Source organism: Muscardinus avellanarius, assembly GCF_963383645.1.
Source record: "Muscardinus avellanarius genome assembly, chromosome: 14".
Classification (NCBI taxonomy): Eukaryota; Metazoa; Chordata; class Mammalia; order Rodentia; family Gliridae; genus Muscardinus; species Muscardinus avellanarius.
In genome coordinates, this window is record NC_137800.1 from 13,103,172 (window position 1) to 13,232,481 (window position 129,310).

The 129,310-nt window shown below is 46.9% G+C and overlaps 2 protein-coding genes across 2 annotated transcripts; both read right to left on the reverse strand.

Moving 5' to 3' along the window:
- Positions 1–33,606: 33,606 nt before the first annotated feature.
- On the reverse strand, positions 33,607–90,829 carry PIWIL2 (piwi like RNA-mediated gene silencing 2; the record flags this gene model as incomplete). Its single annotated transcript, XM_080710672.1, has 22 exons — positions 33,607–33,763; positions 34,471–34,578; positions 35,996–36,249; positions 46,906–47,011; positions 47,760–47,848; positions 48,824–48,940; positions 51,843–51,944; positions 55,841–56,029; positions 56,593–56,706; positions 57,879–58,019; positions 60,433–60,522; positions 61,891–61,975; positions 62,735–62,923; positions 75,088–75,201; positions 75,522–75,602; positions 77,565–77,689; positions 78,461–78,578; positions 83,902–84,012; positions 84,921–85,127; positions 86,228–86,366; positions 86,507–86,594; positions 90,638–90,829. 22 exons carry the CDS (start codon positions 90,827–90,829, stop codon positions 33,607–33,609), a joined length of 2,916 nt encoding a protein of 971 aa, XP_080566798.1.
- Positions 90,830–108,708: 17,879 nt separating this feature from the next.
- Positions 108,709–114,400, reverse strand: POLR3D (RNA polymerase III subunit D; the record flags this gene model as incomplete). Its single annotated transcript, XM_080709864.1, has 8 exons — positions 108,709–108,831; positions 108,952–109,104; positions 109,801–110,066; positions 110,400–110,568; positions 110,713–110,837; positions 111,114–111,265; positions 113,282–113,325; positions 114,236–114,400. The coding sequence occupies 8 exons, from the start codon at positions 114,398–114,400 to the stop codon at positions 108,709–108,711; spliced, it is 1,197 nt and encodes a 398-aa protein (XP_080565990.1).
- Positions 114,401–129,310: the final 14,910 nt, after the last annotated feature.

Here is a 129,310-nt window from a genome sequence, read left to right on the forward strand (position 1 = left end):
GCACTGGAGGTTTTGGTGCAAGGTACCTGGAGCATATAAGTTTATTTGTTAGTTTGCGTGTTTTGGCAATGCTGGGGATTTAACCCCAGGGTCTTGAGCAAGCTAGGCAAAAATGCTACCACTGGGTGACACTCCCAGCCCTGGAACCTTCAGTTTTTAATTATCTAGCTTTAGTAGCTGGATCATAATTATCCCAGAGAGGTGCTATTAATGAACAGGCCCAGGCACAAGGCGTAAACTACCAGTCACCTAAGCGCGATGCCTGGGGAATGTGCCCGGCTGGGCACGGGAAGCTATGAGAACAGAGCAGGATAATAGTTCTGGCGTCAGGGTCAGAAGCCCCTCACCCCCAGGGGAACGTTCTTTTAGCCGAGACCCGCAGGACATGTGACCGGGAGGCTGGGGAAGGGGGAGGCGTGGACTGTTCCAGGAGGGTGCATTTGGAAACCCCGTGAGGAAAACACATGGACAGACTCAACAATCCACGGTGGCTAGGAAACACACCAGGCGACGCGCTGGCAGAGAAAATGGGAAGGCAGAGGCGGGAAGGGACATCTGCAGGCCGTGTGAGGGTGGCTGGACTTCGTTCAGAGGGCAAGGGTCACTTTAAAAAGCGCCATGGTTCAGCGTTGTTTTTGTTTGTGTTTGGTGCCGAGGAGTGAACACAGGACCTCGGTGCATGCTAGGTAGGCAAGTCCTCTACTACTGAACCTCGCCCTCGGCCCGATCTGTTTTGTTTTGTTTTGTTTTGTTTTGTTTGGGGTACTGGGGATTGAACCCAGGAGCATTCTACATCTGAGCTAGGCCCCTGGCCCTATTTCATTTTATTGATTTACTTTTGGTACTGGATATTGAACCCGGGGCATTCTACCTCCAGGCTACACCTCTAGGCCTTTTTATTTTGAAACAGGGTCTTGAAGCTAGGCATGGTGGTACACACCTGTAATCCCAGTGCCTGAGAGGCTAAGAAAAGAGGATCCCAGGTTCAAAGACAGCCTCAGCAACTTAGTGAGGCCTTCAGAAACCTGGTGAGACCCTGTTCCAAAGTAAAAAATAAAATAGGGCCAGGGGTGCGCTAAGAGGTAAAATGTCCCTGTAACACACACACACACACACACACACACACACACACACACACACACAAGAAAGAGAGGCTTGTTAAATTGCTGAGGTTGGTCTCAAACCTGCAATCCTCCTGTCTCAGCCTCCCAAGTATTGGGATTGCAAGCATGCACTACCACGCTCAAATTGTTTTTTTTATTTTGAAACAAGGTCTTGCTAAGTTGCTGAGGGGCTCACTAAATTGTTGAGACTGGCCTTGAACCTGAAATTCTCTTGTCTCAGCCTCCCGAGTACTGGGGTTACAGGCACACAGGCATACACCACCATGCCAGGACTTGATGCATTTTATTTATTTTTAGTATATTGTAGTCATACATTTATAATTTTTGTTTTTGTTTTGTGATACTGGGGATGGAACCCAGGGGCATTCTACCTTCGAGCTATACCTCCAGCCCTATTCTTTATTCTTTATTTTGAAACAGGGTCTCACTGAGTTGCAAAGGGCCTCACTAAGTAGCTGAGGCTGGCTGCGAACCGCAAATCCCCCGTCTCAGCCTCCCAAATGATGTGATTACAAGCGTGCGCCACCACGCCTGGCTACAATGATGTATTTTTAATATAATAGCCTGGCTGCAGTGTGGAGATCGGACAAGAGGCAGGCAGAAGCAGGAGCCAGGGGAGAAGAAAGGAGGCTCGCTCAGCTGTCCAGGTAGAAAACGTAAAACAGTTTGGTCTAAAGAGCGAAGCTTTGCCTGGACGTGGTGGCACAGGCTTGTAATCCCAGCATCTGGGAGACTGAGACAGGAGGACTGTAGTTCGCCGACAGCCTCAGCTACTTAGTGAGGCCCTTTGCAACTCAGTGAGATCCTGTTTCAAAATAAAGAAAAATAGGGCTGGGGGAGTAGCTCAGCAGTAGAATGCCCCTGGGTTCTAATCCTAGACTATTAAAAAAAAGGAAGAAAAAAGTAAAGCTGCTTTCTGCGGGCATCAGGTGCAACAGTGCCCCAGCCTGGCATGGTCACCCTTCCCCATCAGTGCTAAGGGCCTCAGAATTTCCCACTGGAGATGAGAACAGGCTCATCGCCAGAGGATACATAAAGAGTTAGAAAAGATCCCCCGCGCCCCACAGTGTGACAAGCCAGCTCAACCCTCCTGCCCCAGCCTGCAGAACATTTAGAAATGCTAACTCCAGCTCTGCAGCAGCAAAGCCATGGGCAAAAGGAACCCAAGGGCCCCGGGCTCTCCTGCTCAGCCTGCAACCAACACTAGCTGCCCTGGGCCTGCCTCCTCCCTCGGCTCCTCCTGAGCCAGGGGCCCCCACCCACTCACCCTGCAAGCCACCCAAGCCTGGCCAGTCTCTGCGACTGAGACACCCAGTTGTGTGTGTGTATGTGTGTGTGTGTGTGTTTGTGTGTGTGTGTGTGTGTGTGTGTGTGTGTGTGTGTGTGTGTGTGTGTGAGACCTTTTCCCCAGGGAAGTAGTTCTCAAAGCGCACTGGCTGAATCAGCAACATCACCATCACCATCATCACCTGGGGGGTTGCCGGAGATGGAACGTCTCAGTACCATCGCCCTTAACTAAATCAGAGATGTGAAAGTGGGGCCCAGCACATGGGTTCTGCTCAGCGCCCAGGGGGGGTCACAGAGTATGAAAGAGCGCCTGCCCCATCTCTAGACTCCTGAGCCAAACAGGGACACGTTTGTCCAGTCTGGCCTGGCCCACCCAGCAGCCAGCCTTCCTGCGTGGCTACAGCTCAAAGCACAAAACCCCGCAGAAAAGCCGGGACCCACTTGGGCTTTGGATTTTTCAGTGTTCAAAACTCTTATCAAGGGGTCCTGGGCGGGGGTCGCGCGGGGCACATCAGCCGGGGCCCGGGTCGCGGGACTCTGGGCCCCGGGCCGGACCGCGCGTAGCATGCCAGACCCCTGGAGAAACCAGGCCCAGTACCCTGGGTCCCGGGTGGGGGTTGCGCGGGGCACGCCAGCCGGGGCCTGGGTCTCGGGACTCTGGGCCCCAGGCGGAGTAGTGCGGAGCACGCTGGACCCATGGGGAAACCGACCGGGTCACAGTGTTACTGAGTGCCTGATCCCACTACCTCCTCAAACCACATATACTGTCTTCTCTTATTAAGAAAGAAAGAAAGAAAGAAAGAAAGAAAGAAAGAAAGAAAGAAAGAAAGAAAGAAAGAAAATCGGAGAGGAGTTAAGAAAGCCGTGGAAGATGCCAGGACACTGGAGATGCAGACAAAACTTATCCAAATGCACTGGAACTTATGGGAAAATTCCCCGTGAAGGAGGACTGCTGTTTCTCTATATTGTTAAGAATCTTGGACATCACCTGTAAGGAGAGAGCTTAGCGGAGACCAAGGAGAAAGGTGGTGTTGAAAGCGATCTCTGCAATGGCAGTGGAGACTTGTATTCAGGAGAAGCAGAAACCGGATCCTACCAACCTTATTTTTTTGGAGAAATTACACCAAATATCGAATGCTACCGTCACACATGCTTAGGAACACTGGACAACATTCAGAGTGGAAAAAGAGCCTGGGAAGGACTTGAAATGGTGGAGGCAGTGGCAATGGCAGTGACCAGTACTCAGGGGAGGCAGAGATCTGATGCATTACACCTGGAACCTTTGAAATAATAACCCCAGAGGCAGAATGTTACCACCACACACCCTCAAGAACGTGGGACAATTGGTTGGGCGAAGAAGGTGCTTGAATTGGAGCCTGCCGAGGGGTAAGGTCGGCGACAGACACAGCAAGGCTAGGATTGGAGCCTGCCGTGAGGCAAGGCCGGTGCTGGAGCCTCCGAGGCCGGGATCGGAGCCTGCCGAGGGGTTAGGCTGATGCCGGAGTCAGCGGCCAGCATCGGAGCCTGCCGTGAGGCAAGGCAGGTGCTGGGGCATCCAAGGCCAGGATAAGAGCCTGCCGAGGGGTTAGGCTGGTGCCAGGGCCAATGGCCAGCATTGGAGCCTGCCGTGAGGCAAAGCCAGTGCTGAGGCCTCCGAGGCTGGGATTGGAGCCTGCCAAGGGATTAGGCCAGTACCGGGACCAGCAGCTGGCACTGGAGCCTTCCGTGAGGCAAGGCCGCTACTGAGGCCACAGAGGCCGGATCGGAGCCTGCCAAGGGGTTAGACCAGGGCTGGGGCCAGAGAGGCTGTCATCGGACCTGCCGTGAGGCAAGGCCAGTGCTGGGGCCTCCGAGGCCGGGATCAGAGCCTGCCGAGGGGTTAGGCCGGTGCCGGGGCCAGCAAGGCCGGGATCAGAGCTCACCGTGAGGCAAGGCCGGTACTGGGGCCTCCGAGGCTGGGATTGAAGCCTGCCGAAGAGTTAGGCTGATGCCGGGGCCAACGGCCAGCATCGGAGCCTGACAGGAGGCAAGGCGCCACTGGGGCCTCCGAGGCTGGGATCAGAGCCTGCTGAGGGGTTAGGCCGGAGCTGAGGCCTCCGAGGCCGGGATTGGAGCCAGCTAAGGGGTTAGGCCAGTGCCGGGGCCAATGGCCGGCATTGGAGCCTGCCTTGAGGCAAGGCCACTACTGGGGCCTCCGAGGCCAGGATCAGAGCCAGCTGAGGAGGGGTTAAGCTGTTGTCAGGACCAGCGAGACCAGAATCGGGGCCTCCCATGAGGCAAGGCCGCTGCTTGAGCCAGCAAGGTCTGGATCAGTCCACCGGGTAGTCAGGCCACTACTGCGGCTGTCAAGAGTGGGATCGGTATTTGCAATGCAGCATGCACAGAGAAATATCGCAGAAAATAAAAATCAGATGCTTCCCCTAATCAGCAATAACTAGGAGGAAAGGGGCAACAGGAAAAGATCGAGCTATAGAAAGGGCCCTATAGTGAAGCAACTAAGGTGACCAATGAGAGGGTATGGAATAGGGGAGGATGGAGCCTCTTTAAAACGCAGGAGGTACATAAACAAATGTATCAAAGTTAATCACCAAACAAGCATGGGATCAAGGGAGGGGGAGGGAATGGGATGGGGAGTGGATGAGGGCTAACTGGATGATGTGTGCTTGTATATCCTCTCAAGTCTTGTACTCCAATGTGATTGATAGATATATGACTACAATGTACCAATTAAAAATAAATAAATAAATAAATATCACTCACTCATCAACAACAAAAAACTCTTACCAACACATTGATCCCTATTCTCATGAGAAATGAGGTTTAAAAAAAAAAAAGAAAGAAAAAGCACACTCTTGTAATCCCTGTAACTGGGAGGCTGAGACAGGATCACAGGTTCAATGACAGCCTTAGCAACATGATCAAATTCTCCGCAACCTAGCAAGACCCTGTTTCAAAAATAAATATATCTAATAATTTTTTCAAGTCCTATTTTCAAATTGAGTGGGAAAGGTAGGCAGCAGGGGAGATTGGGCCATCCTATTCATGAATCTCAGTCCCTCCAGTCTCCCTCCACTCTGCACATTCTCTGGCCAAGGTCACCGGCAGTCATCATCTGATCATCTGATTACCGAGGTGAAAGGCCTTCCCACATCCTCGGCTTGCTCCCTGTGGGGCTCACCACGAACCAAAGTACCTGCTTCCAAAGACTCCTGGCTCCAGAAGAGAAATCACTGAAACCTCGGCCAGATGTCGCTCAGTTGGGCCACTGGGAATCTTCCCTCCTATCCTCCCTGTACCCTTTACAAAAGCAGGCCTCCACCTCTTCCTGCAAGCCAGGGTCTCTACCTAGGCTCCTACCCGCCTTCTGCTCTCACCTGCCACTGCTCTCTTACCTGAGCCCTGGGTTCCACCCAGAATGCTCCACCCTCTCCCTGCAGCACTAGGAAGTCCGATGAACATGTCAGAAAGCTGCAAGGTACTCCCGAAGCTCTCCCCACGAGGGGCGAAGGGCCAGGTCAGGAGGTCTGGCAGGAAGACTTGCATGTCCCTATTCTACCCCAGACTCGCCCAGGCTGGACACATTCACGCTTCAATTTCAATGCCAGGCTGTCTTTGAATGACGGACTTATATTTTAGGTTGACTGTTTTGGTTGTTTCCTAGCAGGCAGGGGAGGTTGGCAGGCCTTTCATGGATGCCTGCTGCTGAGTATGCATAGCCTCCCCCTCCTTAGAGGAGGGCGCCACAGGGCCCCGGCTCCTCTGCCCTTCAGACGGGTGCCTCTGCCTGGGCCAGAGCTCTGCAGATACACTGTCAAGAGCACACACAGATGGATTCCAGAGCAGAGACAAGCAGCCTGCCGGCTCATATCAAACCCACGACAGGTCAGGGTCACATGTTACAGATCAGGGCCATGCAGACAAAGATTCCAGGTTTAAAACAAAAACAAAAGCATCAAGGTGTGGGCAGGCAAACTGGTACTGAAGAATCGACTGGTCTGACAACGTATAGCCTTATGCATATATTTCCACCTGGCCCGCCCCTCCCCTGACCCTAGCCAACTGCCTGCCTATTAAAAAGGGATCAACATTCTAGCCAGACTTAAAGGCTTACCCCTTCCAGCCAACACTAACCCCAGGGGCCATCGCATGGTCACATAGCAAAGGTCACGGGCAAGAACACAGCAGGTGAATGAACAGCAGAGATTCTTGCCCAGGAGGCGGCAGCGAGCCAGCGCGCGGCCCAAGTGCGAGACGACAGCTGCCTTGTGAACGCTGCTCTTTCTTGGAGACTTCCTCCAGGAAGACTGAGAGCGCCGGCGAGAACCTGAAGGTAATACATGGTAAACTCTCCGGGGACAAGGGCACATCCGAGCCTTCCTGGAAAAGCTGATAAAACCCGAAGAATTTGACGGAGTGAAGAAGTGACACTACTGTCGAAATGTTCAAATGAAATCTCTTAACTGTTCATCCAGCTTCCATTCGGCGCCTCTCCCCCAAACACCCCCACACACGGCCCTCTCTTTTTTTTTCTAAATAAAACATAAAGTGCCCGTATCTAAAGTCTACAGTTTGGCTGGATGCAGCGGTGCATTCCTGTAATCCCAATACTTGGGAGACGGAGAGAGGAGAATGGCAGGTTCCCGGCCAGCCTCAGCAACTTAGTGAGAGCCTCGGCAACTTAGGGAGAACTGTTTCAAAATAAAAATTAAGCCGAGTGTGGTGGTGGCGCACGCTTGTAATCCCAGCATTTGGAAGACTGAGACAGGACGGCTGCGGTTGGTGGACAGCCTCAGCTACTTAGGCCCTTTGCAACTCAGTGAGACCCTGTTTCAAAGTAAATAAAATACAGGGCTGAAGGTGTAGCTCAGAGGTAGAATGCCCCTGGGTTCTAGCCCTAGAACCAAACTACAAAAATAAAAACAAAAACATAAGGAGAGTCCAAAAGGAAATTAGGAGGGAGAAGCCAGCACAGGCCTGCAGACAAGGGTGACCATGACAGCATCCACCTAATAATCCCAGGAAAATAACATTTCCACTTTTCCCTGCGGCAGGGGAAGAAGGAAAGGAAAGCCCACGAGCACAGGCTATTTCTAGAATTTCTCAGCTGCTCATGGAAACTCTGAGTTTTGCTCCCATTACACACACAACCACTCTTCACGTGCCAACTGCACAGAGCTGTGGAGGGGGCGGGGGACCCATGAGTGGCTGCCGAGAAGGGGAAGTGGCCAGTCACGGAGGTCACAGCCACGCCGGCCAGCGCGCCCGGCCCAGGCCTCAGCCGGGGGAGGCACCTGCACGGGCTGGTGTCAGAGGGGCCGCTGAGCAGGGACGGGGACGCAGCACGGGGTCTCTGTTCCCAGGGCTGGACAGGCCGCCCCAAAGGACACTCTGGTCCATGGCCCGAGGCTGGGGGAGCCGGCGACTTTGTACTCTGTGCACCTTTCTGGGAAAGGAGATGGAAACAGTCATGGCTTGTTGCCCTGGAAACTACCCAGGGACCTGGGATCCTGTGAACCTGCCCAGCTGGTCAGATGGAAAATATCCATAACAGGAAAAATGATCGATACTAATACAGATACGCCGCCGCCGTCATGTGGGCCTGGAAGAACGCAGCATGTCACCAGGGACTGGGGGGCAGCAGGGCCCCAAGCTTCGGCACTCTGTGCTCTAAGGAAACAGAAGTTCCTGGGAGCTGGCCAAGAGCCCTCCGGCTTCCAGGAAACGACAGGAGCGAACCCAACAGTGCGGGGCTGGCTTGACTGGCACAACCTTTGGGCTTCCAGTAAAAGAAATGAAAAACCACAGCTGGTCACCAGGCCTGCCACGCTGCTCGGGGGCAGCCCAGCAATCCTGGGGGAGGGCTGGCGCAACCCCCTCCAGCCCCAGAGAAATCCCCAGGGGTGAAGAGGAGCTTCCCAGAATGGGGGGAAAGAATGGGCTGCAGGCCACAGCTCTATCAAGAACTTAAAGCAGGTTCAAGACTCCTTGGACAAAATGGTTGGCATCACAAATGTTCTGGATTTTAGATTTTTTTTTTAATTTTGGAATATTTGTTGTATATACATGCTAAGATATCTTGGGGCGGGCCCAAATCTGAACACAAAGTTTATGTTTCATATACACTTTATAGGCACACTTTGAGAGTTAACTCTTTTTTTTTTTTAGGGTCTGGGGATGGAACCCAGGGGCATTTGACCTCCGAGCTACATCCCCTGCCCTATTTTTTATTCTTTATTTTTAAACAGGGTCTCACTTAGTTGCAGAGGGCCTCACTAAGTAGCTGAGGCTGTCCGCGAACCGCGCTCCTCCTGTCTCAGCCTCCCGGATGCTGGGATTACAAGCGTGCGCCACCACGCCTGGCTCAAGAGTAACTTTCAACAATATTTTTAATAATTTTATGCATGAAACAAAGTTACATGGTGCAGAATCTTCTTTTCTTTCTTTATTTCTTTCTTTCTTTTTTTTTTTTTTTTTTTTTTTTTGCAGTACTGGGGATGGAACCCCGGGGCATTCTACCTCTGAGCGACACCCCTACTCCTAGCCCTGAGTTTTTTTTTTATTATTATTCTTTATTTTGAAACAGGGTCTCGCTGAGTTGCAAAGGGCCTCGCTAAGTAGCTGAGGCTGTCAGCGAACCGCGATCCTCCGGTCTCAGCCTCCAAAGGCTGGGATTACAAGCGTGTGCCACCACGCCTGGCCCTGAATTTTGTACTTAAGGTGTGTCACATCATTGTCCTCAGTACTCTAAAAGCTGCCAATTTTGAAGCATTTTCAATCTCGGATTTTCAGATTAGGGATGTCCAACAATTTGTTAAACTATCCTATTATTTGCTAAGGCTGGCCTCAACTCTGCAATCCTCCTGTCTGCCTCCCAAATATTGGGATTATGGGCATGTACTATCATGCTGGGTCCCTAGTGAATATTTAACTAAGTTTATACTATTACCTGTGTTTAACTGCCAATTTTACTGGGTTCTCATTTTGTTTTTGTTTTTAAAAGGCTGGAGGTGTAGCTCAGAGGTAGAATGTGCCAGTGCAGAAGGAAGAAAGGAAGGAAGGAAAGAGAAAGAGGAAAGGGAAGGGAAAGAAAAGGAGGAAAGAAGGGAGGGAGGAAAAAGGAAAGGAAAAGAAAACTTTTAAAAAATCTCTAACCCAGCCAGGCGTGGTGGCGCAAGCTTGTAATCCCAGCACTTGGGAGGCTGAGACAGGAGGATCATGGTTCAAGGACAGCCTCAGCTACTATTTAGTGAGGCCCTGTTTCAAAATAAAGAATAAAAAACAGGGGTGAGGGTGTCACTCAGAAGTAGAATGCCCCTGGGTTCCATCCCCAGTACCTGGGGGGGGGGGGTCTAACCCATGTAGAATTTAGTTTCAGATGGGGTGAGAAAGAGAATCTAACTTTAGCCTAATCAGCCAGTTATCCCAGTATTACTCAGTGACTAGCCCATCTCCTTTATAAACCTCTAGGGTGGAATTCATCAACTCTAAGAAACAGAGGCCAAAGCCAAATATGTCCCTTTGCTCAGGGAGAGGACGCGTTTGGCTGCTCCAGCCCCTGTGGGCTCCACCTCCTCCTCTCCCTCTCACTCCCTCCCTGCTGGGAGTTACAGGCTGGAAAGAGGACAAGGCCCCATATTCAAAGGCTGAGAAGAGCAGGACTCTGACGCATCCCTGGGCAGCACCCTCAGGCTCAGTCTCTGAGCACTTTCTCATCATCTTCCCACACTGTGCACTTCAGAATACTGTCTGTTTATATACCATCATATAAGAACTGCTAGGGGTGCAGTCAGTGGTAGGGCACTTGCCTAGGATGCATGAGACCCCAGGTCAACCCCCAGCACACCCCCCCAACACACACACGTTGATTTTGGATAGAGTCCAGTTAGAAAGGAGAAGGCTTGCTGATGGCCAGAAGGCTTCTCTCTTCCTTTGTTCCAAGATCTTGATTTAAAGGTGATCCCAGTCCTCCCTGCGGGCTGGACTCACAGGTGCGCCGGTTCTCTGACCTGGCCACAGGGTGGGGCACTGCCGCAGTTCTCTTGGACCAGACCTTCCAGGTAGAGACCCAGGGACCTGCACACTCACGTCCAGTACATCAGCCTTGGGTGCTGGACTAGACCCTGAAGTGCCCCCTAGCTGCAACTTTCTGTGGTTTACTTGAATAGCCTCAGCCCCCTCCCCCACATACACACATACACACACACACACACACACACACACACACACACACACACACAGCAGATGGGTCCCACAACCTCAGCCCTGCCCATCCTGCAGAGACACGGTCACATGCAGCAGCCTTTTGGACCGGCTGCTTGCACTGCAAGGCATCTGGATCCAGAACCTTGGGCCTCTCCCATGGCGGTTACAGACCTGAGGCTACGGGGGTGGAGAGGCGCCGGCAGGGCACCTGAGGCTGGGCCCTGGCTCCCCCAGCAGTCAGGACTACTTCCTGTGTTAAATCTGGAGTGGGGGGGGGTCTCTTTTCTTCTACAGTTCCTCAGTCCAAGGTTTACAAAGGCCATTTCTCCCATCCTGAGGGTAGTAGGTTATATAGTATTCTTCTAGACTCATGTCCATCCAAAGTCTCACAACATTACCTAATTAGGAAACAAGGTCTTTACTGATGAAATTTAGTAAAGGCCTCAAGATGAAATGAACCCAGTATTTGGATGGGCCCTCAATCCAGTAACCCATGTGTTCTGGGTATGTATGAGGTGCTGGGGATTTGACCCAAAAGCATAATACCTCTCAGCTATAACCCAACCCATCTTAATTTAAAACAGGGTCTCGCTGCTAAGTTACCCTGTACTGGCCTCAAACCTGAAATCCTCCTGTCCAAATATCCTTCCCAAGCCAGGCATGGTGGTGCAAACTTGGGAGGCTGAGACAGGAGGATTGCAGGTTCGAAGCCAGTCAGCAGCTTAGTGTGGCTCTCACAACTTAGTGAGTTCCTGTTTCCAAATAAAATATAAAATAGGTCTGGAGGTAGAAGGCCCCTGGGTTCCATCCCCAGTACCACCAAAAAAAAAAAAAAAAAAAAAAAAAAAAAAAAATCCTTCCCAAATACCCCAGGTCTTTTTTTTGAAGACAAAACAGAGACTGTTCTCCCAAGTCAAGAAATGCCAGGAGACACCAAGTGCCAGAAAGGCTTGGGGGGGTGCTAGGGTGGTTTCCTGCCCATGCCTTGGTTTCAGACTCTTGACTTCAGCCTCTTGAATGGTGTAAGAGTACATTCTATTGTTCTAAGCCACCAAGTTTGTGGTTACTCCTTAGGGTAGCTCTAGAAAATTAATATACTAAGTAAACACTTCTTTGGTTCTGGAAGTAAGGCCTGGTCACTTTAGCTATGGTCGGCAGAATTCTCAGATAACGCCAATGACCCTCTCCTTTGTGTGTGGGCAGGACCTGTAAATGTGAAACACCCCCTTTGTAATTGTGTTACTTTATCAGATAGCTGGTATTTAGAGTTGTTGGCTGACTTGGTGAGCCACACTTGGTGAGCCTCTAGGAGCTGAAGGGGGTTCCTGGCGGGCAACAATAAAAGCAGCGGACCTAGTCCTGGAGCCACAAGAAGCTGGATTCTGCTCGACCACAAGAGCTCGCTAAGCCCCAGCCTCTCCAGATGACGCTGGCAACAGATACTTTGGTGCAGCTTTGTGGGACCCTCAGCAAATCCAGCCATACGGTGCCCAGGCTTCTGGACCACACAACTGTGAAATAATAAATGGGAACTGGGCCCAGTGGCACCCATCTGGAATCCCAGTACTTGGGAGGCTGAGGCAGGAGGATCGCAGGTTCACAGACAGCCTCAGCAACTCTTTTTTTTTAAAAGACCCTATTTCCAAATAAAAAATAAAACAGGACTGGGGGTATAGCTTGGAAGAAGAATGTCCCTGGGTTCAATCTCTAGGACCATAAAAGAAAAAAAAAAATCCCTACACACACACACACACACACACACACACACACACGCATGCACGCACACACCCTACAAGAGCCAGCACCGTGCAAACAAGAGGCAGGTGCTGCCCCTTTTGGACCAGTGGCCTTTCTGCCTTCTAACATTGGGTGCCGTGAGGTCTAAGTGTTAAATTAATTCTAAAGTTAAGAACAGGAGTGTTGCTCAGGACAGATGCAATGGGCAAAGAGTAGCAGACCATGGAGAAGGGCGGTGCGGCCCTGTGAGCACAGATACCAGGGCGCTCAAAGGGACAAGGGTGATGGAGCGGTACTGCCAGCGGGGACGTGGACTCCCACCTGCACCTGCTCAGACGCCAAGGTGACCCCGCAGCAATGAGCGCACCGGCCCATCAGGTCTTGGTTCCTGAATACCACCCTCCAGTCATCCGCGCCTTGAGGAAGGGCTGGTTCTAGGGCTGGGCAGGCAGGTGACAGGTGAATGGGGAAGAGCCTGTGGCAGTACAAGACTCGGGAAATGTTAAAAAAAAAAAGATACAGGATGGTCAAAAGAACTCAGATAACAAAGGAGCTCTTCAAATGGACGGCAAAGCTGGGATAATCTGAGCTGCAAATAATGACCATGAGTTTTTTTTGTTTTGTTTTTTTTTCTTTTGGTGGTACTGGGGTTCCTGGAAGCCCTTCTACCTCCGGGCTACACTCCCAGACCTATTTTTGCATTTTTATTTGGAAACAGGGTCTCCTAAGCCAGTGCGTGTGGCTGGCTTCGAACCTGCGCGATCCTCCTGTCTCTGCCTCCCAAGCGCGGGGATTACAAGCGTGCGCCACCACGCCCGGCCTTGACCATGAGATTCTAACACAGAGAATAAAACCTGGTATGAGTGAGGAAGATGGGCCAGTTCTTCCTTACAGTAAAATTCTAATTAATATATGTAGGAGGAGCCGGGCCTGCTGACACAGGCCTGTAATCCCAGTACTTGGGAGGCTGAGACAGGAGGATGGCAGATTTGGGGCTAGCCTTAGCAATTTAGTGAGACTCTCGGCAACTTAACAAGAACCTGCTTCAAAATAAAAAATAAAAGAGAGCTTGAGGTCTAGCTCAGAGGTAGAATGCCCCCCCACTAACACACACACACACACACACACAGTAGAAGAAGAAAAGGAAATGGAGAGTCATTAGACACCACAATAATCATTGTTGCAAGCAAGATGCACAGATGGATGCTAAAATTAGAGCAACAGGGTACAGGGAGAAACAGAATTTCACAACCTCAAACTACTTGCCTGAAAGTATAAAATAATTTTTTTTCCCCAGTGGAAATGCAGGAGAAAACAACCCAGTGATCAAGGAAACACCACTAGCAAGAAGGCATCCTGGGGGGCTGGAATAGCTACTTAGCAGAGTGTGGGCTTAGCAGGCAGAAGGCCCTGGGTTCAACCCCAGCGTCAAGAGACACGCCGCCGTGAGCGACGTGCTGAACGCTCATTATGATCCTCTGGAAAGGACGCGACGTCACCCGAGGTCTTCCTCTCAAACCGCGTGGGCACATCCTAACAAGGAGAGACCAAGACGCTGGTGCAGATTGGAGGAGCCACGAGGGAGAGGTAACAACCGAATGCAACAGAGGATCACAGATCAGATCCTGCCACAGGAAAAGGACCGTCGTGGAGACAGCAGTAACTCTTGAAGAAGGCCTGCGTTTACAAAACTGTGACAGGCTGGATTTCTGCTCTTGGTAACCAGAGCACAGCATGAGGAATCAACTTTTACAACTCTTTGGTGGATCCAATTTCATGATAAAAAAAAAAAAACATTTGAAATGAAAGGAAATGGTAGTCCATAAATTGTACAACTGTGCTGATTAAAACTTTCAAAATACAGCCAGGCGTGGTGGCGCACGCTTGTAATCCCAGCGCTTGGGAGGCTGAGACAGGAGGATCGCACGGGTTCGAAGCCAGCCTCAGCGACTTACTTAGTGAGGAGACCCTGTTTCTGAATAAAGTATAAAATAGGCCTGGGAGTGTAGCCTGGAGTAAGAAAGTCCCTGGGTTCCACCCCCAGTAGCACAAAACAAAAACAAAAAAAACCTGTAAAAACTAGCCAGGCATGATGGCGCACATTTGTAATCCCAGTATTTGGAAGGATGACACAGGAGGATCGCAGGTTCAAAGCCACCCTTGGCAACTTAGTGAGGCTCTCAGCAACCTACTGAGACCCTGTTTCTATTTAAGAAATAAATTGGGCTGGGGATGTTGCTTGAAGGTAGAATGCTTCTGAGTTAAATCCTCAGTACCCCCCAAAAAAATTAAAATTAAAGGAAATGGGAAAATTATGATACAGCCAAAGACAGGCTAGAGAGTAAGAAAGTTTGATGTCAAAGTAAGAGGGGGGAGAAGCACCATTTGTATTGTGGGGAAAAAAGAAACCCTAAGGAAAGATGCCAGTGCTGACCAAGGCTGCCTCCAGGCAGCAGGATTATAGGCTTTCCCCATACTTCTTTACTTTTTTTTTTTTTTTTTTTTTGTACTGGGGATTGAACCCAGAGATACTCTACCCCCAAACTACACCCCCACCTCCTTTTATTTTATTTTATTTTTAATTTGGAAAAAGAGGTCTTAGTAAGTTGCTGAAGGTCTAAGTTGCTGAGGCTGGACTCAAACTTGTAATCCTCCTGTCTCAGTCTCCAAAGTACGTAGTTTACAGGCATGCATCACTGTACCTGGCTACTTCTTTACTTTTATTTACAATAATTATGCTAATGCCAGGGCATGGTGGACCACGCTTTTAATCCCAGCATTCGGAAGGCTGAGACAGGAGAATTGCAGGTTCTCAGCCAGCCTCTGCTACTTAGTGAGGCCCTCCACAACTTAGTGAGGTCCTGTTTCAAAATAAAGAAAAAAAAAATTGGGCTGGGGTGTAGCTTGCAGGTAGAATGCCCTCTGGGTTCAATCCCTGGTACAATAAATAAATAAATATGCATTACTTTTGATAATCAGAAGAAAATAGTTTATAAAAATTCCAAACAGCACATGGATTACAAGCCCATGCTTGTAATCCCAGCATTTGGGAAGCTAAGACAGGAGGATCTCCGTTCAAGGACAGCCTCAGCTACTTAGTGAGGTCCTCTGCAAGTTTAAGTGAGATCCTGTTTCAAAATAAATAAAAAATAAGGCTGGGGGTATAGCTCAGAGGTAGAATGCCCCTGGGTTCCATCCCCAGTACAGCAAAAAAATAGAATAAAAATACCTAACAACTGTTAGGGGCATTCTATGAAAAAAAATCAAGTTTCTGGAAGACTGGTAGGGCTGTGATTAAGGCAGGAAAGGAGGGTATTCCATGCTTGAGGCCCAGGGAGGAGGCAGAAGGTTGGCGGTTCATGGGCTGCTGCAGGGACTATGGCCTGAGGCCACAGAGATGCTCAGGATAAGAGCTGGGCTTCCAGACAGAGAGCTGCTGGACACACGGCAGTTAAGCATCTGATATAGAAACAGTTCAGAGTTCTCAAAGAACATCTGCCTTTAAACTCCAGAGTCGGACAAGGGTCCTGGACCCCACCTGCCCTCCTGGCCTATGCTGAGCACCCCTGTGCTTTGCAAACAACTCCCCATTCCCTCGCGCTCTGCTGAGCTTTCATACCTCCTCTGAGTTCCGCCCACAGGACACTTTTAGGGCCAAATCACGGGCCTGGTGAAGCGCCTTACCTGTTCTGTTCACTAGAACTTGAGCCTCCCAAATACAGTGATTACAGATGTGTGCCATCACGCCCAGCTGATTAGTGTGTGTGTGTGTGTGTGTGTGTGTGTGTGTGTGTGTGTGTGTGGTGGTATTGGGGTTCCTGGAAGCCCTTCTACCTCCGGGCTACACTCCCAGACCTATTTTATATTTTTATTTGGAAACAGGCTCTCTTAAGTCAGTGCGGCTGGCTTCCTGCGCGATCCTCTTATCTCCACCTCCCAAGCGCAGGGATTACAAGCATGCGCCACCTCGTCCGGCCCAGCTGAATTTTTAATAGAGTAAATATCACTAGATATAGTCACACAAAAGACAATATTATGGGGTTCTTGGATCAAAAAGTATAAAAAGGACTATGTAATTTAGAAAGACTTGTTACAAATGAGAACATAATAATAATTACAATTAAATTATCTGTGTGCCCAGAACTACAATTCTAAATATGGTTTGCAAATGTGTGAAGTTCTCACTTTTTTAATGAAAGCTAACTAGACAGATGTACTTAGTTTCTTACCCAGCAATCCCACTTCACATAATGTATTCCGTCATCCTTACACACATAGGAAATGCCCCGTGTATAAAGTTAATCATCACAGCACTGTATAGAATGGAAAAATCATGAAAGCGATCCGAAGCAGGGGTGGGAGTGTTTAAAAAATGACGGTGCTGCTGGGTGTGGTGGCGCACGCCTGTAATCCCGGTACTTGGGAGGCTGAGAGAGGAGGATCACAGGTTTGAAGCCAGCCTCAGCAACTTAGGCCCTTTGCAACTCACTGAGACCCTGTTTCAAAATAAAGAATAGAAAATAGGGTTGGGGATATAGCTCAGAGGTAGAATGCCCCAAGGTTCCCTCCTCAGTACCACAAAAAAAAAAAAAAAGAAAGAAAAAGAAAAAAAGAAAGATAGTAGGTTTGAGGCCAGTCTCAGCAATCTAGCAAGACCCTGTTTCAAAAAAAAAAAAAAAAAAGGCCTTCTGCAACTTAGTGAGACCTTGTTTTAAAATAAAAAAAAAAAAAGAAGTAGGACTGGGGTGTAGCTCAGAGTTAAAATGACCCTGAATTCAATCCCCAGTACCATAAAAGAATAAAAAACAAAAAATAACAAAGCTCTGAGGTTAGGGGAGGCTGTAACTTGGAGGTTGAATGCCCCTGGGTATAATCCCCAGCACATTAAAAAAAAAAAAAAAGAAAAGAAAGAAAACAGGGAATCAGAGGTGAGACATGTAGGTGCGATTGTTATATATAATTTGAAAGTCTTAGATACTCAAAGGATAAGCCTTGGCGCTAAGCCAAAAGGTTTGGTAGAGGGGCTGGGAATTGGCTCAGTGGTGGAATATTTACGAAGTATGCTCTTTGCTCCCTAGAAGCCACACGAAAAGAGCGACTAAAAATATACACAGGCCCTTTAGATAAAATAAATTACTTAAAACATGTTCTTTAGCCGGGTGTGGTGGCACACACTTGTAATCCTGGTACTCGGAAGGCTGAGACAGGAGGACCATAGGTTGGAGGACAGCCTCAGCAAGTAGTGAGACTCTCAAAACCTGGTAAAACCCTGCTTCCAAATAAGAAATAAAAGCAGTCTGGAGGTGTCGCTCGCTCGGAAGTAGAATGCCTCTGGGTACCGTTTCCAGTGCCACCAAAAAAAAAAAAAGAAAGTTTTTTGCAATTTCCAACTTTTAGCAGACTTTTTATTAACTAGTAATACTGAGTGCTGTAAGAAAACCTCTAGGTATTCAACAATAGATTCAGCACTGTCAGCCGGACGTGGTGGTGCACACTTGTGATCCCGCCATTTGAGAGGCTGAGACAGGAGGATCGCAGTTTGAAGCCAGCCTCAGCTACTACTACTACTAATTGAGGCCCTTTGCAACTCAGTGAGACCCTGTTTCAAAATAAAGAATAAGCAGGACATGGTGTGCACCTTTGTAATCCCAGCATTTGGGAAGCAGAGACCAGAGGATCCCGGTTCAGTTCACAGACAGCCTCTGCTATTTATTGAGGCCTTTTGCAACTCAGTGCAACCCTGTTTCAAAATAAAGAATAAAAATAGGAGCCGGGTGTGGTGGTGCACACTTATAATCCCCGAGCTTGGGAGGCGAAGACAGGAGGATAGTGCAGGTTCGAAGCCAGCCTCTCTGACTTAAGAGACCCTGTTTCCAAATAAAAAAAAATACATATAATAGGTCTGGAAGTGTAGCTGGGAGGTAGAAGGGTTTCCAGGAACCCCAGTACCACCAAAAAATAAAAAAGAATAAAAATAGGGCTGAGGGTGTAGCCCAGAGGTAAAATGCCCCTGGGTTCCATCCCCAGTACTACAAAAATAAATAAATAAATAAATAAATAAATAAATAAATAAAATAAAAAATAAATAAAAAGACTAAAAAATAGGGTTAGGGGTGTAGCTAAGAGGTAGAATGCCCATGGGTTCCATGGGCTGCAAAAATAAATAAATAAAATAAATAAATAAATAATAGGGCTAGGGGTGTATCCTGGAGGTAGAATGTCCCTGTGTTCCATCCCCAGTACTGCAAAAAGAAAAGAAAAGAAAAGAAGAGAAAAGAAAAGAAAGCCAGGCATGGTGGTGCACACTTGTAATCCCAGCATTTGGGAGGCTGATACAGGAGGATTCAGGTTCACGGACAGCCTCAGCTACTTAGTGAGGCTCTTTGCAACTCAGTGAGACCCTGTTTCAAAATAAAGACTAAAAAATAGGGCTGGGAGTGTAGCTCAGAGGTAGAATGCTTCTGGGTTCCATCCCCAGTACTGCAAAATAAATAAATAAATAAACAAACTAAATAAATAAATAAATAAAATAGGGCTGGGGGTATAGCTTAGAAGTAGAATGTCCCTGGGTTCCATCACAGGGGCCACAAAAAAAAAATTTTTTAAAGAATAAAAAGTAGGGCTGGGGGTGTAGCTCAGAGGTAAACTGCCCCTAGGTTCCATCCTCAGTACTAAAAAAATAAAAAATAAAAAATTCAGCATTGTCGCCTTCTCATCCACCAAACCTTGGGACTAGACTGGGCCTGCTGGCACGGGAAGGCTAAGCAGCCTGAACAACGGTCTAACCTCCGTTGCCAGGGCAGGGGATTGGCTTTCCCAAGGCTGGGCATGCTGGGCTCCCTTGGCAGGCTGATTCTGCGGCTGCCCGGCTCGCAGGCAGGCTCCAGGCCTGGTGCAGGTTAGAGGGCCTGGCAGGGGGCACTGCCTCCAGATCGCGGAGGGTGGGTGGGTGGGTGGGTGGAAGGCTCCCTGGCGTTTGGAGCTTGGAGTGTCTGTGGTGGGGTGGGTAAGAGGTGCTAGCTGGCAGCAGTCCTGAATTAGCAGACTCTGGACTCCTTATCTCCTGGCATTCTGCCAGACTGCCAGCCTGGAGGTCAGAGCGGACCTACTGTAGACATCGTGTGTGTGTGTGTGTGTGTGTGTGTGTGTGTGTGTGTGTGTGTGTGCTCGTGCCCACACTAGCAGATGTGACCCTTCCTTGCTCACTCTGTGGTCTCCCTTATCTCCAGCTAGCCTACAAAGAGAAAGCAGGAGGCTCCCCCAGAATAAACTCCCCAAAACAAAGATCATCCCCGCATCCCCAGTATGCACAGGGACAACGCCACCCATCCCCTCCGTGGTCCACAGAAGACTGGTACTGTCCGCAATTTCATCACACTTAGTAATGAAAGTTGAACATTCAGCCAGGCGTGGTGGCGCACGCTTGTCATCCCAGCATTTGGGAGGCCGAGACTGGAGGATCACGGTTCGCGGACAGCCTCAGCTACTTAGTGAGGCCCTTTGCAACTCAGTGAGACCCTGTTTCAAAATAAAGAATAAAAAATTGGGCAGGTGGTATAGCTCGGAGGTCAAAAACCTCTGGGTTCCATCCCCAGACCCGCAAAAAAAAAAAAAAAAAAAAAAATAGTAGAACTTTCTTTGGTCTTCCCAAGCAAGTGGTCACCCGGGACACCAATGGACATCAGTAGATCCAGGGTCTTTCACTTTGACAGAAAGATACTATGCTACAGTCTGCAGCTCCGCACAAGCACTGGGTGTCACTCTGTTGAGGCAGATTGGGGAGAGGGAGGTCCTGATGCCCAGCAGACACCTGATATTATTTTTTGCATCACTTTCCAGGTCCCTAGACATCAATACTGAACATGGATTGGGCATGGGGGTGTGCCCAGGGGAGGCAAGAGGAAGAAAGTGGAAAGGGTTTGAAAACAGCTCATATATCATTCAGCATGCACATGGCACTCACACATACACAGAGGGTCACTGTGAGTCCTTTTTGGCCATCACCAGACCAGGGAAGGAGTACTTTTTCTCTCCAGAAAGCAAATAAGTTTCCAAAAATGAAAGTGGAAAACACCTCTTTTCCCTAAGATTGGTCAGTGTCGGGCAGACCATGGGAAGGTGGTCTGTGCAGAGGGGGAGATGCATCCATCAGAGGGGCCGAGGAGATGCATCTGCCCTGCACCTGGGCTTGTACCATCCCTACAAAGCAACCTGCCTGTCCGCTTCTCAGACCCCTAAATTACCCACCCATCCCGCAAAGATGATGACGGCGACACCGACAAGGCCCCAGTGTGCTTTGGGCACAGTGACATCACCCTGCAAGGCAGTGAGAACAGACCCACAGAAGTTCAAAGTTTCTCACTGCTGAACCATGATGGGGCCAAGATCTGGACGAGGGCCAATCTGGCTTAGAAGCCCTGATTTCTCCCACCCCCAATGCCTGCGCGCCATCACTAGTGGGGCGCTCTCTTCCCTGAACTTTTTTTTGGTACTAAGGATTGAACCCAAAGGCATTCTACCTCCAAGTTATACCCTCAACCCGATTTTATTTCTCATTTGGAATCGGGGTCTCACTAAGTTGCTGAGGCTGGCTTCAAACCTGCGATCCTCCAGTCTCAGCCTCCCAAGTACTGGGATTACCACCACGCCTGGCCTCTTCTTGAAGTTCTCCAGCAATGAGAGCTCCCGCCTGCTGCCACCTTAACTCTTCAGCTGGGTGACTTTTCTCACCAAGAGTCTGCCTAGAAGGTGGGAGCCTTGCCCTCTGGCCGTAGCCACCACAGTGGCTGCTTCAGAGCTCGGAGCAGCCGCTGGGCACTGGACCAGCACCCTTTTTCCTAGAGCAACACTGGTTGTGGATTTGAGCTGAGAGTCACAGAGCTCCCAGTACCCTCAGGAGCCACAATTCTCACTCCTCTTCTTGCCTAAATAACAAGGCCAGCCACCCCACTCCCCTCAGGTGAGCCTGGCTCTCAGCCAACACCTGACTCTCCTGTCCCCCTCAACCTTGACCTCCCCACGGTCCCAGGGGCCAGCTGAGTAACAAAAGCCACACGAAGCAGGAAGCCTGGTTCTTCTGGAAGAACAGACTATACCGGGGTGCCCCCACCCCACTTCACGGTTCACCCTCAAAGCCGTCTCAGGGAGAGAGCCACTACTTCTTCTCTTATCCCTCTGCCTCCTCCACACAACTGAGGAAAAACTCACCTGAGCCCTGAAAAGGACAGGGAATATATGTACTGGAATTCCAGTAGGGATTCCAGCTGCTGAAAGTTAGAGTTCTGGACATGCCTTCTCTGGCTTCCTGCGGGAGGCAAGTGCTTTAGGGCCTATGTTTTAAGAGGTAACGATTACAGAATTGTACATACCCTGGATAAAAGGTCAGTTCTGACCTCAGTACTGACCTGAGCCCTCTCCAAGGTCACAGAGCAATACAGAAGCTGAGCTTCAGCAGAGGCTAAGAGGGGGAGTCCGCTCCCCACCCTAGCATCACCCCCCCCCAGCGCGCAGGCCCCCACCTATCCTCATGGCCCCAGGGCTTCCAGGGAAGATAGACCCAAGTCACAAATCCAAATTCAGGCTGTTCCAGGAGGTAGAGACCGGTCAGAGCTGCTCCGGCCCCCACCTTGCACAGAGCACTCAGCCCCTCGCCCAACTGTGCTCCGGATCCTCTAGGACACGCAAGCTGATTGGAGAAGCCACCTCTTTTTGGAACCTAGGCCCAGGCAGACACTAGATCCTTAAAACTGAGCGCATAAACCAAAGCAGAGGAAACTGTCCTGCCTAAACCGGCTCTGAGGATCACAAGGTGAAAGCTTGGATGGACGGCTAGTTTGTCCTAAAGCCCTAAAACATCAAGAGGGGGCTGCCTGAACCAGAGCGCCTAACTTGGTCAGTACCGACCAAAAATAGCCAAAGAGCCATCCTCGCGGTAAACCAGGTAGGAGTTCACCTCGGTGCCCTCTTTGCGGTTTTCCAGCTCCAGCTCCGGCTAGCTGGAAAATCTGGGGCACTGATCTGCAGCTGGGAGGTGGTCTGGCGGGTCGGGGAGAGGGATACACAGTTCTTGGAAAGCAAAGTCTAGACCCCAGAGACCCTCCGAGCTGCCCCAGGGCAGCGCCTCGGATTTGCCCATCCACGCTCTGCTTTCCTGTGACCCAGGGCTCCGCATCCCGGGCTCCAGGAAGCCTCTCGCAGGCTTTCCGCGGCGCCCGTGTCTGGATCCCACATCCCGCGCTGTCCGGCCGATGGGATCGCGCTCTGACCTCCCTCTCCTCGCCATCGTGGCACCGGGTGCCCCGGCGTGCGCGGTGTCCCGAGCGGCTCCGGGTCCTCGGCGCCCCCACCCCCACCCGGCGCCCCGAAGCCCCGAGGCCCGCCGCCCGGCTCCCCGATGCGCGTCCCGCGCGCCCGATCTGCTCGCTCACCTGCAGCGCGGCCCGCGCAGCCTCACCACAGGCCTGGGCAGCGGCGGCGCAGAGCGGCTCGGTCCGTCCGTCCGTGCGTCCGCGAGCTCGGCCCCGCGCCCCCCCGCCCAGGTCCGGCCGCGCCGCGCATGCCCGGCTATATACCCGGCGCGTCACGGCAGGCCCCGCCCCCGGCCGCACGCCCCGCCCCCCGCGCTGCCACGTGGGCGGCGCCGCAGCCCCGACCCCGGCCGCGCTCCGCTCCCCCTGGAGCCCGCCGCGGCGCCGGCTCGCTCCGCTCCGTCCCGCCGGCGCTGGCGTTGCATCCCCGACTCCCGAGGCCCCGCAGGCGCCGGCTTCCTCTGGAAACCGCCTGGCCTTCATCCCCACGCTGCTGGAAGAAGAGCGGTCCTCACTTTAATCTATAGTGTGTCCCAACGCTGCTGGTTAAAATAGAAGTTCTCTCCCCACTTCTGAAATGTCCTCTACGAGAGGGCGCCCCCATTGACTGTTTCCTCTGCACACTAACACCAGCCAAAAGAAACGAAACGTCTTGTTCAGGTTCCAAATATACCATACTTTTTTTTCTTTTTCCAGTACTGGAGATTGAACCCGAGAGCATTCTACCTGCCCTAGTTTATTTTTATCTGAAATCCAGGGGCATTCTACCTCCGAGCTACACCCTCAGACCTATTTTTTATTCTTTATTTTGAAATAGTGTCTCACTGAGTTGCAAAGGGCCTTGTTAAGTAGCTGAGGCTGTCTTGTCAACCGCGATCTTCCTGTCTCAGCCTCCCAAATGCTGGGATTACAAGCGTGGGCCACCAAGCCTGGTTTACTTTTTATTTTTGAAACAGGGTCTTGCTAGCTTGCTAAAGAGTCTAAGTTGCTAAAACTGTCCTGGAACCTGTGATCCTCCTGTCTCTAGCTCCCAAGAATTGGTATTACTATGCAGGCGGGGTGTGTGTGTGTGTGTGTGTGTGTGTGTGTGTGTGAGAGAGAGAGAGAGAGAGAGAGAGAGAAGAAGAAGAAGAAGAAGAAGAAGAAGAAGAAGAAGAAGAAGAAGAAGAAGAGGAGGAGGAGGAGGAGGAGGAGGAAGAGAGAGAGAGAGAGAGAGAGAGAGAGAAAAGAAGAAGAAGAAGAAGAAGAAGAGGAGGAGGAGGAAGAGAGAGAGAGAGAGAGAGAGAGAGAGAGAGAGAGAGAGAGAGAAAGAGAGAGAGTCCGTCTAAGTTGCAGAGGGTCTCCTTGCAAAGTTACTGAGACTGGTTTCAAAACTATAATCCTACTGCATGCACCACCACCCCAGTGCCATATTCACTTTTCAAACTAGGTTTCTCTCCAAACCCCCACAGTGCTCAGACTCCCAAAGAGCCTGGCCTGTTACCCCCAAGCCAGGCCAATGTTGGTGTTGGGTGAAGAAAGTCCAAGGGGTCTCTTTCCTGGGGTGGGCCTATTGAGATGGATATCAGGCCTTGCAAATGCAGATTTCTTGAGAAAAATAAGCCACCCATTACATTCCCATTGTTCTATCTTGCTGGGCTTAAGGATTATTTCCTCAATTGCTAAACCAGCTGCCACCTGGGCCTGGAAGGGGGTTGGGGGGCGGGCTTCCTAGCAGAACGGTACGCAGTTGGTACCCAGTTAGCACCCGTGCTCCAGTTCCAGAGCAACGAGGCCCAGCTGACACCAGGTGTCTCAATGTGTGAAGGGAAGGGAGACAAGTCCCACCCTGTGGGAGTGTGGGCGACAGGACCGGGAGGCAGTGCTGTGGAAAGAAAAGCACACAGTCCTCTAGTGGGTGGCAGGAAGGACCAGGTGCTCAGGGGCAGCTTACTCTTTATTGCAGGGCAGAAAGGAGACCAAAAAAATAAATTAAAAAGGCACTGAAGCCAAGGCAGTTTCTTCCTGTGGCTCTGGAAGAGCCTAGCTGAGCCCTGGGTTTTTATAAAATTCAGTTATTCTCACCCTGTAATTACCATTCCAGTGGGCAAGGGGCAGAGCGGGATACTCCTCTCATTTATTTTCCAAGTAATTTCAAAGTAATAATAGTCCTTGCAGAATTCCTTCCAAAGCTCCTTCATCTCTACAATAACCCTTTGTTTCTCTTTCTTGGTGAAACGTGCTGTTTTTCAGACATTGTCATCAATTCAGGACTCTAACGTGCAGTGGGCTGTCACAACAGGTCCGTTCCTCTAAGGCCTTTCCTTACAGTATTGGAAAGAAAGAATGAGAAGCCCACCCGGAAAGCCAGTAAAACCAAGTGCTCAGACACACGTCTGACGCATGAAGCCCACGTCCAAAGGAGCTCTACACTCTTCCTTGCACTGAGGTCCCAGGGCAGTGGGGTGGCTGTTCCCGCACCGCACCGTGTCAACAGGACACCTGGAGAAGGATCTGTCAGAGACTGCTCAAAGTGCAGGGCGGGCGGAGGGCGGGAGGACAGACACCCATCGCGCGGCCTATCCCCGCACTCTCGCTTGTTTACCACCCCAGGAGAGGGGGCGCTGCCGAAGTCCACGGGCAGCAAAGCTGATAAGCGAGCTATCGGTAATCCATGAGGGGACTAGAGTTAATTATTAACCTAGCTCCAAATCAGAAGGTCCCAAGTCTCCGTATCTATCTTCACACAAAATTCTTCAGCCATGCCCTGACCAAGTCCTCGCGGGCCACTGGCAGTACTGTCCCCCATGCCCAGTGCCAGCTTGGGGCCCAGGTTTCTCTTCTGTCCACCCTCCATTTCCATGTTGTCAATGTCTTCTCTTAGCCAGCTTCGTGATCGTTCTGAAGCATATCTGATCTACCCTTTCAAATTTTTTTTAAACTATAACCCATCTTAAGACATATTCAACATCACAACTCCATGATAAATAATTTGGCAAGGTAACATTTCACAAATAGGTGCTGGGGGTACAGGTCAGTGGTAGAGTGTTTCCCTACCACGTACATGGACCTTCACAAAATGTAATGTCATCAATATACACAATACACTGATATTTTACATTAAGATTCCTTGTTGCCGGGCATGGTGGCGCACGCTTGTAATCCCCGCGCTTGGGAGGCGGAGACAGGAGGATCGCGCAGGTTCGAAGCCAGCCACGCTGACGTAAGAGACCCTGTTTCAAAATATAAAATAGGTCTGGGAGTGTAGCCCGGAGGTAGAAGGGCTTCCAGGAACCCCAGTACCACCAAAAAAAAAAAAAAAAAAAGATTCCTTGTTTTTTAAAGTAGTGATAAGCTGGGCATGGTGGTGCATACCGCCAAGTTGTAATCCTAGTATTTGGGAGGCTGAGACAGGAGGATTTCAAGTTCACAGTCAGCCTCAGCAACTTACTGAGAACCTGTTTCAAAATAAAGAATAAAAGAAAGGCTGGGGGTGTAGCTTGGAGATAGAAGACCCCTGGTGCCATAAAAAAATAAAAATAATAAAGTAGAGCTGGTCGTGGTGGCGCACGCTTGTAATCCCAGCATTTGGGAGGCTGAGACAGGAGGATCATGGTTCACAGACAGCCTCAGCTACTTAGTGAGGCCCTCTGCAACTCAGTGAGACCCTGTTTCAAAATAAAGACTAAAAAATAGGGCTGGGGGTGTAGCTCAGAGGTAGACTGCCCCTGGGTTCTATCTCCAGTACTGCATAATAATAATAATAATAATAATAATAATAATAATAATAGAGACGAGTGGGGCGTGGTGGCACACACTTGTAATCCCAATACTTGGGAGGCTTGGGAGGCTGAAACAGGACTTCAGGGTCAGCCTCAGCATCTTTCTCTTTTTGCGGTACTGAGGATGGGACCCAGGGGCATTTTACCTTTGAGCTATACCCCAGCCCTCTTTTTTTTTCTTTTTTTGGTGGTACTGGGGTTCCTGGAAGCCCTTCTACCTCCGGGCTACACTCCCAGACCTATTTTTACATTTTTTATTTGGAAACAGGGTCTCCTAAGCCAGTGAGTGCAGCTGGCTTCGAACCTGCGCGATCCTCCTGTCTCTGCCTCCCAAGCGCGGGGATGACAAGCGTGCGCCACCACGCCCGGCTTCCCCAGCCCTCTTTTTTATTCTTTATTTTGAAACAGAGTCTCACTGAGTTAACAAAGGGCTAAGTAGCCCAGGCTGACCACAAACCGTGATCCTCCTGTCATAGTCTTCAGAATGCTGGGATTACAAGCGTGCACCGCCACGCTCGGCTAGTAAGACCCTATTTCAAAATAAAGAATAAAAATAGGACTGGAAGCCAGGTGTGGTGGCACACACTTGTAATCCTAGTACTTGGGAGTGGAAACAGATAGATCACAGGTTCAGGACCAGCCTCAGCTACTTGGTGAGGCCTTCCACAATTTAGGGAAACCTTGTTTTAAAAGAAAAGAATAAAAAATATGGCTGAGGTGTTCCATTCCCAGTACTAGAAAAAAAAAATAGGGCTAGAGGTGTAGCTTGGAGGTAGAATTCCCCTGGGTTCCACCCCCAGCTCAATCAATAAATAGAATAAAATAGGGTTGGAGGTATAGCACAAAGGTAGAATGCCCTTGGGTTCCATCTCTTAATACCACAGGGGGAGAAAAGGAGTGGCAAAGGCTGGGCATGGTGGCATGGTGACACGGACCTGAAATATCAGTACTTGGGAGGCTGAGGCAGGAGGATCATAGGTTCAAGACTGGCCTCGGCAATTTAGCAAGACTCTCAGCAACCTAGTGAGACCCTGTTTCAAAACAAAACAACAAAAAAAAGCTAGCTGGAAGTGGTGACGCATTCTCCCAAAACTTGGGAGGCTGAGACAGGAGGATTGCAGTTTGTGGCCAGCCTCAGCTACTCAGTGGGGCCCTTTGCAACTCAGTGAGACCCTGTTTCAAAAATATATATAAAGACTAAAAAATAGGGCTGGGGATGTAGCTTGGAGGTAGACACGCCTCGAGGTTCCATCCCTGGGACCACAAAAAATAAAAATAAAAAAGCAGGGGGAATAGCTTGAAGGTAAACTGTCCTTAGGTTGAATCCCTAGTAAGAATAAATAAATAAATAAATAATGACAAACCCACTCAGCTGATTCCATGACCATGGGTTGTGATCTGCAGAGCTAATATGGCTGTAGGACTCATATTTTTCACTTTTATCTCTATCCTTATTAGACCTTAATCTGCCTTGATTACAAGAGATTTCCATAGATAGCTGTATCTCCTAAGATAACATCTTGTACTTAACAGATTCTCAATAAATATTTGTTGATGAATGAGGTGTCCTGCTTACTACAAGCTTGATGTTGGGCAATACTTAAGGGAACTGATGGCAGGAAATGGACATGTTTTTTGTTTTGGTAGTACTGGGGATGGAACCTAGCGGCATCTACCTTCAAGCTATGCCACCACGCCCGGCTCTATTCTTTATTTTAAAATAGGGTCTCACTGAATTGCAGAGGGCCTCACTAAGTAGCTGAGGCTGTCTGCAAAACCACCATCCTCCTGTCTCAGCCTCCCAAATGCTGGGATTACAAGTGTGCGCCACCACGCCCAGCTAAGAAACTGACCGTTTTGTTGCTGCCTTTTCCCCCTGACAAGTGTCCACACCTATTTGCCAAAGGCAGATTCCTGTAAATGAGGTGAAGGGCCTGGCTGAAGACTCCAGAGAAATGTGGCCCAACTCCAGCGGGACTGGTGGGGAAGGGGAGCTAGGGACGGAGTCACAGCACCCAGCCTGTGTGTGTGACAGTGGCCCACGATGCAAGCTGTGCTGGGCTTGGGCAAGAGACTCCAGCTTTTCTGCAGCCTGTCAAGGGCTTGATGATCAGGTTTCTCTGGTGCTTTCTTGGAGGAAAACAATCTTTTATGCTTTGGCATTGCTTAAGCAGTTCAAGAGGATCAGAGGGAACATAGCATCCTCCTATTTAACCCAAACCAGCTCTGAGGACTCACCTGCTAGTGCCCTACGTGGTGGCGCACACTTAAGTACTTGGGAAGCTGAAACAGAATCACAGGTTCAAGGACAGCCTCGGCAAGTAGTAAGGTTCAAGGACAGCCTCAGCAAGTAGTAACTCTCAAGCTGGGCATGGTGGCGCATGCTTATAATCTCAGTACTTGGGAGGCTGAGAGGGGAGAATCACAGGTTTGTGGCCAGCTTCAGCTGCTTAGTGACGCTCTCTACAATTTAGTGAGACTGTTTCAAAATAAAGAATAAAAAATAGGACTGGAGGTAGAGCTCGGAGGTCGAATAACCCTGGGTTTAATCCCCAGTACTGTAAAATAAAAAAAGTAGCAACTGCCAGGCGTGGTGGCGCAGGCTTGTAATCCCACCATTTGAGAGGCTGGGACCAGAGGATCACAGTTCGCGGACAGCCTCAGCTACTTAGTGAGGCCCTCCGCAACTCAGTGAGACCCTGTTTAAAAAATAAAAAAGACTAAAATATAGGGCTGGGGTGTAGCTCGGCTGTACAGTGCCCTTGGGTTCCATCCCCAGTACCACACACATGCACAAGCATGCGCGCGCGCACACACACACACACACACACACACACACACACACACACACTAGTGACTTTCATCAACCTAGTGAGACCCTTTTTTTTTTTTTTTTTTTTTTTTTTTTTTTGCGGATCTGGGGATGGAACCCAGGGGCATTTGACCTACGAGCTACACCCCCTGCCCTATTTTTTTATTCTTTATTTTGAAACTGGGTCTCACTGAGTTGCAGAGGGCCTAAGTAGCTGAGGCTGTCTGTGAACCGCGATCCTCCAGGTCTCAGCCTCCCAAATGCTGGGATTACAAGCGTGCACCACCACGCCCGGCTGTGAGACCCTATTTAAAAATAAAAAATAAAATAGAGCTGGGGGTGTAGCTCAGAGTTAGAGTGCCCTTTGGGTTCAATTCCCATTACCAAAAAGAATTTAAAAATATTGTTATCTGAGTCAGGTGTAGTGGCACAAGCCTAAAATCCCAGTACTTGGGAGGCTGAGACAGGAGGATTACAGGTTTGAAGCCAGCCTCAGAACTTTGGCAAGGCCCTCAGCAACTTGGCGAGACCTTGTTTGAAAATAAAGAATAAGTCGAGCGTGGTGGCACACACTTGTAATCCCGCGCTTGGGAGGTGGAGACAGGAGGATCGCACAGGTTCGAAGCCAGCCACGCCGGCTTAAGAGACCCTGTTTCCAAATTTTAAAAAAGTGTAAAAAAATAGGTCTGGGAGTGTAGGCCGGAGGTAAAAAGGTTTCCAGGAACCCCAGTACCACCAAAAAAGAAAAGAAGAGTAAAATAGAGCTGGGAGTTTAGCTTGAAGGTAGAAGCCTCTGTGTTCAATCCCTAGCACCCACATACATATAAATACAAATTGTTATCTTTGAGGGCATTCTACCTCTGAGCTACACTCCCAGCCCTATTTTTTATTTTTTATTCTTGAAACAGGATCTCACTAAGTAGCTGAGGCTGGCAGTGAACCTGCGATCTTCTAGTCTCAGCCTCCCAATTAACAGAATTATAGGCATTTGCCACCATGCCTGGCTTAAAACAAAACAAATTTATCAGAGTGGTCAGCTCAGTCTGCCACATTGCTGGAAGTCTCCAATTAGACCTTTTTTTTTTTTTTTTTTTTTTTGTGGCACCAGGAATGGAACCCAGGGGCTTTCTACCTCTGGGCTACACTCCCAGACCTATTTTATATTTATATTTTATTTGGAAACAGGGTCTCACCAAGTTGCTGAGAGCCTCGCTAAATAGCTAAGGCCGGCTTTGAACCTCCCTGATCCTCCTGTTTCAGCCTCCCAAGTACTGGGATTACAAGCATGTACCACCACGCCCGGTTCCATTATTCCTCATTTAAAAAAAAAAATGGACTTTATTTTTGTGGTTCTGGAGGTTGAACCTAAGATCATTATATCTCTGAGCTACACTCCTAGCCCTGTTTTATTATTTTCAGGCTGGTGTTTCCCTATGTTGCTGAGGGACTAAATTGCTGAGGCCAGCCTCAAGCATGTGATACTCGGGTCTCAGTCTCCCAAGTCCTGGGATTTCAGGCATATGCTACTAAGTCTGGCATGGACTAGAGCAGTTTTAGGTTGACAGCAAAACTGAGCAGAATTTATAGAAATTCCCACATATCCTCGGCCCTCTAATACACACAGCCTCCCACAATTGAGATCCCTACCAGAGCCGGGCGTGGTGGCGCACTCTCGTAATCCCAGCATTTGGGGGCTGAGATTGGAGGATTGAGGTGGACAGCCTTAGCTACTTAGTGAGGCCCTTTGCAACTCAGTGAGACCCTGTTTCAAAATAAAGAATGAAAAACAGGGCTAGCGGTGTAGCTCAGAGGTAGAATAGCCCTGGGTTCCATCCTCAGTACCAACAACAACAACAAAAATTTCTACCAAAGCAGTACACTTGTTAAAACCAGTGCACCTACGTCAATTACCATTATTAAAACAAAGTCTTTAATCTACATTGGGGTCACCCTCGGGCTGGACGGTCCGTGGGTTTTAGCAAATGCAGCCAGGCATCCATTGTTACAGGATCACAGGGAGCGGTCTCGGTGCCTGAGCCCCTCTTCGCTCCACCTGGTCAACCCCACGCCCAAACCTCTGCTCTTCTTCCTGTCTCCACAGCACTGCCCTTCCGAATGCCACGCCCTTTTCAGATCAGCTTCTTTCACTTAGTAATATGCATTTTGGTTCCGTCGTGTCTTTTTATGACTCGCTTTTTAGTATTAAATAATATTTTACTGACTGGATGCCTGAGTTTTTTACTCTGCTTAGCTACTGAGAACTTTTAGTTTTTGCAATACTGGACACTGAACCTAGAGCCTCAAGCAGGCTGGGCAGGTATTCTACTGAGCAACAGTGAAATCAACTGGCTAATAACTCCGGTGCTGCCCCGTGCATGTATAATAATAAATTACTATGCTGGGCATGGTAGGGCACGACTAGAATCCCAGGACACTGGAAGGCTGAGTCAGGAAGATAGCAAGTTGGAGGCCAGCCTGGGCAACTCTGTGAGCCCGTCTCAAAATTAAAAAACATAATTAGAAAGGATGAGGATACAGCTCAGTGACAGAATGCATCCTGGGCTCAACCTCTAGTACCACATACAGAAGGAGGAGGAGGAGGAGAGGATGAGAAATAGTAATTCTCAGAGTTATCGCTATCTGAAAGAAAAAAAACTGTATCCTTAGGATAAATGATTCTCACATACAAGTACACATTTATACAAATTTATTTTTATTTCCTACCCATGACCCAATTATTAAGTATTACAACTGAAAAATAAAGCAAGAACACTGGGAATAAAAAGTGAAGAACTTTCCATACTATATCTAAGTACTTGTCTCTTCTGATTATCTGCGATAGAGAGTACTAGGAAATCCAACCTCAAAAGAGAAATTCAAAATGCTTCCCCCCAAAAATCAGAAAACGGATCTGTTCACCAGAGACCAGTGGTTCAATCTGTTTGATTCTGTGGCCTTTTGATTCCCAGTCTTACCCTCGCCCTATGCCACGGACTCCACGTCCATGCAGAAGTGCACGTGAGGACCGCGGCACTCCCGAACTCCGTTGGGGGCTGCAAGACACTACAGGCGCTCTTGGTTTCCTAGGAATTTTAAGCTAAAGTTTCTCTTCTCATGTACTTCATATGAAAATGGGTATTTCTGCTCTGTCCTCTCCCTTCCATCACACCAAAACATAAAGCATAAATAAGAAATTTAAAAAGTTAAATAACATTAGCTTTTAAAACCCAGCAAGGTGAGATGATAGAATTAAGTGTAAAAGACTGGAAGATTTTAAAACAGGGACACACACACACACACACCACGTCCCCAAAAATGCTGTCTAAACTGTAATGTGTGGACTTTGGAAGGACTGTTCCATTTTCCAAGGCCAACTTCTGGAAATCTTAACCAGGATTCCGAAAAATTCTAGCAAAGTGAGCCCACAGCAGGAAAAGTTCTTGTGCAAGAGGAAAAGGAGAAATGCCAAATGAACCGGGAGGAGGATCAACTGAAGTACACCCGCCATCCCGGACTTTCCAAGCTGTTCAATTCTTTCTACGTGTTCAGATTGTTACTTAAAAAACTGAAACTTACTGACAATCAGTCACAAAGAGCAAAGGTAGGTGTGTGTGTGTGTGTGTGTGTGTGTGCGCGCGCGCGCATGTGTGGATTTCGAGGGAGCAAGAAAGGCAAGCAACAGCTCTCTCAAGAAGCCGAGGACAGGCCGAGGCCACTTTTGGCCCCAGATCAGTCACAGGCGGCAGGAACCGATGCCTAGGGCTGGTCACGCCATAGGCTGGTTTCCGTGTGCCTTTCACACCTGTAGCCACAGAAACACTTCTTGGAAAAACTTTGCTCCACAGGCCTTCCTTCAACCTTTTCCAGTTGCCCAAATAAAATAACTTTCTACTTTAAGAACTTTGCAGTGACTTCATTTGCTATCACCTCTGGCGCCAGAAATGGAAGCAGCTTTGTAACCACAGCTTCCAGGTGTAATTGCTGCTTCTGCAGGTTCTGCAGCTTAGGTTGGCCTGGGAGGCTGTTTTTCTTTTCTTTTCTTTTGATACTAGGGCTTGGACCAGGGCCCCATACATGCTAAGCACGCCTTCTACCGCTGAGCTACACCCCCGTGGGGTCTCTTGATGCCCCGGCACTAACCGACGTGTGCACAGTGGCTGTACTACTGCCATTTCAAAGGCAGCGTGACAGTTTTCAGCCAGTGCTTGGAAACCTGCTTCCTGGTGGTACCAAGTTTAAAAGAAAAAAAGAAACCTTATTCTATAGGGTTGGAGAAAGGGAGAACACCAATACAGAACCCCACTTCTGTCTCCATTCTGCAAGACTGAGGCTGAGCTGAGAAGTCTAACTTCTACCAGCCCAGGCCAGGGCTGCGGTCACAGGAAGAACAGGTTCTCGCACAGCTGGATGGCAGGCTCGTGATGCAAGACCTGTCCCGACAGGAAAGCCAGCTTGTGAGCGTACTTGCAAGGAGCTGGAACCCTGATGGTCCCGGGCCAATTCCAGTACATGTGGCACAGTTTGAAGGTCAACCTGTAGGCCAAGGAGAATATGGGTCCTTATGAGTCTCCAATTCCAAGTGCGACGACGCGTTCATGGGGACGGAACACCGCACACTGGCGGGTCAATGGAAGAACACAGACCACTTTTGAACAGCTTTCTTTTTATGTGGATTTGTTTCTATTTCCACTTTTTATAAGTCAGAAGATGGGAAAATCCTTCCATCTTCTTGTTTTTATACTAAACCAAGAAAAACATAAAGAGAATACTTCCCCTTCCCTTAAGAAAAAGGGCTGCAGAAGGATACAGACCTCAGCTGTGTTCACGTAATCTCAACTCAAGGGCACTGGACCTCCTATCTGGCTGTATGTCTCAATTCTCAGGAGCTCAAGAAAGAAATTCACTTTCTCAAGAAAGTGAATGCCCGCTGGGCGCAGTCCTAGCTACCCTGAAATCCGAGGCAGGGGCATTGCTCGAGCCCAGGAGTTCAAGACCAGCCTTAGCAACATAGCAAGGCCATGTCTCCTAGGTAAATAAGTAAATAACCGTGAATGCTTTCAGCATGCTCCTGTGGAGGTTGGCCTGGGGTTTTTTAAGCTCTTCAAGTAGTTTTAATGTAAACCTAGGATGGCTCAGTCCTCGCAGGCTGCCACTGCCGTGAAAGGCAGAGGTAAGCGTGTGGAGGCAGGCGGCAGCCACTGTCAGAATCAAGAGTGAGACCGAGTTACTGGTCCGCTCACCTCTGCATGTGATCAGGGCTCAGGTTTGCGGTGTTGAGCACACAGACGTAATGCGTAGGAATGCCGCAGCCCTGCCGCACGTGATGGGCAAGCAGGTAGAAATCCACCCTGGGAAGGAAAAGGCACCGATCAGTCATGAGGTGGGATTTGGCCAGAGGAAGCTGGAGAGGACCCTGAAGATCAGAGAGGTAAATGCCTGGCTCAAGGCCATGCAGGAGCCATAGCAGGGTCGGAACCCAGGTCTCCTGATTCATTACACTACAAAAGAATGGTGGAGCCGGGCGTGGCGAGGCATGCCTATAATCCCAGTCCCTGAGAGGCTGAGATTGGAGGATCGCAGGTTTGCGGCCAGCTTCAGCAGCTTAGTGAAGCCTCTGCAACTTAGTGAGACCCTGTTTCCAAATAAAATATAAAATAGGTCTGGAGGTGTGGCTCAGAGGTGGAAAGCCCCTGGGTTCCATCCCCAGTATCACACACAAAAAAACAGTGGAGGCAGGCATGGTGGTGCACATTTGGATTCCCAAACCTTGGAGGCTAAGACACGAGGACTGCAGTTTTGAGGCCAGACTCAGCAAACTTGTGAGGCCCCTGCAACTTAGTAAGACCCTGTTTCAAATAAAAACAAAAAAAAGTAGGGCCGGGAATGTAGCTCAGAGTTAGAATGTCTCTGGGTTCAATCCTCAATTTAAAAAAAAATGGTGGTAGCCGGGAGTGGTGGCGCACGCTTGTAATCCCAGCATTCGGGAGGCTGAGACCGGAGGATCGCGGTTCACGGACAGCCTCAGCTACTTAGTGAGGCCCTCTGCAACGTAGTGAGACCCTGTTTCAAAATAAAGAATAAAAAATAGGGCAGGGGGTGTGGCTCGAAGGTCAAATGCCTCTGGGTTCCATGCCCAGACCCGCAAAAATAAATAAATAAATAAATAAATGGTGGTAGAGGCCAGGCATGGTGTGGTGGCACACACCTGTCATCCCAGTGCCCGGGCGGGAGGCTGAGGCAGGAGAATTGCAGGCTTCAGACCAGTCTCAAAAACTTAAAGGAGACCTTCAGCAACTCAGTGAGACTCTTCCACAAACCCGGGCAGAGCGGCGCGCACCTGCAATCTCAGCACTTGGGAGGCTAACCCGGGACTGCAGGTTCGAGTACAGTCTCAGCAGTAGTGAGACTTGCATCAACCTAGCAAGAACCTGTTTCCACATAAAAATGAAATAGGGCTGGGGGTGTAGCTCACGGGTAGAATGGCCCTGGGTTCAATTGCCAGGACCAAAAGAAAAAAAATAATGGTGGCAGGAACTCCCTGGGAATAGAAGGGCAAGCACCCCGTGTCTTGGGACAAGAATGCTCATGCAATGTTTTATATTTAAGAGACAAAAGCTTTACTGTCACTGTTTCTAGATCGTTTCTTTAAAGGCAGAGTCTGAGGGTTCCAGGGCCCTGTCCAGGCAGACTCCCCTTCCGAGTACCCCGGGAGGCAGGAACCCCATCAACCTCTTCTTCCTGAGCCCCGCCCCTTCTCCCACTCACCACTCACAACTGGTTATCGTGTGATCTACCACAGTCCCGGGGGAGGGAGTCACAAAGTGCTCGGTGGTAGCCAGATACAGGTTAGTGCTGATTTTCTTCTGAACTACAAACACCACCATCTTGGGCTGGTAATTCTCAAAAGCCTCGAAACACTTCTGCAGTTGAGGAATCTCATAGCTGGCGACCGTCTTGAGTTGGCCATCAGACACGCCGTCACGGTACACCACGATCTTCTCTGGCAGACAGTGGTTCACCTGAAATGACAGCCGGGTGAGGTGACTCACGGGGCCCTCCAGCAAGGAGGCACACACACAACCTGGGGGCCTGGCAGGCGGCCCGGGCAGCTGGCTCCAGCCTTCCGGGTCTCTTGACGGGCGGGCAGGGAGAAACCTCTAATCACTTCTAGACCTTCTCAGGGTAGTAAAACAAGCCTGGCACAGCAAAGGTGTTATAAAACATGAGCGCCAAACAGGCAAGTTATGAGTCACATGCACATAGTTTATCTTCAAACAGACGGTACAAAGTTAAAGGGAATAACAGGAAAATTACCCGCCAGATCAGTCTTCCTTCTACTTGCATTCATTTTATCTGTGTGTGTGTTTGTGTGCGCGTACGCGCATTTGTGTTGCTGAGGACTGAACTCAGGGTCATTCAACCTCCAAGCTATATCCCCAGCCCTATTTCATTTTTATTTTGAAACAGGGTCTCTTTCACTTGGTTGATGAGAGTTGCACTATTTGGTGAGTGTACCTGAACCTCCTGTCTCAGACTCCCAGGTACTGGAAGTACAAGTATATATCACCACACTGGCTTAGCATCAATATTACTATTATTATTATCAGGAGTAGTATTCTGGTACAGGAGAATAAGCCCAGGAGCATTCTACCTCTGAGCTATACCCCCAGATTATTTTACTTTTTATTTTGAAACAGGGTCTTGTCAAGTTGTTATGAGTCTTTCTAAGTTGCTCGGGCTGGACTTGAACCTATGATCTTCCTTTCTCAGCCTCCCAAGAACTGGAGTTACAGATGTAGGCTACTACACCTGGCTTCTACTTAAAATCTAGAACTAGTAACTAGAAACAGGCGTGATGGTGCACATTTGTAATCCTAGCGCTTGGGAGGCTGAGACAGGAGGACTGCACAAGTTCAAAGGCAGCCTCAGCTACTTAGCAAGGCTCTCAACAACTTAGTGAGACCCTGTTTCCAAATAAAGTATAAAATAGGCCCAGGAGTATAGCCTGGAGGTAGAAAGCCCCTGGATTCCACCCCTAGTACCACATACAAAAAATAAAAATAAATAAAAATAAATAAAAAATAAAACTAGTAATTGTCCAGGCAAAAAACATGGTAAAGCACTAGAGAAACGCAACACGTGAACACACCACGGCCACCACGCTCAGACCTCAGCATCCTGGCAACATCCAAAGCCGCTGGCAAGTAGAAGGGTTCTTTTCTAAATATTATCCTACAGCCTAACGGGATGTGAACTATTTGCACGGTAATGAAGTAATAAATGCTGGCTGGAATCAGTCTGAAGGATAGGGGAATACATCTGTGTTCTAGTTATGTTCAACTTCAATGGTTCAGAGAGTAAGTTCAGGTCAATTTCAAGCTAGAAGTTCCCTGAAAAGCGCTTTGGTTTAGCTGGGCATGGTGGCGCATGCTTGTAATTCCAGGACTTGGGAGGCTGAGACAGAAGAATCTCAGGTTTGTGGCCAGCTTCAGGAACCTTGTGAGACCCTGTTTCAAAATAAAGAATAAAAAATAGGGCTAAGGGTATAGCTCAAAGATAGTATGCCCCTGGGTTCCATCCCCAGTACTGCAAAAAAAAAAAACTAAATTACTGTTTAAATATTAATTACATATGTATACAATATTCTCTCTCATGTAGATTAATCTACATGCAATTTTTATTTCAAGAAATTCTTTTTAAAACAATCACCTATCAAGCCGGGTGTTGTGGCACACGCTTGTAATCCCAGCTCTTGGGAGGATGGATCACACAGGTTTGAAGCCAGCCTCAGCTACTTAGTGAGGCTCTCAGCAACTTAGTGAGACCTTGTTTCCAAATAAAGTATAAAATAGACCTGGGAGAAAAGCCCCTGGGTTACACCCCCAGTACCACACACACACACACATAAAAAATCACCTGTGAGGTGTGGTGGAACATGCTTGTAAATCAAATACTTGGGAGGCTGAGACAGGAGGATCACAGGTTTATGACCAGCCTCAGCTACTCAGTGAGGCCCTCCTCAACTTAGTGACACCCTGTTTAAAAATTAAAAATAGGTCTGGGGTATAGCTCAAAGGTAGAATGCCCCTGGGTTCGCCAAGAAAAAAAAAAAAATCACCTAAAGATAAGCATGGTGGTGCACGCCTGTAATCCCAGTACTTGGGAGGTTGACACAGAAAGACCCTAGGTTACATCCAGCCTCGGCTACTTAGTGAGGCCCTATTTCAAAATAAAAGATAAAGCCAGGCGTGGTGGTGCACACTTGTAATCCCAGCATTTGGGAGGCTGAGGAGGATCACAGTTTGCGGACAGCCTCAGCTACTTAGTGAGGCCCTTGGCAACTCAGTGAGACTCTGTTTCAAAATAAAGAATAAAAAATAGGGCTGGGAGTGTATCTCAGAGGTAGAATACCCCTGGATTCCATCCCCAATACCACAAAAAATTAAATTAAAAAATAAATAAAAATAAGCTAGGCATGGTGGTACATACTTGTAATCTTAGTGCTTACGAAGCTAAGATGGGAGGATTGCAGTTTGAGGCCAGCCTCAGTAATTTGTGAAGCCCTCTACAACTCAGTGAGACCCTGTTTCAAAATAAAGAATAAAAAAATAGGTCTGGGGGAGTAGCTGGGAGATAGAATGCTCCTAGGAATAAATAAATAAGAAAATAAATAAAAAACAAAACAGAGTAGTGGGTATAGCTCAGAGGTAAATCTCAGGGTTGAATCCCCAATACCACAAACAAATAAAAAATAATCATCTAAACTCTTTTTTTTTTTTCTTTTTGAAATACTGGGTATGGAACCCAGGGGCATTTTACTTCCAAGCTACACCCCCAGCTCTATTTTTTATTCTTTATTTTGAAACAGGATCTCACTAAGTTGCAAAAGGCCTCACTAAGTAGCTGAGGATGTCTGCAAACCCGTTTCCTCCTGTCTCAGCCTCCCAAATGCTGGGATTACAAGCGTGCGCCACCACGCCCAGCTACCTAAAATCTTTTTGAAGTCTAAGTTCAGAGGCTGAAATATTTCACAAATGCCCCTGTTTTCTGAGAAACCTCAAGTATACCAACATTTTCAAATGTGTAATTCATCCTCATGGCTACTGAAAATACCACCTCAGTTTGTGCTACTTTTTTGGCTGCCTGTCACCTCGTCCACCTATTGTTGGAAACAAAACTTCAGTCCCTCCTTCCTCCCACAGCAGACATGGAATGGAGAGGGCCCGTGGCACTGGCCCGGACCCAGGGCTTCTCCACCTCAGCACTGCCGACACTGGGGCGGGGGTGGGGCCGTCCAGCACCCTTGAGGTAGCGATGTTTAGCAGTTTAGCAGCAGCATCCCTGCCCACTAGACGACTGACGGTAGCAATCCTAAGCAGTGTTCACCAAGAAGACAAAACTGTCCCCAGCTGAGAACCACATTAACCACAGGACACGCAGCCAGCACAGGCCATGCTAAGAGATCCCACCTCCCTTGCTCTGTCCTGGCCGGAGAGCGAAGACAGCCTGGAGCTGGGCACATGCCGGGCCTGGCTCCCATCCAGTTCCCAGTTTTGGGCTCACACTTTCTCAATCTCGCCAATTCCCCTAAATGACATGCTGTGTTAAGGGTTAAGTGACTCAGGAACTATATCTGGAAGAAACCTTCACTCTACAGACCAGCAAACAGAGGGAGAGCGCTGGATTTGGAATCAAGAGACTTGGGACTGCGTCTGGTTCCACTGTTCCTTAGCTATGACCTTGAAGCCTCAGTTTCCTCAGCTCACAAGTGGAGAAAATGGTCACTTCAACTTCTCAGGTTTAAGAGGACCGGTGTATAAAGTGTGTGTGGAAGCCGGGCGTGGTGGCACATGCCTGTAATCCCAGCATTCAGGAGGCTGAGACAGGAGGAACGCGGTTCACGGCCAGCCTCGGCTACTTAGCGAGGCCCTTGGCAACTCAGTGAGACCCTATTTAAAAATAAAGAATAAAAGATAGGGCTGGAGGTGTAGCTCTGAAGTAGAATGCCCCTGGGTTCCATTCCCAGTACCGTAAAAAAAACCCAAAGTATGTGTGGAGCCAGGCATGGTGGTACATGCTTATAATCCCAGTACTTGGGAGGCTAAGACAGGAGGATCATAGGTTTGCAGCCAGCCTCAGCTACTTAGTAAGACCTTGTTTCAAAATAAAAAATAAAATAGGACTGGGGGTGTAGTTTGGAGGTGGAGTGCTCAGTACTGAAAAATAAGTGTGTGTGTGTGTGTGTGTGTGTGTGTGTGTGTGTGTGTGTGTGTAAAATTGTTTTGTGTATGATACTGGAAATTAAAACCAGGGCATTCTACCTCTGAGCTACATTCCCAGCCCTACTTTTATTTTTTAGCTTAATACAGGGTCTAAGTAGCTAAGGGTCTCACTAAGGAACTTAAGGTTGGCCTTAAGTTACTTAAGGGGGACCTGCAATCCCCCTGTCTCAGTCTCCCAAGTACTAGGTAGAATAACAGGCACGCACCACCACACTCAGCTTGTCATATGTTTTTACATACACATACGTGTGTATAGAAATTATAGACAAAAGATGAGACCAAACTAGACCAAGGCAATGGTTATTCTTATGCACATAGAAGGGACATCATGAAATCCATGAAGTGAAGAAACAAATCTGTCGCCTGAGATGTTCACAGAGGCCACCTCCATCTCTAACAGGTACCAACCTGAGCGCCACACAAGCGCCATGTTGGGTCCTGTGAACACTTCTAGGAGAACTAACTGACCTGGTCCATTGTCAAAGAGTTCAAAAAGCTAAAAACAGTCAACAGTGTTAAACGTTCTAATCATTCCATCTATTCTCACTTCATAAACTGTATGACTAGGACCAGGTCGGGGGTCAGGATACAAGCACAATCGCAGGGTTGAGGCGTAACTGCTCAACTTATAACACCCCAGGAGCCGGCGTGGAGTGCACGCTTGTAATCCCCATGCTTGGAAGGAAGAGACAGGAGGATCCCGTAGGTTCAAAGCCGGCCGCGCTGGCTAAAGAGACCCTGTTTCCAAATAAAATATAAAATAGGTCTGGGAGTGTAGCCCGGAGGTAGAAGGGTTCCATCCCCACTACCACAAAAAAATTAAAATAAAAAAATAAATAAAAATACCCCCCCCAGGAGCCTACATAAAAAGCGAAGGCAAGGAGCGAGTCCCTGGGCGCAGCACGGTGCTGCTCACCTGCTACCCCCGCACCCAGCACGGCAAGGGTCAAGCGGGTAACAGATGCTGGGTGTCTGAGATGCGCTTTTATGTGAGGCCCCATTCATTCACAGAACAAGCACGTAGTGTTGACGAGATAAGAGCTGTTTGGCTGGTCTCAGAAAATTACAAAATTGTTTTCATACCATCCAAATCCTCATGGAACTCAAATTAGGTCTAGAAGACAGACACATAGAGCAAATGCCCTCAACAGGCTGTGAACATCACAGTCGAGGTGTTAACAGAGGGGTACAGAGTGTGTCAGAACACGTGGAACGCAAGCACGAGGGCAAGGGGAGAGGAGCAAGGGGAGAGGAGAGCCACCGGCAGCATCCGCCACTTGCAAAGGATTGTCCTGGCAATGACCACAGAGTGAAGAGCAGTATGAATGGGTACATCACTTCCAGCTTAGGATACTGGAAGACACAGAAAGCAGTCCCTGGACACTCCAGAAAAAGAAATAATAGTTCCATCTATTTATGGGACTATTAATGAGCGGCAGATTCAAGAAGGCCCTGACAAGCTGCTCCCAGAGACAGAAGCCCCAGCAGTGGGCAAACGCCAGGGATGAGCTGCTCTGAGGCTCCACCATGTCGGGAAGAGGCCGGCAAACGACAGGCAAAGGCGGGTTCGGGAGGACCTGAGTGGAGTGTGGGAGCGCCTCTCTAGCCCAACCTCCTCCCAATTCTGTGACAAAAAGGAAGCTGGACCAGAAAACCAGAAAGAACCACACTGTCTCACACTTTCCAGAGGTACGAGGAACTTCTCACATCTGGGACCAAATGCTAGTTAAAAACAGCCCAAGCTGGGCGTGGTGGTGCACACTTGTAATCCCAGTACTTGGGAGGCTGAGACAAGAGGATCTCATAGGTTTGAAACCAGCCGCAGCTACGTAGTAAAGCTCTTGGCAACTTAATGAGACCCTGTTTCGAATAAAATACAAAAATAGGTCTGGGAGTGTACCCTGGAGATAGAAAGCTACTGGGTTCCACCCCAGTACCCATTAAAAAAAAAAAAAAAACCCACAAAAACCAGCCCAGAGGTAAGCCTGGGCTGTAATCAATCCTGGTACTTGGGAGGCTGAGAAAGGAGGATCACAGGTTCAGCAACTTAGCCGGACCCTGTTTAAAAAAAAAAAAAAAAGCTTGGTGTTTAGCTCAGAGGTAGAATGCCCCTGGGCTCAATCTCTAGTACCAAAAACAAAACAAAAACAGTTTTGTGGTTCTGGGAATTGAACTGAACCCTGAGGCATCCTACCTTCCAGCTACATTCTCAGCCTGGTTTTACTTATTTGGAAACAGGGTCTTCCTAGGATGATGAGTCTTACTACTTGCTGAGGCTGTTCTTGAACCTGTGATCCTCCTGTCTTAGCCTCTGAAGTATTGGGATTCCAGGAGTGCACCACCACATCCAGCTAAACAAAAACTTTTAAAAAGCCCAGCCCTGAGGCAGCCTCAGTCATGCCAGCACCACCTGAGCAGCAATGCTGGGTTCCATAAGCCAGAGCTGTGGTCCTATTCTTAAAGCTTCAGCTGAGTAACTGATAGACTCAGCAATGGTGGCTGCATCATTCAGGAGAGCTAAAGCAGAGGTAGCTGTCACAAATGTTTCCATTTTCACAGCTGAGTGGGAAGAAACACAGGGGCTCAGCCTCTCTTAGCTTGGAGTGGGCCCAGGAGGCATGCACACAGCAAGGCCAAACAGGCTGCTAGACATGGGGTGCAGGAGTTCTGTGGGCAAGGGGCTGGTGCAGCGGCCACCCCACCGTGTGCGATGGGGAGACCCTTGCCCATCTCCTGCCCAAGGGTTCCCCACCCTGCCCTTGAAGTGAATTTGGAGCAGAATGCAGTACCGTCAATAAGTATATAACTACTTTTCATATATTATATTAACATCGCTAATAGTCTGTCAAAAATTTTACATCTATGTTCATGAGAAATACTGACCTATGGATGTTTTTTCTTTTTCTTTTTGTGGTACTGGGATTGAGCTCAGGGGCGCTGAGTTGCAAGAGTTCTTTATGCATTCTGGACATGAAACGAACTTATCAGCTGTATCAGAGAAATGATTTCTCACTTTCTGTGAGTTGTCTTTTCACTGTATTGGTAGTGTCCTTTGAACTGCAAAAGTTTTTAATTGTAGCAGTGTTTTGTTGTTGTTATTCTTGTTGTTTCTGAGACAAGGATCATATCTATTACTTAGCTGGCACTGAACTCCTGGGTTCACGGGATCCTCCTGACTCAGCCTCCTAAGAAGCTGGGACTACAAGCACATACAATCGCACATAAGTACTTAATTTTTACCTAACAAAATGTTGCCTAATACATGATCACAAATAACCCATGTTATCTTGTACAGCTTTAGTTTACAGGGGTTTGGTTTTGTTTTGTTTTTGTCCTGGGGATTGAACCAAGGGCTTTCTACTTCTCAGCTACACCCCTAGGCTTGTTATTTATTTACTGTTTTTAAATTGAGACAGGGTCTCACTAAGTTGCTGAGGCTGTCTTCAAACTTACAATCCTCCTGTCTCCGTGTCCCAAGTACTGGGATTCCAGGTGCGTGCCACCACACACAGCTAAGATTAAGTTTTAGGTCCGTATTTAGGCCGCCCTGCCCCAGAGCACCATGCATACTCAGTAAGTGCTGTATCACTTAGCTTCATACCCAGAACATATGCTTCCATCTTTGAACCATTGTATATTTTTTGTATATTGCATAAAGTAGAGCTCTAGCATCATTCTTTTGCATGTGGACATACAGTGCTCCCCACACCATCCTTGAAAAGACATTCTTTCCCCCCCCCCATCAATGCGCCTTTGTTGAGAAGGTGACCACAGACATATGGTTTATTTCTAAGATTATCACTACGCCACCACCATACTGTCTTGTTTTCTCTAGCTTTGCCTTAAGTTTTGAAATGAGACAATACAAGTCCTTTAACATTTTTTGGTGCTGGGATTGAACCCAGAGAAATTCTACCTCTGAGCTATACCCCCAGACCTTTTTAAATTTTCTGTTTTGAAATAGAGTTGTACTAGGTTGCTGAGCGTCTACACTACAGAGGCTAGTCTTGAACCTATGATCTTCCTGTTTCAGGCTCCCAAGTACTGGGATTATTGGCATTCACCACCATTGCCAGCTTGTACTTTTTTTGTGTGTGTGAGAGGTACTAGGGATGGAACCCAGGGACATTCTACCTCTGACCTACACCACAGCCCTTGAAACAGGGTCTCACACTAAGTAGCTGAGGCTGTCCATGCACCAGGATTCTCCTGTCTCAGCCTCCTAAATGCTAGGGTTACCAGGGTGTGCCACCAAGATGGTTCTGAGGCTGCTGAGCAATCAGGAGACATTCTGGGAGATACAGGATCAAAATCAGCTCAGCTCAGGCTCCTGCTGTGAGGTCAACAGCCAGGAAGACGCCAAAGCTGCTGAGGGACAAGGGCTGATGAGGCTGGTGTCAAGCGAGGTCTCACAATTCGAACGAGACAACCACATTTAGTCTACGGACAGAATACACATAGAGTTCTTCCCTTTTGACCTGGCTTAATGAAGTTTAATAAATATCGCTTAGAGTTCATAATTCAAGCAAAGAAACAAAAAACCAAAACTCATTTGACTTAGAATAGAGTTGTGACACTAGAAACTCAATGTAATTCACCAAGAAAAGTGTCTGCTATGTGCAAGGCCCCGCAAGGGATAGAAAAGAAATCAAGACGGTCCTTGTGTCTCCACTTGCGCGTGTTCTTCCAGAAACTGCCATCCCTCAAGGAAAAGGTGGATCCTCCTTCCCTCCCCTTGAACCCAGGCAGGCTCTCACTACCTCAGCCAAAAGAACGCAGCAGAAGCGCAACGTGACAGCCATGCTAGGGCATACAAAAGCAAGACTCCTCCTGGTTCTCGCTGCCTTGCGGAAGGCCAGGCTGGGATCCAGCTGCCACCTTGTGAGGAAGCCCAACGGCCACATGCAAATACTAACTGACAAAGCCACATGGGACAAAACGAACCAAGGCAAGCTCCCAGTTCCTGACCATGAACAATGTACGTGCTACTGTATGCCCCGAAGTTTCAGGGGAATTTATTACAGAGCCATCAATAACCAAATACTGCTCAAAGTAAAAACCAGAAAGCCAGGCGTGGTGGCAGGTGCCTATATGCTCAATATCTGGGAGGCTGAGACAGGAGGATCAAGGTTTGAGGCCAGCCTCAGCAACTTGGCAAGGCTCTCAGTAACTTAGCAAGACCCTGATTAAAAATAAAAATTAAAAAAAAAAACAGGACTGGAAGTCTAGCTCAGGGTAGAATGCCTCTGGGTTCAATCCCTGATTCTTCCCAATCAACGAGAACCATAAGGGTACAGATAACTACTGTAAGCCAGCAGGGTGTGCTGACGACCACATGATGTGTGAACTGAGGCCTTGGCAGTGGACCACAAAGAAATCATTGTTGCTGAAGGATAGAGCAGTAAAGGGAACATGGGAAAGATTCACAAAAGTCATCTGCAAGCCAGGTCCCAGAAGAAACTACAACAGAGCCGGGCATGGTGGCGCACGCTTGTAATCCCAGGATTCAGGAGGCTGAAACCAGAGGATCGCGGTTCGCAGACAGCCTCAGCTACTTAGTGAGGCCCTCCATAACTTAGACCCTGTTTCAAAATAAAGAATAAAAAATAGGGCAGGAGGTGTAGCTTGAAGGTCGAATGCTCCTGGGTTCCATTCCCAGACCCCCCCCACACACACACACACAATCTGCAACAGAACTTGGTGATGAAATGGCTATCCCATCAACCTGAGAGACAAAACTCAGAATCTACGTGCAGGGAATTGTAGCAAGTATTGCTCTATAAAGAGACAAAGTGGAGCTGGAGAGACTGACTTCGATCTATGAGGCACTTTGTTTATCTTGCTGTTTAATCTGGATGCAAAGGGCCGGCGCTGACCCTAAGACTGAAAGCCGCTTGTCAGTCCTGCCTTTGATGTCCAGGCCAGAGCAAGTCAGCACCTTGGCTGCTCACTCTCAGACCCTGTATCAGCTTAATGACAGCGATTCTCTATGCTTAGCATTCTCTGGAGTTCTAGGAGTGATTCACAGGAACGCTTTTGTCTTAAACCAAAATGAAAAGAGTCAGCACCTAATGACAGTCATAAACAGCTGAGTAAATTCATAAGCTGCTTTAATTGCTGAAATTTACCCTCAACTTCCCTGATAAGCATAAAGATTATGTCTGTAGGCATCAGGCTGACAACCAGGGAAGTAATTATTAGTTACCAAATGAAGCCTTTGGTTCTTTGAGCTGATCTGGCCAGCAGAAGCCCAAGGGCAGAACTCAGAGCCCCTTAGGCTTAGAAGCTTGCCTCTGATCTGGGGTCCCTCCCTCCCACTACATCAGACCTCCCACTCACACATTCAGATATGCAGTCCTTAAAGCCTAGAAACTTTCAGGTCTTTCTCCTCACCTCATAAAACTTTTTCAAGGAGCCCACCAGGCACAGCTTCAGGCTATCCACAATCTCCTGGTGAGGCATCTGGAAGACCACTCGAGAATACCACTTGGTGAGGGTGCTGGTGGGGTGGCGCAAACGGGGAAGGAGAGATGGAGAGAGAGGAGAGGGTGAACAGCCAACAAATATCTAGTGAATGCACTTATGCTTATGCACAGCATGGAGGGGCGTGGGAAGGAAACTTAACCATATACAGAAAACCAAAAAGAGTGTAATTGTATTTGCTTCCAACAGAAAAAAAATCAACAGCCTGACAGCCACCATCAGATGATTATTTAAATGGTGACGCAGCATATAACAAGCTCTGTGAAACAGCTAAGAAGAATTGGTTGAGATTTGTACTGTTCTGGGAAAACATGTAAACTATACAGTACAGAGGTGTGGGCTGAAGGGAGCAAACCCACCTGAAACGCCTGGTAAACAGGCAGCATGTACAAGATCCACAGGAAGACAGAGAAGGGAGGAGGCTGAAGTCTTTATACTATAGTACATATACTAGCAAAGTATGCACTGGATTTATAACAAGATTAGACATAAAAATGATGTAACTCAGCCAGGTGTGGTGGCACATGCCTGTAATCTAGTACTTGGAGGCTGAGACAGGAGGATCACCAGTTTGAGGACAGTCTCAGCAAGTAATGAGACTCTCATCAACCTAGCAAGACCCTGTTTCAAAATAAAAAATAAGAAATAGGCCTGGGATATAACTCAGAGGTAGAAGTGGAATGCCCCTGGATTCAATCCCCAGTACCACAAAAAGGAAAAAAAATGATGTAACCAAACATAATAGAATTATGAGAAGTACTTACAAATTGATGCTTGCAACGAAGCCAACCACAGAGCGCATGCCTCTGCTGGGGTCATGGTAAACATCCATTCCAATTACCATTAATTGTTTCTGGGTTAGAAGACAAAAGCAAAAGCAAACCCCAAATCCAAGCACTCCATCACTCCATCATATCCATTATATCTGAGCCCCTCCCCACCATGTCTGTAAGTAAAACAAGTTTTTGGGAAAGAAAAAAAAGACTCAACTGTACTTTTTTTTGGTACTGGGGATTAAACTCAGGGGCATTCTACCTTTCAGCTATACCCCAGCCTGATTTTTTATTCTTTATTTTGAAACAGGGTCTCACTAAATTGCCAGGGCTTCACTAAGTAGCTAAGGCTGAACCTGTGATCCTCCTGTCTCAGCCTCCCAAATGCTGGGATTACAAGTGTGCACTAGCACGCCCAGCAAATGGACATTTCCTAAACATAATAAACAAAAAGCCTGAAATCTAGACCAGAAATCAGCAAACATTACCTGTAAAAAGACTAAAGAGTAAAAATCTTAGGTATGGGGGCATACACCTGTAATCTCAGTACTGGGGAAGCTAAGGCAGGAGGATCACATGTTTGAAGCCAGCCTCAGCAACTTTAGTTGTAAGACCTTGTTTCACAAAAAAGAAAGAAAGAAAGAAAGAAAGAAAGAAAGAAAGAAAGAAAGAAAGAAAGAAAGAAGGAAGGAAGAAGAAAGAAAGAAAGAAAGAAAGAAAGAAAGAAAGAAAGAAAGAAAGAAAGAAAAGAAAAGAAAAGAAAGGAAGGAGGGCGGGCGGGCGGGCAGACTGGGGGAGTAGCTCAGAGGTAGAATGCCCTAGAGGTTCAATGCTCTAGGGGTTGAATCCCCAGTACCCCCCATATACATACACACAAGTAGAGTAGAAACAATTCTTAGTTCATGGGCTGGCCAAAAACAGCCTGCGAGCCATTTCCATTCCTGAGTAAGCATTAAGAAAGAAAGGTCAATTAGAAGAGGAGGCTGAGGAGAGAGCTGGGCAGGATTCCTGGAAGAGCTGATATGAGTGAAGACACATATCTCAGTACCACTCACCAGAGGAATATCCACTCCCCAGAGTTCACCACCCAATTTACAGTTAATCTGAAGTAAGATTTTCTGAGCCACACTCCGAAGCCTGGCGGGTTGACTAATGGTTCGGACACTGATGACCTATAATGACAAGACCAAAAGATTTTTGTGTGTGTGGTACTGAGGGTGGAACCCAGGGCTTTTCTACCTCCAGGCTACACTCCCAGACCTATATTATACTTTATTTGGAAACAGGGTCTCACTGAGTTGCTGAGAGCCTTACTCAGTAGCCGAGGCTGGCTTTGAACCTGCGCCATCCTCCTGTCTCAGCCTCCCAAGCACTGGGATTACAAGCGTGCGCCACCACGCCTGGTTCTACCAAAAGATTCAAGAAGGCCAAGTGTGGGGGCACAGCCTCAAATCCCAGTCCCAAGAGGCGGAGACAGAGTCGCAGGTCTGAGGACACCTCAGCAACGCAGCAAGACCCTCGGCAACTTGGTGAGACCCTGTTTCAAAATAAAAAAAAGAAGTGGGCTGAGGTTGAGCTTGGCAGTAAATGTGCCCAAGTTCAATCCCCAGCTTAAAAAGAAATTAAAAAAAAAAGACATGAGGAGAGGCTGGAAACCCCATCAGCCTTTCGGAAAATGTTAACAATTCTAAAGTAAACACAGTTGTTCATTCGTTCCAGGATCTCCTTCCTTGAGACACCAAAATTCATGATGTTCAAGTTCTCTGTAAACAATAACTTAGTATTTGCATATAATCTGTATACTTCCTACTGTATACTCTGTGTGTGTGTGTGTGTGTGTGTCTGTGTTACCAGGAATTGAACCCAGGGGCATTACCTCTGAACTATACCCCAATTCCTATTTTTAACTTTTTTTTGGTGTGTGTGTGGTACGGAGATGGAACCCAGGAGAATTTGACCTTTAAGCTATATCTCCAGCCCTACTTTTTATTCTTTATTTTGAAACAGGGTCTCACTGAGTTGCAAAGGGACTCACTAAGTAGAAGCTGAGGCTGTCCTTGAACCAAGATCCTCCTGTCTCATACTCCCAAATGCTGGGATTACAAGTGTGCACTACCACGCCCAGTTTGTTTTTGTTTTTGTTTTGTGGTACTGGGGTTCCTGGAAGCCCTTCTACGTCCAGGCTACACTCCCAGACCTATTTTTACATTTTTATTTTGGAAACAGGGTCTCCTAAACCAGCGCGTGCGGCTAGCTTCAAACCTGTGTGATCCTCCTGTCTCTGCCTCCCAAGCGCGGGGGATTACAAGCGTGCGCCACCATGCCTGGTTTACCACGCCCAATTTTAACTCTTTATTTTGAAATAAGGTCTCACTAAGTTGCAGAGGGCCTCATTAAGTAGCTGAAGCTGGCCACAAACCTGCGATCCTCCTGTCTCAACCTCCCAAGTACTGGGATTAAAAGTGTGTACCACCACGCCTGGCCCTCCTGTATACTTTAAATCATCTCTAAGTCAATTATTGTCCATAATACAACATAATTATAATGTTAAGTAACTATTATACTGTATTGTTTATGGAATAATCACAAGAAAAAAATCTAAACGCATACATATTTTTTTCTGAGTGTCGCTTTTTGTGGTACCCAGAGTGAACCCAGGGGCATTTTACCTCTGAAGTACACTCTCTGCTCTATTTTTTAATCTTTATTTTGAAACAGGGCCTCTCTAGGTTGATGAGTCTCACTATTGGTTGAGGCTGTCCTTGAACTTGCGATCCTTCCATCTCAGCCTCCCAAATACTGGGATCACAGGTGTGCGCCACTATGCCTGGCTCCTTCTGAGTGTTTTTTATTTGTGGTGGGTTGAATCCATTGATGCAGAACCACAGATATAAAGGACTGCCTATACTACATTTGTTTAAAAAAATCTAAGCTAGCAGATAATATGTTTTGTATTAATAATTGTAGTTCTGCTGGGCGTGGTGGCCCACGCTGTAATCCCAGTATTCGGGAGGCTGAGACCGGAGGATAGCGGTTAGCAGACAGCCTCAGCTACTTAGTGAGGCCCTCTGCAACTCAGTGAGACCCTGTTTTAAGATAAAGAATAAAAAATAGGGCAGGAGGTGTAGCTCAGAGGTTGAATGCCCCTGGGTTCCATCTCCAGACCTGCAAAAAAATAATAATTCTAGTTCTAGAATCTCCAGGTATGTGTGTACACAGACTCACCACACACACACATATATATGCACAACGCAAACAACAACAACAAAAACAACAAATGAAGATTTTTTTTTTTTTTTTGGTGTTACTGGGGGATGGAACCCAGGGGCCTTCTACCTCTGGGCTACACTCCCAGACCTATTTTATACTTTATTTAGAAACAGGGTCTCACTAAGTTGCTGAGAGCCTCACTAAGTAGCTGAGGCTGGCTTTAAACCTGCATGATCCTCCTGTCTCGGCTCCCAAGTGTGAGGATTACAAGAGTGTGCCACCACGCCCAGCATCAAATGAAGACTTTCAAAAGAAAGTTTCAAGCTGAGCATGGTGGCACATGCTTGTGATCCCAGCATTTGGGAAGCTGAGACAGGAGGATCGCGGTTCACAAACAGCCTCAGCTACTTAGGCCCTTTGCAACTCAGTGAAGCTCTGTTAAAAAAAAAAAAAAAAAAAAAAAAGAATAAATAGGGCTAGGGATGTAGCTCAGAAGTAGAATGGCCCTGGGTTGCATCCCCAGTACCAAAAAAAAAAAAAAAAAAAAAAAAAAAAAAAAAAAAGAAAAGAAAGAAAGAAAGTTTCAAGAGAAGTCTTTTTTTAACTCTCCTAGGAAAAACAGCCTTCCCTATTCAGAATAAAGCCTCTGCCCTCAGGATCACCCAGCAGGTCCACCTCTGCACAAGCACAGCTGCTGAGGACTGGAAGGCGTACCTCTCAAGAGCTAGGTGCTCCGAGAATACCCTTCCAGCACAAGGCCCACACAAACCGGCTGCTAGTAGCTCTTCTGATCTTTTGGAACACACATGCCCCCCTTCTCCAGCCAGCGGGGAAGCCGCCCTCCACGCCTCCTGCTGCGCTCACCTGGGAGGGCACCGGGGACTGCACACAGCACAGCTTCTTGATGGCTCCGTAGAGATCATCACGTGTGCCCATGATGATGCAAACGACCATCTGTATCTTCCCCTGGAGGAGAGACAGCAGGTGCAGTCAGGCTTTGGAACTCTCTGGGGACTTTACCGGGACAGAGTCTGCAAAGCCAGAGGACCTTTAAGGTAGACAGAGAATCGAAAGACAGCATGGCCCAACTAAAAAAAGGCCTTTGAGTCTGAATTAGCATTCACTTTACTCAGGTATGCTCCACATGGGTAATATGATACTTAATGACCCTGATCACCAAAGATTTACTAGAAAACTTCAGATCCTGGAAAAGAACAGGCTTCAAAATATGCAGGAGTTACATTACTTGTTACTTTCAATTCCCCGTAATGTTGTTCACCACTTTTTACTTTATTTATTTTTGGTATTGGAGGTTAAACCCAGAGGCATTCTACCTCTGAACTCAAATAGGGCTTCTAGCCCTATTTTTTAATTTGGTAACAGAGTCTTACTAAGTTGCTGAGGCTGGCCTTGAACCTGTGATCTTCCTGTCTTAGCCTCCCAAGTACTGGGATTACAGGCATGTGCCACTAAGCACATGGTTTATTTATTACTTTTTTTTTTTTTTTGGTGGTACTTGGGATGGAACCCAGGGGCATTCTACCTCCAAGCAATACCCCAGTCCTATTTTTATTCTTTTATTTTGAAATAGCCTTCTGTCCCAGCCTCTCAAGTACTAGAACTACAAGTGTGTGCACTATGCCTGGCTTTTTACCACTTCCTAACTGAGCAAATACAGAATCCTACAAGAATGGATTCAGAACCAAATGCAGAGGAGCGAAGCTACTGCCAAATCCACAGTAGTGATTTCTCACTCAGGCAGGGAGAGAGCAGCATCCCCGCAGCATCCCTCCTGTCTACATCTGCTACCCTCCCTGCTTGAGAGCCAGCCTCCAAGACAGAGGACCCTCCACTGTCCTAGCACTCAAACAACACGGGGCTGCCAGCGCTGCAGGCAGACACTGTTACACCTGGCAAGCAAATCTGTTTAGTTCCCAGAGTGATTTACAAGTTGTTGGGTTTTTGTGTTTTTGTGTGTGTGTGTGTGTGTGTGTGTGTGGTACTAGTGATGGAACCCTTCTACCTTCGGGCTACACTCCCAGACCTATTTTACTTTATATTTTTACTTGGAAACAGGGTCTCTTAAGCCAGCAAGGCTGGCTTCAAACCTGCGTGATCCTCCTGTCTCCTAATTCCCAAGCGCAGGAATTACAAGCGTGCGCCACCACACCCAACCAAGTTTGTTTCTTTTAAAAATAACATTTAGCCCGGCATAGTGGCACATGCTTGTAATCCCAACATTTGGGAGGCTGAGACGGGAGGATTGTGGCTCGTGGACAGCCTGAGCTACTTAGTGAGGCCCTTTCCAACTCAGTGAAACTCTGTTTCAAAATAAAAAATAGGGCTGGGGGTGTCACTTGGAGGTAGAATGCCCCTGGTTCCATCTCCACTACCGCAAAAATAATAATAATAATAATAACATTTAAACATGGAGAAGAGCCGGGCATGGTGGCGCACGCTTGTAATCCCAGCATTTGGGAGGCTGAGACCTGGAGGATCGCAGTTCGAGGACAGCCTCAGCTACTTAGTGAGGCCCTCTGCAACTCAGTGAGACCCGGTTTCAAAATAAAGAATAAAATATAGGGCAGGGGGTGTAGCTCGGAGGTCGAATGCCCCTGGGTTCCATCCCCAGACCTGCAAAAAAAAAAAAAAAAAAAAAAAAACAGAGAAGAGCTGGGCGTGGTGGTGCACGCTTGTAATCCCCGTGCTTGGGAGGTAGAGACAGGAGGATTGCACAGGTCTGGGAGTGTAGCCCGGAAAAGGGTTTCCAGGAACCCCAGTACCACCAAAAACAAACAAACAAACAAACAAACAGAGAAGTGCATGCATATGGAAATTCGGTGTTTTGGCTTTCACTGAAAAACAAATAATTAAAAATCAATTGGCTGGGTGTGGGTTTGCACACTTGTAATCCCCGCGCTTGGGAGGCAGAGACAGGAGGATTGCACAGGTTTGAAGCCAGCTGCATGCGCTGGCTTAGGAGACCCTGTTTCCAAATAAAAATATAAAATAGGTCTGGGAGTGTAGTCCGGAGGTTGAAGGGCTTGCGCGTGCTGGCTTAGGAGACACTGTTTTCAAATAAAAATAATATAAAATAGGTCTGGGAGTGTACCCAGAGGTAGAAGGGCTTCCAGGAACCCTAGTACCACCCAAAAAAAAAAAAATATATATATATATATATATATATCTATTGGGTGAGCAGGCATGGTGGCACACATTTGTAAACCCATTACTTGGGAGGCTGAGACAGGAAGATCACAGGCTCAAAGCCAGCTTAGACCCTGTTTCCAAATAAAATATAAAATAAGTCTGGGGTTATAGCCCGGAGGTAAAAGACCCTGGTTTCCACCTCTAGTACCCCCCCACACACACACCCCAGTTGGGTACTAGTGGGCTTCCACCTCGGGTCACAGGGATTACCCTTCCAGTTCACTGCACCCCTCCTGTCCCACTCTACTCCCTGTACTACTTAAATAGCCCCCATATACGTCTGAGTTTGTGACCCCACAAAGAGACTATAAAATGGGATGCCCTGCAGACAGCTACAGGACCAGCCTGGTGGTGTGGCCAACACAGGAAGGCAATGCACATCCACACCACGTGAAAACTCGGCTGTGTGTTCTCAGTAAGGTAGCGAGAAGCTCAGAAACGGGGAAGCTCATGCCGTAAACTGGGCTACTCCTTTGAAAGCAGAGCAGAACCATCACTGACTGGCCAGAGGAGGCCAAGGAGAGCACGACAGGCACGGGAGTGGGAGGAAACTAAGAAGGGGACACTACAAAGACAAGACGAGAAAGCTGGGTGCGTGGTGGATGCATGTAGCCCCAGCTACTCAGGAGGCCAAGGCCCGAGGACCACTGAAGCCCAGGAAGGTGAGGACAGCTTGGGCAGTGGTGAGACCCCATCTTGAGAGAGACAGAGGGAGAGACCCCCAGCTGCTGCTATGTATGAGACACAACAAGAGAGGCAGGTCAAAGCCGGGCATGGTGGCACACCCTTGTCATCCCAGCATTTGGGAGGCTGAGACAGGAGGATCTGGGTTCACAGACAGCCTCAGCTACTTATGAGGCCCTTTGCAACTCAGTGAGACCTTGTTTCAAAATAAAGAATAAAAAAATAGGGCTGGGGCATAGTTCGGAGGTAGAATGCCCGTGGGTTCCATCCCCAGTACTACTGAGACACACACACACACACACACACACACACACACACACGGACGTGGGTCACAAAGAGAAAGCCAGAGGTTGAGATAATCAACTCTAGGACTGACCTCACCAGAACATTCATCAGAGGCTTCAACTCCAGGGCCAATTACTTCCGAAAGCCTGTCTTCTGCCTTTGTCCCCTCCCTAGCCTTCTTGCTCTATATTATTTGCAAGCAGATAGGAACGGGAAGGTCTGCAGGGCCAAGCTGTGAGTGCTGTGACCTGCTCGCCCCAGTGTTCCTGATCCGTTATCAGAACCCACTAATGGGCCAGTGGCCAAGTTCATCCCAGAGCAACTGAATCTTGATTCACACCCGACAGTGATGGGCCGGTGCTGAATTGTGCAAGACAGCACCCGGCCCAAGTGGTTATTTTTGGAGCACAATGTGTTCTACAGATGATGAACTAAAGCTCCATTGGTATTCTCCCGACCAATTATGTGAGAAAAAGAACGGTAAAGTGAGAGCACCGAGACAGAACGAGAGAAACCAATAATCAAAGGGCACAAACAACACTTTCTCTACTCAGTGTTTCACGTGCAAATGGTCAGGTTCCCAGTACACCAACAGTAAACTGAAAACAAGACAACTTAAATTAAGTATTCATGGGTTTTAAAGCACAGGTTCTATAAACCACTCAACTGAGCACAGGCATTACCTCAGCGCCCAGCATGGACTGGATGGTTCTGACGTAGGTCTCTATCCGGTCGTCCTTCAGTTCCACCCAGGCCGGAGGGCTCATGTGCATGCCAATGGGGCCGGCTATCTTCTCTAACATGCTGACCAGTTCCCGGGCCTGATCGATGGCTCTCTTTGGGTAAAAGAGTGCCCAGAAATGCATGGGGATCTAGAAAGAGCCACAAGCTATTGTTAGCGCTTCTCACAGCTTAGGTATTCCAAACTCACACTCAGGAGATTTTATTTTAGAGAATAAAATACTTTTCACTCGCTTTGCTTAAGTCCTGTCTTCTCCACTTCCTATTATTCACATGGACCGAAAAGTAAACTACGGCACACTATCACCATAAGCTACTGCATAGCAGTAAGAACGGGAGATCGACAGCCACCATGTGCACGACACTCACGAAAACGAAGTTGAAGAGAGCAGAAAGAATATACAGTCTGCGTGTGTGTGCGTGCGTGTGTGTGTGTGTGCGCGTGTGTGCGTGTGAGATGAGTCACGATGGCACAAGGCTCTCCTCTGGTCCCTGGCCAGCGGGGGCTCACCTCCCTTCACCTTTCTCAACTTTCCTGCCGCTTTGTTCCAAGGGCCCTTGCTGAGCAGAGAGCCCAGCATGGACTCGGTGGGGATTCCTCTCACAACAGGGTACTTCTACACCACTGGTGTTTCCTAATGTCTACGTTTTAGGGAATACTGGTTTTCTCTTTACCACTTCAAAAATCACTTACAGTCAAGATGGAAAGGTCTCTGGTTACTTCCTTAGTCCAGTTGAGGTCCTGAGATGTGATAAATGAAGTGTTTCTTAAGTTAATTCTTTCCATTGGTAGAACACGTCCTTCAATCTAAACAGAAAATAAAGCATCTGTGGTATGAGCTATCCACAAACTCTTAGGACAAGGCTCACGTGCAGCTCCACCACTCACACCCACCTCGTCACCTCAGCAAAGTCACGTCTGTGGGACACGGGTGATGTGTGCATGTACATACGTGTCACTTTGAATCTCACTAGGATGTATAATTATAACACACTGATAATAGTATTAGAAAAACGTCACCAAGCGTGGTGGCGCTCGCCTGTAATCCCAGCACTTGGGAAGCTGAGACAGGAGGATCACACAGGTTTGCAGCCAGCCTCAGCTATGTAGTGACACCCTCTGAAACTTACTGAGACCCTGTTTCCAAATAACATATAAAATAGGTGTGGGAGTCTAGCCCGGAGGTAGAAAAGCCCCTGGGTTCCACGCCCAGTACCACACACACACACAAAAGAATAAAAAATAGGGCTGGGGGGTGTAGCTTGGAGGTAGAATGCCTTTGGGTTCGATCCCCAGTACCGCAAAAAAATAAAAATAAATAAATAATTAACAATGAAGTCTTGAGGAATAAAAGAACAAATAAGAAAAAAAAAAAGACAAAAAATGTTAAGAATACATTTGGAGCCGGGTATGGTAGCACTTGCTTGTAATCCCAGTACTTGAGGGGCTGAGATAGGAGGATTGCGGTTCGAGGCCAGCCTCAGCTACTTAGTAAGGCCCTGTTTCAAAATAAAGAATCAAAAAGTAGGGCTGGGGGCTAGCTCAGAGGCAGAATGTCCCTGGTTCCATCCCCAGTACCCCCCCACACACACCTGGAAGCTGAGTGTGCTGGTGAGAGGACCACCTCAACACCTTAGTGAGGCTCTCCACAATTTAGGGAGATTCTATTTCAAAGCAAAAAAAATAAAATCGTACTGGGGATTAAAATAAAAAAAATAGATTTGGTTGGTAAACTAAAGTGAGGTAAGCTGTAAGTTGTTATTCCTCTTGCTATCTGTCTGACCAGAAATTAATAGCTCAGATCCCTGAGGAAGAATCTATCAAAGAAACTACCATATCAATCAGGGAAATTCAAATACTGAGATTTTACCAAAAAAAAAAAAAAAAAGTGTAAGGTTAAAGCAGAAACTCCGCAGGCTCTAGAGACCAGCTGGGCGCGGCCGCGAGCCTGGGCGCCGAAGCCCTGGCGCCACGCTTACCTTGTGCACATCCTTTTGCAGACAGAGCCCCCAGCGAGTCAGCTCGTTGTTGGCTCTCTCGTTCTTCGCAATTTTCTGTAGCAAACATTCCAGAGCATTATGGTGCTGTTTGGGGCTCAGGTTAATTTGCTGCGTCAAGTCCTAATTATAATTAAAAGGGATACAATAGTTATCATTTTTTTCAGCACGAGGGTAAATAAACCCCAATATATCTGAACTGTTTCCCCTAAGATATACCTTTCCTATTGAAGTCTATAGAAAATTTCAAATATCTTGAAGAACTTTTGTAAATATCTCTCAGAAATCTAAATGAGGTATACATTTAAAAGCAAAGATTTTAGCCGGGCGTGGTGGCGCACGCTTGTAATCTCAGCATTCGGGAGGCTGAGACCAAAGGACGGCAGTTCGTGGACAGCCTCAGCTACTTAGTGAGGCCCTCCACAACTTAGTGAGACCCTGTTTCAAAATAAAGAATAAAAAAATAGGGCAGAGGGTGTAGCCGAGGTTGAATTACCCTGGGTTCTATCCCCGGACCCGCAAATAAATAAATAAATAAATAAATAAATAAATAAATAAAATTTAAAAATTAAAATTTTAAATGTTCCTGGCTCTCCTTCCTCATGAGATCTAAATCTTACCCCTCTGTTTCTCTTTCTTTCATACTAGGGACTGAACCCACAGACACATGCCCTTAGCTACATCCCCAGCCTTATTTTATTATTTATTTAATTTTTTATGTGTGTATTTAGAGTATTTGGGGTGGAACCCATGGGCTTTCTACCTCTGGGCTATACTATATAGACCTATTTTTTTAAATGTTTTTATTTGGAAACAGAATCACACTAAGTTGCTAAGGCTGGCTTCAAACCTGTGCAATCCTCCTGTCTCAGCTTCCCAAGTACTGGGATTACAAGTGTGCACCACCATGCATGGCTTATTTTTTATTTTGAAATAAGGTCTTGCTAAGTAGTTGAGGCTGGCCTCAAACTGTGATCCCATCTCAGCCTCTCAAGTACTGGGATGACAGGCATGTGCCACTGCCCAGGCTTGAATCTCATCTTTTTCTCTTCTCAAAGCATACTCTGAATTTAAAAATCCTAAGAGTCTTAAACTGGGTGTGGTGGCCCACATTTGTAATCCCAGTACTTGGAAGGCTGAGACAGGAGGTTCAAAGCCAGCCTCAGCAGATTAGTGAAGTTCTCAGCAATTTACTGAGATCTTCCTTCCTAATAAAATATAAAATAGGGCTGGGAGTATAGCTTGGAGGTAGAAAGCCTCTGGGTTCAATCCCTGGTACCAAAAAAAAAAAAAAAAGTAAGTAAATAAATAAGTAAATAATTCCTAAGAAGCAAAGGAGGCTTGATCACACCTATTCAAAATTTCAGAAAGACAGAGGGAAAAAATGCCACATGCAACCATCCATCTAAACACAACAGAAGAGGAAAACAGCCAGGTGCAGCCCAGCCACTTAGCAAGACTGTGTTTCAAAATAAAAGATAAAAAGGGCTGAGGGTACAGCTTGGAGGTAGAATGCCTCCGAGTTCAATCCCCACTACCAAAAAAAAAGTAAACCATATTCAGTCTTACACTTTGCCATAGATACTGGTCAAGCAATGTCACTGTAAGGTACTCCTTTGCCCAGAACTTGCCACGGAATGGACCCATATACGTGCTGCTGAACACTTAGTAGTGAGTAATATCTAACAGGTGTATATGAAGGTTCTGAGTCACCTGAATTCTTTATTAGCTCTTCTGGGACTAATGGATTGTACAAATGCTGTTCAGAACAGCAGCTCTGGGGCTGTCTAGATAGCTCTGTGATCATAAAGTCATTGGGCAACTGGGAGTTGTAAGGAAGGGCCTTGACCTACATAATCAAAGCAGAAGTATCAGAAGGTAAACATGAAAGAAAAAATTTGCACATAGGAATGTTTAGCCTCACTTCAGGTTGTTTGGGATGTGACTAACAGTTCCGAGTGGCCTGCGGGTCCAGGATGGACAAGCAGGCAGGGATGGGCCAAGGGCAGGCCCGGGGCTGGCAGGCACAGGGCCAGAGGCTGCTCAGCCCCCTCTTCTCAGCCAGCTCTGCAGGAGCTGGACCCAGTGGTCTCAGAACCTCAGAGCCCCACTGAGCATCTACCCTCATTTTCTTACTTGCTGATGTTTTGCTTCATCTCCTCCACACCTTCAAATATGCTGAAGGTTCAGAGAAATGTTACTCTAATTTAGTGCTCACAAAGAGCTCATTTACAGTCACCTGACCAGTTAACCATCATCCACCTGACTGGTGAAGTAGAAGACAGGGCTGTTTATTTTTTCCTTATAATCTGGTCCCTCTACTGTTCTAATGACCTTCAGAAGGACACTGTGACATGCTTTTCCACATCATGTGGGGGGAGGGACACAGGTTCTGTTTCACAGAGAGGAAACTGCAGCCTGGAAGAAAGGGTTTGCCCCAGCGACAGCACAAGCCCGCGAGAGCCAGAGCCTGGCCCCATCCTAACTCAAAAGGTCGCTGCTCAAAGTGGGCCGCTGAAAGCAGCAGGATGCCGACCTTCATGGCTCTGAAGTCCTTCTTCATCTTCTCTGGGATCCCAGTCATGAAGGACAGCTCCGGCAGCAGCAGAATTTCGCCTTTTAGCAGCTTCGAGGAGAAGAGACAGGAATAGTAAGGAAGAGGATGGTCCTCCCCTGGCCGGCACAAGGTAGCCTGGCCCCAGACAGACGGCTACCAGGGAGCAGAAAACCCTGCAGAAGCGGAAAGGGAAGCACCACAATATGTGTCCCCTTTTCCACAACACAGATAACCTGCCACAGGAGGTAAAAAGAAAAGTGCTAATACTGTCAAAAAGAAAAGGAAACTAGAAAAGCAAAAACCAATTCTGCTCCTCTTGGGCCTCAGGACAATGCAGGCTATCAAGCTAGCCTTGATAAGGATAAGAGGATCTTTCTCTCTCCTCTTATCCTGCTGATCCTCATAGTTAACACAGGAATTCAGGTGACAGGGCACTTCCCTCAGGCCCTACCACTCCCAAAATAAACGTGTGCTGTACTTGGGAGGCTGAGCCAGGATCTCAGGCCCAGACCAGCCTCAGAAAACTAGTGAGACTCTGTTTCAAAATAAAGGGCTGAGGATATGGCTCAGAGGTAGAATGCCTCTGGTTTCAGCCTCCAGTCCCACAAAAAATAAGTAAATAAAGAGCTGAGCTTGGTGGCACATGCTTGTAATCCCAGTCGGGTCGCAGGTTCACCGCCAGCCTCAGCTACTTGGTGAGGCCCTCTGCAATTTAGTGATACACTATTTCAAAATTAAGAGTTAAGCCTGGTGTGGTGTAACTTAAGTCATTTTTTTTCCTGCCTTGTCACGAAACTGTTACCTTGTGTCTTAAATTCTATAAAAAAGAATTGTAAACTGGGCATAATGGTGCACACTTGTAATCCCAGCATTCGGGAGGCTGAGACCAGAGGATCACAGTTCACGGACAGCCCCAGCTACTTAGTGAGGCCTTCTGCAACTTAGACCGTTTCAAAATAAAGAAATAAAAAATAGGGCAGAGGGTGTAGCTCAGAGGTCGAATGAATGTCCCTGGGCTCCATCCCCAGACCCGCAAAAATAAATAAATAAATAAATAGTTAAAAATAGGGTTTGGGGTGTAGTTTGGAGGTAGAATGCCCGAGTTCAACTCCCGATACCGCAAAATAAATAAATAAATAAATAAATTAATTAATTAATTAATTTATACTTTCCCTAACAAATCCAGTTTTTAATCATCATACACAGGAAATTCTCCTTATTCCTTTATCCAAACTGCTCATGTGGCTATGTAGCTCCTCCTGGTGGGACTTCAGAAGCAAGCCCTCCCAGAGCAACAGGAACCTCTAGCTGGATGGGAGACAAACCCCCGCGCAGTGCTCCTGCCACACTGTAACCGAGGCCCCGTGGCTCCCATGGGGCCTGGAGAAGGCCACATGTTGCCAATTTCCACTGAGGAGAAGCCGGACCCCCGCTCACCATCCCATGGTTACTCTGTCTCTCGCTGGGCCTGTGGATCAGCAGCGGTTGGTCCTCTTCCTTAATTGTGATCCCATAGTTTTTGCTAGAGCAAGGCAGAGGCAGGGAAAATTTCAGAAGTGGCACTGCTATTCTTTTTTCTTTTTGGTATCAGAGATTAAACTCAGAAGCATTCTACCTCCGAGCTATACCCCCAGCCCTTTACATTTTGAAACAGGATCTTGCTAAGTTGTTGAATATCTCAGTAAGTTGCTGAGGCTGGGCCTCAAACCTACAATCCTCCTGTCTTAGCCTTCCAAGCACTGAAATTACAGGTGTACATCAACATGCCCAGTTGGCATTACTACTCTTACACAACACATACTGAGTCTCTTGACCAGGTCTGAGGCTTAACAATTTTGTAGGACCCTTGGTCAAGAATCCTTGAAAACAGAGCATCATATAGCTGTGACTCAGAAAGCAGGCTTGAGTTACAATGAGTTACAATGCAACTGAACAGAGGAGACCGAAGACTAAATGTCCAGGAAAGAATGTTAAGAACTGCACCAGGCCACGGGCTCAGGCAACAGAAAGGGGAAATCGAGATAGGTGGATGGTTAATCAATTAAATTCAACCTCCCCAACCAGACTCCAGCAAAATCAGCTAAAGAAATCCAATTCAAAACCCTGAGATTACTTTACATAGTAACCTTCCAAAGGACTCAAAGAATTCAGACTGCCAGCGAAGCACATTCATTCAGGTCAGCTCCCACAAGAGCTCACTTAACCTCAGGTGCATATTAAGGAACTCTAGCATTTCTGTTCCACCCCACGCTGAGGCCCAAACCCAGTCTCTTCTTTCTACCTGTAGTATTCCAGAAATGTGATCTCCTTTCCATCAGACATTGTGAAGCTGTCTTTTGGAGTCTTATTCCAATCCACATCATCAACACGATAGGTGCGGTTGTTGTAGCGGGTGATAATGATACTGCCAACCAGCAGCTTGCTGCACTTGTCCTGGAAGTCTTCTTTGCTCTGCTGAAACATGGCTTGCCTTTGGAGAGAGGCGAGAGACTTCTGGATCACACTTGTATACACAGAGCAATATGCAATAGGCAAGAAAGAAGGGACTCAAGTAATGCAGGGGTCTAATAGTCTAATCACTGCTATGTGGCGCCAGAGGGAGGGCTCCAGCTATGGTGCTGGTGCTGCTGCTGCTGCTGGTGGTGCTGGTGGGTGTGGTTTTTCTTTTACTGGAGACTAAACTCAGGAACATTCTACCTCTGAGCTATACCCCCAGCCATATTTTACTTTTTAGAACCAGGGTCTAAGTTGCTGAGCCTTGCTCATTTGCTGAGGCCTGTGATCCTCCTGTCTTAGCCTTCCAAGTGCTAGGATTACAGGTGTGTGCCACCACTCTCGGCTGTCCCATTATGTTTTTAAGACATAATCTTTTCAACATTACAAAAACAAATTGACCAAAATAGTGGAAAGATAAAAACCATATTAAAAGCAGCAATAAGCCGGGCGTGGTGGCGCACGCTTGTAATCCCAGCATTCAGGAGGCTGAGACAGGAGGATCACGGTTTTCAGACAGCCTTAGCTGCTTAGTTAGGCCTTTTGCAACTCAGTGACCCCAGTTTCAAAATAAAGAATAAAAATTAGGGCTGGGGGTGTAGCTCGGAGGTTGAATGCCCCTGGGTTCCATCCCTGGTACTGTAAGGAAAAAAAAAAAAAGTATCAGTAAGCCAGGTGTGGTGGTGCATGCCTATAATCCCAGTACTTGGGAGGCTGAGACAGGAGGATTGCAGGTTTCAGCATCAGCCTCAGCAACTAAGTGAGACTCGGAGTAACCGAGAGAGATCCTGTTAGAAATAAAAAGAGGAATAGGGGTGTCGCTCGAAGGTAGAGAGCCCCTGGGTTGAGTCCCCATTACCATCACCAAAATAAATAAATAAAAATTTAAAAAGTGGTAACAAGGACCGAGAAAAGCGGGGCTTAAGAGCCCCGCTAACAACAAATCTCCATTACCACAAAATCAGCGCCTTTCATAGCCAGAAAACACCATCACCAGTGAAACAAAAAATCACCAGGCTCCAGAGAGAAAGCGGACTGAGAACAGAGCCACAGAGGAGATACACCAGCCTCGCGCCCGAGGACGCGCCATACTGCCGGAGGCACCGGCGAATTCACAGGACAGCTACAGCAAGCCGAGGTGAGCCACTGCGGAACAGCTAGGCGGGATTTCTCCGCGCAGAGAGCATCTAAAGCTCCCAGTGGCCGAGCTCAGCACACGCTGCAGAGATTCAGAGTAGAAATCAAAATCAAGAAGAAAAACGCCAGCCCCATAGCCGAGGGCATAGCAGTGGCGCCATATTGCCACCAGCGGCAGCAGCAGCGAATTCAGCGAGGCCAGTACAGCTACATCTGCCTACTCAAGAACAGTGAGTCAAATTGCGGGCCACAGAGGAGAAATCCCAGTACTAGACTCACTGGGACTTGACCCAGTGGGGGAGGGGCGGTGGCAGAGATATCACACCATAGGAGAACGTGCAACCTGGCACCCCCCACAGTCTAAAGCAGCCTCTATCGACTCTCTGGGTCGGAGACTCTGTGATAAAACCCAGTAAAGGAGTAGTGGGGTCCGAGATACTACTGACTCGAGATCCAGAACACCTTAAGGGAAGTCATAGTGACCCAAGGGAAGAACCCAGAGAAGGCACAAACATCGGAAATCATGGGAAAGAGGAATAATACTGGAGCAATCAATGCCCACAACCCCACAACATCAGAACCCGATAAAACAGAAAATCAGAGATTTCTAGAAGATCAAATCAGGAAAATAACTGTAGAAATAATAGAGGTGCTTCGAAAAGAACTCAGAGCCAAAAAGAGATAAAGGATGCAATTAATGAAGTAAAGGCCTCAATTCAAAGCACAAACAACCGATTAGAACACATGGAGAACAGAATCTCGCTCTTAGAAGATGAGCAATCCAAAAATGAACTCATAGTTTCTAATCTAGAAAAAAATATCCGACAGCAGGAATCTGATATTGAAGAAATATGGGCCCATTTTAAGAGAGCTAACCTAAGAATAATTGGAATAGAGGAGGGAAAAGAAAGTGAAACCAAAGGGATCAACAATCTCTTCAAAGAAATAATAGCAGAAAATTTTCCAAACATAGAGCAAGAGGTTGATACAAAGGTCCAGGAAACTTATAGAACTCCCTTTAGACAGGATCGGAGAAGAGGATCCCCACGCCACATAATTGTCAAAATGACCAATGTGGAAGCCAAGCAGAGAATCTTAAAGGCAACAAAAACAAAGGGCCAAGTGACATTCAGAGGCAAACCAATTAGAATCACTCCAGACTTCCCAAACCAAGTCATGAGAGCCAGAAGGGCTTGGAGTAACATATTCCAAACTCTGAAAGAAAACAACTTCCAGCCAAAAATTTCCTACCCAGCAAAACTTTCTATCAAATTAGATGGAAAAATAAGAAGCTTCCATGACAAACAGAAACTGAAGGAATTTATGTCTTCAAAACCAGCACTAGAGAAAATACTCAAAGAGATTAACTACAAAGAAGAAATAGGTAACACACACCAGAACCAGAGAAACAAGAGTTTCCATCCAACAGACAATTAAGATTGGTTATCTGTGGAGATTCATTATTTATGTTAGTCTTATACCTATCTCTAAATGGTATTGTTTGCCTTTATTGTTGTTAATTTTTAGGATTTCTAGTTGGAATATTAATATACCTTCAGATATAGCAATTGGAAATATTTTATCCCATTCTATTAGTAACTGTTAACTCTGTTTACATTGTCTTTGGATATACAATTTTTTTTTTTTAGGGAGTCTGTATACTCCTCTGTTGCCTGTGCCATTGAAATCATAACCAAGAAATCACTGCCAATTTAAATGTTGTGAGGTTTTATGACCCAGATTTTCTCCTAAAAGTTTATAGTCTTAAGATTTACATTTAGGTCTATTATCTATTTTGAGTTAATATTTGTATATGGGATTAGGTAAGGGTCCAATTTTATTCTTTTCCATGTAATTATTATTTTTTAACAATATTTAGTTAAAAGATTTATATTTCCACCACCAAATGTTCATGGAAACCTTGTCAAAAATAACTTGACAATATAGGGAAGAATTTAGCTCTAGGCTTTTATTTAACTCCAATGGTTTATATATCTGCCTTTAGAATAGTACTACACTGTTTCAATTATTGTAGCTTTATATGGTTTGAAATCAGAAAATATATATCTTCTAGCTTTGTTCTTTTTCAAGATCGTTTTGGGTACCGAGACTCCATATTACATATTAGGATAGATTTTTTTTCTGAAAAATAAGTACATAAATATATGATAGTTTCACCTAAAAAATAGAAAAAAATATTCTCTGGTAAGAAAGGAAGCAAAAAGAAATATTGAAATGTTATCTTTAAGTCATCAAAAGCTTGGTATCAGACAAATGAAACTGTTATGTGAGATTATCATTTTTAATTTTAGATAAATTGCCATAATACTAGATGTCAACTACTAAGCCAAGCATGGGAGGGAGGGATGGGGAGGGAATGGGGTGGGGATCGGGTGGGGGCTGACTGGGAAAAGTGTGCATGTATGTCTACAAAAGTATGTATCCTACTATGATGTATGAATACAGTGCACCAATAAAAAAAAAACGAGAAAAAAATAAAAATAAAAAGTGGTAACAAGCCAGGCTCAGTAGCACACACTTGTAATCCCAGTACTTTAGAGGCTGAGACAGGAGGATCACAGGTTCAAAGTTAGCCTCGGAAATTCAGTGAGACCCTCAGCAATTTAGCAAGACCCTATTTCAAATAAAAATTAAAAGGGCTGGGTATGAACTGGGTATGGTGGCATATGCTTGTAACGCCAGTACTTGGGGGCCTAAGACAGGAGAATCACAGGTTCAAGGACAGCCTCAGTAAGTAGTGAGATTCTCATCAACCTAGCAAGATCTTGTTTCAAAATAAAAAATAAAATATCCCTGGGGGTGCTGCTCAGAGGTAGAATGCCCCTGTTCAATCAGTACCACACAGACACACAGACACACACACACACACACACACACACCCAAAAAAAGAAAAGCTGGGAATGTAGATCAGAAGTAGAATGCCCTTTGGCTCAATCTCTAGTACCAAAAATATTAAATAAATAAATAAAAGTAGCAACAACAAATTAGTAAAATCCCCTGTATTCTGTAGAACAGGTATTATTTTTAATCATCAAAACATTTTTTGAGGGCTTATAATCCCAGGACTGGGGAGGCTGAGACAGGAGGATCACAGTGCACAGACAGCCCCAGCTACTGAGTGAGGCCCTTTGAAACTCAGTGAGATCCTGTTTCAATATAAATAATAAAAAATAGGGCTGGGGATGTAGCTTAGAGGTAGAATGCCCGAGTTCCATCCCCAGTACCGCAAAAAACAAAACAAAATTATTTTGGTACTGGGGATAGAACCCAGAGGCATTCTCCCTCCAAGTTATACCCCCAACCTGATTTTATTATTTGGAAACAGGGTCTCACTAAGTTGCAGAGGGCCTCACTAAATTGCTGAGGCTGGCTTCGAACCTGTGATCCTGTCTCAGCCTGCACCACCACTCCTGGCTAACACTTATTATTTTGCATTTTGTATCATCATTACTAGGACACAGTCTGCAAGAGGAACAAGGAAAAGAGTCTTTAAACTATGTTTGCCCTTTCCTTGCTAGAGGAAATTACTTTCTCAGTACTCTTCAAAAGGCAGACGCTGCCTACATACGATGTTAAAGGTGCGGAGATGAACTGACGAGCAATAAATATCCTCGTGATTAACCTGTGTGACAGGGCCATGACCAAGGCAGCGCAGGAAACTCACGGAAATGTGTAAAGACGCTGGGCAGTCAAGCAGCACTTGGCTGGGAGGTAATACTCTAGGCATGGGGGGTGATCAGGGACTGGGGCTGGGGGTGAGGCCACCCTGCATTTTATAACCCTCATCAGAGATGCACAGCACCCATAGCCAGGTCAAGTTCTGCAAAGAGCGGAAGCAGAGAAACCTTTAGTTTACCTAGCTCCAACTCACTTAACCACAGATTCCTTCCCACCCTTTTACAACTTGTACCACACTGAATACCTATTATGATCCTGGGTAAACAGTATTCTGCAGAACCTGCTTTAAGAAAGCCTGTGGTTAAGTAAAAACCCATCAGAAGCTGCAACACTGACTATAGACTCTGGGGCCAAAATGCCTGGACTCGGAATTTGGTTCTGCCACTTCCTAGCTTGTGAAATACTAAGCAAGTTATTTGACCTCTTTGTGCCTCGGTTTCCTCCTGAGAAAGCGGGATTAGTACAAGGACCTAATTCATGGTGTTGAGAGAACAAAATGACTATATATGTATATATGTATATACACACACACACACACACACACACACACACACACACACACACACGATACTCAGAACTGTGCTCATCCAAAATAATAAAAGTCTGTATTTGCAACACTATCATTGCTAATACTATCATGAGTGATTAATACACACCAGATGCACACTGTATGTTTGACATTTTATTTATTTCTTTTTGTGGTACTGGGGATTGAGACCCCAGGATTATTCTATCTCTGAGCTACACCCAAAGCCCTATTTTCTTTTTTATTTGGAAGCAGGGTCGCACTAAGTTGCTGAGAGCCTCACTATAAGCTGCAGAGGCTGCTCAACCAGCGCATCTGCGCTCCTCCTGTTTCATCCTCCCATGTACTAGCTTCCTTCCTTCCTTCCTTTCTTTCTTTCTTTCTTTTTTTTTTTTTTTTTTTGTGGTACTGGGGGTGGAACCCAGGGGCTTTCTACCTCCGAGCTCTACTCCCAGACCTATTTTATACTTTATTTGGAAACAAGGTCTAAGTTGCTGAGAGCTAAGTAAGTAGCTGATGCTGGTTTCGAACCTGTGCAATCCTCATGTCTCCACCTCCCAAGTACTGAGATTACAAGTGTGCGCCACCACGCCTGGCCATGTACTGGGTTTCTTACAGGCATGGCCTACCTAAACAAGCTTAGCATGTTTGATTTTTTTTTTTTTTGCGTGTCTGGAGATGGAGCCCAGGGGCATTTGACCTCCGAGCTCCACCCCCTGTCCTATTTTTTATTCTTTATTTTGAAACCGGGTCTCACTGAGTTGCAGAGGGCCTCACTAAGTAGCTGAGGTTGTCCGCGAACCACGATCCTCCGGTCTCAGCCTCCCGAATGCCGGGATTACAAGTGTGTGTCACCACACCCGGCAAGTTTTACTTTTAATTCTAAAATATATATAAATGGAAACCAGGTGTAGTTGCACATGGCTGAAATCCCAGTATTCGGTTGTAAACCTGTGATTCTTCTGTTTCAGCCTCCCATGTACTGGGATTTTTATAGGCATGTGCCACCAAGCCCAGCATGTTTGACATTTTAAATGAATGGATTACTTGAATTAGTTATCAAGGCTCTTGGGAGACTGGAACAGGAGAATAGCCAGTTCAAGGACAGTCTCAGCAACTTAATAAGACTCTCACAACCTAGTAAAACCCCGTTTCAAAATGTGTGTGTATACACACACACACACACACACACACACACACACACACAATCTCATAAAGGCTCCCTGTCTTTTAAGTTTGTAAAATGTCACCTTTTTTAGTCCATATCCCAGGGTCAATGACAGCTGTGTCACTGATCTTATTTATTTTTTGTGGTGCTGGGGACAGAACCGAAGGGGCTTTCTACCTTTGGGCTACACCCCCAGACCTATTTTCTATTTTATTTAGAAACAGGGTCTCACTAAGTTGCTGAGGGCCTTACTAAATAGCTGAGGCTGAATTCAAACCTGCGCAGTCCTCCTGTCTTCAAGTCACTGATCTTAAAGCTGCTTCCTCTCTGTGGCTAGAATCTGAGACACAGGCTACACGTCTTAGATGACCTCAGTGCTTTAGTGCTTTCTTTTGTATTTGTCATGAGCTTGCTGAAGTCAAAGCCCTGACTGCACCCTGGAAGAATTTCTGCCTTTTTTTTTAAAGGCACACTACTGTCCTCCCTCTTTTATTATCTTTTTCTTTTAGGCACCCAGTCAGTACTTGGGAGGCTGAGACAGGAGGATCGCAGGTTCACGGCCAGCCTCAGCAACTTGTGAGGCCCTCTGCAACTCTGTGAGATCCTGTTTCAAAATAAAAAAATAGAGCTGGGTGTGGTTGCACATATTTGTAATCTCAGCATTCAGGAGGCTGAAACAGGAGGATCACAATTTGTGGACAGCCTCAGCTACTTAGTGAGGCTATCTGCAACTTAGTGAGACCCTGTTTTTAAATAAAATAGAAAATAGGTCTGGGGGTGTAGCTCAGAGGTCTAATGCCCCTGGGTTCCATCCCCCCCAAAAAAATGTATGATACAATGCACCAATAAAAACTTTAAAAAAATTACACCAGAGCCAGACATAACAGCACTCATCTCTACTGCCAGCAGCTGGGAGGCTGATGCAAGAAGATCATTTGAAGTCAGAAGTTTGAGGCTAGCCTAGATAAGAGCTTTAGGTCCTACTTAAAAAAATTACAGTGGGCAAAGTGCACATGGAGCATTTTCTGTACAGACCACATGAATGCTAGGTCAAAAAACAGGCTCGGCACACTCAAAAGGCCACAGGAAATAGAGAGCATGTCCTCTGACCACAATCAAGTAAATTTAGGAATCGGTAACAGAAGGAAACCTGGGGCTCAATACCCCAAAACACACATTCCCATAATCAAAAGGAGTAAGTCTCACAAGAATAGGAAGAAGCAAGATTCCTGGTCTACGCTGACCCAGCAGCTCCACGGCAGGCTTGGCGGTGACTGGCACATAGGAAAAGACCAGTACGGACCCTCTAGTTCCTGGGGATGCACCCTCAGTGATGTTAGCTTCTGAATGACTATCAAGAACCCAACTCAATAACTGAGCCAGTTTTTCTGTCTCCTTCGGGTCAGTCTGGATGAGATTTCTGATCCCTGGCTAGGCGGGACCTTGGTCCCTTGCCAGTGTTGAAGAAGGCATAGAAGACAGGCTGTCACCTTCATCAACTGTTAGAGTAAGAGATCCAAGTCGCGGGGCGGGAGGATGAAGTGCAATAGGAAAAACAAAAAATAATAGATAAAAAAGGAGACAAACTGGAGCCGAAGCAGGAATTATAGTTTTAAAATTCAGCCAGGCATGGTGGCACGTGCTGTAATCCTATTACTTGGAAGGCTGAGACAGGAGGATCACAAGGTTTGTGGCCAGCCTCAGCTACTTAGTGAGGCCCTTTACAACTCAGTGAGACCGTGTTTCAAAATAAAGAAGAAAAACTAGGACTGGGGGTGTAGCTCAGAGGTATAATGCCCCTGGGTTCTACCCCCAGTACCGCAAGAAAATAAATAAATAAATACTGGAAAACCAGGTATGGTGCCACATGTTTGTAATGCCAGTACTTGGGAGGCTGAAACAGGAGGATTGCAAGTTTGCAGTTAGCATCAAAGCAACTTAGTGAGATCCTATAAAAAAAGAACAACTATCGTTGTCCACAAATGGATGTCCATAAATCAGAACCTTCATACACTGCTCAATGGGAATGTAAAATTTTTTAAATGGCTAAACAGATATCTACACAAGAAATGACAGCACATGTCTAAACCAAATGTGTATGTGATACATTACTCATAATAGAAAAAAGGTAAAAACTCAAATGTCCTTCAACAAATGGGTAAACAAAATATAATGTGTATCAATACAGTAAAATATTAGCCACAAGAGAAGTGACATACTCATAAATTCTATGACATAATCAACCTTAAAAACATCATACCAAGAGAAAGAATATTATACAGATGGATTCCATTCATATGAAATGTTTGGAAAAAATAGAAAGTAAATTAGTATTGCCCAGGTCAAGGGACCAGGCAGGACTAGGAAGCGATGGTGAAGGGGATGAAAGCCCAGAATGAGCACACATTTTCTTTCTGGGGTAAGAAAGCATTCTAAAACTGTAGCGAACCTGCCTGTAATACCACTATTGAGGGAGCAGAGGCAGGAGGATCACAAGTTTGAGGCCAGCTTGAGCACCTCACCAAAACCTTTCCTCAAAATAACATAAGGCTGGAAATGTAGCTCGGCGCTGACCTGGCATGAGCAAGGCTCTGGGTTCGATCTCTAGTATGGAAAAAAAAAGTGACACCCCTTTCTCAACCTCCTCTGCTGGTTGGACACATCAGGAAGCCCAGCCGTGACCCGGGGGAGAGGGCTACGCGAGGGCCAGGCAGCAGGGACCCTGGGGAGTGAAGAGCCCTTCTGTCTATGCACTCTACATCAGGCTCCTCCAAGGCCGCCTCCCAACCAGGCTCCAACTTCTGGCTTCTGGCTGTCTGTGTCCAACTCTGTACTGTCCAGTTTTAGAAAGAATCCTACTAAGTTGGTTTAGCCAGAATCCCTACCCTGGATATCTGATCACCTTCCATATCTGATCAAAATCCTCAACCCATGATCCCCTAAGTGATAACTCATCTCCTGCCTGCCTGCCACAGAATCGCCGCACACCCCGGATGTTTTCTGCTAGTAACTTTCTACCCACTGACCCCACACTGCTTCTTGGCTAGGAATTTCTACTCTTCCTTGTGTTCAGAATTGAATCCAATTTTCTCCTTCACTGCAAAACCCCTCTGCAGTGGTCTCTACGCAGCCTCAAGTAACTAAGTGTCATGACTTTTTAAGATAGAACACAGCCGGGCATGGTGGTGCACACTTCAAATCCCAGTACTTGGAGGTTGAGACAGGAGGATAACAGGTTCCAGGACAGCCTCAGCAAGTAGTGAGACTTTCAGCAACCTACTGAGACCCTGTTTCTAAATAAGAAATAAAATTTTAAAACAGGGCTGGAGGTGTAGTATAGACGTAGAATGCTCCTGGGTTCAATCCTCAGTGCCACAAAGAGTCAGAGAGACACATACAGAGACAGAGAGAGAAAGAGAAAGAGAGAGAGAGGAAAAACACAATTAGAGATACTGGAGTTTGTTTTGGTTCTAGGGATTGAACCAATGGGCATTCACCTCCAAGCTACACGTCTGGCCCTTTTTATTTTTATTTTTTTAATGAAACAGGGTATTGCTAACTTGCTGAAGGTCTCACTAAATTGGGTAGAATGGCCTGAGACTTGCAATTCTCCTGTTTCAGCCTCCCAAGTACTGTTATTATAGGTGTGCACCTGGCTTAATACAACGAAACTTTAGAAACTCAAAGATAGAAATAAATGATTTAAAGGGGAGCAGCAGCCCTGGTGGTTAATTTGTCAAGAGCAACAAGAGTCAGCCAGAAGAGTACGGAAATTCTCAAAACGTCAACATGTTGAAAGAAAGTATCTGGCAAAGTCAGGGTGGGAGAGGGTGGATCTGAGACAGTGCCCAGACTCCAGAAAGCAACCAGGCAACTGACGGCCATGGGTCACCAGAGTCTAAGATGGTACTGAGTTCTGTGGGGATGGGCCGGTAAATGAATTACTGTTGCAGGGCGCGGTGGGTACTCTGAAGTCCCAGTACTCTGGAGCCTGAGACAGGAGGATCTTGGGTAAAGACCAGCCTGACTGAGCAACTTAGCCAGGCCCTCAGCAACTCAGCGAAACCCTGTTTCAAAATAAAAAATAAACCGGGGGTGGTGGTGCACACTTGTAATATCAGCATTCAGGAGGCTGAGACAGGAGGATCGCGGTTCGCAGACAGCCTCAGCTACTTAGTGAGGCCTTCTGCAACTTAGTGAGGCCTTCTGCAACTTAGTGAGACCCTGTTTCAAGATAAAGAATAAAAAAATAGGGTGGGGGTGTAGCTCAGAGGTCGAATACTCCTGGATTGCATCCCCAGATCCAAATAAAATAAAACAAAATAAATTTAAAAAGACTAAAAAAATTGGCCTGGGGGTGTACTTCAGAGGTACAAAGCCCCCAGTACCAAAAAAAAAAAAAAAATAGGGCTAGGAGTATAGTTCAGAAGTGGAACACCCCTGAGTTCAATCCCCAGAACTGCAAAATTAAATAAATAAATAAATAAATAAATAAATAAATAAATAAATAAATTGATGATGAAGCCGGGCGTGGTGGTGGCGTACGCTTGTAATCCCAGCATTCGGGAGGTGGAGACTAGGATCATGGTTTGCAGACAGCCTCAAATACTTAGCAAGGCCTTTGCAACTTAGTGAGACCCTATTTCAAAATGAAGAATAAAAAATAGGGCAGGGGATGTAGCTCGGAGGTACAATGCCCCTGGGTTCCATCCCCAGACAGACCCGCAAAAATAAATAAATAAATACAAATACAAATACAAATACAAACAAATAAGTAAATAAAAAGACTAAAAATACAGGGCTGGGGTTGTGGCTTGAAGGTACAATGCCCCTGGGTTCCATCCCCGGTACCACAAAAAAGAAAAAAAAAAAAAAGGAGTACAGCAACGTATAGCATTAACCTTCTTTGAAAAACACTTGGCTCACTGTCATAAGCAAACCATTCCCTGGTGATAAAGGGAAAAGTTATCCTGTTTCTAAAGATTAAGCTTTCTTTTTTGTTAATCTTTGCCCCCTGTTTTATTTTCTCATTTTGAAAACAGAGTCTAAGTTGCTAAGAGCCTCACTAAATTTCTAAGGCTACCTCCGAGCCTGTGATCCTCCCTCTGGTCTCGGCCTCCCCAAGTACTGGGATGACGGGCGTGTGCCACCACACGGGGCCAAGGCCAAGTGCTGACCCCCAGGAAAACAACTGTTGTTTTTCTGTTTCCAGGGCCCAGAGAGCACAAGGGCTCAGGGGTGAAGGCGGTGGCAGCCGCAGGTTCCGGACGGCCAAGGCCATCCTTGCTCAGCTGCGCTGAGAACCAGGGTCACGCACACCCCGCAGCTGTGTGGGGCACAACGGGGTGATGCCTGACACGGCTCAAAGCTGGACCTAACTTATTTAAACCACCCAAGAAATATGCTTCCTCAAAGCACAGCACGTGTGTGTTTGGAAGCCTATTTTAGAAGGATTTAGGGACAAGGCCTTGCTACATTCATTTGGTTCTTTTAATCCACTCTACAATGAAAAATACAAACAGAACACTGACTACTCTGTATTATGACCAGCTACTACTGAACTTTCCCCGAATCCCCCACATGCTGAAGGTCAATCCGACCAACCACTCACATGACATCCAGCACAGAATCATTCCGAATGACCTTGTGGGAGACGTCAGCTAGCAGGAAGAGCCCTCCATCTGTCCTGCGGATGCTGGCTGCGTAGCCGGGCCAGATCTGCAATCTGAATGGAGAGGCGGCCTTTGCCCTTGGGTTCCAAAAGGAGCGAGGCCACTCTGGGCCCCCTGGGAAACAGTAAGTTGAACTGATACTGCCCCCAAATGAGGAAGCCCCAGGAAGCAAATTAAATAAGCCAACATTAGTAAGTCACTAAAAATCTAAATAAACTAGAGAACAAATTAGTAAGTTACTAAAAATCTAAATAAATAGAGATTTAACGGATTGTATTCACTACCATAAAATACTGTTGAAATTTTTATCTTAAGTATGACAGTCACAATAAAAATTTTATTTCCAGAATACTTAAAAGAAGGGAAAACCAACCTGTGCTGTTGTAGCACCATAGCACTTGTGGGGTCATAGAAGTTTCTTCCCACAAGCTTCATGTCTAAAAGTTTCATTACCCTGAAAGAGAGACAGGAATGCATTGACTTTTGTCTTCTCTTTTGCAGTGGGGATGGAATCCAGGGCTTCGTATGCTAACCCAGTGCTCCACCACTGAGCCCCATCTCCAGCCCTGAAGTAGGTTTTCTAATAGAACAGTAATAAAATTAAACGCCACTAGTTTTAGCTATGGTTTCCTTTTGAAGCTGAAAAGGTCAGAAATGTTTGCACTTTGAATCCAAAGACATTCTGTCTCTGAGATATCCCTCAGCCCTATTTTGTATTTTGTTTGTTTGTTTGTTTGTTTATTTATTGGTGGTACTGGGAATGGAACCCAGGGGCCTTCTACCTCCGGGCTATAATCCCAGACCTATTTTATATTTTATTTGGAAACAGGGTCTCTTAAACCAGCTGAGGCTGGCTTCGAACCTGCACGATCCTCCTGTCAACCTCCCAAGCGCAAGGATTACAAGCGTGCACCACCACGCCCGGCTTCGTTTTTTATTTTGAAACAGGGTATCGCTAAGTTGCAGAGGCCTAAGTTGCCAAGACTAAGTAGGAACCTGTGGTCCTCACCTCCCACGTACTAAGATTACAGGTGTGCACTACCACACCCAGCTTTTATGTTAAGAACAATCTTGCTAGAGCCAGACGCGGTGGCGCACGCTTGTAATCCAAGCATTCAGGAGGCTGAGACCCAAGCAAAGATCGCAGTTCGTGGACAGCCTCAGCTACTTAGTGAAGCCCTCTGCAACTCAGTGAGACCTAGTTTCAAAATAAAGAATAAAAAATTAGGGCAGGGGGTGTAACTTAGAGGTCGAATGTCCCTGGGTTCCATCTCTAGACCTGAAAAAAAATCTTGCTAAAAATAAAAGTTATCAAAGTTACCTTAAAGTATGTGTGGCTGATTGCAGACTTTCCTATCTACAAGCTAACCAAACACTGCATTATTTCCCAGGCTCAGTTTATATTATCTTTCGCCAATAACTAAAGATAGCACAACAAAGCCAGTTTTCAAATTAACAGTCTGGCAAAAAAATTATGGCAGGTCAGCTTACCAGGTAGAAATTAAGTTCTGTTTCACTGAAAAAGAGAGAATTTGGGAATAATAGCTGTAATAAAATTAAGAGTCTCAAAAGCTGCTCAACAATTACAAGCTATCTACATTTTCAAAATTCCAGGGACTAGAAAAATTCTCCCAATAATTTATTTTGTATATTATCTCTTTGAGTAATCCCTAGCAACATGATTGAATATAGAATATAAATATATGCTTTTTGCCGGGCATGGTGGCGCACGCTTGTAATTCCAGTATTTGGGAGGCTGAGACAGGAGGATCATGCAGGTTCATAGCTGGCCTCAGCTACTGAGTGAGGCTCTCAGCAACTTAGTGAGACCCTGTTTCCAAATACAATATAAAATGGGTCTGGGAGTGTATCCCGGAGGTAGAAAGCCCCTGGGTTCCACCCCAGTACTACCAAACAAAATGTGTGTGTGTGTGTGTGTGTGTGTGTGTGTGTGTGTGTGTGTGTGCGTGCTTTTAAAGTTCTTAGACTGACTCAAGTACCCATCCCCTATCCTGTTATCTCCAAACCTAACTTCATCTAGCTAACCCTAACCTGTCATGTGTGAGATCATTAGTTTAGCCTCAATACCATCCACTTACCACATCCTTCCAAACCCACCTATAGATACTAAACATACTGCCATCCAAGCTTCTTCTTTTTCTTCTTTTTTTTTTATTATTAGGGATTGAACCCAGGGACAATCTACCTCCAAGCTACACCTCCAGTCCTTTTTAATTTGAAGCAGGGTCTCACAAAGTTGCTGAGGCTGGCCTCAAACCTGTGATCCTCCTGCCACAGCCTCCCAAGCACTGGGATCACAGGCGCACCAACACGCCCAGCTTCATTCAGGCTTCCTGAAGAGCACTGTTGCACATAAGGAAGCTAAAGCAATGAGAGACTGCAACTGCTTCCTCACCGCCGGAAGACCACATTGTAGAAGGGAATGCACAAGTCGGAACAGGGCTCCAGGATCTTGGTCAACTGGATCTTAATGCTGATCTCCGCATCGTCAGTTTTCCTTTGACTTTTTAACTCAAGAACCTAAGACACAAAAATATACAAGAAGAAATGACTAACATATCCTAATCTAATCCAACTGTGTTCAAGACAACACCAAAATACGTTTCCTTTTCTTTTGTGTGTGTGTGTGTGTGTGTGTGTGTGTGTGTGTGTGTGTGTGTTTTACTGGAAATGGAACCCGGGGATGCCCTACCACTGGGCTATACCCCAGTTCTTTTTATTTAATGCAGTACTGGGGATGGAACCCAGGGTCATGGACCTCTGAGCTACAGCCCCTGCCCTATTTTTTATTCTTTATTTTGAAAACGGGCCTCACTGAGTAGCTGAGGCTGTCCACGAGCTGTGATCCTCCAGTCTCAGCCTCCCGAATGCTGGGATTACAAGCGTGCACCACCATGCCCAGTACTAATTTTTAACAGGCTCTGGCTATGTTGCCCAGGCTGGCCTTGAGCTTAAAATCCCCCTGCCTCAGCCTCCTGAGTAGCTGGAATCACAGCATAGCAATTAAGACTTAAGAAATTATTTGGTAAAAGAAACCCAATAAACTTGGGCGTTGGTGTTTGAGCCACTCCCTGTCACTGGGGTCAAAGGCTTCCAGCTACTTCTCTTAAATGAGGAAGTTCCTCTGGAAGATCACCAGCAGAAGGATTTCTGCTCTGATCTGCAGAAATCTGCCAGCCTGCTAAGAGTGAGAGGGTTCAACCCAATGTGCAGGAGGTCTGTGGGTTCCCACCACTCAGAACAGCACAGCACTCGTGTTCCACCCAAAGGACATTTCCCACTGGGTCTCACTTGTTGTAGCTTAACAGGCAGATAGAGAATAGATCCATCAAAAGCAGTGACGTTTCCGGTGACAGTCTGATGGTCCTTCAACATGCCAAACCTCATGCTTTTGCACTCCACGTTGGGGCTGAAAAATAACAAAGAGGACTGTGCTTCAAGTTGGCTCGAGGAGCAATCTACTAGAGCGAGCAGCTCCCGGTCATTTGTAACAGTGCCCCATCTAGTGGTCGTATTTATGAATTACACAGCTGACTGAAGATGCAGTGGACTCAAGGGACAGCTGCTCACCACAGACACCAGAAAACTAAGTAAAAATAAAAACATTCTTCTTTTTGTGTGTGACCTGAGATTTAACACAGGGCAGCCTACTTCATAGATACACTCCATCCCTTTTTTTCTTTTTAATTCTGAAGGAGGGTCTCACTAAATTGCTGAGGGGCTTGCTAAGTTGCTAAGGCTGGTCTTGAACCTGCCATTTCCCTGTCTCAGCCTCCCAGGTATTTTTGGATACAGGCATGCTCCACTGACCGAGCCTAGCTCTAAGCAATTCTTAATTCCAACCTAAGGACAATTGTCACAACATGTCAATATCCAGTCTTCCAGTCTTCAGACCAGAAGATCACAGAACTTATGTAAAAGCCAAAGAGTGAATATTTTAGGCTTAGTGAGCCATTCCAGGCTTGTACTCTCCTGTCCACTAGCACAAAATCAGTCACAGACAATATATAAACTAACTAGTGTAGCTATATGCCAATAAAACTTTATTACAAAAACTGGTGGTGGGCCAGGTTTGACCTTTGAACCAACTGTGGTTTGCCAATCCCTATTCTAGAATCTTCAGAGAGATGCTTTTTTAAAGTGCTTTAGTGGGGCGTGATGGCGCCTGCTTGTAATCCCCATGCTTGGGAGGCGGAGACAGGAGGATCGCGCAGGTTCCAAGCCAGCCGCGCTGGCTTAAGAGACTCTGTTTCCAGAAATAAAAAAGTATAAAATAGGTCTGGAGGTATAGCCCAGAGGTAGAAGGGCTTCCAGGAACCCCAGTAGCACATAAATAAATAAATAAATAAATAAATAAATAAATAAATAAATAAATAAATAAATAATAAAGTGCCTTAAAAATACACACACACACATTCAAGCCGGGCATGGTGGTGCAGTTGTAATCCCCACGCTTGGGAGGCTGAGACAGGAGGATAGTGCAGGTTCAAAGCCAGCCTCAGCTGGCTTAACAGACCCTGTTTCCAAGTAAAATATAAAACATAGTGAGGAGGTAGAAAGGAAGTAGGCAGATAGGGAAGAGACCTTGGTAGAAAAAAACTTAATTTCCTGAGGGGGGACAAATACTAATTAACTTCCAAGGCTCCTAAAAGAGACCAGCTCTTCCAAGGTTCAGAGATAAGAATGACCAAAGCTTCACAAAACCATCTGTTTACTCATCAACAAACCCAGGAGACATCACTGGGGCAAGTCTGACATTCCTACTGAAAGGAGACCCCTCAAAAGACATGCAAATACCCTATGCAAATTTTAAGAACTGCTTCCCAGACTCCAACTAACAGAGGACATGCAGACATATATAAACCCCTAGAGCAGTCACCAGGACGGTTACCCACTCTGGGAACCCCTCCCCATTAGGGAGCTTCTCTCTTGCAGGTCTCATTAGCTTTGAGAGAAGGTGGAGTGCAACTGAAGGCACTTGGCCCGGGATATACTCGGGTAGTGACCTGAAGGCCTCTGCTGGACATCAAGGCCGACCAGGGCCCCTAGGAGTGACCTGCACTTCTTTTCTGGCAGATGGCGTGGACTTTGGGAGAAAGCAGCTTGCAACTGAAGGCATTCAGCTTGGGCTACCCTCAAGTATTGTCCTGAAGGCAGCTGCTGGACTTCAGAGTTCCGACAGCCCCTTAAGGGTGTTCGGCCACTTTTTCCTATTCCCTGTTGCTTCCAATAAACCTTTTACTCCCCTTCCTGCGGTCTTTGGGTGTCATTCTTCACTCACTGCAGACAAGAATCCAGTAAGGAAACGCTGAGTTTCATCTCAAGAAACTCCATTTCATCTTAAGGAAACACTGTGTTTCTTCTCAAGAAAACCCATTTGATAGGTCTGGGAGTATAGCCCGGAGGTAGAAGGCCCCTGGGTTCCATCCAGTACCACCAAACCAAACCAAACAAAACAAACCACATTCTAGAGCCAGGTGTCATGGCACACACTTGTAATCCCAGCATTTGGGAGGCTGAGACAGGAGGATCGCAGGTTTGCAAGCAGCCTCAGCTACTTAGCGAGGCCCCTCACAACTCAGTGAGACCCTGTTTCAAAAAATAGAAAGACTAAAGTATAGGACCAGGGAGGTAGAATGACCCTGGGTCCCATCCCTAGTACCACAAAAGGAAAAGGTGGGGGGGGGGTGGCTGGGGGTGCAGCTCAGAAGTAGAATGGCCCTGGGTTCAATCCCCAGTAAAACACATTCACACACAAAACAAAGCAGAATTCAAACCATTTTTCTGTCATGGCAATTTCAACTACTGTTTCTGTTTTTGCAACACTGGGAATTGAACCCAGGCCCTGTGCATGCTAGGCAGGCACTCTACTACTGAGCTATATGCCCAGTTCCAATTTCAACTTCTTTTTATTTGATTCACTGTCACAAGTCTTACAGCTCTGAGGAAACTCAGCAGCTACTTTATACAACGAGTGCCCTATTATTTCACAATAACACATAATCTTGTCCTATAACTGCACAGTATGAACAAACCCAAGGCTAAAACGGGCCAAGGATGCTCAAGAACTGCAACGAGGCAGTCATTCAGCAGTCAGCCCTATAATTAAACACACACATGCTAACATCTCACTTCTTCAGAAAAAATCATATATAAGTTGAGTATACCTTATCTGAAAATATTGGGGATCATACATGTTTTACATTTCAGAATACTGCATATAAGTAATAAAATCTCTTGGCAATGGGACCCAATTCTAAATATAAAAATCATTTATGTTTTATATATACCTTATACACATAGGCCAAAGGTGATTTTATACAATATTATTTATAATTTGGGGGTATAGGGTATACTCATTCGAGTCATCCCCTCATGCCATTTTGGCATGGGGCTGTATTTCTATTTTCTGTATTTCTCTCTTTCTAATAAACTTCTTTAAATCTTCAAAAAAAAAATTGGGGGGTGTGAAACAGTTTCCTGGTGTGGAATTTTCCACTTAAAGCACCATGTTGGTGCTCAAAAGGGTTCAGATTTTGGGAGGATTTCAGATTTTGAAAGCTCAACCTATACACACATAAGCTACTCTCTGAACACAGTATGTGCCCTCATGTACTCCAGGGAAGCTGCAAGCCGGTCCTCTGACACATCTGCCCAGCTCCCTCACTGACCTGGGATCACCTGCACACTGGGGCTCCGCAGACCCAGAGGACCATCTCAGACCTGCAATCACATCTTTTCCTCAGCCCAGTCAATGCCAAGAGACCTGTGAGGAATCACACAGGCCCCTCTACGTCTCCTTAATGTTTGTGGATCCATTGATGAACCTCAAAGAAAGTATTCCCTTTCTGTTGTCCCCACTTCTCCTTCCTGGCTCTGCCCTTCCCCAGGCGCATGTGCTCCGCTCTGCTTTCTTACCCCTGGTGAGGCGACCCGGCTGCTCTATTTAAGTACAATTTCTTCTTCATTCCATTCTCATATTACACACACACACACACACACACACACACACACACACACACACACACGAGAGAGAGAGAGAGAGAGAGAGAGAGAGAGAGAGAGAAATACTACATAGCCTTTAAAAATGAGAATGCAAGAAATCCTAAAACGAAGAAATTCTATCATTTCTAACATGGATAAACCTGTAAGTCATTGTGCCATGTGAAATAAGCCAACTACTATGTGAACCTATAAAACTATGTGCTAAACTGGGCGTGGTGGCACACACTTGTAATCCGCATTCGGGAGGCTGAGACTGGAAGATCGCAGTTCAGAGACAGCCTCAGCCACTTGGTGAAGCCCTTTGCAACTCAGTGAAAACTTGTTTCAAAAATAAAAAGACTAAAAAATAGGGCTAAGGGTGTAGCTCAGAGGTAGAATGCCCCTGGGTTCCATCTCCAGTACCAAAGGAAAAAAAAAAATCAGACTTCTTCAGGCAGGTGAAGTAGAGCACACCTGTAATCCCAGTACTTGGATGGCTGAGATAGGAGGATCAAAGGTTCAAGGGCAGCCTCAGCAAGTAGTGAAATTATCATCAATCCTAGGAGACTCTGTTTTACAATAATAAAACAGGGCTGAGGTGTAACTCAGAGGAAGAATGCTCCTGGGTTCAATTCCTAGTATTATACATGCATTAAAAAAAATCAGACTTCTAGCCAGGTGCAAGTGACCATGCCTGTAATCCCAGTACTTGGGAGCCTGAGACAGGAGTATCAAAGTAGTGAGACTCAGAAACATAGTGTGACTATTCCAAAACAAAAACATAAAATTGGGCTGAGAGTTTAACTAGAAAGTAGAAACACACATACATAAAATATACATGTATTTATATTAATATTCATGTTATACACAAATATACATACATATATAAGTGTATATATTTGTGCTACTGGGGATTGAACCCAGGAGCATTCTACCTCTGAGCTATACCCCCAGCCCTATTTTTTATTTTGAAACAGGGTCTCACTAAGTGCCAGTAGCTGAGGCTAGTGGCAAACCTGTGATCCTCCTATCTCAGCCTTGTACTGGGATTACAAGCATGCAATAAAAATGTTAAGAGGCCTGAGGTTATAGCTCAGAGGTAGAATGTCTCTGGGTTCCATCCCTAGGACCACAAAAATTAAAAATAAAAATAAAAGGAAAAGGAAAAATCACCCTTCCACTGGGCATGGTGGCACACACCTATAATCCTAGTACTTGGGAGGCTGAGGCAGGAGGATCACAAGTTCCAAGTCAGCCTCAGCAACTTAGAGACCCTTGGAAATAGAGCAGGACCCTGTTTCAAAATAAAAAATAAAAAAGGCTGTCAAATGTTTATGATGACACTGGCAGGAAGGATTCAGGTTTTGTGGGATGTGGCTCTCATACCACTAAGGAGAATGGGAGTAAGAAAATATAAAATTACACACTCAACATAAGTCAAAAGGTCACGAAAGGAACCCACTCAAGCAAAAGGCTCTGGACTTCAGCTTCATTCTTTTCACATTAAATCCACTTTTGCTTCCCACAGAAATCGGCACCTATTAGGTTAAAATCGGTATTGGTAATATAACTAAAAATATACCCAGAAAAAAATATTAACTTTAAACTTCCTGTGAGGATCTGGCTACAGGCCCTGCTGCATGGGGAAGCTCGTCAGGAATTACACAGAATGTATTCGAGTAATCCAGGGAGCTACATCCTTCCTGCCCGACAGCAAGAGAGCAAAACAGAACCAGAGCTGTGAGTACCTGAAGGTCACGTGGTACTGGTACACCGCTTCATTATGGCACTGTATCTTGATGAGGTTCAGTCCCAAACACTGAGGTGTTCCTTTGGATCCTCGCTTCACAAGAGCCTCTCTGGAAAATAAACATGCCAAAGCGCTGGCCTGAGCGAGGGCACACCCAGCCCGGCCCACAAGAAGCAGAAGCAGGAGAGTCCTGCTGGGCCTGGGAGTTTGAGACCAGCCTGGGCAAAGCATCCACATATACAAAAACAAACAAGTCACACCCACAAGAAAAAGACTAAGGCAAGTAATATATACTCACCCTTCACTTAACAGGTACAAGAACCAAGATGTACAAAAGCAAGCTTTGAGGTACAGAAGATAAATCCTTGGCAATATCTAATTAAACTGATTAGAACAGATACTACACTTCATCTTAGCCAAAAGGCTAAGAAGGGATGATGACATCATCTACTTAGATAGGCGAGGCCACCTACTAGGAGCAGTACCGGAATAAATGAGGCCGGCTAAGAATAAAGAGTCGGTTCTATGGAGAAAGATGAAATGCTATATAGTATTTCTTCCAAATGTCTTGCTGATCATCAACATAACAAAGAACTCTGAAATGGGTGTGAAATGACGGCCATGGGTCCAACTCAGGTACCTACTTCTGTACACATTCACTGGTAAACCTACTACACTTCATCAGGAATTGGTGTGTGTGTGTGTGTGTGTGTGTGTGTGTGTGTGCACGCACACGCACATGTGTTAGTTACTGGAGATTGAACCTAGGCACTTACTACCATGAGCTCCACCCCCAGCTCTTTTTCTGTTTTGAGACAGGGTCTCCCTAAGCTGCCGGAGCTGGTTGAGCCTGCAATCCTCCAGTCTCAGCCTCCCAAGTGTTGGGATTACAGGCGTGCACCACCATGCTCAGCTTTACCTTTTTGTTAATCTCCCAGGGACAACTGTGGACCCAAAGGCAGAGATGGGAGGCCCCTTCCCCTCAGTCCCCTGCAGCAAAGACGGCGAGAGACTTACTTTTCCCTGTACTCCACAATCAGGGCAGGAGGCTGATCTGGAGAGGGCACTGCGGCCAGGGGCGGGGGCAGGGGAGGAGACAGGCGTGGGGCATCCAGGGCTGCCAGGCCCACCGCACCTGGAGGCCTGTCTACTCCTCTTCCGAGCCCTCCAGTTGCTCTTCCCAGTGGTAATAAAGAGGGGTCCAAAGTCCCTCTTCCAAGCACTCTGAAATGGTGGAGAGGGAAGCAAATCAGACTCTCCATGTTTTGATCCATGCTTCATCAACCGCAGATTCCCAGTCTGCCATGCTGCCACCATGGCGTGTGGGGTGCTGGGCCAATCCAGGGGGGCAGTAGTAGCTTCAGGTGCAACTGGGGCTGCTGCATAAAACAGGACGGTGGAAGCACGGGGGTGGGGGGTACTGAGTAATTTTGTTTTTTTTTTCTGAAAAGGGGGCAGTAAGCTGGTAATTTGTAAATCTGTGATCATTCCCAGGTCTACACTCTCTTTGGAGAGGCCAGAGAGAGAGAGAGAGAGAGAGAGAGTAAACCTGGGAATTCTCGCAGCCTTGGGATTCTCTAAGAATCACGACTCATTGACCCAGCTACTGATAATTACCAGTACCATCTTCCACGGTAGAATCAAGAAGAGTGTGAGTCACCCATGTACAAGAACCTCTACCATCAGGGTAACTTGTTAAGGGGCAAAGGAAATTGTGAATGACCTGGTGGAGAGCCACTTTTTGGCACTGGAGCTTGAACCCCAGGGCATTTTACCTCCGAGGTCTAACCCCAGCCCTATTTTATTTTTATTTTTTATTTTATTTTATTATTTTTGTTTTTTCTGGGGGGGGTGGTTCTGGAGGTGGAACCCAGAGGCTTTCTACCTCCGGGGTACACTCCCAGACCTATTTTATATTTTATTTGGAAACAGGGTCTCACTAAGTTGCTGAGAGCCTCACTAAGTAGCTGAGGCTGGCTTCGAACCTGTGCAATCCTCCTGTCTCAGCCTCCCAAGCGCAGGGATTACAAGCGTGTGCCACCATGCCCGGCTCTATTTTATTTTTATTTTGAAACAGGGTCTTACTAGGTTAATGAGAGTCTATTTGCTGAGGCTGGCCTCGAACCTGTAATCGCCCCATCTCAGCCTCATAAGTGCTGGCATAAAGCCAGCTGAGAGCAACCGTTCATCCCTTTCCAGTAACTGGTCAGAGGCAGGGTAGGGGTAGGTGCACCTTGAAATGCCTGCTTGAGATGACACGCCCTGCCCAAGGCCCCTCCTTCCACCTGAACTTGACGGCTGCATGAGGAGGTGGCTTTACCCACCTATTCCACCCAACAGAGGCCTCTGCCAGCTTGCTGTCCCCAGCTGCCAACACCGAAGGATCAGGAAACAGGGGACGGGGTTCTCCTTTGTCCTTGCACAGCATGTTAGCGGATAAGCCTCGACCTAAAATGCCTCTCCCTGGAGAAAAAACCAAATACAGCTGTCACCGTGCACCCAGCGCATTTCAAAGCAGTCATTTCTCTGAGGATAACGGCACACACTAAGAAGCAAGCAATCATCTGTAGCAACACGACTTTTGGAGTCAGCTTTCCACATACCTAAAGGAGGCACTTCCCACTTCTGAGGGGTCCGGGACGCCACCTCGAGGCCCATGCCTCTGAACATGGACACCAAACCCACAGACTCCTGGGGAAAGTCGATAAGTCAAGTTATTTTCAAATGGGTTAAAACCTAAAAAACAATGACTTTTTTGAAACCTTAGCAAATAATCTTTATTTTTTATCTTTTTTTTTTTGTAGTGGGGATTGAACCCAGAAGCATTCTACCTCCAAGCCATACCTCCAACCCTACTTTTTATTCTTTATTTATTTATTTATTTATTTATTCATATTTTTTGTGGTACTGAGGGTGGAACCCAGGGGCTTTTCTACCTCCGGGCTATACTCCCAGACCTATTTTATACTTTATTTGGAAACAGGGTGTCACTGACACTGAGTTGCTGAGAGCCTCACTAAGTAGCTGAGGCTGGCTTTAAACCTGCACAATCCTTCTGTCTCAGACTCCCAAATGCTGGGACTACAAGCGTGCGCCACCATACCTGGCTTTTATTCTTTGAGACAGTGTCTCACTAAGTAGCTGAGGCTGGCCATGAACCTGCGATCCTTTCGTCTCAGACTCCCATGTACTGGGATTACAAGCATGCACCACCACGCCCAAATAGCAGATAATTGTGTGTGTGTGTGTGTGTGTGTGTGTGTGTTGGTACTGGAGGTCAAACCCAGGGGCTTTCTACCTCTGGGGTATACTCCTAGACATATTTTATACTTTATTTGGAAACAGGGTTTTACTAAGTTGCGGAGAGCCTCACTAAGTAGCTAAGAACCTAATAATGTAGCTGTGATCACTTTAAGTAGAATCGACTGTCAGGTGTAGTATTTATTAGAAAGAAAATCTGTGATGGTAATCTTACATGTTTATTTTGATGAACTTCTCCAGTTTGGGGTGGCTTTTATTCATGTGGCAGCTCTAATTGGTGGAACAGGAAAATTTCAAGACGCTACGGGAAAACAGCAGCAGGTTTTGTTGGATATTGTTTAAAAAAATCTCTGATACTCTTAAATGATCTAACCACTTTGAATTTTTGTGTGTGTGTGTGTGGTACTGGGATTCCTGGAAACCCTTCTACCTCCAGGCTACACTCCTAGACCTATTTTTTTTCTACTTTTTTATTTGGAAACAGGGTCTCTTAAACCAAAGAGGCTGCCTTCGAACCTGCGCGATCCTCCTGTCTCTGCCTCCCAAGCACGGGGATTACAAGTGTGCGCCACCATGCCCGGCCACCATTTTGAAATTTTTTTTTTTTTTTTTTTTGTGGTACTGGGGTTCCTGGAAGCCCTTCTACCTCTGGGATACACTCCCACGGGCTACACTCCCAGACCTATTTTTAAACATTTTTATGTGGAAACAGAGTCTCTTAAGCCAGCGAGGCTGGCTTCGAACCAGCGCGATCCTCCTGTCTCCACCTCCCAAGCGCGGGGATTACAAGTGTGCGCCACCACGCCCGGCGCCATTTTGAAATTTTATTCACCAGTATGCTTGTTCCCTCTTACCTTAAACTTATAGGGAATGAACTAGAAAAATGCAAAAGGTAATTCTTGTCTCTTGTATTTTGTTATACTGTACCACATAACACGGGCTCCCCACCACCCATACTGGGTGTTGAACGTAGGGGCATTTTACCACTGACCAATTCCAAATTATTACTAACTCTTTTTGAGACTGGGTCTTGCTAAATTGCCCAAACTGGCCTCGAATTTATAATCCTCCTGCTGTAGCCTCCTGAGTAGCTGGGAGTACAGGTGTGTGCCACTATACCCAGCCAAGTAATAGACTTGCAATCTAACAATTGATGCTTAAAATCTAATATACTGTGGTTATAAGTATTGAATATATATATGTACATATATATATATGAATATATATATATATATATATTTGCCTTGGAGATGGAGATCTGTACATGGCATACAAGTGGTATACTGAGGTAAATTCCCAGGCCCCCCCCCCCCGCAATAGCTTTTTTTTTTTTTTTTTTGTGGTACTGGGGGTGGAACCCAGGGGCATTCTACCTCCAAGCTGCACCCCCAGCCCTATTTTTTATTCTTTATTTTGAAACCAGGTCTCACTGAGTTGCAAAGGGCTTCACTAAGTAGCTGAGGCTGTCTGTGAACCGCAATCCTCCTGTCTCAGCCTCCCGAATGCTGGGATTACAAGTGTGCACCACCATGCTTTTAATAATTTTAATAATATCTTATTAAAATTCCAAATTTTAATAAGATTTTTTTATCCAGTACTTTTACAACAGTTGTAGATCTGGGAGAAGGCGACTTTTTAAAAATTTATCTGCTAAGCCGGGCGTGGGCGCACACTTGTAATCCCTGTGCTTGGGAGGCTGAGACAGGAGGATCGCACAGGTTCGAAGGCAGCCTCTTTGGTTTAAGAGACCCTGTTTCCAAATAAAAAAGTAGAAAAAAAATAGGTCTAGGAGTGTAGCCTGGAGGTAGAAGGGTTTCCAGGAATCCCAGTACCACACACACACACACAAAAATTCAAAGTGGTTAGATCATTTAAGAGTATCAGAGATTTTTTTAAACAATATCCAACAAAACCTGCTGCTGTTTTCCCGTAGCGTCTTGAAATTTTCCTGTTCCACCAATTAGAGCTGCCACATGAATAAAAGCCACCCCAAACTGGAGAAGTTCATCAAAATAAACATGTAAGATTACCATCACAGATTTTCTTTCTAATAAATACTACACCTGACAGTCGATTCTACTTAAAGTGATCACAGCTACATTATTAGGTTCTTCCTGTATGTGCTCTTTATCTTTGACATGTGTTAACTGCAAACGCTGTTCTTAAAATTACTATACAATTAAGAGATTCAAGATGCACACACGTTCACACTGCGGTAGCAATAGCTACAGATCCTCTTTGTCTTTAAGATGCAGACAAGCAGCAACAGGCTATTTTTTTTTTTTTCTTTCAGTGCTGGGGACTGAACCCAGGGCCTCGCACAGCGAGGAAACTGCTCTGCCATTAAGCTGCATGCCCAATCCTTTTCATTTCGAGACAGGGTCTCAATAAATTGCCCATGCTGGCCTCAAAACTTGAGATCAGCCTCCTAACTCGCTGGGATTACAGTAACGTATCACCATCCCCAACAGGCTTTAAACCTCCCATTATGAATGGATGGACAGACCGAGCTAGAGGACTGACCCACGGCACTTACCCAAGTCCATCTAGTGTTTATTATTGTCGCACTGGGGATTGAATTCAGAGGCATTCTACTTCCAAGCTCCCTCTCCAATCCTACTGTATTTTTTATATTTATTTATTTATTTAATTTATTTTTGTGGTATTGGAGATGGAACTCAGGGGCATTTTATCCCTGATCTACACCCCCATTCCTACTTTATTTTTTTTATTTTGAAACAAGGTCTCCCTAAGTTGCTAGGACTGGCCTTGAACCTGTAATCCTCCTGTCTCAGACTCCCAAATACTGGGATTTCATGCGTGCACCACCATGCCTAGCTTCATCTAGTGTGTGTGTTTGTTTTTGCAGTACTAGAGATTTAACCCAGGGGCATTCTACCTCCAAGCTACACTCCCCAGCCCTATTTTTTACTTTTTTTTTTTTTTTTGTGGGTCTGGGGATGGAACCCAGGGGCATTTGACCTCCGAGCTACACCCTCTGCCCTATTTTTATTCTTTATTTTGAAACAGGGTCTAAGTTGCAGAAAACCTCACAAAGTAGCTGAGGCTGTCTGCGAACCGCAGTCCTCCAGTCTCAGCCTCCTGAATGCTGGGATTACAAGTGTGTCACCACGCCCGGTTTGTATTCTTTATTTTGAAACAGGGTCTTACTAAGTTACAGAGGGCCTCACTAAGTAGCTGAGAAACTGGCTGTGAACCTGCAATCCTCCCATCTCAGCCTCCCAATGCTGGGATTACAAGCATGCATTACCGCATCTGGCTTCGAGTGTTTTTTCTAGACTCTAGGATTTGAATTGCATACCCACAAGATACAACCAGTTGTTAAAAATAAATAAACAACCCACACCTTAGTTTTGTATAGGGCTTCCCAGTTTCCTGATTATTCTGAACTCCACCACTTCTCAGCTCAGACGAGTAAGCTGTATGCTCTCCCGCACTCTAATAGATCTTACCTTCTGTGCTGACCAGTTCTGGGTACTGGGGATCTCTGGCTTTCCAATCCCATGGCTTCTGCCTACAGGTCCTCCCCTACCAAGTGCTGAATCCAAAGGTCTAGAAGCTTGTGGCCAACATCCTGGCATCCGTACACACTGAGACGGGTACACAGGAGCAGGGCCCCTGAATGGTGGTCGGACAGGATCCATCGAAAAGTCTACAGAGGACATAGATGTCAAAACAAGTTAACTATCTGCCGGCATTAAAACATGAATGATTTCCCAATTGTTTTCCTCTTCCTTCAAGACAGACAAGACTGACTTATAAAGCATTAAAAAAATAGTTAATTTAAGTTAGAACAACAATGTGACTAGCCTTCTATAACACATTCTCTTTGAAAGCTTCTGTTTGAACCTGGAAAATTCTAAACACTCCCCATTAACAATCCTTTAGAAGTTCAAGACCCCCTCAAACTTACCTTTTTTTTTTTTTTGTGGTACTGAGAGTAGAACCCAGGGGCTTTTCTACCTCCAGGCTATATTCCCAGACCTATATTATACTTTATTTGGAAACGGGGTCTAAGTTGCCGAGAGCCTCACTAAGCAGCTGAGGCTGACTTCGAACCTGTGCGGTCCTCCTGTCTCAGCCTCAGACTTACCTTTTCTACCCTAACAACCCATCTGACAATTCAGTCCTTTAAATTAACTTCCCATTGTAAAACGAACCAAATTTTATGCATGGGGATGATTTTGACTTATAAAACTTACAGTTAACATGACCATATCATAGTTATGCTAGCTGGGCACATACTTGTAATCCCAGCACTTAGGAGGCTGAGACAGGAGTATCGCAGGTTCACAGCCAGCCTCAGCTATTTAGTGAGGCCTTCTGCAACTTAGTGAGAACCTCTGCAACTTGGTGAAATCCTGTTACAAAATAAAGAATAAAAAAAGAGGACTAGGGGTGTAGGTCAAAGGTAAATTGCCCCTGGGTTATGCTGTTCAATATGTATGAGGCCGGGCGTGGAGGCGCATGCTTGTAATCCCCGTGCTTAGGAGGCAGAGACAGGAGGATCACGCAGGTTCGAAGCTAGCCGCACTGGCTTAAGAGACCCTGCTTCCAAATAAAAATATAAAATAGGTCTGGGAGTGTAGCCTGGAGGTAGAAGGGTTTCCAGGAACCCCAGTACCACCATAAATAAATAAATAAATATGTATGAGTTTCTGGCTTCTTTTAGAACAAAATCCTATTTTTCCTAGACTATAATTGCATTCAATTCATCTTCACAATCTCTTTAAGTTGCCTCTATGAGTTTCTATCCAATAACTTTCCATAAAACTCTTCTTTCAGAAGCCAAACGTGGTGGCGCACGCTTGTAATCCCAGCATTCGGGAGGCTGAGACCCGGAGGATCGCGGTTCACACGGACAGCCTCAGCTACTTAGTGAGGTCCTCTCCAACTCAATGAGACCCGGTTTCAAAATAAAGAATAAAAAATAGGGCAGGGGGTGTAGCTTGGAGGTAGAATGCCCCTGGGTTCCATCCCCAGACCCGCAAAAAAAAAAAAAAAAAAAAAAAAAAAAAAACACCTCTTCTTTCAAATTCCACCAAAACAGGTCTCCAGGGCACAAAGCCTTTCTGTTTTGAACCTACAATAACTTGCTGAATTTCACAAGTTCCACACCTTCTCTCCTCAAGGTGACCAGGGATGAGGCTCTGCCTACCTCCCAAATCCAGGGTCCACCAGGCCTCTTCAAAAAATAGGAAAAAAAAATTTCTTGAGTAAAAAAAAATTTTTTTAGTGTAATACTGGGAACCCAGGAGTTCCAGAGGCATTCTAATCTGTGAGCTACACTCTCAGCCATATTTTATTTTGAAGCAGCCAATTTTTATTTATTTATTTGTGTGTGTGTGTGTGTGTGTGTGTGTGTGTGTGTGTGTTGTACTGGGAATGGAACTCAGGGGCATTCTACCTCCACGCTACACCTCCAGCCCTATTTTTATTCTTTATTTCAAAACAGGGTCTGAGTTGAAAAGGCCTCCTCACTAAGTAGTAGCTGAGGCTGTCTCAAACCGTGATCCTCCCATCTCAGCCTCCCAAATGCTGGGACTACAAGCATGCACCACCACACCCAGCTCCATATTTTATTTTGAAAGAGAGTCTCACTAAATTGTGGATGGCCACACTAAGTTGCTGAGGCTGGGTGTAGACCTGCGATCCTCCTGTCTCAGCCCAAGTATTGGGGTTAAAAGCAGGTGCCACCACACCCAGCTTTAAAATCATTTTATAACCTATAATTTTCAAGACTCTCTTTTTAAGGGCTCCTTTCATTGTCCTGACCTGCCCCTAGTCCCTCTATTTTTGCTGGCAGCGCTAGGGATTGAACCCAGGACTTTGTGCATGTTAAACATATGTTCTATTGATGAGTTACCTTCCCAGTCTTAAGAATCTTTAATGAAAAGTATGGTGTGTGTGTGTGTGTGTGTGTGTGTGTGTGTGTGTGTGTGTGTGTGTGTAGGACTGGGGATTGAATCCAGGGCATTTTAACTGTGAGCTACACTCAGCCCTTTTTATTTATGTATTTATTTTGTTTTGAAACAAGGTCTTGCTAGGCTACTTAGAGTCTTACTCAAGTTGCTAAGGCAGTCCTCGAACTTGTGATCCTCGTGTCTAAGTCTCCCAAGTACTGGGATTATTGGTGTGCGCCACCACACCTAGCTTCTTAACTTTTGAAAATCTGTCTACAGTATTAGCTATAGAGAAATCAGGCCATGAATGTGAAGAAAAAACTAATGTACAACTACTAAGTTAAAAATAGTATAGCTGAAAGTAGTTCAAGAAGGTGCAAAACTTTTTAAACTACCCTCTTTTAGGAACAGTACAAAGGCGGATTATGCCTTCCTTCTCATAGAGGACAATGGCTCTCCCCTTCCATTACCAAAATCCAATTTCAGGGGGCCTGGACTCGTTGCCCACATCTCCCCAACCCCACCTAAGAATCCAGAACCTTGGGTGCCCAACTGGTACATACTGTTAACAATGGTTTTCTAGGAAGCCGCAAATAAGGTGTACAAAACCGAGAGTAACTTGGCAAGACGATTTACTTCCGTAGAAGGGTGTGCAGCCGACAAGTCTTGGCAGCAATCGCGCCGAGGGTATCCGACCGTAGCCTGCCCCTTGCGCTGATTTAGGGAGGGTTTGGGTTCACAGCTCCGGCGACCGGCTACTTTCCAAGACAGACACCAAATCTGAAACAAAGTTTAACATTCTGGAAGCAACTGCTACGACCAAGATGGTGGAGCAAAACTAAGATGGTTGACTTTGGGGAAACTCTGGGCGTGGAGCCTACAGATACATGTATCAAAAACGAATGCGCATGTTACAGTTACAAACTGGAAGGAGTACTTGTACATGAAATTTGCTACTTTGAAGGAAAAGATGGTTTTTTACTTCTTCCCATACTGGGGGTGCTGTAACACCGACCGATCACAGAACTTCTAGAACCTTCTTCCCCTGCCCTGACCCCATCGTCACTCCTGTGGCGTGCGGTCCCTCCTCTAGGAGATGCTCCCTCACGGTGGGCTTCCTCGCTGACTCAGACGACGCTCCGATGACCACCCTCGTCAGCGGGGATGGCGCCAGGCCAGGCCGACCTCTGGGCCGGGCCGCCGGCCTGGGGCCTACGCGACGCCGGGCCCCTAAGCAAACCTCCCTCTTCCCAGCCCAAGAAAAGTGCCTTTCCCCAAATCGGCGGCCCTGCTGGGCCCCTGACCGCTACCCAAGCCTCCCCGGGCCCACACTTTCCCTCCTTTCTGAAGGCCCGCCCGTCCTCCCCCGCACCGACATCAAATAACGACTTCCTCCCCGGCCATGCCGGCCCGAGGCCGAAGCACCTGCGCCTCCCGGGTCCGGGCGTGTGCGGAGTGGACGGGAAGGTCCTCGCCGGTCACCACTGCCTTGACAAAAGCCCACCCAGCCGAATCCTGGTCTTCTACCCCCAAGACGCGCGGCCTCCTACCTGGGCCCCAGAAACTCCCCCCGCCCTATGCCGTCTCGAACAACAGCACACTCAAACCCATCCGCCACGCGGAAGGACCCACAGGTTCCACATTCCGATTTCCAGTCCTCGGGTGCTCAGCGCTGAGCCCATTGGCCAAACAAGATGCCACTCATAAGATCCGGGCACTTCATTGGTTCGTCTGCGAAAGCCGCTCACCCTTTCGAGCAATTTAGTTCTGCAAGGAACGGTATGCCAGAGGGGTGTTAAAAGTCACATGGGAAGCTGGGCGTGGTGGCGCACGCTTGCTGAGACGGGAGGATCGCGGTTCGCGGACAGCCTCCGCTACTTAGCGAGACCCTTCGCAATTCAGTAGGACCCTGTTTCAAAAATAAAAAGACTAGCTGGGAGTGGTGGCGCATGCTTGTAATCCCCGCGCTTGGGAGGCGGAGACAGAAGGATAGCGCAGGTTCGAAGCCAGACACGCTGGCTTAAGAGACCCTGTTTCCAAATAAAAATATAAAATAGGTCTGGGAGTGTAGCCCTGAGGTAGAAGGGTTTCCAGGAACCCCAGTACCACCAAAATAAATAAATAAATAAATAGACTTAAAAAATAGGGCTAGAAGTATAGCTCGGAGGTACAATACCCCTGGGTCTCAACCCCAGTACTCCCCCCCCCAAAAAAAAAAAAGTCATATGGGAGTCTAAGCATTAAAAGTTGTTAAGGTTTTGAGATCCTGACTCCCTTTCATTGGGCAACAGCTGTAAACAAATGTATCTTACAAGTTCATGTTGAAATTAACCTGTCCTGCTGGGCTCATGGCCCACGCTTGTAATCCCAGTACTTGGGAGGCTGAGATAGGAGGATCTGAGTTTGTGGTCAGCCTCAGCTCCTCTGTGAAGCCCTTGCAATTTAGTGAGACATTATTTCAAAATAAAGTATAAAATATAGGGCTGGGGGTGTAGCTCAGAGGTAGAATGCCCTTGGGTTCAATCCCCAGTATCACACACACAAAAAAAAAGAAAGTAAGAAGTCAACCTGTCTACAGCATATAATCCCCAGTAAGCTTGGGCTGGAGGTGCAGCTCAGAGGTAGAGTGCCCCTGGGTTCAACCCTCCCCATACATGAATGCATACAAACTCCTCAGGTTGAAATTTCACTCCCAATATGATAGGCAGGGCCTTTGGCAGGTGATTAGCTTATGTAGCAACATTCTCCTGGAGGATTAATGTCTTTCTCAAGAGACTGAGTTAGTGCTCATGAGAATGGATTAGTTTTTGTAAGAGCAGATTGTCACAGCCCGGCGCCTTCCTTGGTCTCTCACACGTGCCTCTCCCTGCTTGTGCCCACTCTGTCCTCCAAGAGCCTCCCCTCAGCAGCGGAACAACTGCTGGAGCCATGCTGCTGGAGCTCCACAACCCTGAGCCAAAGTAGACCTCTTTCTGTTGTTTCTTTTTTTTTCCTTTGCAGTACTGGGGATGGAACTCAGGGGAATTCTACCTCCGAGCTACACCCCCAACCCTATTTTTCATTCTTTATTTTGAAACAGGGTCTCACTAAATTACGGAGGGCCTCACTAAGTAGCCGAGGCTGTCTGAGAACCACGATCCTCCGGTCTCAGCCTCCCAGAATGCTGGGATTACAAGCTTGCTGCCACTAGCCAGGCCCTATTTTTTTTATTCTTTATTTTGAAACAAAGTCTCACTGAGTTGAGAAGGGTCTCACTAAGTAGTTGCTGAGGCTGTCTGTGAACCACAATCCTCCTGTCTTAGCCTCCCAAATGCTGGGATTACAAGCATGCGCCATTGCACCTGGCTCTCCTTTCTTTATGAATTATACAGTCTTACCATTGTGGTAGTAGCAACAGAAAATAGACTAAAATGCCAACTAACATTTATGCACCAGAAAAAGGGAGTGGATGCTTTCTTACTCTGTTTTCTGTTGCTATAAGAGAATACCACCACCTGGATAATTTATAAAGAAAACAAATTAAGAAAGAAACTTATTTTTCACAGTCTGTTTTAGAGACAAAAAGTCCAAGATTGGAGGGCTATGTCTGGTGAGGGTCTCCTTGCTGCACTCTAACATGGTAGGGGGCAACACACGGCAAGTGAGAGAAAACAAAGAAAATACGAGCGCAAGAGAGCTTGCTTCTAACGAGGCCATTCCCGCCGTAATGGCACCCATCCACTAGTGAGAGTGGAGCCTCATGCCCTGATCGCCCCCGAGTCCCATCACAGTGGCGATTCAATTTCAACACGAGTTTTGGAGGGAACATTCGGATCATAGCAGCGGTAGCCTCAGAAGTTGTTCGAGGCTCCTTTTCTGAGGAGGCCACTTCAATGCTTGGCAATACCAAACGCCTGCGGATTTGGTACTTCTGCACCTTCGAGTTTGGCTGGAGCACCCACTGCGATAGGAGGTGCATCCTTGCTGGGCTGCAAATGATACAAAACTGGAACTATGACAACGATTACTTTCAAGGGCCACAGTGGGGTGGCCAGGGGCACTAATTGGATGGGGACAGCAACACTGGAGTCTGAAAAAGTATTGGCACTGGTAAGCCAGTAGCCCAAAGAGGGGTCCAAGGTTAGCCTCACCCTGTGCACCATGGTCTCCCTCGCCAAAAATGATGGTTTTTACAGTCACAAATCTGCGATGCGGGTGGAGCTTATGTGTCTGGAATGCAGTGTGTATGGAGATGGGTGTGCTGCCTTGCCTGGCACAATAATGGATCCAAGCAGCAGAGGTAGCGATCTGGGAGGTGCAGGCCCAGCTCACACCTTGTTTCTAGTTGATGGCATGGGAGAATAGACCCTCACCACAGCACCTACGTGAGCGACGCAGATGGGTCTGTCAGCAGCTATGATTTGTTTTCGTGGTTCATGGCCCGAAAGAGGGAAATCTTCAATCTGCTAGTCTGTAGTTTTCCAAGTGGCAGATCAGACAGCTAAACCATTGTCAACAGCCTTAAGAGTTGGTAAAAATAAAGTGGTTTGTCAAGGACTACTGGTGAGAGCTCTGAGAACCGCTTGCAGTTCTGCCGACCGAGCAGAGTGGCCACATCTGCTCCTTTCCACCCGGTTCAACAGCCACAGCGGAACCGCAGCCACTCCTGGTTTAAGCTCAGCCAAACATCCATGAGCCAGAGCCTGGCATTGAGAGGAATCTCCCTTAAATGAGAGCCTCATTGAGCTAGTGGTTTTTCTCTGGGTTGTGGAGCAGAGGACAAACCTCCCCCAGAGAGCTCCTACATTCCCCACACAAACCTAAAGCTGAAATGGCACCAGGGCTAGGCCAGAATGCTGGACTATAGCCTATTCCCCCACACCCCAAGTACTGGGGATTGAACCCAGGGGTGTTTAGCTCTGAGCTACACCCTCAGCCCTACTTTATTATTATTTTTATATTTATTGCTTTTGTGGTGCTGGGGATTGAACTCAGAAGTATTCTACTTCCAAGCTACATCCCTAGCTCTATTTTTATTTTTATTTATTTTTATTTTTTTGGTGGTGCTGGGGGTGGAACCCAGGGGCTTTTCTACCCCCAGGCTATACTCCCAGACCTATTTTATATTTTATTTGGAAACAGGGTCTCACCAAGTTGCTGAGAGCCTCACAAAGTAGCCGAGGCTGGCTTCAAACCTGTGTGATCCTCCTTTCTCAGCTTCCCAAGCGTGGGGATTACAAGTGTGCGCCACCACGCCCGGCTATTTTTATTTTTTATTTGGAAACAGGGGCTCACTAAATTGCTGAGGCTGGTCTTGAACCTGTGATCCTCCTGTCTCAGCCTCCCAAGTACTGGGATTACAGGCATGCACCACCATGCCCAGCTTATTTTTTTACTTTGAAACAGGGTCTCATTAAGTTGCTAAGGGGCTCGCTAAGTTGCTGAGGCTAACCTGCCATACTCTGTTTCACCCTCCAGATGTGGACCACCGAGCTCGACTGGAATGTGTCATTTCTGGCATAAGAGAGGCTGGCTTGTGGAATCTGAGTTAGCCCACCCCAAAATAGGAGTTGTCAGTCACAGGACTTTGATGGGTAGTTATTGTAACGTACTTTGTCAGGTCCTCTGTTGTGATGTGAACCCAGTAGCAAGCTAAGAGCTGCTTTTCAAAAGGGGTGGGCCTCCAGCTACATAAGGGAGGCAATAAACCCAAAACTGCCAAAGGAGCTTCTCTGGGTATAGGCTGCTTCTCTTTGACGTATGCTCCAATCAGGAAAATAATCAACCAAAGGCATTTAACTCAAAGGAGTTCTTAGGGTTGTGGGGTACTGAATATGAACACGTCTCTATTCCTGATTGATATAATCCCTTTGTTGTTTATGAGCAAACAGAGCATATCCACCTAAAATACCAGTGCCAAGGTCGTGTGTGCTGGTGCACGCTTGTAATCTCAGTACTTGGGAGGCTGAGACAGGAGGATCGCAGGTTTGAAACCAGACTCAGCAACTTAGTGAGACCCTCTTTCAAAATAAAGAATAAAACAGGAATCCTAGCATTTGGGAAGCTGAGACAGGAGGATCAAGGATCGTGGACAGCCTCAGCTATTTAGTGAGGCCCTTTGCAACTCAGTGAGACCCTGTTTCAAAAGAAAGAATTAAAAAATAGGACTGGGGGTATAGCTTGGAGGTAGAATGACCCTGGGTTCCATCCCCAGTACCACCACCAAAAAAATAAAAATTAAAATTAAAAATAAATAAATAAATAAATAAATAGGGCTAGGGGAATAGCTTGGAGATAGAATGCTCCAGGGCTCAATCCCAGAACCACACACACACATGCACACACACGCACACACACGCACACACACACACACACACACACACACACACACACACAAATAAAAATAAAATAAAACAGAGCTGTGTGTGGTGGCACACACTTGTAATCCTGTACTTGGGAGGCTGAGACAGGAGGATCACAGTTTGCAGCCAACCTCAGCTACTTAGTGAGGTGCTCCACAACTTAACGAGGTCCTGTTTCAAAACAAAGAATTAAAAAAATAGGGCAGGGGGCATAGCTCGGAGGTCAAATGACCCTGGGTTCCATCCCCAGATCCCCCCCAAAATAAAAATAAATAAAGAATAACAAAATAGGACTGTGGGTGTAGCTCAGAGGTAGAATATGCCTTGTTCAATCCCCAGTACCGCAAAAATAAATAAATACCAAGGCCAACTGTACTTTACCAGGGGAGCCACAAGGACAGTACATGGACAGGCTCAAAGTCCAGCCCATGAGATCAGTCTGATCTTCTCTTTTCCCTGGAAAATAAGGGACGTTCTTTCTCTAGGAGGAATCCAGGAGACTTACTAGCCATACCAATGTTCTTACATATTTTCCTAGAAGCATAGTTTCAGAATTTTGAGCACAGACAACATTCACACATAATAGTCATGTCTTCGTTCTTTCCGCCAACATCGATCTGGTGCCTGTTCTGTGCCAGAAAGTAGTTTCAGTCCTGGGGATACAGTCATGCACAAAACCATCGCTACTCTACAGCTTGTGTTCTAGTGGGAATATCAGATAAAAAAGGAAACAGATGATATGTCAAACGATGGCAAATGCTATGGGAAAAAAAAAAAAAAAAAAAGCAAGGGTAGGGGGAGGGCCCAGGGAACTCAGGGATGGGAGGTTGCTAATTTCTGTCAGGTGGCTATGGAGTGTCATACATATGAGGGACTTTAGGAGCCAAGATATCTGGGGAAGGTGGGTCACAGGCAAGGGGAAAAGAATGCAGAAATCCTGAGGCTGGAACCTGCCTGTTGTGTGACCCACACAGCAAGGCCTGCGTCACCGGAGTGGGATGACCCAGGGGAAGCCTGGGACACGAGGTCACAGGAGAGTCCCCTGGAACCTTCTCCATAACCTACCACACTTACATGGACCTTCAGTGGTGCAGAGACAAGTCCTTTTCTCTGAGTATGGGGCTGCTGACTGGCCTCCCATGAAACCTATGCACACCCACAATGCTCTGCGAAGATCACCAGTACCAGCGATCTGAGAAGTCAAAGCATTAGAGGTCTTGTGGGGCCATCTGAGGGCAGGGTGACCCTGGATGTTCATGATGTCCCGCCCATCTTTATATCCATCTTGCCTGAACTTAGTCAACACTATTTTTCAGGGACTCACCTTTGTTGAATCTTTCTCTTGGCCCTCATATTTTATTAGTTTATATGATGGTTTAATTGAATGTGTTATTACAACAGTGAACACAAGTGACCAAAACAGGCTTGGAAAAAGCACAGCTGACTTGCTGGGGAGCTGAGTGTCCTTAGAACACATGTCCCAACCGATGAAGGGAAGGACAAGCAGACACTAGGTAGCTATCCAGATGGTGAGGTAGGCACAGGGCAGGTCTCTGACTGAGTACTTTGTATGTGTGTGGTACTGGGGATGGAACCCAGGGGCACTCTACCTCCGAGCTACACCCCCAGCCCTATTTTTTATTCTTTATTTTGGAACAAAGTCTCACTAAGTTGCAGAGGCCTCAGTAAGTAGCTGAGGCTGGCTATGAACCCGCAATCTCCTCTCTCAGCCTCCCAAGTACTGGGATTACAAGCCTGTGCCATTATGCCTGACATTTTTTTCATAATTTTCAAAAATGATGTGATGGGTGTGGTGGTATACATTTGTGATCTCAGTACTCGGGAAACTGAGACAGTAGGATTGAAGGTTATGGACAGCCTCAACAACTTAGTGAGGTCTTTCATAACTTAATGAGACCCTGTTTCAAAATAAAAAATAAAAATAATGCCAAGTGTGGTGGCATACACTTACAGTACTTGGCAGGCTGAGACAGGAGGATCATAGGTCCATGGCCAGCCTCAGCTACTTAGGCCCTCTGCAACTTACTGAGACCCTGTTTCAAAATAAAAAATATGGCTGGGATTACAGTTCAGAAGCAGAAATGCCCCTGGGTTTAATATCTAGTACAACAGTAAATAAACAAATTATTAATTAAAAAATAGTGCTCAAAAGCCGGGCGTGGTGGCTCACGCTTGTAATCCCAGCATTGGGATGCTAAAACAGAAGAATTGAGGTTAGCAGCCAGCCTCAGCTACTTAGTGAAGGCCTCTGCAACTCAGTGAGACCTTGTTTCAAAAATAAAGAATAAGCTGGGCATGGTGGCACACGCTTGTAATCCCAGCATTTGGGAGGCTGAGACCAGAGGATCACTGTTTGCGGACAGCCTCAGCTTCTTAGTGAGGCCCTCTGCAACTCAGTGAGACCCTGTTTCCAAATAAAGAATAAAAAATAGGGCAGGGAGCCAGGCATGGTGGCGCACGCTTGTAATCCCCACACTTGGGAGGCGGAGACAGGATGGCGCAGGTTCGAAGCCAGCTGTGCTGGCTTAAGAGACCCTGTTTCCAAATAAAAAAAAAAGTATAAAAATAGGTCTGGGAGTGTAGCCTGGAGGTAGAAGAGTTTCCAGGAATCTCAGTACCACCAAAATAAATAAATAAATAAATAAATAAATAAATAAATAAATAAGGCAGGGGGTGTACCTTGGAGGTCGTAATGCCCCTGGGTTCCATCTCCAGACAAGAAAGAAAGAAAGAAAGAAAGAAAGAAAGAAAGGAGAGAAGGAGGGAGGGAAAAAGAAAGAATAAAAAATAGGGCTGGGGGTGTATCTCGAAGGTAGAATGTCCCTTTGTTTCACCCCCAGTACTGCAAAAATAAATAAATAAATAAATAAATAAAATAAAATAGGGCTCAGAGTATAACTCAGAATTCCCCTGGGTTCAATCTCCGGTACCCCCCCCCCCCAAAAAAAAGCGATAAACCGGGCGTTGTGATGCATGCTTGTAATCCCAGCATTCAGGAGGCTAAGACAGGAGGACCGTGGCTCACAGCCAGCCTCAGCTACTTAGTGAGGCCCTTTGCAACTCAATGAGACCCTGTTTCAAAATAAAAATTAAAAAATAGGGCTGGGGGTGTAGCTCAGAATGCCCCCGGGTTCCATCCCCAGTACCAAATAAATAAATAAATAAATAAATAAATAAATAATGTCGTTTTTAATTCTTCCAGTTAACTTACAAGCATCTGAAGCATGATACTCAGTGAAGAACACCATAGATTTTTGACTGAGAGGGAGTACATGACAAAACAGCATATAATTTACATCACTAGATATCATATTCGAAATCTGAGAAAATATGGACCAAAATGTTAAAACTTGTTTATTGGGCATGGTGGTGCATACCTGTAATATACATGGGAGGCTGAGACAGGAGAATTGCAGATTCAAAGCCAGATCCAACAACCTTGTGAGGCCCTTAGCAATTTAATGAGACCCTCTTTCAAAATAAAAATATAAGATAGGGCGAACCGAGCGTGATGGTGCACACTTGTCATCCCAGCGTTCAGGAGGCTGAGACCGGAGGATCATGGTTCGCGGACAGCCTCAGAGCCTCAGCTACTTAGTAAGGCCCTCTGCAACTTAGTGAGATCCTGTTTCAAAAATAAAGAATAAAGCCGGGTGTGGTGGCAAACCGCACGCTTGTAATCCCTGTGCTTGGGAGGCAGAGACAGGAGGATCGCGCAGGTTCAAAGCCAGCTGTGCTGGCTTAAAAGACCATTTCAAAAAAAAAAAAAGTATAAAATAGGTCTGGGAGTGTAGCCCAGAGGTAGAAGGGCTTCCAGGAACCCCAGTACCACCAAAAATAAATAAATAATAAAAAATAGGGCAGAGGTTGTAGTTCGGAGGTTGAGTGCCCCTGGGTTCCATCCCAAAAGCTGCAAAAAAAAAAAAAAAAAAAAAAAAAAAGATAGGGCTGGGGTAGAATGCCGCCAGTCAATCCCAGTACACACACACACAGGTTTATTTCAACCTAGATGCACCTTATGATTTTACTACAATACAGTAGTGTGTATGTGGGGGGGGGGGTTTACCGGGGATGGAACCCAGGGGCATTCTACCTTTGAGCTACACATCCAGCCCTATTTTTTATTCTTTATTTTGAACAGGTTCTCACTGAGTTGAAAAGGGCCTAAGTAGCTGAGGCTGGCTGGGATTACGAGCATGCACCACCACGCCCGGCTCACAGTATTATTTTTAAAAACATGGTGGCTACTATGAATCACCTAGTTAACTGCCCTCTAGGTTCTTCTTTCTTTCTTTCTTTCTTTCTTTATTTTTTTGCGGTACTAGGGATGGAACCCAGGGGCATTCTACCTCTGAGCTACACCCCCAGCCCTATTTTTTTAAATCTTGAAACAGGGTCTTACTGAGTTGCAGAGGGCCCAAGTAGCTGAGGCTGTTCACAAACTGTGATCCTCCGGTCTCAGCCTCCTAAGCGCTGGAATTACAAGTGTGTGCCGCCATGCCCGGCTCCTAAATTCTTCCTAACAAACTTCATCCGACAGGCCAGTTAGCTGAGGTGGGGGTAAAGTGGTCTCCCTTCTCCTTTGCCAAGTGCGCAATCCAGGGTGGATGTGCAGCCCAGCTCCACCATGAGACTCCTGCGGGCCGATCCTCCTGATAAGAGCAGGGAGGAGGAAGCTCCTTCACGCTGACTACTGCTTACTGCTTTCGGTTTTTTGCTTCTGGACACTGGGGATTGAACCCAGGCATTCTAGAAACTTTTTTTTTTTTTTTTTCCGGCACTGGGGATAGAACCCAGGGGCATTCTACCTCTGAGCTACACCCCCAGCCCTATTTTTTATTCTTTTTTTTTTTTTGGTGGTACTGGGGTTCCTGGAAGCCCTTCTACCTCCGGGCTACACTCCCAGACCTATTTTTACATTTTTATTTGGAAATAGGGTCTCCTAAGCCAGCGCACGCGGCTGGCTTCGAACCTGTGCGATCCTCATGTCTCTGCCTCCCAAGCGCGGGGATTACAAGCGTGCACCACCATGCCCGGCTGTCCCTTTTTACTTTTAATTTGAAACAGGGCTTTACTAAGTTGCTAACGCGGGCCTTGGACCTGCAAACCTCCTGTCTCAGCCTCCCAAGTACTGGCATCCAGGAGTGCCCTGAGCACCGGCTCCGTTAGCTCCTGGTGTGGTGTGGCATGGCTGCTCCAGGCTCATGCTGGAAGCTCGTGTTCAGTGCGATTGTAGTAAGAGGCAGGAGGACTCTAAGAGGCAGGCCTAGTGGGTAGTGGTTAGTTAGGTGACTACTGCCTTCCCAGGGGTCAACACTGGTCTCGGGAGTAATTTGCTACTTCTCCTAAGAGCAGGTTGTTATAAAAGAGAAAGCCTGGCCCCTGAACCTTCTCTGGCTTCCAGTCTTGCCATGAGATCTCACCTCTTGCTGCCAGTATTATGCCATCTGCAATGCTGTGGTGTAGTCAACAGGCGTTTGCACCATAATCTTGGACCTCCTAGACTCTGAGCTAAGTAAGTCTTTTTTCTTTTTTGTACTGGAGATTGACCCCAAGAGCATACCACCTTTAAAGCTATACTCCCAGCCTGTTTTATTTTTATTTTGAAACAGGTCTTGCTAAGTTGCAAGGCTGGCCTCAAACCTGCAATCCTCCTGTCTGTCTCCCAAGTAGCAGGACTATAGGCATGTGCCGCCATGCCTGGCTAATATTTCTTTATAAAGTTGCCAGCCACTGATATTTTTTTATAGCAACAGAGAATGAACCAGTTAATTTCAGACACTGTGATTTGAAGAAATAATGCTGAGAGTTGAAGCAACCGCTTTACAGCACTGAAAATGGCAAGGCAAATGGATCCACAGGAAGATCTCGATGACATGTTGGCTGCCACTCAATTCTGGAACCTATCTCCAGACTTAGAAAGGTTGCTACGTGATAAACATCGCTATCACTTAAGTAGCTGTCAGTCTAGTTTCCTGCAACTTGTGCTGATCATATCCTGTTATAAACACAACTGTCTGGCACCCAGTAAATACTTCTTTTTCACTCTTAAAAGCAACACTATAAAAATCTATTATCTCTTTCTTATGGAAAATGATAAAAACGAAGTTTAGGGTCTATGAGCAATCTTCTTCTCCCCAGTTACTGGCAGTTGGATCCAAACCCAAGCCTAACTTTAAAGCCCACACTCACATGTAGTTAAAGAAATGAACATTCTATTTTTTCTAACAAAATGCATAGACACAGATGCAGGTAGCAATAAATTTGCATCCATTTGCACCCATTAATGAGTGTGACTTTGGGCTTTCCTCCTCTTATATGCACATATTTGCTGGTAGAAACGCATGCTTTTGCCCCACATTTACGTTGATGAGATCTCAATGTGTGCATCAGGGATCTGGGCCCTGAGGATTAAGTGTCACTCCTCCCTAAGACACTTGAGATGGTGAAATGAGTGTGAAGGCATTGCATACTCTTCCTCAAGCTTTCTCAGAATAGAGAACCAAAGACTGCAAAATGCCAAACAGCAACTGATGCAGGGCCATCGGTTTAGTCCAAAAGTAGTGGGGTATTTGTGAACTAAAGAAACGACAGAGCGAGGATGCAGTGAATGCATCCGCTATTAAAAGAACAAAGGAGCTGGGCATGTGGCCTACGCCCGAAATCTCAGGACCTGGGAGGTTGAGACAGGACTGCAGGCTCTGGGACAGCCTCAGCAACGTAGCAAGACTCTCAGCAACCTAGTAAGATCCAGTTTCAAGACAAAAAATAAAAAGGGCTGGGGTGCATCTTGGAAGTAAAAAAGAGCCGGGCGTGGTGGTGCACGCTTGTAATCCCCGCGCTTGGGAGGCTGAGACAGAAGGATCGCACAGGTTCCAAGCCAGCTTCAGCTACTTAGTGAGGCTCACAACAACTTAGTGAAACCGTTTCCAAATAAAATATAAAATAGGTTTGAGAGTGTTAGCCCGGAGGTAGAGAGCCCCTGGGTTCCACCCCTAGTACCACCAAAAAAAAAAAAAAAAAAAGTAAAAAAGGGGGGGGGAGGGGGATGGGTGGGATGCTCTTGGTTTCAAACCCCAGCATCAAAAATAAATAAATAAAAAACACAAAGGGCTAGAGCTAATCAAAGTTCATTCTCAGACTGAACAGGACCTTCCATGACACATACCTTCAAGAAACCCTTTCCTCCTCCAGTCTTCCTACTATGATAAAAGACCAAAATGCTCCCCACCAGAACTAACGTGACCTTTCAGCTCTAGAATGAGCAACATGGCCCCTATTCTGTCTCCCCTCAGTCGCTGGCTGGGTAACTTGAGAAGCTCTGGAGGGAAGGGCCAGCCATGATAAATAGCAAGCTGGAGGAGCAAAAGGAAAGAGAGACAAAAAGGATGTGTCCGGCGGGCGTGGAGGCACACATTTGGAACCCCAGTGCTTGGGAGGCTGAGATAGCAGGATCGCAGGTTTACGGCCAGCCTTAGCAACTTAAGCCCTCCGAAATTTAGTGCGTCTCTGTTTCAAGATAAAGAATAAAAAAGAGTTGGGAGTGTGTAGATCAGAGGTAGAATAGTCCTGGGTTCCATCCCTAGTACTGTAAAAACAAACTACAAAAAAAAAAAAAAAAAAAAAAAAACCAAACACCTGTTCAAAGGCTCTGGGATCACCGGTCAGTCCAGAGGAGGCGGCTGTCCCTGGGTCTGGGTTGCAGAAGCAAGTCTAAGATGAAAGGGGCGGTGCCATCAGCCTGCAATGGCCTGACACCACTGGCGGGGCTCTGCTCTGACCCTGCAGGTATCCTGGTCCTATTAACAAGGGCAGGGGAGAAGCTACCACACAGAGGGCAATGGTGTGGCACAGGAAGCAAGACCCCAAGTGATGCCAGCACAAGAGGCAGGGGGCCTCTCAAATGCAAAGCTTTTCTTTCTTTTGGTTCAGGTGACTGATTCCAGGGCACCCTACTTTTAGACTAGACCCTCAGCCATTTTTTTTAATTGAAATGGGGTCTCATTATGTTGTTGAGGCTGGCCTTGAACCTCTGATCCTCCTGTCTCTCTCCCAAGTACTGGCATTACAGGTGTGCCACTATGCTGGACAAAACGCACAGCTTTTGAATCAGGAACACATTTGTCAAGCGTCAATCCCTGTGTCTTATCTAGGGTTTATTCTTGAGCACTATCTGACTTAGTGTGGCGATAATTCTGGCTACAGGTTTCTTTTGGGAAATACATTTAGAAACTAAAAGTACTGGCTACCTGCAGTGTGGGTACAGGAGGAAATGAACCCTGGCCCCACTCACGCAAAGGCATTTGTAGGGTATCGGAAAGGGTCTCAGATATCTTTCAGCCACAGCCAGTAACGGACAAAGGGATCACCAAAGAGGAGCTAGGGACACGAGGCGGTGGCTTCAGGCCCAGCCTGGGGATGAGACGGAGAGTAAGAATGCAGGGCGGAGGATGCGGCTCGGCGGCCGAGCTCCCGCCTGACATAGGCAAGGCCCTGGGGTTTATCCCCAGCACCACAAATAGAAAAAAAGAAAAAGAACAAACAAAGGACAAAAGCGGGGACGTGAGCAGCTGTAACAGCTTTCTTCTTAGACCCCTGGAATGGCCATTTTGCTTGAAAACAGACTCCGGCAAAGGAAAGGTTAGCTAACATTTATTGAGCGCCTACCGGCATTGACGTCTGGCCTTGTGCAAGGAGTTCTCATCCACAGTATTCCATCTGATCCTCACACCAACCCTGTGAGGTAGGTATTATCCCCATCTTTGTCAGATGAGGACTATGAGGCTCAGAAATGTTAGGTAGCTTGTCAAGGACAAAGAACTAGCAACCGCGAGCTGGGCTGACTACTTAAGTCTCAACTCCCCCCTGCTTCCTGGAGGGAGAAGGGGCAGAAGCCAATCTGCAGGCCTTACCTGTGCTGTCCCCGCAGCCCGCACTTCCCCACGGGCCCTTCCACTCCACCTCGGGAGGTGCAGTCAGTAGAGATTATGACATAAATACAAAAATAAATAGCAGGGACAAGGCCCAGCAGCGAGGAGGCGCGGTCCGTATCCGTGTTGTGAGAAGGCCGATGTGCTGTTCACTGCCGCTGGGAGAGATCTGTGTGGGCCCGGGTGGGGAAAACTAGGACAATGGCTGCCAAAGGCTGGAGTAGGTGGGCCTAACAGGCCCCTTCTGGGTCGCGCGGATTTGAGAACAAAATGTCTGGAGCAGGCAGCAGCCGTGGGCACAGTCACCATCCTCCTCCATCTGCTCATTTTACCGGTGTTTGTGATCCAAGAGGGATTCAAAATCAGGAGAACATACAAGTTTGTGTTTCACATGTCCCAGGACTGTCATCTCCCCCGTCCTACTATCTCCAAGGCCCACGGACACCAGCTCCTGCAATGGACAGACACAGCGATGAGAACCATGCCATGCCCCAGCGCCCATTCTAGGAACTTAATGTGAAGGCAAGATCTCCCCTCCCTCCTTCCTTCCCCGGCCCCACAGGCCTCACACCTGTAAGAAAGAACAGGTGGTTCCCATGGTCACATCCAGAGTCACCTTGCCCAGGAGGAGCTGCACCTTCCCTGACTTGCGGATGAGCAGCTTGCCAACCTGGCCCTCTGTCAGGTCAGCCAAGGTACAAGCATTCTCTGCCAGCCTGGCTTCCTGTGGAGAGAAATGAGGATGAAAACTGGGTAAGGAGCCCATTGCTCCCTCTGTTATGAATGAATTCCAGTTTGTCTCCCAGGGAGAGGCACGATGGAGGAGGTCAGGAAGAGCTTCCCAAGAGGGCCTTTTTCTGGGGCTGTCTACTACAGGTTATAAAACAAAACCCACAGCAAACAAATGGACAAAATAGTCATAATCACTAACGCTAAACCATGGTACATGAGAGTTTGTAAACTCTCATTTTGTATGTTCAAAGTTATTCATTATGCTGAGCGTGGCAGTGCATGCTTGTAATCCTGGTACTAGGGAGGCTGAGACAGGAGGCTCACAGGTCCAGGACAGTCTGAGCAAGTACTGAAGACTCTCATCAACCTAACAAGATCAAATATAAACAAAATTGGGCTGGGGGCGTAGCTCGGAGGTAGAATGCCTTTGGGTCCAATCCCTAGTAACACACACACACACACACACACACACACACACACACACACACGGGACACACACACTATTCATTACAAAAAGTAAACACACACTCATCGCTGGGGCCAGAGGGGAAGCCCCTGCAGACACTACACAGAGGCTATCATTCTCACAGTTTAGCTCCAGGGCACACCCTCGCTTGCCTGTACAGGTCAGCTTCCACTCCTGGGGTCCTCACTCTGGAATGTCCCCAGAACTCTCTCCTGAACATACCCGGTCTTTTTCCTGCTTTATGACCACCATCTGCCCATCCTCGCCCTGCATCTCTGTCTTGACAGGCTTGATGTCCTGAGTAGGCGGCTGGCCAGGGAGGGTGTCCGGCAGCTGAAGGAACAGCAGCTCCTCATCCTTGGTGAGGCTCAGCTCCCTGAGCAGCTCTGCCACGGACATGTCCTTTGGGAGGCCTGGAGTCTTCCTGGCTGCTCGAAGAGGAGCCTTTTTCTTGACCTCCTCGTCCTCATCGCGTGGCTCCTCTTTTACTGCTCAGGGTGAGAGAGAGGAAGGGACATCGAGCAGCTGCCTCCGCACCATGCCTTAGTCCCCAGCACTCTACTCCAGTCTGCTCCACCGCCCCTCAGCCAGGAAGCTGGACAGAGATGCTGACTATGGGAAGGGACAAAAGACAGCACATTCAAGAAGTGTGTGACTTCTCTAGGAGGGACAGCCGAGGCTCATCACTGATCCACACCAACACACGGGCCTCTGAGGGAATCTGTTCCCGTACTCTGGAACTGGAAGGGGGAGGACCTGCTATGAGCAGCAGTCTTAGAGGCTGGGCAGCCAGGGAGAAGAAGCTGACTGACACCGGATACCTTTCACAGCAGGTGCGTCCACCTCCATGTCCTCTTCCCTGGGACCAGCCAGCCCAGGCTTGGCATCTGGCTCCTCATTCTCTTCCTTGAAAAGCCACCCGGAGTGAGCCAGGGGCAGCTGCACAGGCATGTTTCGCATGTCGTTTTTCAGCCCAGGGTCATCAATGAACTATCAAAGGAGAGAGAGGGTCACAGAGGCTGACGGCACCTACACCGGGGTCCGTCTGCTTTATCCCTTCTAACCCAAGCTTCCTGCTGCTCCTCGCCCGACCTGGCCCTGCAGAAGCCTCTCCCCCAGGCTCCCAGCACCTACGTCATCCTTCTCCAGCATGCGCAGGATCTGCTTGGTTTCTTCATCCGTCTCTCTCTTCTCTTTTTTGATGTTGATGATATGAGACGGTCCCATGTCTGACACATCCACCGTCTTATCCCAGTTCCCTGTGGAAAATCATCCTGTTCACAAGGGTTAAATAAAGAGGGTCCCAGTATGTGCGAGGCTGACACAAGACAGAGTTTGAAGCCAGCATTGGGACTCAGACTGTCAAAAAAAAGAAAAGAAAAGGCCTGGGAGCGTAGCTCAGTGGTAGAGTCCCTTGGGTTCAATCCCTGGTACCACAAATAAATAAATAGGAAGAGGCACAGAGGAGCTCCATCACTCTTAACCTTCTCTGGGGCTGAATGAACTGAAATCTACTTCCTATTCCTCCATCATACCTTTCTTCTTCATCATTTCTGCAGGGCCCTGCTCAAAGATAGAATGGGACTGGATCACTTCTGGGCGGCCCCGGCCCCGTCCATGCCCCTCACGCTGGCGGTCTCTATCCCGCTCACGCTTTTCCTTCTTCACAGAGACTTCTTCCTTAGGCCTGGAAGAGAAAGGATGAAGGGAAACCACTTACTCCCTTTGCCTCAGAAAACTGGCCCCGCTCCGCCTTCCCACTTCAGCCAACGGAGCAAAAAGCTTGTGCGCCAGTAAGCACGCAGGAGAACAGAGCTGACGCTAAGTCTGGCACTTTTCTCACTTCCCTGATGAGGCAGGGGCCTTTCACTGTGCTTGACTTTGCCTTCTTTTCCAAAAATGTAGATTTTCTTTTTTTTCCGGAGTGAAAGCCAGAAGGCTGTAATGTGACGGAACTTAAAGGAAAGCATAATACATCTTTGTTTAAACTAGCGGCTCTCTAACTGTAAGAGAATCATCATTCCATTCCGTGACGAAGGAGTTCTGTTGGTTTTTAGTGATGGACTGCTATAGTTTAGATCCTTCTTATAGACTGGGGATCAAACCCAGGGCCTCTTGCATGCTAGCTAAGCGCTCTTCCACTGAGCTACATTCCAGTGTTGTTTTTTTTTTTTGTGTGTGTGTGTGTGGGTCTGAGGATGGAACCCAGGGGCATCTGACCTCCGAGCTATACCCTCTGCCCTATTTTTCATTCTTTATTTTGAAACAGGATCTCACTAAGTTGTGGAGGGCCTTAGTAGCTGAGGCTGTCCACAAACCATGATCCTCCAGTCTCAGCCTCCCAAATGCTGGGATTACAAGCGTGTGCCAACATGTCCGGCTCCAGTGCCTTCTTAAAATGGTGAGACAGGGTCTTGCTAACGTGCTCAGGCTGACCATAAATGTGCGATTCTCCTGCCTTAGCCTCCCAAGTAGCAAGGATGACAAGTGTCTACCACCATGGTGTACAATTTGGAACTTAAATGTCCTTCAAAGGCTCATTTGCTTAGCCCCCCAGTTTGGTGCTATTGGGAGGTGGTAGAAATTTTGGATGGCAGGGTATGGTGGGAGGTATCATCCGGTCACTGGGGGTGTGTACTTGAAACGGACAATGGAACCTGGGCGCTTCGCCTCCCTCTTCTTTTTGCATCCAGGCTGTAATGGCAGTAGCTGTGCTCTACCACATACTCCCTGCCATGGTGTGCTGGCTTGCCACAGGCCCAAATGCAAAGGACCAACTGATCATGGAAGTACGTGTCCAAAACTGTGAGCCAAAATAAATATAAGCTGAATTATCTCAGGTATCTGTTAGGGTAACAGAAAGCTGACTAGTGCATCAGTGTTTTGTTTTGTTTTGTTTTTTTGCAGTACTGGGGATGTAACCCAGAGGCATTCTACCTCAGTGCTACACTCCCAGCCCTATTTTTTATTTTGAAACAGGGCTATCACTGAGTTGCAAAGGGCCTAAGTAGCTGAGGCTGTCTGAAAACCATGATCCTCCCGTCTCAGCCTCCCAAATGGTGGGGTTACAATTGTGTGTCACCATGCCTGGCTGTTTTTTGTTTTGTGATACTGCGGATGGAACCCAGGGGCCTTCTATCTCCAGGCTATACTCCCAGACCTATTTCATACTTTATCTGGAAACAGGGTCTCACTAAGTTGCTGAGAGCCTCACTAAGTAGCTAAGGCTGGCTTCACACCTGTGCGATCCTCCTGTCTCAGCCTCCCAAACGCAGGGATTACAAAGGTACGCTATGCCCAGCTGTTTTTATTTTTTTAAAAGCTTGCACATACGCCGGGCGTGGTGGCGCACGCTTGTAATCCCCGCGCTTGGGAGGCAGAGACAGGAGGATCGCGCAGGTTCGAAGCCAGCCGTGCGCGCTGGCTTAGGAGACCCTGTTTCCAAATAAAAATGTAAAAATAGGTCTGGGAGTGTAGCCCGGAGGTAGAAGGGCTTCCAGGAACCCCAGTACCACAAAAAAAAAAAAAAAAAAAAAAAAAAAGCTTGCACATATCACCTGGGAGCCAGGGTTAACAACCACTACTGACAAGAACTAAAGACATAAATTCAAATTTCTAAGTCACATACCTAGTCACTTCCCAAACGCCCCAAATTCAGAGGAAGTAAGTAAGGGGCAAGTATTGCGCAGACCTAGCTACTTACTCTTCCTTGATCTTCCGACTGATGATATTTGGGGTGAAGGTTTTCTGAAAGCAAAATACAGGAGTCACTGATTTGCTAAGTTCTAACCCCAAAGTACAGAGGAAAACAAAAACTTCCAGTAGCCATCTTGTATAGACCAAGATCACCATAGCTCTTTACTGCACATTCCACACTGTTGTCAGAGTTTTATAAAGACAGGTGTTGAAAAGGAGACCTGTCGTGCCATGGAAGCACTGGAGTTATGAGAAGGAGCACCCAAAATATTTTAACCAGCAGCCTCTGCTCCTGCCCTCTAAAAGAAGCAACTCCTAAAAGCAAAGGATCTGATCTAATTTCACCTGTCATCTAACTGCAAGCCAGGCCTGTCAATACTGCAAGGTAAGAGCAGCAGGCTCAAGAGAGGAGACTTGCCAGCACTCATAAAAGGAAGACACAGGCCGACTTGTCACCAGAATTCTCCAAAGCAAACTCAAATCTTTGAAAAAGTGTTCGCTTTATGTTGTCACCCTGCTTTCCCCTCTTAGGGCCAGTCATATACATAATGGCAGAGGGCACAGGAGCCTCAAACGTCAAGTCTAGGGATCATTTATTACACACTGGATGTTTGCACAGTGAACCCTAAAACGGCAAAGTTTATGCCTGCCTGGCTTTCAAGGAATTTTTAAAGGTGCCCCCAAACACAAAAGTAAATAAATTCTGCTCAAGTGCTTCCAAACATCTCAGAAGTTAATCAGGACCTCTGCCCTTCAGTTACCTCTGAGAACCATCTCAAACAGGACCTAACGGTGGAATAAGCTCCCTAGAATTTGAAGAGGGGCAGGCACAAGTCTGGGGACAGGATTCACGAGGCCCGATGTCACATCAGACACTCAGTAAACCCGACACAAACACGAACTGAATCCCAGGGGCCTGGAATCCAAAGTTCAGTTCCTTGAAAAACGAGCCGTCAGGTACCTTCTTGACGCCCCCGAGGGTGAGGTCCCTGGAGCGGATGGAGGGAAGGCGGCCCGGCGTGAGCGGGGGGGCGGGCCGCCGCCCGACCAGCCCCCGGGCCCCGGAGAGCAGGGGCCGCGGCCCTCCGGGAGCGCTGGGCTCGCCCGCGGCGTTTCCTTCCGACATGTTGCCTGGGAGAGAACGGGCAACAGAGTCACTCGGAGGGACCGCGGCGCGGACCCGGGGCGGAACCCCACCCACGTGGCCTCCCGCCCCTCGCCCGTCAGCGCGACGCGGCCGCGGCGCCGCAGCTCCGCCTTCTCCAACGTGGCGGGGCCCCCCGAACACCGCGGCCGCGGCCCTCGGCTCGCCCCCCGCCCCGGGCCGGCACGCACCCGGGCTGCGGCTGCACGACACGCGACACGACTTCACCGGCGGCGCCACCCACCCTCGGCCCCCGGCCTCGGCCCCGGGCGGAAGTCTGCGTGGCAAGGCCCGGGGGCCGCCATCTTGGCGCGCGGCGGAAGTGACGTCGGGGGGCGGGGCCGGGCCAGGGTATTTATGAGGCGGCGCCTCGCCGCCCTCCGCCTTCTCTTCCCGGTTCTTCCCGGAGTCGGGAAAAGCTGGGTTGAGAGGGCGAAAAAGGATGAGGGGGTTGGTCTGGACGACGTTGAGCTGCCGAGCTCCCGGGGTCTCGGTCCTCCGCGGGGTCGTAGAGGCCCCGCCGAGTTCAAGGTCGGAGGTCCTGGCTGCAAGGAGGGGAGTCTCGGCGGCCGAGCCTCAGGGAACTATTGGGGTCGCGGCTCAGGATGGGTCATGGGGTAGAAATCGGGACCGGGAGTCAGAATCCCGGAGCTGTGAGCGCTGGCCGCGGGCTCTGCATGGTGACCTTGGTATGGTCACTGCACCTCCGGCCTCCCCTACTCCCTGGGGTCTCCCTTCCCTAACTCCTGTGGGGTCCTTGGGGTGGGGGCAGCCCTGGACCAGTTGTTTCCGCCCGGCACCCGCACTGGGCTGGCCACTGCGCGGATCCTTATTTGTGTACTTGGTCCAAGCCCGAAAGAAAACTGAAAATCAAGTTTGGTCTACCCCTGGAGGTAGTCATTGAAAGAACTATCATCGTGACTTTGAACATTAAAATGTCCTTTAATATCCTTTCACCGCCTCCCAAACCATGTAACAACGTCGCCTAGAGTTCAAGGGAAGGAAACCATTTCTGCTAAGTTTCCATATAGAGTACTACTATTAAGATTTTTGTACCATACCTAGGCCCTTCCCAGAAGTGTTTGTTGTGCCTTACTCACATTCTCTTATTCTTCCTTGCTGCGTCATATGACTAATTCTCATGACTTAACCTATTTTCTTGTTCGTACATTTAGGTCATTTCTCTGTTGTAAATAACGCTGTAGTGAACATCTAGTACATTTAACATTTTTTGTCGATTTTATCTCTAGGGTTTCCAGATTTCTAGACCTGGGGTAACTGCCCAAAAGGTGTATTTTTTTTGGGGGGGGGGTACTGAGGATGGAACCCAGGAGCATTCCATCTCCGAGCTATACCCTTAGCCCTATATATTGTTATTCTTAATTTTTATTTATGTATTTGTTTGTTTATTGCAGTACTAGGGATGGAACCCACGGGCATTCTACTTCCAAGCTACACTCCCAGCCCTATTTTTTTATTATTTATTTTAAAACAAGGTCTCACTAAATTGCAGAGGGCCTCACTATGTAGCTGAGGCTGTCTGAGAACCCTCTATCCTCCTTGTCTCAGCCTCCCAAGTACTGAGATTAAGAGCATGCACCACCACACCCAGCTCGGGTACTTTTTGTTTTGTTTTGTTTTGCGGGTCTGGGGATGGAACCCAGAGGCATTTGACCTCCAAGCTACATCCCCTGCCCTAATTTTTATTCTTTATTTTGAAACAGGGTCTCACTAAGTTGCAGAGAGGCTCACTAAGTAGCTGAGGCTGTCCGCGATCCTCCGGTCTCAGCCTCCCTAATGCTGGGATTACAAGCCTGCACCACCACACCCGGCTTTCGTGTACATTTTTTAAGTAATTTTTTTTTAGATCGTTGTAAATAAACTTGCAGTAATAGGAAATAGTGCAGATAAATCCTAAATTTTATTTGCTTTGTTTCCCCGTTAGTAACATCTTGCCAAACCCTACTACGAGATCACAACCAGAATATTGACATTTTTGCAGTCAAGATACAGGACATTTCCATCGCAAGGATCCCTCTAGTTGCCCTTTTAGATCCACACCTCCCTCAGCCCATCTCCTCCCACCACTAATCTGTTCTCCATTTCTATAATTTTGTTATTTCAAAAATGTTCTAGAAATGGAATCACGCAGTATGTGACTTTTTAGGGTTGCTTTTTTAACTCAGCATAATTCTGTAGATTATCCAAATTGCTGCATATATCAATAGTTTGCTCCTCTTTATTGCTGAACGTCCGTGGTTTGTTTATTCATCCTTTGAAGGACATCTGGGTTGTTTTCAGTTTAGGGTTATTATGAATAAAGTTGGTATAAACAAACATGTACAGATTTTTGTGTAAACACAAGCTTTCATTACTCTGGAATAATTGCCCGTGAGTGCAATTGTTGGTTCATATGGTTGTATGCCTAGCCTTAAAAGGAACCGATAAAAGTGTTTTCACACTGTCTATACATTTTGAATGTACATATTTTATGATTCTTCATCCATGTTGCCGAATTGCTTTCAAAAAGGCTTATGCTAGCCGGCCGTGGTGGCGCACGCTTTGTAATCCCAGCATTCGGGAGGCTGAGACAGGAGGATCCGGGTTCGCCGCCAGCCTCAGCTGCTTAGTGAGGCCCTTTGCAATGCAGTGAGACCCTGTTTCCAAATAAAGAATAAAAAATAGGGCTGGGGGGTGTCACTCAGAGGGAGAATGCCCCTGGGTTCAATCCCCAGTACTGCAAAATAAATAAATAAATAAATAATTTTTTAAAAAGTGTTATGCTAAACCAGGCATGGTGGTACACATCTGTAATCCTAGTACTTGAGAGGCTGAGACAGGAGACTTGCAGGTTTGCAGCCAGCGTCAGCATCTTAGCGAAGCCCTCATCAACCTAGACACTGTTTCAAACTAAAAGAAATAAATAGGGCTGGAGATGAGTTCAGAGGCAGAATGCCCTGGGGTTCAATATCTAGTACCACACACAAAAAAATGTCTGCTAAAATGTGTCACTATTAAATATATTATATATGTACGTAATATATGTAGTACATAAAAAATACACACATACACACACACACACACACACACACACACACACACACACACTGCTACATCCTTCAAGCACTGGCTCTTAATTTTTTTAAAACTTCTTTGCCAGTTTAACATATTACCATTTCATTTTGTTGGTTTCTAACCAGACCTTTTTAAATTTCTTTTCTCCATGTTGATTTTAGGATAATCAAACAAAACCAAATGAAAACCCTTCTTGTCCCTTATAGAGCAACATCCCTCAGCCCATGGCTTCTGATTGGAACACTATATGACGTTACTTTGATTTCAGTCTTTGGGGTCTGAGGTCTACCAGGCTTTTAATATTGTTTTTTTGCAGAAATATTATAGAAAATTGGAAAATTAAAATCAAGGGGTTTTTTTGCATTTAGAATTTTAAAATTTAGAATATTGTATACATAGAGTACTGTAGTCTGCTTTCGACTTTTTTTTGTGTGTGGTACTGGATTGAACCCAAGGGCATTCTACCTTTGAGTTACACTCCCTACCCTATTTTTTTGTTGTTTTGTTTTATTTTGAAGTACAACCTTACTAAGTAACTGAGAGCCTTGCTAATATGCTGAGGCTGGCCTTGAACCAGTGATCCTCCTTTCTCAGCCACCCAAGTACTGAGTTTTTTCTGTGTGTGTGTCTGTGTGTCTGTGTGTCTGTGTATGGTGCTAGGGAGTCTCACTTCATCACTGAGAGCCTCTCTAAGTTGCCCAGGCTGGCTTCGAATCTCTGGACCTCCTGCCTCAGCCTCCCAAGTACTGGGATTACAAGCCTGCACCATCATGCCCAGTCTTTTTTTTTTTTTTAATAAGGGGAAATGCCCCATATCTGTCTGTCTGTCTCTCTGTCTCTCTCTCTCTCTTTTGGTACTGGGGGTAGAACCCAGGGGCTTTCTACCTCCAGGCTACACCCCCAGCCCTATTTTATAATTTATTTGGAAACAAGTTCTCACTAAGTTGCTGAGGCTGGCTTTGAACATGTGCAATCCTCCTGTCTTAGCCTCCCAAGCACTGGGATTACAAGTGTACACCACCACACCCAGCGCGTGCGCGCTCTCTCTCTCTCTCTCTCTCTCTCTCTCTCTCTCTCTCTCTCTCTCTTTTAAACGGGAAATAGCTGGTATAATCCCAGCATTTGGGAGGCTGAGACAGGAGGATCACGGTTCAAGGACAGCCTCAGCTACTTAGGCCCTTTGCAACTCAGTGAGACCCTCTTTCAAAATAAAGAATAAAAGCCGGGCGTGGTGGCGCACACTTGTAATCCCCGCGCTTGGGAGGCAGAAACAGGAGGATCGCGCAGGTTCGAAGCCAGCCGCGCACACTGGCTTAGGAGACCCTGTTTCCGAATAAAAATGTAAAAATAGGTCTGGGAGTGTAGCCCGGAGGTAGAAGGGCTTCCAGGAACCCCAGTACCACCAAAAAAAATAAAAAAATAAAAAAAAAAATAATAATAATAATAAATAAAAATAAAGAATAAAAAAAATAGAGCTGGAAGTATACCTCAGAGGTAGAATGCCCCTGGGTTCCATCCCCAGAACTGTAAAAACAAACAAAAACAAAAAACAAAAAAATAGGGAAGAGCTGGGTGTGGGTGTGGTGGTGCACCCTGTAATCCCAGTACTTGGGAGGCCGAACCAGGAGGATTGCCATTTCAAAGCTAGCCTCGGCAGTTTTAGCAAGGCTCTCAGCAATTTAGGGAGACCCTGCTTCCAAATGAAAAATAAAAAAGGCTGGAAGTAGCGCCGGGCGTGGTGGCGCACGCTTGTAATCCCCACGCTTGGGAGGCGGAGACAGGAGGATCACGCAGGTTCAAAGCCAGCCGCGCTGGCTTAAGAGACCCTGTTTCCAAAAATAAAAATAGGTCTGGGAGTGTAGCCCGGAGGTAGAAGGGCTTTCAGGAACCCCAGTACCACACACACAAAAAAAAGGCTGGGGGTGTAGCTTGGAGGTAGAATGTCCCTGGATTCAATATTAGCACACCCCATACACACACACACACACACCCCAAAACAGGGAAAAGAACATTCAGAATGTATCAGATAGCCGGGCATGGTTGCACACACCTGCAATCCCAATAAAACAGGAGGATTGTAGATTCTAGGCCAGTGTCAGCAAGTTAGACCCTATTTCCAAATAAAAAAATAAAATAGGGCTGGGGTGAAGCTTGGAGGTAGAATACCCTGGATTTAATCCCTAGTACCACAGACATATACACACAAAATGCCCAAGACATGGGAGTATTAGACTACTAAATTTTACTCATCACAATATATTTTTCTGAATTACTAAGTGTTCTTCTAGCCGGGCGTGGTGACGCAGGCTTGTAATCCCAGCATTCGGGAGGCTGAGACAGGAGGATCGCGGTTCGCGGGCAGCCTCAGCTACTTAGTGAGGCCCTTTGCAACTTAGTGAGACCCTGTTTCAAATTAAAGAATAAAAAATAGGATGGGGGTGTAGCTTGGAGGTCGAATGCTCCTGGGTTCCATCCCCAGACCCGCAAAAAACAGACTGTTTTTCTAAATTATGCTAATCATGGTGGCACAGGCCTGTAATCCCAGTACCTGAGAGGCTGAGATAGGAGGATCACAGGTTCAAGACCAGACTCGGGAAATTAACGAGGCCCTTAGCAACTTAATGAGCCCCTTTTTCAAAATGAAAAATAAAAACAGAGCATGGGATATAGCTCAGAGGTAGAATGCCTCTGGGTTTAATCCGCAATACCACACATGAAAGGAAAAAAGGGAGGGAGGAAGGGAGAGAGGAATGAAAAGGAAAAGGACAAAAATTACTTTCACTAATTTCACAGTCAAATCAATAGTCTCATTCTTTCTTTCTTTTCTTTTCTTTCTTTTTTTTTTTTTTTTGGTGGCACTGGGAGTGGAACCCAGAGGCTTTCTACCTCCGGGCTATACTCCCAGACCTATTTTTATATTTTATTTGAAAACAGGGTCTCACTTAGTTACTGAGAGCCTCACTAAGTAGCTGAGGCTGGCTTCGAACCTGTGCGATCCTCCTGTCTCAGCCTCCCAAGCGCGGGGATTACAAGCGTGCGCCACCACGCCCGGCTAGTCTCATTCTTTCTGATAATAATGAAACTAATAATTAAACTCAACAAATAAACTTCTTTTGGAGTAAAGGTAGGTTTCAGAAGTCAAAACAGATTCTATCAAAGCCCTGTGAGTGTGAGTGTGTGTGTGTGTGTGTGTGTGTGTGTGTGTGTGGCACTGGGAATGGAACCCAGGGGCATTCTACCTCTAAGCTACATGCCCGGCTCTATTTGTTTTGAAACAGGACGTCACTAAGTTTGGAAGGCCTCACTAAGTGGCCGAGGCTGGCTGAGAACCTGTGATCCTCCTGTCTCAGCCTCCCAAGTACTGGGATTACAGGCGTGTGCCACCATGCACCAGCCATGTTCCTGTGAATTCTTGATGGGCATTGGAAATGTGAAATGAATAAGGGACTGTTCTGAATGCTATCAGTAGAACAAAAGGAATGTATGGTATGAGAACACTACCCAAGTTCAAGCTGTTACATGCTCTGTATGTGCAATCTATCCTAATTTATTTGTGTCTTTTTGCAAGCCATTCATTTGCTGGGTCCTCCTCCTTGCCTTGACCTCTAAACTTGGAGAGTGCTGGGAGTCGATCCTCAGAATCCCTCCTCCTTTATTGCCGTGGTCCAGTTTATCTTCAAAGATGATTCTGTATGCTGCTGGCTCCTCACTGCACATCTCCATCCCAGAAGTCTCTGGACCTCAGAAGTGCATCTCTGTCCCACACCACCATTGGGATGTCTGCACATTTGAAGTACCTAAGTCCACATCTAAACTTCTTTTTTCTCATTAGTGGGGATGAAACCCAGGGGCATTCTACCTCCGAGTTACACCCCCACCCCTATTTTTTTTATTCTTTATTTTAAAACAGGGTCTCACTGAGTAGCTGAGGCTGTCCACAAACCACGATCCTCCTGTCTCAGCCTCCCAAATGCTGGGATTACAAGCGTGTACCACCACACCCAGCAAACGGGGCAATAAAATTTTTAAATGGATGAATTAATTCCAGTTTGTGATGAGACCAAGTGACAAATCTGGGTGTGGATTAGAAAAATAAGGGTGAATTGCTTCCAGGGGGCAATCTCCGTCCCCTGTGATATTGAGGATTGAACCAGGGACATTTTTATTTATTTATTTATTTATTTATTTATTTATTTATTTATTTATTTATTGGTGGTACTGGGGTTCCTGGAACCCCTTCTACCTCCAGGCTACACTCCCATACCTATTTTATACATTTATTTGGAAAAAGGGTCTCTTAAACCAGTGCGGCTGGCTTTGAACCTGCGCAATTGTCCTATCTCTGCCTCCCAAGCACAGAGATTACAAGCGTGCACCACCACACCCGGCCTTTTTATTTTTATTTTTTATTGAAAATGGTATACATCTAAATTGTGTTTGGTGCCCCCCCATTTCCCCTCTCCCCTCCCAACAATGAGTGTCCAGGCTGACCATGCATTATTCATACTTTTACACACGTTCGGATGTAGCTCCTCCATTAATCAACCTCAGCCTTCTTCCTCTCCTATCCTTCCATTCTAGCTTTGCTGAGGTTTCCCCTCCACTATCTGGAGTCCCTCTGGCATCCCCAGTGCTCCCTAGCTTGGGCATATTAGAGGAAAGATGCGTCCCTTCTCTTTCCGTGCTTGGCTGATCTCACTTAGCATAATGCTCTCCAGGTCTTTCCATCTTCTTGCGAATGCCATGATTTTGTTCTTCTTTATAGCTGAATAGAATTCCATAATTTTGCAATCCATTCATCTGTTGATGGAGAGCTGGAACCCAGGGACATTCTACTTCTGAGCTAACCCCCAGTCCGTGTGTGTGTGTGTGTGTGTGTGTGTGTGTGTGTGTGTGTGTGTGTGTGTGTGCTTGCGCGCATGCACATGTGCCCTTGTGCTCATGACACTGGGGATGGAACCCAGGATCCTTCTACCTGCAGACTATATCCCAAGGCCTTTCATTTTATTTTTTGCGGAACTAGGGGTTGAACCCAGGGAATTCTACCTCCAAGCTACACCCCCAACCCTATTTTTATTCTTAATTAATTAATTAATTAATTTTGCAGTATTGGGAATGGAACCCTAGGGGAATTCTACCTCTGAGCTATAACCCCAGCCCTATTTTTTAATTTTATTCTTTTTTTTGAAACAGAGTCTCACTGACTTGCGAAGGGCCTAAATAGCTGAGGCTGTCTGAAAACTGCTATTCCCTGGTCTCAGCCGTCCAAATGCTGGGATTACAAGCATGTGCCACTACGCCCAGTTTTGTTTTGTTTTATTTTGTTTTGTTTTGTTTTTTGCGGGTCTGGGGATGGAACTCAGGGGCATTGTACCTCCGAGCTACACCCACTGCCCTATTTTTTATTCTTTATTTTGAAACCAGGTCTCACTGGGTTGTGGAGGGCCTCACCAGGTAGCTGAGGCTGTCCACAAACCGCGATCCTCCGGTCTCAGCCTCCCGAATGCTAGGATTACAAGCGTGCGCCACCATGCCCGGCTGCCCAGTTTTCGTTCTTAATTTTAAAACAGGGTGTCACTAAGTTGCAGAGGACCTCACTAAGTAGCTGAGGCTGCCCACGAACCTGCGATCCTACTGTCTCAGCCTCCCAAGTACTGGGATTACAAGTGTGCACCACCACATTCGGCCTTTTATTTTTTACTTTGAAAAACATGGTCTAGCTAAATTGCTGAGGCTAGTTTGAACCTGCAACCCTTCTGTCTCAGACTTCCAAAATAAAGAGAGAAAAGTGAGAAAGGAGAGAGATGTAAAAGAACAAGAGGCTCAAGGGGCTTTACGGACTGAGGGGCTGGGTGTGTACGCCTCACTGGTTCACAAGGATCTCCATGCTTAGATCAGCCGCGAGGAAGGCTCCTACACAGCTTGAGTCTGAATACTACATAAGTCTATGGCCTTAGGTTTATTTTTCATTGACAGCCTCATTTTCTACTAAATCAGACTGTACATTTGCTTCTATCATACATCCTTCTACCATAAAGAATTTGGCCTTTGCACCCAGGCAGATTTGAAATGGGATACTAGTTTTACTACTTATGGACTGAGTCCAGTTTTCCAACATCAGTGTTTTAAAACTGGGGTTGAAACCGAGCATGATGGGTCATGCTTGTAATCACAGTACTTGGGAGGCCGAGACAGGAGGATCACAGGTTTCAGGACAGACTCAGCAAGTACTGAGACTCCCTCAACCTAGTGAGACCCTGTTTCTTTTTTCTTTTCTTTTCTTTTCTTTTCTTTTCTTTTCTTTTCTTTTCTTTTCTTTCTTTCTTTCTTTTTTTTTTTGTGGTACTGGGGGTGGAACCCAGGGGCTCTTCTACTTTCAGGCTATACTCCCAGACTTATTTTATATTTTATTCAGAAACAGGGTCTCACTAAGTTGCCGAGAGCCTCACTAAGTAGCTGAGGCTAACTTTGAACCTGTGTGATCCTCCTGTCTCAACCTCCCAAGCGCTGGGATTACAAGCGTGCGCCACCATGCCCGGCCCAACCCTGTTTCAAAATATAAATAAAAAAATAGGGCTAGGGGTAGAGCTTGGGAGTAGAAGAGCCCTGGGTTCCATCCCCAGTACTGCAAAAACAAGTAAATAAACAAACAAAAAACAAAGTTGATGAATCTATATTTTGAGGCTGTCAGAAGAATCTCATGATTGACCCTGTGCCTTGGTGCTCAGTGAATGCTTTTGTTATTACTGAACTCAGCATAGATATGATGTTTAATATGGAAACTTCCAACCATCACGAAAGTAGAGAGAAGAGCTTATTGGGATCTCAAAGTACTCAGCTTTGGTAATAATTATCCACTCTTGATTTATCTCTACTGCCGCCCACTCCCATCCACCCTCAGAAGATTTCGAAACAAATCACAGATATTATGTCATTCATTTTTAAAAATTACAATATGTACCCCTAAAAGATAAGAACACTTAAAAATAACCACAATATCATTATCAGCACTAATAATTCCTAAATATTATCAAATATTCAATTAAGAATTCAAATTTTCCACTGGAGCTGGGCATGCTGGCGCATGCTTGTAATCTCAGGATTCGGGAGGCTGAGACAGGAGGATTGCGGTTCGAGGACAGTCTCAGCTACTACTTAGTGAGGCCCTTTGCAACTCAGTGAGACCCTGTTCTAAAATAAAGAATAAAAAAATAGGGCTGGGGGTGTAGCTCGGAGATAGAATGCTCATGGGTGCATTCCCCATGCCGAAAATAAATAAATAAATAAACAAACAAATAAATAAAATCCCAGTACTTGGGAAACTAAGACAGCATTGAAGGCTGAGACCAATCTCAGTAACCTAACTAGGTCCTCTACAACTCAGACCCTGTTTCAAAATAAAATGCTGCTGGGGATGTAGCTCAGAGGGAGAAAGACCCTGGGTTCAATTCCCAGCCCCACACACATGGAATAATAATGGTAGGAGGTAAGCTGGGAGGTAGAACACCCTGGGTTCAATTCCCAGTACCAAAAAAAAAAAAGGACTGGGGAGATAGCTCAGTGGTAGAGCACCCATAGATTTAATTCCTAGTCACCCTCTAAACAGCCCCTTCTCCCATTTTTTGTTAATACATTATGCATATTATGTCATATGCATAATTCTGAGTGATAAGAAAACAAGCGATTTTCATTCTCTCTTCAGGCTGAGACAGGAGGATCACAGGTCCACATGGCAATTTAGTAAGACCTTGTTTCAAATTAAAAAAAAAAAAATATATGGCTGACGGAACCGGCTGTGGTGGCGCACACTTCTAATCCCAGTTCTTGGGAGGCTGAGACAAAGGAGGATCGCAGGTTTGTGGCCAGCCTCAGCAGCTTAGTGAGGCCGTTCACAATATAGTGGGACCCTGTTTCCAAATACAAAATAAAAAATAGGGCTGGGGGTGTAGCTCAGTGTTAGACTCCCCTGAATTCAATCCCTAGAGCCACCAATCAATCAGTCAATCAGTCGATGCAGCCAAGTGCGTCTTGGAGGCTGTTCGTTTGCTTTCCCGTGGAGCTGCTTGCTGTGCTCTGTTCCTACCTTGGGTTTCTCTCCTGATCTGCAGAGGCAGCCTCTGAGGCAAGAAGAGGCACCAGCCCCCAAAGAACTGCGCCCTCACCTGCCTCCTGCGCCAGCGCCCAGCTGCACAAAGGGGCATTCAGACGGCTATTAGCTATTGTTCACCGCTGGGATGCATGATCTCATGCGGGCCCCAGGTGCCATCCTGGAAAGGTAGGAGGCAGAGATGATACTGGGACCAGTCTTCCTTTCACAGGCAGGGAAACCAAGTCAAGGACAGCCTGCCATTCTCTTGCTGCTCGTCAGGTTGGTCCTAGGAATAGGGTTTTAGGCCAGATGGCTGGTATGGTTCTTAACCAGAAGGTGTTTTGTTTTGGGGTTTTTTTTCCCTCTCTCTTCTGAGTTTCAACATCTTGCGTAGGTGTGTGAGGGGGCGGGACCTTGTCGCGTTTGGCCAAGGGAATGCTTAATCCTGCCTCCATGTAACACACCACTCCGCATTCTGTGGTCCCGGATCTGACCAGACTCGCCCAGGTTCTCACACCCACGGAGGCTGGGCCTCTGCTTGTCTCTGTCTTCACTGAACTCTTCACTCTTGTCACTGTCCTTTGCTCTGACCTTTGCCGCTGGTGCCTGTGGCCCCCAAGTCCCTGTACAGGAGCGTGAGGCCCTGGCCCTGTGGTCCCCCTGCCACCCTCCTCCGCCTCCTCTGTCTGCTCTCAGCCTGTGGCTCTGCCTCTCTTCCTGTTCTGAGTCCTTATCGGTACCTGGAACTTGGTTACATAGACGTTCCCCAGTCTCCTCAGGGGATTGGTTCTAGGATCTCCACGGATACCAAAATCCACCCATGCTCCAATCCCTTACATAAAATGGTGTAGTATTTGCATATAACCCTTGCATATCCTCCTGTTACTTTATTTTTTTATTTATTTTTTTGCAGTACTGGGGATGGAACCCAGGGGCATTCTACCTCTGAGTGACACCCCCAGCCCTATTTTTTATATTTATTTATTTATTTATGGTGGTACTGGGGTTCCTGGTAGCCCTTCTACCTCCGGGCTACATTCCCAGAGTATTTTATACTTTTTATTTGGAAACAGGGTCTCTTAAGCCAGCGCGGCTGGCTTTGAACTTGCGTGATCCTCCTGTCTCCGCCTCCCGAGCGTAGGGATTACAAGCGTGCGCCACCACGCCTGGCTTTTTATTATTGATTTTGAAACAGGGTCTCACTGAGTTGCAAAGGGCCTCGCTGAGTAGTAGCTGAGGCTGTCCACGAACCGCGATCCTCCTGTGTCAGCCTCCCAAAGGCTGGGATTGCAAGCGCGCGCCACCACGCCCGGCCTCCTGCTACTTTAAATCACCCCAAGTGACTTGTAATACCTAATAAGATATAAATGCCATGTGAATAGTTGTTATACTATGTCATTTAGGGAATAATGATAACAAAGCAGTTTGTACATGTCCAGTACAAAAGCAATTAAAAATATATGTGTATAGCACCAGGTGTGGTGGTGCACACTTGTAATCCCCGTGCTTGGGAAGTTGAGAGAGGAGGATCGCACAGGTTCAAAGCCAGCTTCAGCTACTTAGTGAGGCTCTCAGCAACTTAGTGAGACCCTTTTTCCAAATAAATTATAAAATAGGGCTGGGGTGTAGCCCAGAAGTAGAAAGCCCCTGAGTTCTACCCCCAGTACCACAAATGTGTGTGTGTGTGTGTGTGTGTGTGTGTGTGTGTGTGTGTGTATTCAGTCAGGACCAGTGGCACATGCTTATAATCCCAGTAGTACTGAGCAGGCTGAGACAGGAGTACTGCAAGCTTGAAGCCAGCATGGGCAACTTAGTGAGACTCTGTTTTAAAATATATTTTTAAAGCTGGATATGGTGAGGCTCTCAGTGATTTAGTGAGACCCTGTTTCCAAATAAAATATAAAAAAAAATAGTTCGAGGGCGTAGCCCGGAGGTAGAAAGCCCCTGGGTTCTATCCCCAGTACCACACAAAAAATTTTTTTGTTTTTTCGAGTCTGGGGATGGAACCCAGGGGCCTTTGACCTCCGAGCTACATCCCCTGCCCTATTTTTTATTCTTTATTTTGAAACAGGGTCTCACTAAGTTGCGGACGGCCTCACTAAGTAACTGAGGCTGTCCACGAACCGTGATCCTCCTGTCTCAGCCTCCTGCATGTTGGGATTACAAGTGTGCGTCACCATGCCCAGCTCAAAAAAAAACTTTTTTTAAATGGGCGGGGGATATAGCTCAGTGGTAGAAAACCTGTGGGCTTTCACAGTATCACAGAAATAAATAAGTAAATAAATAAATAAAAACAAAAATGTACGGTCCTTGATTAGCTAAACCTGTAAGTGTGAGTGCCAACTGTATGCTCCGTGTTCTCTGACCGCACCAAATAGATACTCGTCTCTCCTCCCCTAGAAGACCATGGGCTCCTCGCAGGCAGACACTGGTGCTCTTTACACTTCAATCCTGGAGCCAAGTGATTTACATAATGACCTCAGTCCATGAGGACAGTAAACATGTGTTATTACCCCACTCGACAGATGAAGAAACTGACGCTTCCAGAGAGGTCGAGTCACCTGTCCAAGGTCACCCAGCTAGAAAGTGACAGAGCAGAAATCGCCCCCTGTCTGTGTGATTGCAAAGCCGGTGCATCTCACCACTGAACAAACTCTTGGTTCCTGTTTGCTGCTCCGTCAAGTCTCCTTGAGTGAGCCGGTGGTCCCCACAGACCCTCTTGGAGGTAGACAAGCCTCCTGCCCATACTGCGCCCTCTGGCCAAGATGCCCAGGGCTTGACTTCCCCGAGCCCAGCAGGCTGGCTGAGAACACGCCAATCTCTGTGTGTCTGCCCACCTCTGCTTTCTTGCCTTCACCCCTCTTCAACTCTGTCTCCTGCTCTTTTCCCTGGGGCCACGTAAGCAGCCAGCAGATTCCTTCTGAACAGTCAGGAGCTGCATGTATGCTATCTCTTGATAGAATTGGTTTAAAAAAAAAATGGAGCTGTACATCATTGAAAGGCTCCCAAGAGAGGACCAGAACCCCCACTTGCATACCCCTTCCCCTACAGAGCCTTCCTCCCCTCCCCCCCATCAGAATCCTCGGTTGGGGGCCCAGATCCTTGGGCTAAGCTCCACCCCTCTCCCAGCATCCCAAAGTTTGGGGGCTGTGTTCAAGTCAGAGATTTCCAAGTAGGGGGTGTGTTGGAGTGGCCTTTGAGGACAGCTGGTCTTGGCAGAATGGGGGAAAGGTGGTAGCGGCCACAGTCCTGCCTCCAAGGACATCTGTGTCGCTCCCCGGGAGACCCTCTCCCCTTTCCCCCTCCCACTAGCCCAGGCGAGCCAGGACCAAGCTTGCTTATTATCACCTGACGCTGTGCAGACACCGATCCCATTGGTGGAGCCAGATTCGGTCTGGCTCTCTCTCGGTCTTTCTCGCCGTCTCTCTCTCTCTCTCTCTCTCTCTCTCTCTCTCTCTCTCTCTCTCTCTCTCTCTCTCTCTCCACGCTGTTTGCTTTCGCTCTTGCCTCTTTTCTTGTGTTCGCAAGCTCGCTCGCCGGGGAACACCGTCTGTCTCACCAGGGGCAGCAGCGGGTTCGCTGCGAAGCCAGACAGGAGCTGCCTGCGGGGCATGGAAGCACCCTCCTCGGCAGCCGCGAGTGGAGGGAGCGAGCCCCGCTGCCTGTGACCCGGGCGTCCGGCGCTGTGCCCCTGCGTGGGGAGCTCATCCACAGGGCGGTCTCTCTCT